The sequence below is a fragment of the Chelon labrosus genome (assembly GCF_963514085.1).
Source record: "Chelon labrosus genome assembly, chromosome: 2".
Taxonomy (NCBI): domain Eukaryota; kingdom Metazoa; phylum Chordata; class Actinopteri; order Mugiliformes; family Mugilidae; genus Chelon; species Chelon labrosus.
The window spans coordinates 1,453,881-1,598,059 of record NC_140338.1 but is presented as its reverse complement, the minus strand read 5'-3'; the positions used below and the strand labels follow the sequence as shown (position 1 = coordinate 1,598,059).

The 144,179-nt window shown below is 42.9% G+C and overlaps 5 protein-coding genes across 6 annotated transcripts; 2 read left to right on the top strand and 3 right to left on the bottom strand.

Moving 5' to 3' along the window:
* Positions 1-26,941: 26,941 nt before the first annotated feature.
* LOC311506027 (B-cell receptor CD22-like) lies at positions 26,942-30,304 on the bottom strand (the record flags this gene model as incomplete). Its single annotated transcript, XM_084569891.1, has 8 exons — positions 26,942-27,026; positions 27,117-27,204; positions 27,489-27,749; positions 28,063-28,323; positions 28,669-28,929; positions 29,325-29,585; positions 29,844-30,104; positions 30,256-30,304. The coding sequence occupies 8 exons, from the start codon at positions 30,302-30,304 to the stop codon at positions 26,942-26,944; spliced, it is 1,527 nt and encodes a 508-aa protein (XP_084426017.1).
* Positions 30,305-30,464: 160 nt separating this feature from the next.
* On the bottom strand, positions 30,465-38,586 carry LOC311505977 (B-cell receptor CD22-like; the record flags this gene model as incomplete). The annotated part of the gene is made up of 9 exons (XM_084569826.1): positions 30,465-30,828; positions 31,087-31,347; positions 31,971-32,231; positions 32,612-32,872; positions 33,132-33,392; positions 33,771-34,031; positions 34,289-34,538; positions 37,590-38,176; positions 38,400-38,586. 9 exons carry the CDS (start codon positions 38,584-38,586, stop codon positions 30,500-30,502), a joined length of 2,658 nt encoding a protein of 885 aa, XP_084425952.1. The 3' UTR covers positions 30,465-30,499.
* A 5,613-nt stretch (positions 38,587-44,199) lies between these two features.
* LOC311505931 (B-cell receptor CD22-like) lies at positions 44,200-49,678 on the bottom strand (the record flags this gene model as incomplete). The annotated part of the gene is made up of 7 exons (XM_084569758.1): positions 44,200-44,654; positions 45,119-45,404; positions 45,714-45,955; positions 47,063-47,148; positions 47,285-47,323; positions 48,430-48,643; positions 49,666-49,678. The coding sequence occupies 7 exons, from the start codon at positions 49,676-49,678 to the stop codon at positions 44,200-44,202; spliced, it is 1,335 nt and encodes a 444-aa protein (XP_084425884.1).
* An 11,459-nt stretch (positions 49,679-61,137) lies between these two features.
* arhgap19 (Rho GTPase activating protein 19) lies at positions 61,138-68,160 on the top strand. Of its 2 annotated transcripts, none has more exons than XM_084558442.1 (12): positions 61,138-61,221; positions 63,699-63,973; positions 64,312-64,392; positions 64,734-64,943; positions 65,068-65,294; positions 65,926-66,012; positions 66,201-66,266; positions 66,342-66,545; positions 66,676-66,777; positions 66,912-67,025; positions 67,132-67,209; positions 67,856-68,160. In XM_084558442.1, the coding sequence occupies exons 1-12, from the start codon at positions 61,178-61,180 to the stop codon at positions 67,910-67,912; spliced, it is 1,545 nt and encodes a 514-aa protein (XP_084414568.1). In that variant the 5' UTR covers positions 61,138-61,177; the 3' UTR covers positions 67,913-68,160. The 2 variants fall into 2 exon arrangements, with proteins under 2 accessions (XP_084414568.1, XP_084414567.1); XM_084558441.1 differs by having other exon boundaries at positions 67,853-68,160.
* A 5,648-nt stretch (positions 68,161-73,808) lies between these two features.
* On the top strand, positions 73,809-141,749 carry LOC311505383 (slit homolog 1 protein-like; the record flags this gene model as incomplete). Its single annotated transcript, XM_084568930.1, has 38 exons — positions 73,809-74,290; positions 89,287-89,358; positions 90,211-90,282; positions 90,374-90,445; positions 108,979-109,050; positions 109,552-109,623; positions 109,947-110,018; positions 110,125-110,288; positions 110,371-110,518; positions 112,108-112,179; positions 115,440-115,511; positions 115,921-115,992; positions 116,832-116,975; positions 117,073-117,236; positions 118,301-118,324; positions 118,567-118,711; positions 119,952-120,026; positions 120,241-120,384; positions 121,325-121,468; positions 121,545-121,711; positions 121,842-121,980; positions 123,828-123,896; positions 124,694-124,765; positions 125,669-125,740; positions 127,253-127,324; positions 128,921-129,084; positions 131,724-131,848; positions 132,143-132,237; positions 133,273-133,412; positions 133,554-133,647; positions 133,830-133,967; positions 136,025-136,253; positions 136,327-136,457; positions 138,533-138,687; positions 138,777-138,988; positions 139,306-139,430; positions 139,579-139,787; positions 141,481-141,749. 38 exons carry the CDS (start codon positions 73,809-73,811, stop codon positions 141,747-141,749), a joined length of 4,959 nt encoding a protein of 1,652 aa, XP_084425056.1.
* Positions 141,750-144,179: the final 2,430 nt, after the last annotated feature.

Sequence of the window (144,179 nt, the reverse complement as noted above, 5' to 3'; positions counted from 1 at the left end):
TGAAGGTTTATTGTTGTTATTGTCTGTTAAGCTCCCCATGTTTCTGTTTAGGTTTAGTCTTTGTCTATATAATCCCCTTGTGTGTCATTTGAGGATAGGTCTGGTTTAGTTATGTTGTGTTAGGTTGAAGCCTTAGTTCTTTATTGCTTAGTTGACCTCATTTTGATTTCGGGCCCAAATTTTTGATAGCTTATTTTTTCCTAGTTGTTTAAGTTATGTGAATGACTTTATTTTGTTATTTAGTTCAAGACATTAAAAATAATTCTTCTTTTTACACCGTTGTCCATTTGCTGAATGATCCCACCACTGCCACCAATTGTCAGGGACCAAGCAAAAAGGCAAATGGGCAACGGTGTAAAAAGAAGAATTATTTTTAATGTCTTGAACTAAATAACAAAATAAAGTCATTCACATAACTTAAACAACTAGGAAAAAATAAGCTATCAAAAATTTGGGCCCGAAATCAAAATGAGGTCAACTAAGCAATAAAGAACTAAGGCTTCAACCTAACACAACATAACTAAACCAGACCTATCCTCAAATGACACACAAGGGGATTATATAGACAAAGACTAAACCTAAACAGAAACATGGGGAGCTTAACAGACAATAACAACAATAAACCTTCAACAAACTTAAAGATACCTAAATATAACCAACCATCAAAAGCAACTATATACCGAAAAATAATTATCTTTACAGGAAACAAAATCAAAAAACCCAAACAAAGATTTCTCTTAGAATTTCAAATCAAGTCCCCCCTGATCCACTCTCCCTCCTGGCTCCTTCCACTTCCTGTGGGCTGTCCTTAAAAGGCCCTCTTGCCCAGGTCTCCAGCCTTTTGCCCGTGGAGCTCGGAGAAACAAAAAGGTAAGTATTAATTGCAACTTAAAACCCATGTGACAGAATGTTAACTAAATTGTGTGCACCCAAATTAGACAAACTGTCAAAATGAATAAAGTGTGTGGTATGAACATAAAAGACTATGTGTAATGTCATTATTTGATGAAATGTCTGAGTGTAAAAAGTGTAAAAGAAATACTAACACTAGTGTGCAGCAGCTGATGCATCCGCCACAGAGTCAAAGGATGCAGATTTACAAGTCTGTGGAATTTCCCACTCTCTTTTTCTGATCTAATTAGTCTTGAATTGAAAGAACATCAACAAGATCCCCGGAACTAAAAAGGACAGATGAGAGGAGTTACTTCTCTTATTTTATATGGACAGAATCTAGAAACCTTAATGTTATATTCTGTAACATTTTAAATCTGTGAATATATAATTCTTCCTTTTCAGAGATACACACAAGGTGAACCCAATACGTCCCCCTTTCTCAGACTGAGATAAGAGTAAATTCCTTTACCTCCATGTGTAAAATCCTGGTCTTCCCTTCTCTGTAAGTAAGTTAAGAAGATCAGGTAACAGGATATCTTTAGACAAAGAGCTGTAAGTATGCCATCTCTTTCTACGAGAAGAATTTGGAAACCAAAATCCAGAATCCAACAAATAAAACCAGAGGGACATGCTCTTCTCCGCACTTTTTCTTTCCTCTTTTTCTTTTGTACTCTTCCTTCACTTTTTCTTAGTCTTCTTCTATGCATATATATGCTTCGTAACTTTGTCTATTTAACAACAACTTGGGTATTTCGTATGCAGAACGTTTCCCAAGCTCTGTTTGTTTCTAGACAAACTTTTTTAAAATTTTTGTAGTAAAGTTTAACTATTCATTGTACCGCAGTAAAGTTAGTTTTTAGTTGGATATTCGACGGACATTGCTCTCGGTAAATCTCTTTTTTGCTACGGGTACAGTGCGACTCCAAGCAAGCCACTCCAACATTTCAAGTGCATCCATACTACAGACTATACGGGAAACACATGGAGATAGGAGACGGCTACAGTGTGTATCGACTTCTGATTTTCAAAATAAAAATGTGGGATATTTAAAGCAGAAAGGTATTGTGCTAAAACAAGAGGTGTATCTCATGCAGCCAGTGTAATAACAAGGTCCAACATTGATTTGGAGTCAATTCATCACCTAACCTGGAAGCTATTGAGCTAAAATGCTAATATTTACATATAAAAAAATATTGAGAGATGTAAAATCAGTGTGGGATCATAGTCTTCTTTGGGCTGCATGAGATACACCTCTTTTTTTGACATTTTATATCTGAATATTTTTTATTAATTTTTCTATGTAAATATTAGCATTTTAGCTCAATAACTTCCAGGTCATGTCATCTATTGACTCCAAATCAGTGTGGGATCATAGTCCTCCATGGGCTTCACGAGATAGACCTCTTTCTTTGACATTTTAAATCTCTGCATATTTTCCATTTATTTTTATATGTAAATATTAGCATTATAGCTCAATAGCTTCCAGGTTAGGTGATGAATTGACTCCAAATCAATGCTGGACCTTGTTATTACACTGGCTGCATGAGATACACCTCTTGTTTTAGTCCAATACCTTTCTGCTTTAAATATCCCACATTTTTATTTTGAATACTGGAAGTCGATACACGCTGTAGCCGTCTTCTATCTCCGTGTGTTTACCGTATATTCTGTAGTACGGGTGCACTTGAAATGTTGGAGTGGCTTGCTTGGAGTCGCACTGTACCCGTAGCGAAAAAGAGGCTTACCCAGCACGAATGTCTGTCGATTATCCAACTTAAAACTAACTTCACTGTGGTATTCAACCTTCTATTCTGCGCAACGAAGTAGGCTACCAAGTAAGAAAGCCAACCTCGGTTAACACTATTCGTTTTTATAAGTTAGTGGGAGTAGTTAGCTGGGGATTTCAGAGAAAAACCCCAATTTCTCTTCCACAGATCAAGAAATCAAGAGGCTGTCGCCATAGCAACGACACTGTCCCACAATCTGATTTCCTCCTATTCCGATTCCCCTACAAAGACATTGTAAAGTTGCAATCTACTGCCTTCGGCTGTACACCTACAACGCTCTCAAACGAAGCGTCCTCACTGGGTGTTTGAGTTGCATACCATGCAACAAGTACCCATCTACCTTCCCAGTGGGACTTGCTCCAGCTGTGCCATTTTGTCACCACCCGTCATACCAGAGCACGCCGACCCTTCGCTGTCACCGTCCTCTGCGCGGAAGTCTCTACTAAAAGCAGCCCGGATCTTTCTGCTGCTGTTACCCGCTTAAGATCAAGAGTTGGTGTCATTAATTTTGAAACTCCCCATTAATATTTCTAGAAAAGCTTGATCAGATTAATTACCATAGTTAATCCACTTTAGTTTAAGCCATAATACATCTCAATCCTCCACCATCTCTCCGCAAACACTTAAGTCTATTTGATTAAATATATATATTCTATTAGTACCTCATTTATTCATAGTTGTCACTTCAGTAAATAAATATTTATTCACACTTAAGAAGTTGTTTGTGATGTTATTTTATGGCAAAGAATTAATGGTGTGAATTGTGTTAAAAATTCATCCCTTTAGTTATGAAATATATTTAACTGAGACTGACAATTTGACTTAAACCATGTTCTTCCTACGATAAAAGGAGGTAGTGCTCTAGTGAGACATTTAAAAGGTATAACAAACCCTTACAAACTGGTTTTGAGAAATGTAGAAGCAGAGAAAGATAAATTCTTCAAAATAAACATGTCAAACAGAAAGCTCAAACTCATAGTGTGGCCATGGTTGCAGTTCCCTCTTACTGCACCAGCGGGCGACAGTTTGCAAGAAGTTGTGATTTTCAGCTCTAAAGAGTTTTATTATTCAGAATAAAGATTTTAAACTTTCACTTCATGAACACAATGTTTTGATTTATTTTATTCTGATTTATTTTTGTATTTCTAACAATTAGTCATTATAATGATGAAACTTGCCACTCTGTAAATGAAGTGATTAGATCTTAGGTTTGGGAACAAGACCACGCCCCATGTCATTCTATGTCCAGCTCTTACCTATCCATAAAGGTGTGTCCTAAACCTCTCTCTGTCTTTGTTCTCAGAGTGTTAGTTAGCAGCTGGTCCTTGATCCACCATACAGCGGCCCGTTCTGCCTTTTATGTAGGGATGGCTGATCGAGGCTTTGTTTGACGCTTCAAGAAATGGTTCATGACTCAAGGCTTCAATGACACAGTGATCGAGTAGGACATCTAGTGGTCAATAAAACGAAGTGCAATCGAGATGTTTCATTTATTGGTTCATGGATCGTTTGGGATTTGATTCGCCATGCGCATTCCTGTTGGACTACAGTACTACATGGTTGTATGGCTTCAAGCTTCAAGCAAATCTGATTGTAGTAGGTTACAGCTGTTACAGCTGTAAACTTAGCCTGACATGTTATGCTGGAGCCTATCCCAGCTGTCATCGGGAAAGAGGTCGCAAGCAGGGTGAGAGAGAGACAACCATTCACACTTACATGCACACCTATGGCCAATTTAGAATCACCAATCAACCTATCGAGCATGTCTTCGGACGGTGGGAAGAAGCTGGAGAACCTGGAGAGAACCCACAGGGAGAACATGCAAACTCCACACAGAAAGGCCAGCCGGCCCATGGATTCAAACCGGTGGCCTTCTCGCTGTGAGGCATCAGTGCTAACCACCTCTCCACTGTGCCGCCCGTAAATAGCCCATAAATAGCCCATATCCTTTTTGAAAAAAAGGCAACTGCACTCGAGTAGCTTGTTGGGACTGGTGGGAAGTTGAGGTTTAAATAGGAAACTCTGTAGGTAATCCATCAGAAACTTGCTTGACTTGTTTCTGTATGCAGCAAGTTTCTGATGAGTTACCTACTGAGTTTCCTATTTAAAACCAATGAAATCATAATTGATTTCTGGAGGTTGAGGTCAACAGCGCACACAGGTCTAAGACATCAGTGGAGAGGTGGTGGAGCGGGTCACAGACTTTAAGTTCCTCGGTCTGCACATCTCAGAGGACCTGGGCTGGACCACACCACACACCTTCTCAAAACAGCCCAGCAGCGTCTCTTTTTTCTGAGAATGCTAAGGTTCCCTATCAACCAGGCATATGTGTGGGAGACGCTGTCATCTATCTGATGCACAGATGTCTTTCTCACCTAGAGAACACCGTTAGCACTGTGAGAGTCATGTTCTTTGACTTCTCCAGTGCGTTCAACACAATTCAACCATCACTGTTCAGGGGGAAGCTGGAAGGAGCTGGAGTTGGCAGTAGCCGGGCTGCATGAACCACCACCTGCTGAGACGACTGAGGTCATTTGGGGTGTACAGGTCTGTGACAAGGAAATGTCCCATACGTGGGATAATTAATGTCTTATGTCTTGGAGCAGAAATCCACAACTTCTTGTAAATTGCCCTCTGCTGCAGTGAGAGGGAACTACAACCATGTCCAAACTACAGAGCTTCAACTAAGTGTAATGTCTGATTCTCTGGTGTTAAAGGATGTGCTGTGCACGCTGTGAAATATTTTTGCTCTCACTTCAACAAGGATTCATCTTTCTCTGCATCTGTATTTCTCAAAACGAGCTGATTCAGAATAAAGATTTTAAACCTCAGCCATGGTTGATTCTGACTTATTTTTCACTTTCTTCCAGTTACTTGTTCTAATGATGAAACTTGTCACTGTGTCATAAACTGTTCCACATGAAATGTTCATCATAACACAACCAACAACTTCTTCACTGATTAAAACAACAAGAGAAAACAACACAAACAGTGAGATCACAAACTGTCACCAAAACAGATCAACTCACCACAACATGACTGTGTATGTTGATTACTGACATATTTGACTTTAAAAGCATAATAATAATAATAATAATGAGATAATATAATAACCTAACATTAAATGTTGCTATGGTTACAAGGGGTATAACTGAACATGTGAAACAACAGTTCACACACACATCTTTTTTTAGAAGTAGGAAACTGCTGAACTGTTAACACTTCTTGACCTCGGTGAGAGGATAAAGAACAGAGTCTGCCTTCAGATCACATCCTTCTTTGTGAGCACATTCATGTTGCTCAGTTCAGACGTTAGGTAACCGTTGTGGATGTTATTTAGCAGCTGATGTGTTTTACCTGCAGACACAGCAGAGAGAGGAGCCACCAACATGAGGTTTATAGTAGCAGAAGCTGGATTTGTCGTCTTACTTCTCTCTTGGTCAGGTACTTTGAGTTTGTGTTTTTCACATTTTCACTGATGCTGTAGCTGCTTGCTGTGGTTAATAAATACTTCCTGTTAGAATGGACACAAACATAAAGCAGGCTGTTAAACTCTGTGAAATATTGCTTTTATTTGTGTGTAACTGCAGAGCTGATCACTGATAGAAATACCAGATTCTTTGAGCTTCATCATTCAGTCTTTTTAAAGTGGAAAAGTTTCAGTCATTGATGGAGCAGTGAAGATACCAACTAATATTTATCAAATGTTCCACAGTCTCAATGAATTTAGTCACTGTGTCATTTTGGAAAGATATATTAGAAATGTATTATTATAATTATAATTTATTATAACATAAACATAAGTTATACTGTGTGGCAGAGGTTCACAATGTACTTGACACAGCTATATAAAAAACTACTTCTCTTTTTGTGTCACTTCTCTTTTTCTAAGAACTTGTCCTCTTTCGTTTCTCCTCTTCAGTTCAACTGTCTCATGTCTCTCATGTTAAATACATCACTGTTCCTTCACTGCATCCTCAGAGAGTGGGACGTCCTGCCTCAGCTCACGTACAGATTAACTGTAGAAATCATCTTTTTAAAGCAGAACAATTCATTGTGGTCTCTGATGTTCTCTGTGTTCCAGTGGTACTTGGTCAGAGTGATCATGGAGTGACTTACACTTCTACTCAGATCTGTGCTGTAGAAGGATCAACAGTGGAAATAAGCTGCAGCTACACGTACCCATCCAGAATAAATGAGAAGGTCACTGTGGTTGAAAAAGCTGTGTGGTTGACTAAAATGGAAGGTGGTGAACCTGTGGATCTGATGACAGATGCAGAGTTTCCAGGTCGTGTTCAGTATCACTGTGATGAGAACAGGTGCACTCTGAGAATCTCAGACCTGAGAGAGAGAGACTCAGCTGAGTACAAGTTCAGATTCACAACAAACCAACCAGGAGGGAAATATACTGGTTCACCTGGAGTCACTCTGACTGTCTCAGGTAAGAATTTCTCCTCCAGATATGTCAAATGTGAAACATGGAACTGCTGTTACTGGACTATTGATGAATGTGTTTATTTAATGGGTGATAACAGTTAAAATGACATTTCTCTCTTCACTTCAGTTCTCCATGTAGAGGCCAAGAAAACCGACCCAATACGGTATCCTCATTGGGCAGAGGTGAAGTGTCAGAGCAGGTGTCGTCTATCTGATCATTCCTACGTCTGGTACAAGAATGGACTGAACATGGACAAAGACACTTATTTAATTAAACAATACTTTGAATATGGAGACAGTGTTTCCTGTGCTGTTAAAGGATTTGAGAAGTTTCCCTCTCCTCCACAATGTGAGTTTATTTCAGTCTTCCACTAACTCAGTGTCATCTCTGAATGAACCATCAGTGTCTATGTTTCAGAAAACCACACATGATCGCACTGACAGACTGATTCACTAACTATATCATCCTGCAGATAGACCTAAACAACCAACCCTGTTAGTGAGACACAAAGACCTCATATCAGTTTTTGTCCATTTGTAGGAAAATCAGCAGTAATACTGAATGTTATCAGGTTAACTTTGGTGGTGCTGATGCTGATTCCTCTGCTTCTTGTGATTCTGTGTATGAGGTAAATCTGTTTAGTTTTTACTTTACTATTCAGACATTTTACTTTTAAATTTGTATTTATTCATCGTCTTATTTCTTGGTTTCCATCCAGGAAGAAGAAACCCTTCAGCTGTGTGACTGAACCAAATGAACCTGTGGAGGCTATAGAGGTGAGAGAGAGAGATCAGAGCATGTGAACAGAACTCACTTTATAATCACGTTTAAATCTTTTTCCTTTGTTTAATGAGTTTAACATCATTGTATGTATTTTAGCAGTGTTATTCTTTGTACAAATGTTTATTTGCCTTCAACCATTTTCTGATTATTAACTGTATACTGAACTGTAGATGTAGGACAGTGTTAAAACAAATGTCTTCTTTCTGTAGATGCTGTGAAACCAGAGACATTCCTCTTCTCATTCAAGTTATTACAACTCTGACTCATCACAGTGTACAAGGGACATGTACATGGAAAATAGTTTCCATATCAATCAGTGACTGTTTCAGAGCTCAACACAAACCTTGCAAATGTTTGTGATGCAAATGTTATTTTCAATGTCAAAAGCCATGGCATTTTCTTGTTACTTATTTGACATATAAATTATTATATAAATTGTATTTTGCCTTGTGGTAGTCAAGTGATAAGAGCCATAATGTGTTTTGTGTCAGACATGGATTTTTACTCTCAAGACGCTTAAAATTGAGCAAACTACAAAATACTTTAATCAACATACCCAAGCTTCCTTCCCAGAGAGGCACATATTAGTCTTATTCTTAATAAGGGAAAGGCAGAAGATGATGCTTCGTACTGTGACGTTTTTTTTTTTTAAAGCAACTTATTATCCTATTTTATTTTCTTTTTGGGGTGCCAGTCAGGACTCAGCCTGACAATTTAAATATAAGTTGTTTTTCTTTTTCAGTCAAACCGACACAAAGGATGCATAAATTAAATACCAACTCATACAACCTTAAATAAAGTTAACACAAACCAAAATACCACTTTGTCCTTTTTTTTTCTTTTAAATGTATTTACACAACAACCAAAAACAAAACAAAAAACAATGTCCACTTTTCCAGGTGTAGGCAGTCTCTCAAAAACACAAAACAATAATTCCTTTTTCAAGGCAAAAGTCCGTTAGTCTTTAGTTCCTATTTATTTCCCACATCCAAAACGACGGAGAGGGAGAAAAAAGAGAGAGAGAAAAAAAAAATACATAATCCTCCAACGTCCGTCAAAAAAAAACAAAAACAGCAGGGAAAAACATAAATAGTCAAAGTCAAAGTCAAAGTCAGCTTTATTGTCAATTCTGACATGTGCAACACATAACAGGATTGAAATTTCTTTCCTCAAAGTTCCTACGGTGCAGCAGCTTAAACACAAAATGTACAAATATGAAATGTAAAAATATAAGATATATATATATCTATGTATCTATATATACATACATATACACACCCATATACATATACACATATATATACTACACGCATACATACCTAAAATAGAATAAAATAAAAATAAAAATAAAAATAGAATGAGCTACAATAAAATAAAGTGGCTGGTGCGACCCCTGAGTTGGGCAGGTGCAAAGGGTATGATATATGATATATATAATATATATAATACAGTATATACAGTATTGGTCTCTCAGATGAAGTATAGTCCGTGGGGTGGTGGTGGTGGGGGGATCAGAGTCCCAGGTTAGTGTGTGTGTATGTGTGAGCGGGGAGCAGAACGGGGAGAGGGGGCAGAGCAGGTAAGGAATTGAGCTTCCTGACAGCCTGGTGGATGAAGCTGTCTTTGAGTCTGCCGGTCCTGGCCTGAAGACTCCGCAGTCTCCTCCCTGATGGCAGCAGACTGAGGAAGTTGTGTGACGGGTGGGTGGGATCACCTGCAATGCAGAGGGCTTTGCGGGTGAGACGGGTGTCGTAAATGTCCTGGGGGGAAGGGAGAGAGACACCGATTATCTTCTCAGCTGTTCTCACTATGCGATGGAGGGTCTTGCGGCAGGACGCGGTGCAGGCGGCGTACCACGCAGTGATGCAGCTGGTCAGGATGCTCTCGATGGTGCCTCTGTAGAAGGTGCGCATGATGGGGGCCGGTGCTCTGGCTTTCCTCAGTTTGCGCAGAAAGTAGAGGCGCTGTTGAGCCTTCTTTGCGAGTGATGCGGTGTTGGTCGCCCAGGAGAGGTCCTCTGTGACGTGCACACCCAGGAACTTGGTGCTGCTCACCCTCTCCACAGCAGCACCATTGATGGTCAGAGGAGCATGCTGAGTGTGCGCTCTCCTGAAGTCCACAACAATCTCCTTTGTCTTTTCCACATTCAAGGAGAGATTGTTGTCTCCGCACCACATAGCCAGGCGGCTAACCTCGTTCCTGTAGTTGGTCTCGTCTCTGTTGCTGATGAGACCCACCACAGTCGTGTCGTCTGCAAACTTTATGAATAGGTTGGAGCTATCCATCGGTGTGCAGTCGTGAGTCAGTAAAGTGAAGAGGAGGGGGCTCAGCACACATCCCTGGGGGGCCCCTGTGTTCAGGGTGATGGTGCTGGATGTGTTGGTGCCAACCCGCACTGCTTGTGGTCTTCCAGTCAGGAAGTCCAGCATCCAGTTGCACAGCGAGGTACTGAGCCCCAGTTGTTCCAGTTTTTGTATGAGCTGTTGGGGGATGATTGTATTGAATGCTGAACTGAAGTCAATGAACAGCATTCTGACATAGGAGTCCTTAGTGTCCAGATGTGTGAGAGCTGAGTGGAGGGTAGTGGAGATGGCATCATCGGTCGAGCGGTTGGACCGATATGCGAACTGGAAAGGGTCCAGGGTGGGGGGGAGAATTGACTTGACGTGATGCATGACCAGCCGTTCGAAGCACTTCATGAGAATGGGAGTGAGTGCAACTGGACGGTAGTCATTGAAGCAGGAGGGTGACGACTTCTTCGGGACCGGGATGATGGTGGTGGCTTTGAAGCACGTGGGGACAACAGCCTGACTCAGTGAGATGTTGAAAATGTCTGTGAAGACATCTGTGAGTTCCTCTGCACAGTCTCTCAGTACACGACCAGGTATGTTGTCTGGACCTGAAGCTTTGCGTGCATCAATCCTGCGAAGGGATCTCCTCACACTTGCTGAGGACAGTGTCATCAGCTGGTCGTCAGATGGGGGTGGAGTCTTCTGTGCATGGGTGTTGTTATGTGCCTCAAAGCGAGCGAAGAAGTCATTTAGCTCATTCAGCAGAGAGGTGGAGCTTTCGCAGATCTGTGGTGTGGGCTTGTAGTCCGTGATGGTCTGTATCCCTCGCCACAGACTCCGAGTGTCTCTGCTGTCGCTGAAGTGATGGGCTATCCTCCTGGAGTGCTGTCTCTTGGCCACTCTGATGCCTCGGGACAGGTTGGCCCTGGCTGTCCTCAAGCCCACCTCGTCTCCAGCTCTGAAGGCAGCGTTTCGAGCCTTCAGGAGCCTGTGGACCTCCCCAGTCAGCCATGGTTTCTGATTGGCCCGAACAGTGATGGTTTTGGTGTCCGTGACGTCATCAATACATTTGGCTATGTAAGCAGTGACAGTCTCTGTATACTCCTGGAGGTCTGTGGTGTTGTTCTGCGTGGCAGCCTGCTTGAACATATTCCAGTCAGTGGTACTGAAACAGTCTTGAAGTAAGCGGTAATCCAGCTCACCCAAACATCCACAATTTTAGCCACTTGCCAGTGAACCCGTGGTCCGGTTCCAATTCGGTTCATTGCAATCGATCGAGAGGGATTAACTACCTCTATATAAACTTTTTTTTATGCTGCCGCAGTTTGCGGACTACAACGCCGAACCGGAACGTCGCTCTGCCAGCACGTCATTGCAGGAGCGCCGGAAGCGGCTGCCTAACGTCTCTTTATATTGACGGCGACGTCAGATCAAAGAGCCGTTTTAATTAAAATTTTTTTTTTAGCTCGTTACACCCCCTTCCCCCTGTGAAAAGCCTGAACAGGTGGTGGCATACAGTTAATTAATTTTAGTCATCAAGATTGTTCTGTTCGAATCCCAGAAAGTCTTCATCCTCCGACTCTGCTTCGAATATCTTAATGACTTGTTGGCGCTGTTGCCTCTCCCAGTCGCTTGCTGTGGGATAGCAAGGTTTCAAATTTGCGATATTTACGACTCTGAGATCCTCTCCGGAATCCTCCAAGACGATCTCATAATTGAGTGGGCTTATTTTCCGCACGATTCTGTAGGGGCCTTTCCAGCGTGGAGCAAGTTTGGCAGAGAAAGATTTATCTGCCTTGGAATAAGGGTGAGTTTTTAACCAGACTCTGTCCTTTTCTATGAACATTTGCTCTCTCCTGTAACGGTCATAGTTGAGTTTTTGACGTGTCTTTGCTTTTTGCATGTTTTTTGTCACAAATTGTTGTAAATCTACAATTTGGTCCATTTGGTCATAGGCTGGTTCATCCGGTGTACAAAGTTCAGGACTCAACTCGGCATCTATTGGTCCCTTTAGCGTCCGGCTAACATTAAGCTCGGCCGGGGTCACTCCGATGGACTCATGGACAGCAGTGTTGAGTGCAAAACGGAACTCTGGCAAGTATTTATCCCAGTTCTTGTGTTTGTTCTCCACATAGGAAGAAATCATGGCCTTCAAATTTCTGTTCACCCTTTCTGTTAGGTTCGTTTGTGGATGATAAGGGGTAGTTTTCTTCTGTTTTAAGTTCCACTTCTTACAGGTGCCTGCGAATACTGAAGAGATGAATTGGGGACCCTGATCTGAAAGTATGTAATCTGGTACTCCCCAGCGAGTGAGTATTTCTCGGCTGAGCACTTGGGAAACTGTTTCAGCAGTGGCCCGGCGCAGAGGGAACAACTCTACCCAACGTGAGTAGTAGTCGACAAAGACCAATAGATAGTTGTTGTTAACAGAACTTCTTGGAAAGGGTCCCATAATGTCCACTCCCAGCATCTCCCATGGCCGACTGACTGTAGTCTGCTGTAACTTTCCAGGGCGTCTCCTGTTCTCAGGTTTTTGCACTTGACAAATTTGACAGCACTGAACATCATTTTTCACATCCAGACTCATTTTGGGCCAATATGCCAGTGCTTGCAGTCTCTTATAAGTTTTGTATCTCCCTAGATGACCTGCTAGGGGATGGTCATGGAAAAGATGGAGTAGCTGATCCCGAAGAGATGATGGAATATAAACTTGATAAAGCGTTTTATGAGGTAGCTGCACAATCCTGTACACTTTGTCCTCCAAGATGGTAAACTTTGTGACAGAGTTGATGGTTTGCTCACCTGAGTCAAGTATGGATTCATACAGTTTCACTGTCTCTGTATCAGCCTGCTGGGCTTTCCAGACAACCTCGTCAGATATTTGAAGAGCTTCAGACATTTCTCTTTTTGCTGGTTGTACCGTGGCACAAGTGGGAAACTGGCAGTCCACAGGAGCTCTGGACAGGGCGTCGGGAACGATGTTGTACTTCCCTTTCCGATACTCGACTGTAAAGGTAAATTCCTGTAGTCTCAGTGCCCACCGGATCAGCCGAGTGCTCGGTTTTTGAGTTTTAAAAACCCAGATTAGAGATGAATGATCGGTGACAACAGTGAACATCCTCCCTTCCAAATAATAACGCCATTTTTCTAATGCCCATACCACTGCCAAGCACTCTTGTTCTGTTGTAGAATAATTTCTTTCTGCAGGATTCAGAGTCCGGCTAGCAAAAGCGATGACTGCCTCACTGCCCAACCCTGTTTGTTGAGCTAGGACGGCACCCAATCCCACATCGCTAGCATCGGTATAAACGGTGAATGGCAAGGTGAAATCTGGATGGCCAAGAATTGGAGGAGAGGCAAGAAGTTGCTTCAGTGTGTCGAAAGCAACTTGACATGCAGGCGTCCAAAGGTATTTGGAACCTTTTCTCTTTAGAGCATTGAGAGGGTCGGCTACTTGTGAGAAATTTGGAACAAACCGATGGTACCAGCCTGCCATCCCCAAAAATCTCTGAAGCTCTTTAATATTCCTGGGAATGGGGAAGGCTTGCACAGCTCGAGTCTTCTCCTCATCAACCTGAACACCATCCACGGAGACCACGTGACCCAGGAACTTGAGGGAGGTTCTGAAGAACTGGCATTTCTTCAAGTTGATGGTCAGTCCCGCCTCTCGCAGTCTATCCAAGACCGCTTGCAGGTCATAGTGATGCTGTTCCAACGAAGATGAGTGTATGATGATGTCGTCTAAATAGACCATGCAAATCTTTCCCCGCAGATCCCTCAGAACCAACTCCATCAATCTCTGGAACGTCGCTGGGGCATTCTTGAGGCCGAAGGGCATCACCTCAAACTGAAATAAGCCAAGTGGACAGATGAAAGCTGTTTTTTCCTTGCTTCCTTCGTCCATTGGCACCTGCCAGTAACCGCTGTTTAAGTCAATGGTGGTGAAGACTGAGGATCCAGCTAGTGATTCCAGAATCTCCTGAATGTTTGGGATGGGGTAAGCATCTGTTTGAGTTGATGCATTTAACTTTCGGAAGTCAACACAAAAGCGTGACTTGGGGTTGTTCTTCTTGGGAACCAGGACAACTGGAGCGGCATATGGAGATGTGGAAGGGATGATGATTCCCTCTGCCAACATTACCTCAATATGTTCTTTCATTTCCTGCAGTTTTGTTGGGGAACAGCGGTAAGGTTTTTGTCTGATGGGCATGTCATGGGTGAGTGGAATGAGGTGAGACAAAATAGTTGTTCGTCCAATGTTTTCCGTGCAGACATCAACGTTCATTTCCAATTGTTTGATTAATTTTTGTTTTCCAGATTCATTCAAGTGAGCAAAGTGGACAGCCCCATCCAGTCTCCCTCCTGGAGAATCACTTGAAGTTCCTTGCAAGGCCAAAGTTGGAGAAACAGCCGAATAAAAGGTAACTTGCGGTGGTGCGGGAGCTCTTGCATGTCCTGCTTCTTCCCGGATAAAATAATATTTCTTTCTGGGGTCTGACTTGAACCAGTAAGTGTTCTCCGATACGTCGAACTGCAACCCAGAGAGGAAAACAAAATCAAGGCCAAGGACAACAGGTAGCGCCAGGCATGGAGTAGGCAAGACCACCACAGGAACATTTACAGTTTGTTGTTGAATGTTAACCTGTAATTCCCACATACCACGAGGATATCTTCCTGTGCCATCCGCCAGGTACAAAGGACCTTGCAGCCATGGTTTTAATGTTTCCTCACGTCCTCCTAATTCTCTCCAGAGGGTGTCATTAATGAGAGTATAGGTTGAACCTGTATCCAAAATGGCTGTTCCTCTCCAACAGTCGACTGTAATGGGGACGACTAACTGTCGAGGCAGGTGCTTGGCTGGAGGTGTTGATGATGGGAGTCTGTTTCCAGAGTGGGTAAGTGTATTAAGTGTAGGCTGATTTTGTCCATTTCTTGTGCTTTGGTTGGTCTGAGAAGATGGTGGTCTTTGAAATTTGTTTCTTCCCGAGTGATACTGTGGACAGGTTGATGGAGCATGGGAGTTTTTACACCGCCAGCAGTAAACCTGAGAGACACCAGGTTGGGCAGGTGGGTTGGATGGAGGCTGGGGACCATAATCAGGTTTGTTTGGTTTTTGCATACATTTTTTTCGTTGTTCGTACTGACGTTGGTTCTCTCTGTCTTTTTCCAGTTGTTGTCCCAGACGGACCAATGCTTCCACAGTACTCACATTGCTACTTCGGAGTTGACTAGCCAGTTTGGGATTAATGTTTTTCAGTGTCAATTTAACAACTTCTTGTTCGGTCATTTTTGGGTTCCACCTTTTGCACAATGAACGGTACATATAAGCAAAGTCCCTTATGCTCTCATCCTCTCCTTGTATGCGAGTTCTGACCCGTTCAGCTAGTTCATCCTGATAGTCTTCTGAAAGAAAGGCAGAATGAAATCTTCTTTCAAATTCTGTCCAGGTAGTAATCTCCAGGCGTGCAACATCCCACCAATCACGGGCTGTTCCATGCAGCACGTTGCGAAGCGTGGCAATAAGTTCACTGTCTGAGAGTGGATGTAAAGCCAGGAAATCCTTACATTTCTCCAGAAACAGTAAGGGATCCTGTGCATCTTCCAACCTTCCAAACATTGGAAACTGCATTTTAATTGGGCTTTTCCCATGATACTTAGTCCTGGCCTCTTGGTGAACATCAGAGGGAACGGGGGAAATAAGTTCCTCTTCTGTGTCACCAGGGTACATGGTGGACTGTAGTCTTTGACGGTGAGTCTGAGCGTCATACTCAAATGTTTGAGGCATGACAGAAAGAGTTTGGACAGAAGCGTTTACAAGTGATGAGGGATGTAGTGATGTTGAGAGATTCCTAATGCCTGATACTTCTTCTTTCAGTGCATCAATTTTTACTGCACAATGTAACACTTCCTCCTCCAAATGTTTCATTGTGGATGCCATGGGGGTAAGGAAAGATTTGAGGTCATTTAACAGTTCTGTATGATATTGTTGAATGCGCCAGTTTACTGTACTTGTGAACTGATTGTGCATATATTGAAATTGCTTATTCATTTTGTCCTCCAGTTCCTTTAATTGTGTTTTGCTTGTAGTTATGATTTCCTCTGTGCTTTCCTCAAAGCAGCTCTTTAATTCCTCCTTCTGGTGTTTCATGAATTCCTGTATTTCTTCCTTGTGATACGCCTGTTGAAGCGATTTTCCATGTTGATTGGTTTTTGTTTCCTTTTCAGCAATGTTTGTTGGCAAGGGAATTAATGGACCCAGAAGTTCTGACTCTCCACAAAGCTCCATTTCCAGCAGAGAATAGCTGGTTCCTGTTTCAGCATTCTCCATGTTTATGGTTGGATCCTCACAGAGTCCTTCTGCTAGAAAATCCAGGTTCTCCAAAGGGGCAGCCATTTTAGAACATGTGGTCTTTTGTTTGTTCATTCAGTTAACCCAAGATTTATTTTATTTATTTATTTATTTATTTGTCCAAGGATTATGGTCCCATCTGGGGTGCCAATTTTTTATGTGACGGTTTTTTTTTTTAAAGCAAAACTTGCGGACTACAACGCCGAACCGGAACGTCGCTCTGCCAGCACGTCATTGCAGGAGCGCCGGAAGCGGCTGCCTAACGTCTCTTTATATTGACGGCGACGTCAGATCAAAGAGCCGTTTTAATTAAATTTTTTTTTTTAGCTCGTTACACCCCCTTCCCCCTGTGAAAAGCCTGAACAGGTGGTGGCATACAGTTAATTAATTTTAGTCATCAAGATTGTTCTGTTCGAATCCCAGAAAGTCTTCATCCTCCGACTCTGCTTCGAATATCTTAATGACTTGTTGGCGCTGTTGCCTCTCCCAGTCGCTTGCTGTGGGATAGCAAGGTTTCAAATTTGCGATATTTACGACTCTGAGATCCTCTCCGGAATCCTCCAAGACGATCTCATAATTGAGTGGGCTTATTTTCCGCACGATTCTGTAGGGGCCTTTCCAGCGTGGAGCAAGTGACATAAGCTTGCTGAATACTGATCTTAAATTGCTCTCCAAGACCCTTGCGCTATGTTTAGAAACAGCTCTGCCCTCTATCATAGAATAGATTAGAATAGAATAGAAAGCCTTTATTGTCATTATACACAGTACAATGAGATTTAAGCAGCTCCTTAAAAGTGCACCCAGCGCAATATAAATACGAAAATATAAAAAAGAAACTATAACTAACAAACACTACTACAGTACCCAGACAGACAGATAAAACAGAAGTAGTATAATTTCAGTGCAAATAATTATGTCAGATTTCAGTGCAAGTTTGAGTTCAGAATGGTGACAGCTTTGGGGAAGAAACTGTACCTGAGTCTGTTTGTTCTGGCAGATATGGACCTGTAACGCCTGCCAGAAGGCAACAGGTTGAAGAGATGGAAACCGGGGTGAGTATTGTCCTTTAGAATGTTCCTGGCCCTGCTGAGACAGCGGGAGTTGTAGATGGAGGTTATGAAAGGCAAAGGGCAGCCGATGATTTTTTGTTCTGTGTTGGTCACCCTCTGCAGCCTCTTCCTGTCAGCCTCTGTGCAGCTGGAGTGCCACACTGACACAGCGTAGGTCAGCAGGCTCTCGATGGTGGCACGATAGAAGGTCACCAGCAGGCTTGTATGTAGTTGCTGCTTCCTGAGCACCCTCAGGAAGTGTAGTCGTTGCTGGGCCTTTTTGACCAGAGCTGAGGTGTTGACTGACCAGGAGAGGTCTGCAGAGATGTGGACCCCGAGGAACTTGAAGGACTTCACTCGCTCCACACGTTCGCCGTAGATGTACAGGGGGGCAGGGGTGGCTCTGTTCCTCCGGAAGTCCAGGATGAGTTCCTTAGTCTTGGTGATATTCAGTGCCAGGTTGTTAGTTGCACACCACTCACCAAGTTTCAGGACCTCATCTCTGTAGGCCGCCCTGTTCCCCCCTGTTATCAGCCCCACCACCGTTGTGTCATCAGCGAACTTGACAATAATGCTCTCTGGGTGGACAGGACTGCAGTCAGATGTGTAGAGCGAGTAGAGAAGTGGGCTTAGCACGCAGCCCTGGGGGGAGCCGGTGCTGAGAGTGCGGGCGGATGAGAGGTGGTGGCCCAGTTTCACCTGCTGTGGTCGGTTGACTAGAAAGTCCTTAATCCATGAGCAGGTGGATCGTGGCAGCCCCAGGTTGGCTAACTTGGGGATCAGAATGTCCGGTATTATTGTTTTGAAGGCTGAGCTGTAGTCGATGAAGAGCATCCTGACGTAGCTCCCCTGTTTCTCCAGATGGCTCAGCGCAGAGTGGAGGGAGATGGCTATTGCGTCTTCAGTGGATCTGTTTGACCGGTATGCAAACTGATGTGGGTCTAGGGTAGAGGGGAGACAGGTTTTGATGTCTTTCAGGACCAGTTTCTCAAAGCACTTTGTGATGACTGGGGTAAGTGCTATGGGACGGAAGTCATTGAGGCTAGTTGTAGGTGACTTTTTAGGGACCGGGATGATGGTGGCAGATTTTAAACAGGCTGGGATGATGGCTTGTTTCAGTGACAGGTTGAAAATGTCAGTGAAGACCTGTGCTAGCTGGTCGGCACATGCCTTGAGCACTTTCCCTGGTACTCCATCCGGGCCTGTAGCCTTCCTGGGGTTAATAGCACGGAGCGCCCGTCTCACATCCTCAGCCTCAAGAGTGAGTGGTGGGGTGGCGGAGGTTGGTGTGGGTTGTAGAAGGGGTTGGGGTGGTGGGGCTGAGTGCTGTGCCTGGGACTCAAAGCGGGCAAAGAAGCTGTTCAGCTCCTCTGCCAGTGCCATATCTGGGTCCCCGGGTGTCGCAGCACAGCCTCTGTAGTTGGTGATGGACTATATACTCTGCCACACCTGCCGGGGGTTGTTGAGCTGCTCCCCTATCCTCCTCTTGTACTCCGCTTTAGCGGCCTTGATGCCTCTCCTCAGGTTGGCGCGAGCAGCGCTGTATAGTGCTCTGTCACCCGATCTGAAGGCTACGTCACGGGCCCGGAGGAGCGTGCGGACCTGGCTGGTCATCCATGGTTTTTGGTTTGGAAACAACAGGATGCTCTTTTCCACAGTGACTGTTCCAATGCAGTACTTGATGTAAGACAGTACTGTGTCTGTGCAAGTAGCCAGGTCTTCATGGTGAAAGGCTTCCCACTGTGTTTGTTCAAAGCAGTCCTGCAGTCGGGGGAGAGCATCCTCAGGCCGGGTGGTGATGGTCTGTCTTTTGGGCTTTGTCTGTCGGCTGAGGGGGGTGTATGCGGGGGTGAGAAACAGGGAGAGGTGGTCTGACTGGCCCAGGTGGGGGAGGGGTATGGATCTATATGCATGCTTGATGTTAGAATACACATGGTCCAGAGTGTTCTCCCCTCTTGTTGGGCACTTCACATGTTGATGGAATTTTGGTAAAACATGTTTGAGATTTGCCTTATTAAAGTCCCCTGCAATGATGTGAACCCCATTTGGATAGGCACGCTGATGGTTGTTGATAGCGTTTAGCAGCAGTGAGAGAGCTGTTTTTACATTAGCGTCCGGTGGTATATAGACTGCAGTGATGACAACAACAGCTAGCTCTCTAGGCAGAAAGAATGGTCTGCATCTCACCGACATGAACTCTCCAGCCCTGCAGCCCCGTTTCTGCTTCCTCTCGCGACGCCGTCTGCGTCGCCTGCCAGACCCGATAACAATCCACGGAGATCCCGCTGGTCTCGCTATCTCGTCCGGAATGTTGTGAGTGTGTTGGAAATCACTGCGGATGGTCAGCTTGTGTTGAAAGCCGATATCCAGCAAGTTCATACGGCTGTAGTGTATGTTTAAGTCCGTAAAACACGTACAACATGCGAGAACAACACACAAAAAACACAAAAAGGTGCCCAAATAGGGAGAGCTGTAAGCCGCTGCATCAATGCGCGCCGCCATCTTGCCATCATCATAAATACTGACCAAACAGGATTTTTTACCGGCAGAAACTCATGTTGCAATATGAGGAGACTTCTTAATGGGATTCAGCTCTCTCAGTCTGGCAAATTAGATTGTATAGTTATTGGTCTGGACGCTGAAAAGGCCTTCGACAGGATCTGTGGCCCTATCTGTTTTCGACTCTGGAGACCTTGGGTTTTGGGGAGGCATTTAATAGCTGGGTGAAGTTGCTTTATATTGACCCACTATCAGCTGTTTTAACAAATGGTAGGAAGTCATCTTATTTCTGCCTTGGCCGGGGTACAAGACTGGGATGCCCCTTGTCTCCACTGTTATTTGCTATTGTGATGGAATGTTTAGGAGAGGCTATTGTGAGAGAGCTGTTGTGAACTGCAATTTCCCCATTGCGGGACTAATAAAGGTTTTTCTTATTCTTATCAGATGTGCTCCTTCTATTACAGGCATCTCAGTTGGGGGCAAAGATCATAAAGTCTCCTTATATGCTGATGACGTGCTGTTGTTTCTTACTAATCCAGAAACTTTTATACCAGCAGTATGCTATACTGCCCTTTTAGGTAGGCACCGCAGGGTTTTACGTACCTGGGAATAGTGATAACCCCATCACTTCATCTTTTATACAAATCAAATTTTACACCATTGTTGCAGCTTATGCATGAGGACCTTGAGAGGTGGACATCGTTACCATTATCTATGTTGGGAAGGATGTCTTTACTAAAAATGGAGGTTTTACCAAAGCTTCTTTACGTATTTTAGATGCTTCCAATTTTGCCTCCAAGAAAGGAAATCAAAAAAACGTCGTGTGAGTCTAGCCAGACTGATGAAGTCACAGGAGGATGGTGGTTTGTCTGTCCCTGACATTAGGCTTTATCAATTGGCCTCACAGCTACGCTATATAGCAGAGTGGATTAAAAATTACCAGAAGTCTATATGGCTCGACTTGGAGTCCTTTCAAACTAATCAGTCTCTCAGAGGTCTATTACTTTCTCTAGAAAAGAAAGAGGATCAAATTGGGGATAACATAATAATAATCACAAACCTCAAAGTTTGGCAGGATGTAAGAAGGCTGGAGGGTTTAAAGGGTTTGGAGGACGCTGTCCTCTCTTTCACCATTGTGGGGTAACGTGGACTTCTCTCAGGGCTCTTACAATGGGGGCTTTGAATTGTGGCAAAGAACAGGGATTTCCTCTATTGGGCACTTGTACGAAAAGAAAATATTGCTTTCATTTGAACAATTAAAGGAGAAATATAAGATTCTACGACTTACTGAGTTCTTTAGATATCTCCAGATATGTAGTTTTTTTCAATGGTAAAAAAGATACTGGTGTATGCTACAACTGTTCTCCAATGGAAAAGGTAGTCTGCTGGGAGAAAGAAAGTCATCCTGGGACTAGGATAGAATGTACTTTCTAATGTGCCAAAGGTAAACCTGCATTTATGCCCAAGAACTGGATTGATTACTTTAGACTTTGATGAGGCAACCTGGTCACAAGTCTGGCAATGTCCAAATAATATTTCAATCTGTAACAGGACACAGGAAACCCAAGTTAGATTACTGCATTACCTGCAAATTACCCCCCAACTTAGACACAAAATAGATCCCTCTAAATCTCAGCTGTGTTTGAAATGTAATGTGGAAACTGGTAGTTTTATCCACTGGGTTTGGGCTTGTAAATACAGTATATAGATGACTACTGAGAAGACATTGTGAATAGGCTGAACCTTATTTTTTATATTAAACTAGGACCCAAAGTAGATTCTCAAATTAGAGATAAAAATTCCAAGAGACTGTGTTTACTTACATTCTGTGCAAGGAAAAATATATTGCTGGAGTGGATAAATTGTAAACCTCCAACAGTAGCTGGCAGGCATAAGATTAGTTTTGGCATATACCAATAGAGTATCTGACTTATAGGGCTAGATCTGAGATGGAGGCCTTTTATAAGATCTGGTCCCCCTTTTTGAAATATATTGGTAACAGACTGGCAACCATTGTGTTGAAGGGTCTGGTGGATCGCAGTCAGCGGGGTATGTAATATGTCAAGGATGACTGATGCTTTCAGTGCCTAGATATCAGTGTACTGTATACGAACATGAGTTATTGATGCTGTTTCCATTTATCCAAATTATTATTTATTTAAGAGATTGAAAGAAAGTCAGGACTGATGGCAATAACGAAGTAAATTTAATGTGACAACATTACGACAAAAGTAATCCAACACAGAAAAACAGCTTTACTGAACAACAAATACAAAAAAGTAGTATAAAAAACAAGGAGACATCAGGAGAATAACACTGGAGGCAAAATATTCGAAACGTGGAAGCCAAAAAAGACTGTATATATATATATATATATATATATATATATATATATATAAAACTGCATAGATGTCAAAAACTGAAACTCAAGAAAAGGTGGAGGCTATCAGGAGGTCCACCAGTAAGCTGACGCTGCAATCCCTTCAGGACCCTGGCAGGGAGCCGATGATTAAGGCGCTTTAGAGTCTGGGCTAGAGGCCATCGTCAAAGGTGGTGAACCTCTGGAGGAAGGTGGCGACCCTCTGCTGACTTTGCAGGAGGTTTTCGTCTGGAGGTCAGTGACGATGGGGAAGATCCTGAGGAGGTAGGCCAGGAGGCTGATGATCCAGACCTTCCAAGAGCCTGACAGGAGTCCAGGGTTGAAGAGTTTCTGGAGTTCTCTGTTAGGGACCAACGGCGAAGGTGGAGATGCTTCTGGTGACCGCCAAGGAAGAGAGGAACCTTCTGGAGGCTTGGCAGGAGGTTGGCAGCGAGGGTCCTCCAGGGGTAGCGTAGGGTGAGTTCAACGTGAAAATATAAACTGTGTATATTGTGCAAATCTCATTTTTACCAGAGACTTAAAATTGAAGGATTCACTAAGCTGGGTTATTTTATTTTTTGTTTATTCAACATTCTTCTTCTTGGTCCTTTTCTTCAGCCTTCAAGCCTGAGACGGTCTCATACACAGGACAGAACTCTAACTGATGGGGAGAGATTACAAAATGACACTCAGTGAATGTTATTTAATCATGAACACATCAGCTCACTTCATATTAAATGGACTTCTTCCAGTGGATTAGAAAGCTGTCTTGTTGTCTCTCTCTCTCTCACCTCTTCATAATCATTCAGTTCAGCGGTGGCTTTGGGGTTAGTTTTCTTCTTTCTCTGTAGAACCCAATGACAACAAATACATTTATTCATATAACAAACTACAGTTTTGAGTTTGAGCTTTCTATTCAACATGCTTATTTTAAAGAATTCATCTTTCTCTGCATCTGTATTTCTCAAAACCAGCTTCTAACCACATCCTGATTAAGAGCTTTTATCATAAATATATCATATACACTCGCCAGGCATAACATTATGACCGCTGACAGGTGAAGTGAATAACACAGATTATCTCTTCATCACAGCACCTGTTAGTGAGCGGGATACAATAGACACCGAGTGAACATTTTGTCCTCAAATTTAGAAGCAGAAAAAATGAGCCAGTTTAACAAGGGCCAAATTGTGATGGCTAGACGACTGGGTCAGAGCATTTCCAAAACTGCAGCTCTTGTGGGGTGTTCTCGGTCTGCAGTGGTCAGTGTCTATCAAATGTGGTCCAAGGATGGAACCAGGGTCGAACCGGCAACAGGGTCATGAATAGCCAATGCTCATTGATGCATGTGGGGAGCGAAGGCTGGCCTGCCTGGTCCGATCCAACAGACGAGTTACTGTAGCTGTAACTGCTGAAGAAGTTTTTTGGTTCTGATATAAAGGTGTCAGAATACACAATGGAGCACAGTTTGTTGCGTATGGGGCTGCATAGCTGTAGACCACCCAGGGTGCCCATGCTGACCCCTGTCCACTGCCGAATACCCCAAAAATGGGCAGTCTGAGGAAGGCGGCCTGGTGTGATGAATCATGTTTTATTTTACATCACGTTGATTTCCAGGTACATGCTTTGGGTAATATTCTGCTGAGAAACCTTGGGTCCTATCATCCATGTGGATGTTACTTTGACACATACTACCTACACCCTCTACAGCAGTGGTTCTCAAACTTTTTACACTTGGTACCACCTGAGAAAATACTTGGCTCTCCAAGTACCACCTAATGACCAACATTAAAGTACAGTAGCGGAGTAGGCCAAAGTTTTCATGAAAAACATTTTAAAAGTTTTATTTAACAAGTTTATTTAATATTGTTGGCCACGGTAACAATCATACACAGATGGAACACTGTGTTTAAAATTGGAAAATCATAAACTTTACTTAAATAAAAAAATCAATTAAAATGCACTGCGTTTTTTGCTAACAGTAGCAGATGTTGTGGTGCTGGTACTGGCATCACTGTTCGCGCTTGTGCTCGGCTCACACACGTCCTCCTCTTCGGTTGTTGTTATCTCCTGTTGCACGTCTGTCTTTGATTTAAGCCACGACAATAGTTTTGTCGTACGCTTCATTTTTAAAGTCCTTGTTATTACGGTAACTAAACCATCTTCCCATCACAGCCCAGCTACAAACGGCGCCTGTAACGGCGGGAATATTACATATATCGGCTAACGTTACCCAGAAACACTTGCGGATTTTTAAAATTATTAACTTATTTATTGTCTTAATTTCCTTCCATTTTTTGTCATCGGTTGATAGTTTTTTTTTTCATACATTCTCATATATTAAATCGTGTTTCACCTTTTAAATGTATTTTATTTTATTTTAGTATAAGTATTATTTTGCGTACCACTAGAGGGAGCCCGCGTACCACTAGTGGTACGCGTACCACAGTTTGAGAAAGGCTGCTCTACAGCATAGCGCTGCCTTAGGGCAGCACAAAGTTTTCTTAAGCCCCATGTGCAGTACATGTGATTTTAAATGATGCCAGCCAATCAGACTGTTGTAAAATCAAAGTTCAGTCCAATAAAATGTGGGATTCACTATGAAGCATGATTTAAAGGCAGGGCATCCTTTTCTCACACACGGTCACAGGAGGACATGGTGTGGGACAGGTCTATATATACACACACAATGGCTTATGGGTTAATGAGTCGCAGGTGAAACCAATGAGGGGAGGGGCACGCAGACAAAAGACGCAAGACGAGACAGGTGAGGTGGAGAAGACAAAGACAGGAAGTAAAACTAACTGAAATATAAGGAGGAATTAGAAGAGTAATGTTGGGACCTGAACCCTGAGCAATGGAAGATCACCATGCATAACCAAGTTGTGAACACATGGCTTTCTTTGTCTTGGAGACAAAGGGAAGAAACAAGAACCTAAAGCCCCACAATCCTATCACTGGCCGATTGTATATAAAGGCTCAGTTCAGTCTTTGTCTCTTCTCTTCCAGTCTTACCTATTCTGTGGAGACCCCCAGCTGCTCAGCTGCAGCTGGCTGCCTCCAGTAGCCTGCTAACCAGAGCAGCTACTCCAGGCCTTTCCTCATAGCAGCGACTCTATTAGCCACCGAACAGAAGGTTTGCAGGCCAAACCCCCAAACAACAGGAGCCACACAGCTAGTTAGCACCGTGCTGCTAACAAGCTACTTCAAAGGATCCAAAAGGAGCAGCCAGTTTCCCTCCAACATCTACCATCAGGACCACACAGCAAAGACGGCCAACTTTTCCCAGCTTGACCCTTCCACCAGGAACCGCCAGCTAACAGAACAACACACCAGAGAGCGACTTTTCCCCTGAAACTGGTAATATGACCGGGGCCTAGTCAAGCTAAGCTAAGCATAGAACTCTAGACCTTTATTTGATGTGATATTTGTTTGTATTGAGTTGTTGTGAACATTTTGGTCGTAAGGTCATAGTTGACTGCCACATTGTTAAGTGATGTTAGTTTAGGTAGTGCAACACATAGACTCAGAGTCTCTTGCATGCTAAGCTAAACATCCTTCCTCTAACCTGGCACCTCATAAAACACTCTTATCACATTCCACAGATGCACTCAGCCAGCACATGGTCTGAGTGCCCCTACTTGGGTAGCCATCTTGTTTTCTTTGTTGAAGGCCTCAGCAGCCATTTCGACACACCCGCGCACACAAACACAGAAACGCACACACACGCACCCCCACACACACCACTGTATAGAATACACTGTAGTTAGATTGTATGTTTTACTTTTATTCTTTGTTAACGTCTTTTAAACATACCTGTTGTCTGTTCAGTGTTGCACATGAATTCTGCAAACCTCTATACTGTCAAGAACTCCAAATTCCTTCAACCTTAACTAGCTGTTAATGTGGTAATTTTGGTTCTAGTTATTAATTACCAAATTGACAATTTAGTATATTTTATGAGACCTCTTTTGATTAATCTTTTCCCTTCTCAGAAGGGTGGTGCCCCAAGGTGATCGAGCAATTAAGATCCAATTATTTAGTAATAAATAATTATTTTTCATAATTATTAATTATGTATGATAGCCAAACCCCAATATTTAGTGCCTTAGTAGACAGGCCCAACAGTACTGTCTGTGGTTTGGCTGCATCTGTTAAAATAAGACATCTGACATTTGAGATATTTCTCAGTACTCTAACTCTTCACTTGTTGTAACACTGACCTACATTTATTTATTTTAAAATCAGGACTTGACATTAACTCTTTGTATTAACATTGATTCAAATATGTTTACACTGCCAAAATGACTTCCTGGATTTGTTCTGTGGTACAGTTCACATCTACAGTTCAGTATATGGTTAATAATCAGGAAATGGTTGAAGGCAAATAAACATTTTTTACAAAGAATAACACTGCTAAAATACATACAATGATGTTAAACTCATTAAACAAAGGAAAAAGATTTAAACGTGATTATAAAGTAAGTTCTGTTCACATGCTCTGATCTCTCTCTCTCACCTCTATAGCCTCCACAGGTTCATTTGGTTCAGTCACACAGCTGAAGGGTTTCTTCTTCCTGGATGGAAACCAAGAAATAAGATGATGAATAAATACAAATTTAAAAGTAAAATGTCTGAATAGTAAAGTAAAAACTAAACAGATTTACCTCATACACAGAATCAAAAGAAGCAGAGGAATCAGCATCAGCACCACCAAAGTTAACCTGATGACATTCAGTTTTACTGCCGATTTTCCTACAAATGGACAAACACTGATATGAGGTCTTTGTGTCTCACTAACAGGGTTGGTTGTTTAGGTCTATCTGCAGGATGATATAGTTAGTGAATCAGTCTGTCAGTGTGATCATCTTCTGACATGATGGAGGGTCGTCCTGACTGAGAATGACTGCAGAAGAAAAAGAACTGTCTAAAAAATCCTGACAGGACATGTTAGTGTTTTAGAATCACTGCTGGTTTTCTCTGTAGTGACTTGCTGATAATCTCTGGTGCAGTAAACTGATATTTGAATCTTTCTTTACCTGCTACACCAATCAGATGTAAGGTGGAGTTATGACGTCCTCTTCTGTTCTGGGCTTCACAGTAATAACTCCCACTGTGTTCAGGTCTGCTGTCAGTAATGTTGAAGATCTGTCCTGAAGCTTTTGGTGAGTCTTCATTCTCCTTGTACCAGGTGTAGTTAGCTGCTGGGTTAGCATCACTGCTACAGGTCAGAGTCACTGAACTACCCTCCACTATCTTTGTTGAAGGACTCACTGATACAGAGGGAAGCTTTGGGGGATCTGGAGGACAATATGTGTTAGCATGTAGAAAATATAGGGACTCATGTTAGTTGGTAAATGGTATTTTTAAAGCTCCTATGTGTAAAAAACTGAGGTTATTTTAGCATAAAGTGACTGTTGGCAGAGTTTCTTGATAACGTCACTAAATTAAAAGTCAGTGTCTCACTCATCTGGGCTTTAACCAATGATCACATGAGTAGAGACTCATTGTTGCCAAGAAAATAAATCACTGCCCCATTACTGTTGTTTATCAACATCTAAACAACCCTAACCCTAACCATAAATGATTCATATTCAAATGATTTGTACTTACACTGGACATCTAAATAGAGAATTGAAGAGGTGATCTGTCCATACTGGTTCTCAGACTTGCAGTAGTAGATCCCTCTGTCCTCAGAGCTGATGGAGGTGAAATGATAAACTCCTTCTGATCCATTAATCAGTGTTTGGTTCTCCTTGTACCAGGTGTAGTTAGCTGCTGGGTTAGCATCACTGCTACAGATCAGAGTCACTGAACTACCCTCCACTATCTCATCAGAGGAACTCACTGAAACAGAGGGATGCTTTGGACGATCTGGACATCAAATTGGGAGATTTGTATCATTAGTATCATCAGGATATGGACAAACTTCCAATTAACCAATTAGGTAAACAACATCTTCTCTGCATGCACACAAACAACACACAGTTAATTGGAAATATGGGATAGTATATTTGGCAGGATCAACTTGCTGCAAGTCTTTTGACCAGTCTGATCCCAGCCACTATCTTTGAAGGAATTTGCTCTGTACAGCAGTTGAGGGATAAATATGATCTATGATGTGTGAAAATTTGTTTATAATAAATCTGAACCTACTGAGTGCTGAGAAAAAAAATATGTAATTATTTGCTCCAACATTTGCTATTGTTTTGTACTTACACTGGATGTCTATGAATAGAAGTGAAGAGGTGATTTGTCCATACTGGTTCTTAGACTTGCAGTAGTAGATCCCTCTGTCCTCAGAGCTGATGGAGGTGAAATGATAAACTCCTTCTGATCCATTAATCAGTGTTTGGTTCTCCTTGTACCAGGCGTAGTTAGCTGCTGGGTTAGCATCACTGCTACAGGTCAGAGTCACTGAATTACCCTCCACTATCTCACCAGAGGAACTCAGTGACACATAGGGAAGCTTTGGAGGATCTGGACATCAAATTAGGAGATTTGTATCATTAGTATAATGCAAGATATGGACAAACTTCCAATTTACCAGTTGAGTACACAACATCTTCTCTGCATGCACACAAACAAACCACAGTTAAATGTAACACCTAAAGTGATTTTTTGGGATAGTATTTTTGGCAGGATCAACCTGCTGCAAGTCTTTTGACCAGCCTGATCCCAGTCACAGACTTTCCAGCAGTTTGCTCTGCACAGCAGTTTAGGGATTAATTAGATCTTTGTTATGGAGAACCTTTGAGAACTTTCTGTATAAGTGTGAAAATTTCTTTAAAAAGTGAAAATCTGAACATACTGACTGAATAGAAAAAATATGATTTAATTATTTGCGCCAACATTTTCTATTGTTTTGTACTTACACTGGACGTCTATGAATAGAGTTGAAGAGGTGATCTGTCCATACTGGTTTTCAGACTTACAGTAGTAGATCCCTCTGTCCTCAGAGCTGATGGAGGTGAAATGATAAATACCTTCTGATCCATTAATCAGTGTTTGGTTCTCCTTGTACCAGGTGTAGTTAGCTGCTGGATTAGCATCACTGCTACAGGTCAGAGTCACTGAACTACCCTCCACTATCTCACCAGAGGAATTCACTGATACAGAGGGAAGCTTTGGAGCATCTAGAAGATAATATGTGTAACTCAATACCAGCAAGCAAAAAATATCAGGAATCACGATGTCAAAATGTATAGAGATCACTTAATAATAGAAAGAATGGGCTATGTGTGTCAGCCCCAGTACAGGGTGAATAAAAATTAGTTCTTGTTCAAATCTTCCTAAAGCAATTCTTTCTTTGATTTCAAAGGAAGAAAGTTCCATTTTATTTCAAAATACCACACACTGTCATCCTAAAACAGTAACCCATGTTTTGTACTTACACTGGACGTCTATGAATACAGGTGTAGAGGTGATCTGTCCATACTGGTTCTCAGACTTGCAGTAGTAAATCCTTCTTTCTACAGAGCTGATGGAGGTGAGATGATAAACTCCTTCTGATCCATTAATCAGTGTTTGGTTCTCCTTGTACCAGGTATAGTTAGCTGCTGGGTTAGCATCACTGCTACAGATCAGAGTCACTGAACTACCCTCCACTATCTCACCAGATGGACTCACTGATACAGAGGGAAGCTTTGGAGGATCTGGACATCAGATTAAGAGAAATGCATCTTTACTGCAGTGTATGGGAAGACATGGTTATGGCAACTTACAGGTACACAAACACTTCTCTGTATTTCTGTGGAGATTTAAAGAAGATGCTCTGGGAGATAAATATTTTAATATCAAACTAACCTCCCCTAAGTCCAACATTCAGAGAATACCCCGAAAGCCATTCAATCATTGTTATGTAGTGCAACAGCTCAAATAACTTGCTCATCTTGCTGCAAGTCTTTTGACCAGTCTGATCCCAGCCACAAGCTTTCCAGCAATTTGCTGTGTACAGCAGTTTAGGGATTAATCTGATCTTTGTACAGGAGAACTTTTGAGTACTTTCTGTATAAGTGTGAAAATTTCTTTAAAAAGTAAAAATCTGAACCTATTGACTGCGTAGAAAAAATATGATTTTATTATTTGCTCCAACATTTGCTATTGTTTTGTACTTACACTGGACATCTATGAATAGAGCTGAAGATGTGATTTGTCCATACTGGTTCTCAGACTTGCAGTAGTAGATCCCTCTGTCCTCAGAGCTGATGGAGGTGAAATGATAAACTCCTTCTAATCCATTAATCAGTGTTTGGTTCTCCTTGTACCAGGTGTAGTTAGTTGCTGGGTTAGCATCACTGCTACAGGTCAGAGTCACTGAATTACCCTCCACTATCTCACCAGAGGGACTCACTGACACAGAGGGAAGCTTTGGAGAATCTAGAAGACAATATATGTAACTCAATATCAGCAAGCAAAAAATATCAGGAATCACATGTCAAAATGTACAGAGATCACTTAATAATAGAAAATATTGGGCTATGTGTGTCAGCCCCAGTACAGGGTGAATGGAAAGTAGTTGTATTCAAATCGTTCCTAAAGCAATTCTTTCTATTATTTCAAAGGAAGAAAGTTCCATTTTATTTCAAAATACCACACACTGTCATCCTAAAACAGAAACCCATGTTTTGTACTTACACTGGACGTCTATGAATACAGGTGTAGAGGTGATCTGTCCATACTGGTTCTCAGACTTGCAGTAGTAGATCCCTCTGTCCTCAGAGCTGATGGAGGTGAAATGATAAACTCCTTCTGATCCATTAATCAGTGTTTGGTTCTCCTTGTACCAGGTGTAGTTAGCTGCTGGGTTAGCATCACTGCTACAGATCAGAGTCACTGAACTGCCCTCCACTATTTCACCAGATGGACTCACTGATACAGAGGGAAGCTTTGGAGGATCTGGACATCAAATTAAGAGAAATGCATCCTTACCATGCATCCTTACATGCAGTGTATGGGAAGACATGGTTATGGCGACTTACAGGTAAACAAACACTTCTCTGTATTTCTGTGGAGATTTAAAGAAGATGCTCTGGGAGATAAATATTTTAATTTCAAACTAACCTCTCCTAAGTCCAACATTCAAAGAATACCCCGAAAGCCATTCAGTCATTGTTATTTAGTGCAACAGCTCAAATAACTTGCTCATCTTGCTGCAAGTCTTTTGACCAGTCTGATCCCACCCACAAGCTTTCCAGCAATTTGCTGTGTACAGCAGTTTAGGGATTAATCTGGTCTTTGTACTGGAGTACTTTTGAGAACTTTCTGTCTAAGTGTGAAAATTTCTTTAAAAAAAAAAAAAATATCTGTACCTACTGACTGCTGAAAAAAATGCAATGTAATCCATCCAGCTATCCTGGGACTGCAGGTGGAAATTAGCCATTTGCTAAATCTGCTAAATCTTGCTATATCTGGTACAGTGTATCGTCTCCCCTGTGATTAATGCATTTTGTACATGGTCCCTGTAAGAAATAAACTAAACTAATGATTTGCTCTAACATTTGCTATTGTTTTATACTTACATTGGACGTCTATGAATACAGGTGTAGAGGTGATCTGTCCATAGTGGTTCTCAGACTTGCAGTAGTAGATCCCTCTGTCCTCAGAGCTGATGGAGGTGAAATGATAAACTCCTTCTGATCCATTAATCAATGTTTGGTTCTCCTTGTACCAGGTGTAGTTAGCTGCTGGGTTCGCGTCACTGTTACAGGTCAGAGTCACTGAACTACCCTCCACTATCTCACCAGAGGAACTCACTGATATAGAGGGAAGCTTTGGAGGATCTGGACATCAAATTGGGAGATTTGTATCATTAGCATCATCAGGATATGGACAAACTTCTGATTTAACAATTAGGTAAACAACATCTACTCTGCATGCACACAAACAACACACAGTTAAATGGAAATATGGGATAGTATATTTGGCAGGATCAACTTGCTGCAAGTCTTTTGACCAACCTGATCCCAGCCACTATCTTTGAAGGGATTTGCTCTGTACAGCAGTTGAGGGATTGATCTTACCTTTTTACTGGAGAAATTTTGAGAACTGTCAGTATAAATGTGAAAGTTTCTTTATAATAAATCCGAACCTACTGACTGCTGAAAAAGAATATGGTGTAAAAAATTATTTGCTCCAACATTTGCTATTGTTTTGTACTTACACTGGACGTCTATGAATAGAGGTATAGAGGTGATTTGTCCATACTGGTTCTCAGGTTTGCAGTAGTAGATCCCTCTGTCCTCAGAGCTGATGGAGGTGAAATGATAAACTCCTTCTGATCCATTAATCAATGTTTTGTTCTCCTTGTACCAGATGTAGCTAGCTGCTGGGTTAGCATCACTGCTACAGGTCAGAGTCACTGAACTACCCTCCACTATCTCACCAGATGGACTCAGTGATACAGAGGGAAGCTTTGGAGCATCTAGAAGACAATATGTGTGATTCAATTTCAGCAAGTAAAAAATATCAGGAATCACAATGTCAAAATGTGTAGAGATCACTTAATAATAGAAAGAATGGGCTATGTGTGTCGGCCCCAGTTTAACGTGAATAAAAATCAGTTCTTATTCAAATTGTTCCTAAAGCAATTCTTTGTTTGATTTCAAAGGATAAAAGTTCCTTTTAATTTCAAAATACCACCCATTGTCATCCTAAAACAGTAACCCATGTTTTGTACTTACGCTGCACATCTATGAATAGAAGTGAAGAGGTGATTTGTCCATACTGGTTCTCAGACTTGCAGTAGTAGATCCCTCTGTCCTCAGAGCTGATGGAGGTGAAATGATAAACTCCTTCTGATCCATTAATCAGTGTTTGGTTCTCCTTGTACCAGGTGTAGTTAGCTGCTGGGTTAGCATCACTGCTACAGGTCAGAGTCACTGAACTACCCTCTACTATCTCACCAGATGAACTCACTGATACAGAGGGAAGCTTTGGAGGATCTGGACATCAAATTAGGAGATTTGTATCATTAGTTCCATCAGGATATGGACAAACTTCCAATTTAACAATTAGGTAAACAACATCTTCTCTGCATGCACACAAACAACCCACAATTAAATGGAAATATGGGACAGTTTATTTGGCAGGATCAACTTGCTGCAAGTCTTTTGACCAACCTGATCCCAGCCACTACCTTTGAAGGAATTTGCTCTGTACAGCAGTTTAGAGATTGGTCTGACCTTTTTACTGGAGAACTTTTGAGATCTGTCAGTTTAACTGTGAAAGTTTCTTTATAATAAATCCAAACTTACTGACTGCTGAAAAAAAAAATATGATGTAATTATTTGCTCCAACATTTGCTATTGTTTTGTACTTACACTGGACATCTATGTAAAGAGTTGAAGATGTGATTTGTCCATACTGGTTCTCAGACTTGCAGTAGTAGATCCCTCTGTCCTCAGAGCTGATGGAGTTGAAATGATAAACTCCTTCTGATCCATTAATCAGTGTTTGGTTCTCCTTGTTCCAGGTGTAGTTAGCTGCTGGGTTAGCATCACTGCTACAGGTCAGAGTCACTGAATTACCCTCCACTATCTCACCAGAGGAACTCACTGATATAGAGGGAGGCTTTGGAGCATCTAGAAGACAATATGTGTGATTCAATTTCAGCAAGTAAAAAATATCAGGAATCACATGTCAAAATGTACAGAGATCACTTAATAATAGAAAGAATGGGCTATGTGTGTCGGCCCCAGTTCAGCATGAATAAAAATGAGTTTTTATTCAAATCTTCCTAAAGTAATTCTTTGTTTGATTTCAAAGGATAAAAGTTCCTTTTAATTTCAAAATACCACCCATTGTCATCCTAAAACAGTAACCCATGTTTTGTACTTACACTGGACATCTATGAATAGAGGTGAAGAGGTGATCTGTCCATACTGGTTCTCAGACTTGCAGTAGTAGATCCCTCTGTCCTCAGAGCTGATGGAGGTGAAATGATAAACTCCTTCTGATCCATTAATCAGTATTTGGTTCTCCTTGTACCAGGTGTAGTTAGCTGCTGGATTAGCATCACTGCTACAGGTCAGAGTCACTGAACTACCCTCCACTATCTCACCAGAGGGACTCACTGATACAGAGGGAAGCTTTGGAGGATCTGGAGATCAAATTGCGGGATTTCTATCATTAGTACCATGCAGGACATTGACAAACTTCCAATTTACCAATTAAGTACACAACATCTTCTCTGCGTGCACACACAACAAAAAACAAAAAAACAAAAAACAAAACACAGTTAAATTCAACACATACAGTGATTTTTTTGGGATATTATATTTGGCATGATCAATTCGCTGCACGTTCGCTTGACGAATCTTTATTTAAAAAATAAACATCTGAACCTACTGACTACTAGGGGTGTAACAGTACATGTATTCGTCTCGCGGTGTACGGGCGTCAGGGTTCGGTGCATGCAGTCATATGGCAAATACATCTGAGTGAGTACCCCATAAAAAAAAAAAAAAAAAAGAAAAAGTCGAGTCCTCACTTCAATCCCGGTGACAGTAATGAGTGTAAAAGCTGCCAGCAAACGTCATTAGCCTACAGAAGACGAAAAACAGACAAAGAAGAAAAATAATGGACGGTGTGGAGCATAGATGTACTAAGAGCATTGTGGAGTTGGAAGAGCCACCGGCTTCATTTAAATCACCAGCGAGTGGTGGACCGGACAAAGACTGTCTGCAGACAATGGTACGTTGCTGGAAACACATCAAACATGCTAACGCACATAAGACGGCATCACCCCATATGTCTATTTTAGGGGTCCATGCAACGAAGTTGCAGGATCCATATTGATTTTGTTGCGATTTTTAGGGATCCATGCAGCAAAGTTTTTTTGTGATTTTAATTCTTCTTCCGTTCCTTCTGCTTAGCTAAGTCCACGGCCCACTTCTATCGGGCGGACATGAGCCCTCCGGCCATTCTGCTCTCCTCAACTCCTCAACTCTATCTTCCCACGGGACAGTAAGTTCTATGGAATAGACTACTTTCTCTGGCTCAGACCACAACAGCAGATCTGGCTGTAGTCGGTGTGCTAGCTATCTCGGTTGGAAAAAGCAGCTGTTCGTTTAAGTCCATCCTCATCTCCCAGGCTCCTCCTACTCTTAGCTGTCCCGTGTTATGCCTGATGCCTGCTAGCCTGCTGTACTGCCTCTTTTGGGTTTCACTTCCTCCCTGTTTTAACCGTGGGCACTGCACTCCTAACCACTGGATCCTTCGACTAAGTGAGAGTCAATTCCAGTCTAACCTTAGCACACTTAAACTCCTCTGTTAGGCTGGTAACTAGGAGCTCTGATAGATGAATTAAGATAAGATAAGATAAGAAGATAAGAAAAACCTTTATTCGTCCCACAATGGGGAAATTGCAGTTTGCAACAGCATGCAGAAATTATATAATGATAGATATATAATAATAGATATATTGCACATATTAGGAGTGCTCGTTGTGGATCCTAACAGCAGCAGGAAGGAAAGACCTTCTGTATCTTTCCTTCACACATCGAGGGTGAAGAAGTCTGTCACTGAAGCTGCTCCTCAGTCCTGTCAGGTCACCGTGCAGGGGGTGGGACTCATTGTCCAGCATGGAGGACAGTTTAGCCAGAACTCTCCTGTCACCCACCTCCCTCACTGAGTCCAAGGGGCAGCCCAGGAATGAGCTGGACTTCCTGATGATCTTATCCAGCTTCTTCCTCTCCCTCTCTGTGATGCCACTGCTCCAGCAGACCACTTCATACAAGATGGCTGATGCCACTACAGAGTCATAGAAGATCTTCAGGAGTGCCCCTTTCACTCCAAAAGACCTTAGTCTCCTCAGAAGGTAGAGCCTGCTCTGTCCCTTCCTATAGAGTGCATCAGTGTGGTGAGACCAGTCCAATTTGGTGTTGAGGTGAACACCCAGGTACTTATAAGAGTCCACTTGCTCAATGTCCATTCCCTGGATGTTCACTGGTGAGGGGAGGGCAGAACGGCGTCTACGAAAATCCACCACCATCTCCTTGGTTTTCCCCGCGTTGATAAGGAGGTGGTTTCGCTGACACCAGTCTACAAAGTTCCCCGTCAGTCCTCTGTACTCTGCGTCATCATCATCCCTGATGAGGCCTACCATCACAGAGTCATCAGAGAACTTCAGCAGTACACAGCTGTCAGTGTTGTGTCTGAAGTCTGCTGTGTAGAGGGTGAAAAGAAAGGGGGACAGGACAGTCCCCTGAGGGGCACCCGTGCTGCTGGTGAGCAGGTCAGACACACAGTTCCTGCTTCTTACAAACTGTGGTCGGTCTGTGAGGTAGTCCAAGATCCATGTGGACAGCTGGTGGTCCACACCCATCCTCTCCAGTTTGTCCCTCAGAATCACCGGCTGGATGGTGTTGAACGCACTGGAGAAATCAAAAAAGGTGATTCTCACAGTGCTGCCGGGCTTTTCCAGGTGAGAGAGAGCTCGATGTAGCAGGAAGATAACGGCGTCCTCCACTCCAACATTAGGACGGTAGGCAAACTGTAGTGGGTCCATGGAGGGGCCCACCTCAGAGCGGAGATGTCCCAGTATCGGTCTCTCCAGTGTCTTCATCAGGTGGGATGTTAGAGCCACCGGTCTGTAGCTGCTGAAGTCTTTAGGGTGTGATGTTTTGGGGACCGGTACCACGCACGAGGTCTTCCAAATCTGTGGTACCACTCTCAGCTCAAGGCTCAGGTTGAAGACGTGCTCCATAACTCCACACAGTTCATCTGCACAGGACTTTAAGGAGCCTGGAGCTGATACCATCCGGTCCAGCTGCTTTCCTCACTTTTATCTTCCTGAGCTCTTTTCTCACCTGGTCTACTGTGAAGGACAAGGGTGGGGGATGAGTGACTCCATCTTGGTGAAACGATGTGATTTCATGGTCTGGTGAGCCAAAGGTGTGAGAGGCTGAGTGAGGAGGGCATAAACCAGGTGACAGCAAGTGAGGGACCAGCTACATAGGAGGAGGAGTGGGTGCTTGATCAAACCTACTGAAATGTAGATTTAGGTCGTTGACCCACTGTCGATCCCCCTCAACCTGTGCATGGGGTGTTTTGTAGCCCAAAATGGTTTCCAGGCTTCTCCACACCCCTCTGATGTTCTTCCTCTGCAGCTGCTCCTCCATCTTCCTCCTGTAGCTGGCCTTTCCCTCCCTGATCTTCTTTCTCGGCTCCTTCTGCACAGTCCTCAGCTCCTCCTTATTCCCTGATTTGAAGGATCTCTTCTTCTCCTTCAGCAGAGCTTTAATATCAGGGTTAATCCACGGCTTGTTATTTGAGAAGCACCGTACCACACTGGAGGGAACGGTGTTCTCAAAGCAGAAGTTTATATATTCTGTTATGCAGTCTATAATAGCATTGATGTCCTTCCCATGTGGATCACAGAGTTCTGTCCACACAGTGGTGTTGAAGCAGTCCCTGAGAGCTGCCTCACTCTCCGCAGTCCACCTCTTCACCATGCGTGGGACCACAGGCTGCCTGTGTACAGTAGGCTTATACACAGGCTGCAGGTGCACAATGTTGTGGTCAGCTCTTCCTAGGGGAGGTAGGGGGGATGCAGAATATGCCTCGTTGATGTTTGCATAAAACAAGTCCAGTGTCTTATTGTCTCTTGTGGGGCAGGTGACATACTGAGTGAATGTGGGCAGAACCGATGAGGGAGAAACATGATTGAAGTCCCCAGAGATGAGGAAGAGGGCCTGTGGGTGCTGTGTCTGCAGCTTGTTGGTAACTGAGAGCAGAGCATTAGAAGCTGTGTCGGTCTTAGCAGATGGGGGGGATGTACACCGCTATCACAATAGCATGTGAAAACTCCCGTGGCAGATAGTATGGCCTCATGCTAACTGCTAACAATTCAATGTCCTTACTACACAGTTGTGCTTTAACCGTGCAGTGTGTAGATTTACACCATCTCTCGTTCACAAACACGGCCAGGCCTCCTCCTTTCCCCTTACCACTGTCAGCTGTTCTGTCTGCCCGCAGAAGATGAAAATTGTCCAGCATAACAGTGGCGTCCGGGATGCTCGGTGTAAGCCAGGTCTCCATGAAAAGAAGGACGCTGCTCTCTCTGTACTCCCGTTGGTATCGTGATAGCGCGGCCAGTTCGAACATCTTATTTGGCAGCGATCTCACGTTGCCCATGGTAACGGAGGGGAGAACAGGTCTGAATCGTCTCTTCTTTTCTCGATGTAGTTTTCCTGCTCGACATCCACAGCGGGTCTTACGAAGCATCTCCGTGGGGATCTCATCATCTCCTTTCTAACTTTTCCACCTTTGAAAGGGCAACCTCATACACTGTCAGCGGCCACATAAGCCTGGGCAGTAAACCAAATTGCAAGCACCATAACTTTAACTTCCCTGGTAGCCCTGACCGCTCTATGCTTGAAATGCCTTGAATCATTTCCTGCCTCAACCCTTCAAACTGCGCCTTATCACTGAGACTTGCATCATACCATCTTCCCAAACTCTTCACTGGCTTTTCTTGCACTGTGGACACCACCTCATCATTTATAACAAACTTCTTATCTACTACCTTTCCTTTAACAATTGAAATACCCCTAGATTTTACTAGGCTTCACTTTCATCCTAGCCCACTGCAGGTTGCTGTTTAACTTATCCAGCAAACTGCTGGTACAAAGAGCAGTTGACGTTGTAGTCGTCATGTCATCCATGTAGGCCCTAATTGGGGGGAGGCGAAGCCCTCCCTGCAGCCTTTCTCCACCTACCACCCATTTGGAAGCCATAATAATGACCTCCATTGCCATTGTAAAGGCTAGTGGAGAGATTGTACACCCTGCCACGATGCCTACCTCCAGCTGCTGCCATGCTGTAGTGTACTCTGCTGTGGTAAAGCAGAGTTGTATGTCTAAAAAGTCAGGTTTGACAAAGCTTTTTGAACTACCTGGGACTCTAAAGAAATTGAATGCTTCCCACAACAGACTATTTGGTACTGACCCAAACACATTAGCCAGGTCTAAGAATACAACATGCAGGTCTCTCTTCTCTTGCTTTGCTAACTGAATTTGGTGCCAAACCATACTGGTGTACTCTAAGCATCCAGAGAAGCCGGGGATCCCAGCCTTTTGCACCGACGTATCAATTAGTCTGTTTATATCTTACTAACCACCACAGTAAACTGTTTGATCCGTGGATGATTGCTTACAAGCCCACCAAGTTTCGTGCAATACGGTCTATAGGGGGTGCTACTGGTGACTTATGCCTCTGCGTCCTGCTCGGGGAAGACTTGGTTGGTGGACAAGGCATGGTTCCCTGTATGATCATTTGCGATCATCTAGTTATTTAGGGGTCCATGCAAATGAAGCTGCAGGATCCCTATTGATTTTGTTGCAATTTTTATTCTTCAGAATCAGAATCAGAATCAGAAAAGACTTTATTGCCAAGCATGTTTGTACATACAAGGAATTTGCTTTGGTGTTGTTGCACTCATTATGCGTAAACAAATGAAATAAAATAAAATAAAATACAGAAACTTGGCTCTCAAATATACAAAAATACAAAAAATATATACACAGTATACACTACCGGTCAAAAGTTATAGAACACCCTAATTTTTCCAGTTATTTATTGCAATTCAAGTTGTGCAAGTCCAATGAATAGCTTGAAATGGTACTCTGACAGGAAGAGGTCTGGCACACCCAAAGCAACAACTGAATCAGAAGACAAGTTTCTGAGAGTTAACAGCTTGCGTGATAGGCAGCTCACAGGACAACAGCTTCAAGCACAGCTTAATAGTGGTCGTAGTAAGCAAGTCTCAGTTCCAACTGTGAAGAGAAGACTTCGAGCTGCAGGTTTGACAGGACGAGTTGCAGCAAGAAAGCCATTGCTAAGATGTCAGATTAAGACAAAGAGGCTCGCCTGGGCCATGAAACAATGTCATTGGACTACTGAAGAATGGAAGAAGGTATTATGATGAATCAAAATTTCAAATCTTCAGTTCATCACGCAGGATCTTTGTACGCTGTCGAGTAGGCGAGAGGGTGGTTCCACAGTGTGTGAAATCAACTCTCAAACATGGAGGAGGAAGTGTGATGATCTGGGGCTGTTTTGCTGGATCCAGGTCGGTGACTTTTACAGAGTGAGAGGCACCCTGAACCAAAACAGCTACCACAGCATTCTGCACAGTGTTGACCGTAGAGCCAAACAGGATGATGGGGAGGAGTGGGGCTGTGTTCTTCCTGTAGTCCACAATCATCTCCACTGCCTTGGAAGCGTTCAGCTCCAGGTTGTGGCGGCTGCACCAAGTCACCAGGCGGTCAATCTCTAGTCTGTAGGTGCTCTCATCTCCACCTGAGATGAGCCCGATGAGGGTGGTGTCATCCGCAAACTTCAGGAGCTTGACAGACTCGTGACTGGAGGTGCAGCTGTTGGTGTACAGGGAGAAGAGCAGAGGAGAAAGGAGACAGCCTTGAGGGGAACCCGTGCTGATGGTACGGGAGTCTGAGATGTGTTTTCCCAGCCTCACATGGGTTTGTGATGTTCTTGAAGCCCTTCCAGACAGAACTTGAGTTGTTGGCAACAAACTGGCTCTGCAGCTTTTCTGAGTACTGTTGTTTAGCTTCCCTCACTGCTTTGCTAAAATTGTACTTTGACTCTTTGAATTTCTCTCTGTCTCCACTCCTGAATGCCTTCTCCTTCTCCAACCTGAGGTGCCTGAGTTTGGCTGTGAACCAGGGTTTGTCATTGTTATAACTCACCCTGGTGCGTGCTGGAATACCGCAGTCCTCACAGAAGCTGATGTATGATGTCACTGCTTCTGTGTACTCATCCAAACTGTTTGTTGCCGCCTTGAAAGTGTCCCAGTCTTATAATATACTTAATATAATATAATATACTTATATATACTTATAATAATGATTTATCATTTTCTGCATAGCTAAAGTGTCTGCCCAGGCCAAACGGCAAGGGCGAAAGGCATCAAACCTGGTAACTTGGTAGAAGTCCTGCCATGTCACTTTGCCACGCCCATTTCCACCTGCCATTTTTGTCCACCATTTTGAAAAAATTGCACCTCAAAGCAAAATCAACTCCTCCTAGACTGTTCATCCAATGCCCACCAAACTTGGCATGTATCATTAATGGACAAAGATAATGAAAAGTTCTCAAAAGAACTTTAGCAGGGTTATTGATTACAAAGTTAAAGGCTACTTAATTTTTATGGCATGCAACAGTACAACTCAAAAGCTAATATTTTTGTGATGTATATTCTTGAACCGTCACCTTATCGTGGTGGAGGAGTTTGAGTGTCCTAATGACCCTAGGAGCTATGCTGTCTGGGGCAATTTGCCCCTGGTAGGGTCTCCCAATGCAGGCTGGTCCAGACAGGCGAGGGGCCAGACAAAGAACGGTTCAGAAGACACTTTATGAAGAAAAAGACCAAGAGTTTGTGTACCTGGCCCGGAGGGTTACCGGGGCCCCACCCTGGAGCCAAGCCGGACCACATGGGAGAAAGCCCGGCCACCAGGCGCTCGCCCACATGGTCTGGCTGGGCCCAGCCCGAACGGGAGACATGGGCTTGCCTCCCTGTACATCCACCGCCCACAGGAGGAGCATGAAGGGTCCGGTGCAGTGTGCTGAACAGCAGTTCAGAGTATCCGCCCTTTTTGGAGGCCCTAGGATGGACGTTGGATGGCACCCCGACTGTGGACTCCATTGTCCTGCTGGGAGACTTCAACGCTCATGTGGGCAATGACAGCGTGACCTGGAGGGGCGTGATTGGGAGGAACGGCCTGCCTGATCTGAACCCGAGCGGTGTTCAGTTATTGGACTTCTGTGCAAGTCGCAGTTTGTCCAAAACTAACACCATGTTCGAACATAAGGTTGTTCATCGGTGCTCTTGGTACCATAACAGCCTAGGTCATAGGTCGATGATTGACTATAGTCATATCATCTGTCAACTCGTCAACTCGCTCACACTGTTCTCAGTGGGTGTGGGAGCTGCTGACGTCAACTGGGGATATCGTTGGAATACTTTGAGGAGCTCCTCAATCCCACCAACACGTATTCCATAGAGGAAACAGAGCTGGAGGGCCTGGGGTTGGATTGTCCAATCTCTGGGGCAGAAGTAGCCGAGGTAGTGAAACAACTCTGCGGCGGCAGAGCTCCGGGAGCGGATGAGATCCACCCTGGGTATCTCAAGGCTCTGGATGTTGCAGGGCTGTCCTGGCTGACACGCCTCTGCAACATTGCGTGGACATCGGAGGCAGTACCTCTGGAGTAGCAGACTAGGGTGGTGGTCACCATCTTTAAAAAAGGGGACCAGAGGATGTTTTCCAACTATAGTGGAATCACACTCCTAAGCCTCCCCGGCAAGGTCTATGCCAGGGTGCTGGTCCGTCGATTGTTGAACCTCAGATCGAGGAGGAACAATGCGGTTTTCGTCCCGGGCGTGGAACCATGGACCAGCTCTTTACCCTCACTAGGGTGCTGGAGGGGAAATGGGAATTTGCTCAACCAGTCCACATGTGTTTTGTGGCATCCCTTGGCGTGGGGGGTGCTCCGGGAGTATGAGGTGGATGGCCCCTTACTAAGGGCCATTCAGTCCATGTACCAAAGGAGTGCGAGTTTGGTCCGTGTAGCTGGTAGTAAGTCGGACCTGTTCCCAGTGAGGGTTGGACTCCGCCAGGGCTGCCCCTTGTCACCAGTTCTGTTCATAATCTTTCTGGACAGAATTTCTAGGTGCAGCCGGGTGGGGGAGGGTGTCTGGTTCGGTGATCGGAGGATCTCGTCCCTGCTTTTTGCGGATGACATTTTCCTCTTAGCTTCATCGAACAACGACATTCAGCTCTTGGGGTGGTTCACAGCCGAGTGTGAAGCAGTTGGGATGAAGTTCAGTTGGAAAAGGTGGATTGGCCACTCCAGGTCGGGGAGGAGGTCCTGCCTCAAGTGGAGGAGTTCAAGTATCTCGGGGTCTTGTTCACGAGTGAGGGTAGGAGGGAGTGGGGGATCGACAGGCAAATCGGAGCGGCATCTGCAGTGATGCGGATGCTTAACCAGTTGGTCGTGGTGAAGAGAGAGCTAAGCCGAAAGGTGAGGCCCTCAATTTGCCGGTCGATCTACTTTCCAATCCTCACCTATGGTCATGAACTTTGGGTAATGACCGAAAGAACAAGATTGCCAATACAAGCGGTCGAAATGAGTTAAAACTTAATCATACTTCAGATCAGCGATAATAATGTGATTCTGTACAAGCACCCCAACTTTTGTGACCCTTGGTCTCTAGGGGGCGCTACAAAGGAAACATTTCAATATCTCAAAAACTGCAATAGCTAACTTCATGAAATTTCGCATACACAATCTGTAACATATTGGGTAGACACCCATCAAGTTGTGTGACATTACGTCTACAGGGGACGCTACATGGGACACAGAAACATTTCATATGACTTTAAGGCCTATAATTTTTGAAGGCAACCATCATTAAAACATGCTTGCATACAATCACGGAAAGTTTCGCGAAATTCGGGCTGTAGGGGGCACTACAACAACTACATGTTTATATCTCACAAACCACCACAGTAAACTGCCTGAAATTTGACAACAATAATCTGTGGAGGACTCCTTACAAGCCCACCAAGTTTCGTGCAATGCGGGGTGCTAGTGATGACTTATGCCTCTGTGTCCCACTTGGGGACAACTTCGCCACGGCATGGACCCCTTTATGATCACTTCTGATCATCTAGTTTACTTTTATTTTTTCTTTTATAACAGCAGGTGGTTTTTATTTTATTTTTTTTTTCAGTTAATTTCTGTCTTTTCAAAATAACTGAAAAAAAAAATAGTCTTATATATGTGTGAGTTTTTATTGCTTTTTTCCCGTTGTACCGAACCGTACCGAACCGTGACTTGTGTGTACTGTCTCACCCATACTGACTGCTGAAAAAACACAATGTAATTATTTGCGCCAACATTTGCTATTGTTTTGTACTTACACTGGACATCTAGGAATAGAGGTGGAGAGGTGATCTGTCCATACTGGTTCTCAGACTTGCAGTAGTACATCCCTCTGTCCTCAGAGCCGATGGAGGTGAAATTATAAATTCCTTCTGATCCACTGATCAGTGTTTGGTTCTCCTTGTACCAGGTGTAGTTAGCCGCTGGGTTAGCATCACTGCTACAGTTCAGAGTCACTGAACTACCCTCCACTATCTCACCAGAGGAACTCACTGATACAGAGGGAAGCTTTGGAGGATCTGGACATCAAATTAAGAAATATGCATGATAAGTAGATTGCAGGATATGGATTTTCTTTTATGTGGACCAGACAAGTTTTGGATGAACTTCCAATGTACCAATTAAGTACACAACACATTTTGGAAATTATGTTGACTCTGGTTAGACCAGCTAAACATTTCCTGTAGATACTCTCTGCATGCACACAAAACAAACACATACGGTTATTTTTTTGGGATAGTATATTTGACAGGATCAACTTGCTGCAAGTCTTTTGACCAGTCTGATCCCAGCCACAATCTTTGAAGGAATTTGCTCTGTACAGAAGTTTAGGGATAAATCTGATATTTGTACTGGAGAACTTTTGAGAACTTTCTGTATAAGAGTGAACATTTCTTTAAAAAGTAAAAATCTGAACCTACTGACTGCTGACAAAATATGATGAAATTATTTGCTCCAACATTTGCTATTGTTTTGTACTTACACTGGACGTCTATGAATAGAGTTGAAGACATAATCTGTCCATACTGGTTCTCAGACTTGCAGTAGTAGATCCCTCTGTCCTCAGAGCTGATGGAGGTGAAATTATGAACTCCTTCTGATCCATTAATCAGTGTTTGGTTCTCCTTGTACCAGGTGTAGTTAGCTGCTGGGTTAGCATCACTGCTACAGGTCAGAGTCACTGAACTGCCCTCCACTATCTCACCAGAGGAACTCACTGATAAAAAGGGAACCTTTGGAGGATCTAAAGGACAAAGAATATGCGTTGATTACATTACTGATTCTCAGATAGTTACCACTTTATCATATGCATGTCCATCTTCTAAACTGTGTTCAGTAAAACAAGCACACACTGCCATCTTCAGTTTCATTTGACTGAGCATCACAACAGAGATATCAATAAAATCGCATTTTTTTGTTAGTGATGTTGAAGCAAAGGTAACTACATAACTTTATTGGTATCAAGTCTTGATGGTGTGTATGGATTAAAGACTATTTAAAAGAGGGGCTGGTGATGTTTGGTGGATTTACACTTCAGAGTTTACACTTCACCACTTACATTGGACATCTATGAATACAGGTAAAGACATGTTTTGTCCATATTGGTTCTCTGCCTTGCAGTAGTAGATCCCTCTATCCTCAGAGCTGATGGAGGTGAAATGATAAACTCCTTCTGATCCATTAATCAGTGTTTGGTTCTCCTTGTACCAGGTGTAGTTAGCTGCTGGGTTAGCATCACTGCTACAGTTCAGAGTCACTGAACTGCCCTCCACTATCTCACCAGAGGAACTCACTGATACAGAGGGAAGCTTTGGAGGATCTGGACATCAATTGGGAGATTTGTATAATTAGTGCGGGATATGGACAAACTTCCAATTTACCAGTTAAGTACAGAACATGTTCTCTGTATTCACGCAAAAAAACACAGTTAAATCCAACACATACAGTGATTTTTTGGGATAATATATTTGACAGGATCAACTTGCTGCAAGTCTTTTGACCAATCTGATCCCAGTCACAATCTTTGAAAGAATTTGCTCTGCACAGCAGTTTAGGGATTAATCTCATCTTTGTACTGGAGAACGTTTGAGAACTTTCAGTATAAGTGTGAAAGTTTCTTTAAAGAGTAAAAATCTGAACCTACTGACTGCTTAGAAAAAGATATGATTTAATCATTTGCCCCAACATTTGCTATTGTTTTGTACTTACACTGGACGTCTATGAATACAGGTGAAGAGTATGAGGTTCCGTAACGGTTTTCAGACTTGCAGTAGTAGATCCCTCTGTCCTCAGAGCTGATGGAGGTGAAATGATAAATTCCTTCTGATCCATTAATCAGTGTTTGGTTCTCCTTCTGCCAGGTGTAGTTAGCTGCTGGATTAGCATCACTGCTACATTTCAAATTCACTGAATTACCCTCCAAAATCTCACCAGAGGAATTCATTGATGCAAAGGGAAACTTTGGAGGATCTGGACATCAAATTAAGAAACTTGCATCATTAGTAGAATGCAGGATATGGATTTTCCCTTATGTTGACTCGACAAGTTTTGTACAAACTTCCAATATACCAATTAAGTACACAACACATTTTGAAAATGATGTTAGCTCTGGTTAGACCAGCAAAACTGTTGATATTCTCTGAACGCACAAAACAAACACATACAGTGATTTTTTTTGGGATAGTATATTTGACAGGATCAACTTGCAATAAGTCTTTTGACCAGTCTGATCCCAGCCACAATATTTGAAGGAATTTGTTCAGCACAGAAGTTTGGGGATTAATCTGATCTTTGTACTGGAGAACTTTTGAGAACTTTCTGTTTAAGAGTAAACATTTCTTAAAAAAATAAATATCTGAACCTACTGACTGCTGACAAAATATGATGTCATTATTTGCTCCAACATTTGCTATTGTTTTGTACTTACACTGGACATCTATGAATAGAGTTGAAGACATGATCAGTCCATACTGGTTCTCAGACTTGCAGTAGTAGATCCCTCTGTCCTCAGAGCTGATGGAAGAGAAATTATAAACTCCTTCTGATCCATTAATCAGTGTTTGGTTCTCCTTGTACCAGATGTAGTTAGCTGCTGGGTTAGCATCACTGCTACAGTTCAGAGTCACTGAACTACCTTCCACTATCTCACCAGAGGAACTCACTGATACAGAGGGAAGCTTTGGAGCATCTAAAGGACAACGAATATGCATTTATTACATTACTGATTCTCAGATAGTTACTACTTTATCATATGCATGTCCATCTTCTAAACTGTGTTCGGTAAAGTAAGCACACAGTGCCATCTTCAGTTTTATTTGACAGGCTGAGCATCACAACAGAGACATCAGTAAAATCATGTTTTTTTGTTAGTGATGTTGAAGTAAAGTTAGTGACCTAACTTTATTGGTATAAAGTCTTGAGGGTGTGTCTGGATTAAAGACTAGGTAAAAGAGGGGCTGGTGATGTTTGTGGATTTACACTTCAGAGTTTACACTTACACTCTACTGGATGAAGTCCAACATTTAGGGAATAACCTGAAAGCTACAGATCATTGTCATTTAGTGCAACAGTGGCGGGACACTGGAGACAGTCGAGGTGGCTGATTGTTTACTTGGTTTACCATTTTGTTCTTGACTGAAATATCTCAACAAATTATGGATGAATTGGCATGAACAGGTATTTATTTTCTCAGGTTCCTGAATGATTTCAGCAATATCCCAAATTTTCCTTTGGGGGAAAGTTCTCAAGAGCTACTGAAGGGGTTGCCTTCGTGGTTCCAAGAGGATCCATCCTAATTACTTAGTTGATGCATCAGGTTGACATTTGTTGCCCATTTGTTTCTCAATGGAAAATCTCTAATGATTTGATACATGGCAGTGAATGGTGCACCCATTAATGGTTCCCAAAGGATTAAATGTAATAACTGATCCCTTGACTTTACATGTTTGGTGTATCGCCAGTTCCTGAATGTTAATGATTTTCCCATTTGTTTCAGTCGTACTATGTTCTTATGTACTTATGCTATGAATTAATAAATGCTTCCATGCATTATAACCCTGGTAAGATGACTTGCTAAACATAATTATGTAGGCATGGTCACCTTGAGTTTACTAGCATGCTGATGCCCCTATTTCACTCAAAGCACCATTACAGTACCAATTAAACACATTATATTGAAAATCCATACGTGCCGCTAAAAGGGGGTCTGTTGGTAGCAGCTGTCTTACAAAACCAAATGGTTAATGCTTACACTTTACGTCTATGAACAGAGATGAGGACATTCTTCTTCCATACTGATTCTCTGACTTGCAGTAGTAGGTCCCTCTGTTTTCTGCTGTGATGGAGGTGAAACGATAACTGGCAGATCCCTGCAGGAGTTGCCTGTCCTCCTTGTACCAGGTATATGTTGGTGCTGGGTTAGCATCACCGCTACAGGTCAGAGTCCCTGAATGGCCCTCCACTATCTCGCCAGAGGGGCTCATGGACACAGAGGAAGACTTTGGAGCATCTGGAAGAGAAAGATTAGCTGCACAATGAGAATGTGGGAATGTGGACGCCGGACTATCTCACTGGGAGACCTCAGTATGTCAGGTTGGGGAACTATCGTCTTCAGCATTGGAGCACCACAGGGGACTCCCCTGTCCTAATCACTCTGTACACCTCGGACATCTAGGACAACACAGAGTCATGTGATGTGCAGAAGTTGTCAGATGACACTGTAATTGTTTGGTGTATCAAGGATGGACAGGAGCAGGACAAGAATCTGGTGAACAACATGGTCTAATGGTGCTGAGCCCGCTCCCCATCAATGGGCAGTGTATAGGTGGTTCAGACCTATAAGTACCTGGGTCTACATCACTAAATAAACTAGTCAGCTAACATAGACTCAGTCTACAACAAAGGTCAGAGCCGTCTCTATTTCCTCAGGAGGCTAAGGTGGTTTAATATCTGCTGGAAGCTGCTAGACGTGTTCTACCAGACCATCGCTGCAGGCGTCCTCTTCTATGCTGTGGTGTCCTGGGGAGGCAGCACTAAGAAGAAGGACACCTCACGGCTGGACAAGCTGATCCAGAAGGAGGACTCTGTGGTAGGGACAGAGCTGGAGTCCCTGACATCAGTGGTAGATGGAAGGACCTTGAACAAACTCTGGTCCATCATGAACAATGTCCACCACCCTCTACAAGACACCATAGTCAGACAGAGAAGCTCATTTAGTGACAGGCTACTGTCTCTGTCCTGCTCCATGGACAGGTTGAGGAGGACGTTTGTCCCTCAGGACATACGACTCTTCAGCGCCTCCCTGTGAGGAAACTACTGCAGTGATGAGTGCTTGATCGCAGCCTTTCAATCTATCTGTCTATCTATCTATGTGTGCTGGAGCTGGCAGACATTCACACATTCCCAGTTTTTGTGAAGGGACGTTCAGAACATAACCTCCTGTCACACCCTGGCTAATATGTCACTTTTTTACAAAGCAGTTAGAAACTGGTAAGTGAGTGTAAACTGTCCGGCCTATAAACCATCTCTCACCTCCAACTCCCATTCTCGCAACTCAGACGTCAAGTCAGACTGTAAACACGACAAGAAGAGGAAGTCACGGCCCAGAGGGGCGCAATCTGCTACCCCAGTAACACTACGCCCAGAAGTCATCAGATGATAGCTGATGAGTTTCCGGACTGTGTGTTGTTTTTCCACTCATTTGTTTGTTTGTGAAGACTGTCATCTCACTAGTTATGGATTTATGAGCCAAGTCACTTGCTAGAGAGAGACCTTGGTGGAAAATATTTTGATATGGCATTTAGATGTGTGCTGGCATTACATTTCTGTTCCATCACTGCCTGATGCTGTGGATGGTTTGTACTGAAATGATGATTGTATGAGCAGTTGAAAGGCTGACAACCACACTCACACCTACGGCCAATTTAGAATCACCAATGAACCTAACCAACATGTCTTTGGACGGTGGGAGGAAGCTGGAGAACCTGGAGAGAACCCACGCAGACACAGGGAGAACATGCAGACTACACACAGAAAGATTCAAACCCAAAACCTTCTTGCTGTGAGGCATCAGTGCTAACCACCAAACTGCTGTGTCCCCCAAATGCCAGTGTTGCTGGTCTAATTTTAGGTGGAGTTGTGTGGATGAAACAAATTCTGGGCTGGTTTGGCAGCATTCTGCTGCAAACAAAACCAAGATGCATTTACACTTCCCAAGACACAAGTCAGTGTGTGCTATAATACTCATTGTATTGTTCATGATTGGCTAGACTAGCATAAGTAATCTGTCTGGTTAAAGTACTGAACAAGGTATTGATGTTGAATATTTGAGGCGTTTTATGTGCGTTTTGGTGGATTTTGAGCAGCTTTGGGTTGGAAATCATCTGCTTTATCTGGCAACGCCGGTGAATGCAGTATCATGTGACTTGTTTAATGTTACTGAAGATGTTTCACTTACATTTCACATTGATAAATATGTTTTCAGATGTCCTCCTCCCCAGTGCATTCTCAGCAGTGCAGTAATACTCTCCAGACTGAGAGGGCTGAATATACCTCAACTCAAGCTGTGATCCACTACCAAGAAATGTACGGTACTGATTTACATTCCTCCTGTACCAGGAGTATGTAGCTGTTGGGTTAGCACCACCGCTGCAGCTCAGAGTCACTGAAGTGCCCTCTGTGATTTCACGGGACGGCCTCACCCACACTGAGGGAATGTTTGGAGTATCTGGAAGAAAGGACATTGGACAGTGGAGTATACTGTATGGAAATGTCACATGATGTTTTAGAAGTTACTCGATAAAGTTAACTCACACACAGTTGGAGAACGGTGAGCCTCATGTCCCTGCAAAGCACAAGAGATAACGTCTCCAGGGTAAAAATATGCTGAATAAGTGGAAGATCCCACATTGATATTCTGACCATTCTTGAACCAGACGATAGTTGCCTGATAGCAGTCGTTAATGCACCTGAGCTCTGCTTCGGCATACGACTGCGCAATTGTTTTTCCAGTTACCTGCACCTTGAGGGCTGGTATGAAAACAAAACGCATCTGGTCACTAGATCTTAAATATTTCTGAAATTCACCGTGGGTTTAAAGTACACTACTACACCGATCAGACATAACATTATGATCACCTTCCTAATATTGTGCAGGTCTCCCCACTAACAACATTCGCAACAGAATGCTGTTAGTGGAGGGGCCTTTGAGGGGAGGGGCCTCTGTGGATCATCCCACAGATACTTGATCAGTTTGGGATCTAGTGAATTTGGAGGCCAGGTCAACACCTTGTGCTGTTCTTCATGTTTTTTTTTAGTTGTTCCTAAAGTGTTTTTGTGTGTGTGTCTGTGTCAGGCTGCATCCTGCTGGGGATGGCTGCTGCCATCAAGGAGTGTCATTGCTATGGGGTGGGGGTGTCTGGTCTGGTCTAGGTGGGTGCTACATGTCTAAGGAACATCCACACCAATGAATGCCAGGTCCAGAAGTTTCCCAGCAGAACGTTGAACTGTCACAAGATGGTTTAAATGTTATTCACTTCTCCTGATCTGTGTGTGTTGTATCAGTTTGTGTGCATCAGTACCTGTGACTTGAAGTCTTGTGCCAGGTAAAACACTCTTCCACTCAAATGATGCTGTTTTGAATTTGAAGCGATACTCTGTTGAATCCCTATCAGTCAGGTCCGTGATTCTCAGAGTGGAACGTCCCGTCCATGATTCAAAGACCTGAGCACGACCTGCATAGCTGTAGTCATATGTCAGATCTCTCGGCTGTGAATAATAGTTGCGGCCAGAAATGAACCAGAATTTTGACTGAACATCATCTTCATAACTTCTGTACGTGCATGAAATGTCCACAGATGAGCCAACTGTAGCACAGAGACTTCGAGCGGTGTAAATCACTCGGTTGCAAGAACTTTCAGCTACACCTGAAAGATTAAAGCTTTTTGAAATATTGGTGAAGATAAACATTTTTTAAAAGAAAAATGGTACAGTTAACACAACTGAGTGTTGCGTTAGCAGACGCTGTGGTGTATACTCACACACTGGAGTAGATGGGCGATACTCATGTCCCACTGCAGCACAGGAATAGCTGTCTTCTGGATAAAAGTAGTCCGAATAAATAGAAGATGTTTCGTCTGGAACTACCTCTCCATTCTTATACCAGACGTAAAGTGCTCTGTAGCGAAAATAATCCGTACGGACACATTCAAGATCTGCCCATGTGCAACTATAGAAGATGCAGCTGGATGGTGAATTCACCTGCACCCGTAGGTCTGAGTGTTGAATGCAAATACATTAAACACAGTCAGACTGGACAATGAGCGTTAATGCACTCGTACAAATTTATCCAAATACAGTTGTTTTCTAGGTTTAGAAATAGACTAATATCAAAATGTTACCTGTGGGTGGCCATGGTATTTGTGACGAGGATACGAAGCGTCCACCTGTTTTGGACATGAAGAGGAGTCAGTAGAGTCGACCTCTGATGGCTTTTTGATGGTCAGACTTTTTTAAGTCTTGCAAATGTATTATGATTTACAAAACCTTCCACAGCTGTATTGTTACTTTTAAAAATACACGATTAAAGACATCCTCCAGACATTTTATGACAAGACTGAAAATATCTTAATATTCAGTGAAACAGAACAGAAAAATCTATTCTTCTTCTGGTATCTGGTATCTGAAAGTCAGACCTGCACAACATTCAGGAGGAATTTTAGACCATTTTTAAGTTTATATCTCTGCAGGACATAGACCTGCGTACGTAGCCTACGCTGATGCAAACCATTTATACTTGTGCGTCGTCACTCTTCTTCCCTAACAACGCCACTCAAACACTAGATGGCGCTGTGTCTTTTTTCCAAGTTGGGTTCATTTTTGTTTCTACTTCCTGCTTCACTTTCAAGCGTTAGGGTCTGCGTAGAGTCTGGGCTGTTGCCTTAGCTATTGAGTCACATTGCTGCAGAAGCATAAACTGTGCGCTATAAAGCTATATTCTTAGGTTGTCTTGTGTGAAGGTTCTCCGAGTTCATTTTACAGCTTCTGTGTTGGGTTCATTTTCTGGGCTCTGGCTGGGACGTGTTAAGTAATAGTAATAATTAATAGTAACAAATAACTGAATAAATAAATAAATGAATTGCATTCATAGCTGTTCTAACCACATCATTTTTTTTTATCTCACTGAGCATTATGCTTGTTGGAGCATCAAAAGAGAAAAAGAAACGGGTGTGTGCATTTCTCTTTACTGTTCACTCTGTGGACGATGTCTGATGGCAAACTTTAGAGAAATGCGAAATGCAGACTTGTGGGAAGTTGTTCACTGCTGCTATGTGACATTTCTAATAAGTGACACTTATGAGTTGTAAAAGTTTGCAGCTCGCTTCTTTTCGCCAATTACGGGAACTTAACTTTGGTCAGTTTCAACGCATCCATGGAGACTTCTTAAACCCTTTGTGTTTTAACAACTTTGGCAAAATACAATTATAGATTCTGTGCTATGCCCTTTTTATCTCCTTAACGCGCTGCAGATGCAGATGTTTTTGCATCTTCACGTGTTTTAGCATAAATGAAAGGCACATAAGTCACAATTGTAAGCTGCACAACTTAAACTTACTTTAACTACTGTGAAAATGGTACTACCAACCTGAAGCAAGTTTCAGTAGGAGTTTCCTACTTAAACCTCTAACTTCCCACCAGTCCCCTAGAACTGAAGAAGCTACTTGGTCCATTTGCCTTTTTTCAACGCTTTTTGGATATACCATGACCTGGATGACTGAGAACCTTCACAGACGTACTACCAACTCCCCTGAAAGGATCTGAACTCCTTGGAGAAAAACACTTTCACAGACTATTTTAGCTACTGCTATTAACTTTGGCGTTAAAAATAACGGACACTCATGAGTTTATTACTTTCAAAATATGAAATTATCAAATGTAAGTTTACATTACCTAATATAGAGAGAAGAAAGATGACAATAGCACCAGCTGCTGCTGCTGCTGAGTAAGTCATTGTTGATTGGTGTCCTGTCCTCACTGCAGATAAACCAGCAGACGTTATTGCACATATAATGATCACATCACAGATCAAGTTTCCTTCCTCTAATAATCATGCTCATGCTGAAGGGTGGTAAATGTGTGAAAATGCATAAAAGCGCAGTCTTGAATCAACTACCAGTCTTTCTTTTTCTACTCAGTTACGATCTGAAGTCTGAAACACAAACCAAACAAAAACAAAAGCAAAAAAGACATTTTATTCATTTATAAATCCACTAAATAAATACATGAGTAAGCTTTTGAAGTTTAATAGACTGCAGACTGGTCCATACATGGTGTTCAGACCAATATAAATCTATATAACCATACATATCTACGTTGTCAGTGGTTCACCTTTTTTGTTTCACATGACAACATGTTATGTGACATTAGTAACATCCTGGTCCTGGTCTTTTCCTTGTTCAGATCAATTGTCAAATTTAATTTCTGTCTCTAAATCATTGCCATCAGTTTTGGTCTTGGTTTGAACACCTTCCACTTAAACTCTAGATGCATACCGTACAGGTTTTGCAAATGTACTGTTTCTTTAACTATACCACTTATACTACTGCTGCATGCTTCTAGCATGGACTCCTCATTTGAACACCATCGTGAAGAAGGCCAGACAGCGTCTCTACCTTCTCAGACGCCTCAGACACTTTAAGCTCCCTCTCGAGGTGCTCAGGAACTTTTACACCTGCATTGAGGGCATCTTGTGTGGGAGCATCACCACCTGGATGGGAAATTGTACCAGGCAGGACTCCGGGCCCTCAAAAGGGTGGTCTGTCCAGCGGAGCGGACAATCAGAAACCGCCTCCTCAACCTGCAGGATATTTATACCAAAAGTTGCAGGTTCTGTCTCTATTTCTTACATTTGCTTTCTTGTACATTTTTTGCTTAAACCATTTTTTACTAACTTTTTGCTAGATTGTATAAGTTCACAAAATTAAGGTGACCTAAGGTCCCCCTTAGGTGCTGTAGAAGTACTGGAATAAAAATAAATAAAAAAGTAAAGGAAATGTAAAAAACTAGTATAAAAAAAAATATGTACAAACATATAAAATACTAGCTCACTGCACGCTGTTCAGTGCAGTGAGGAGTGTACAGATTCATACATTGGGGAAACCAAACAACCTATCCATAAACGCATGTACCAGCACAGGAGAGCCAGCTCATCAGGAAACGATTCAGCGGTCCACCTACACCTGAAGGACAAAGGACACTCCTTTGAAGATAACAACGTCCAATTCTTAGCCAGAAAAGACCGATGGTTTGAAAGAGGAGTAGAGGAAGCCATCTATGTCAGACTGGAAAAACCTTCACTAAACAGAGGACTTGGACTAAGATTTAATCTGCCATCTATTTACAATACAGTTTTAACTTCTGTCCCCAAGAAGTTTCAGTCTCATTCACACCTTGACACTGGAGCCTTTGACGGACAAGAGACGTTAGAGCACCATTCATAGGGCAAGAGGACGGGGACAAAAACATTCCCCCCTCAACAACAGGTAAGTACCCAATCGTTAATGGAAATTAGCTGCACCGGTTTCTAGTTGTTAACACACGTAGCGTCACGTGAGTAAGCGTATTGCGTCATTTCCTGCTTCTGCACCGTGTGGTATTGCTGTTTACAGAGTGTTAGCGTCGCTCAACTTCCAAAAAACGTTCTGTTTATTGCGGGGAATTCTTACGCATCTTCAACCACCTGTCCTCTATAGCTACTTTTTGAACCACACACACTCTCTCTTCTAATCAACTTTGTCTGCTAACGTTAGCGAATTAACCATGGCTTCTCCCTCTGCTTCCTCTTCTCTCTCCTGCATCTCGTGCCACATGTTTAGTTACTCCTCTGCCTCCTTTAGTGGTAATGGTATGTGTAACAAATGTAGTTTATTCGTAGCACTGGAGGCGAGGCTTTCCGAATTGGAAGCACGGTTCCGCACCATTGAAAAACAACCAGCAGCTAGCCAGGGCCCTGTAGCCGGTGCGGACCGACCAAGAGTAGCTCCTGTTAGCATAGCTCCAGTTAGCTGTCCCCCGACAGCTCCCGAGCAGCCGGGAAACCAGGGCGGCTGGGTGACGGTTCGAAGGAAGCATAGTCCCACAAGGCCCGTGGATCACCACCAAACCCTTCACGTCTCCAACCGATTTTCCCCACTCAGCGACACGCCCGCTGAGAAACCAACTCTGGTGATTGGCGACTCTATTTTGCGGAACGTGAAGATAGAGAAACCAGCGACCATAGTTAGATGCATTCCAGGGGCCAGAGCGGGCAACACTAAATCTTACCTCAAACTGCTGGCTAAGGCTAAGGTTAAATACAGTAAAATTGTTATTCACGTCGGCAGTAATGACACCCGGTTACGTCAGTCGGAGGTCACAAAACTTAACGTGGAATCGGTGTGTAAGTTTGCTAAAACTATGTCGGACTCCGTAGTTTTCTCTGGTCCCCTGCCCAACCTGACCAATGATGACATGTTTAGTCGCACGTCGTCATTCCATCGCTGGTTATCTAGGTGGTGTCCAGCAAACAACGTGGCCTTTATTGACAATTGGCACACTTTCTGGGGAAAGCCTGGTCTGATTAGGCGAGATGGCATCCACCCAACTTTAGCGGGTGCTGCTCTCATCTCTAGGAATATGGCCGATTTTATTAACCCCCCGAAACCATGACAACCCAGAGTTCAGACCAGGAGGCGGAGTTGTAGTCTTACACACTTCTCTGCCGCTTCTCAAGGACTGTCTCACACCCTAAACTCTATCAACTCTATAGATGTTCTGTCTGCTCCCAGATTATTTAAACCAATAAATAACAAAAGAGGAGTTTCTCATAGGAACCTGATACAAATCAGTACAAGTTCATTGGTAGAACACAAGAATAGGAAAATTAAATGTGGTCTTTTAAATGTCAGATCTCTCTCATCTAAATCTCTTTTAGTGAATGATCTGATAACTGATCATCAGATTGATCTATTTAGTTTGACTGAAACATGGCTACAGGATGATGAATATGTTAGTTTAAATGAGTCTACGCCACCCAGTCATAGTAATTATCATATTCCTAGAAGCACAGGTAGAGGAGGAGGAGTGGCAGCAATCTTCCACTCTGATTTATCTATTAATCCTAGACCTAAGGAGAGCTTTAATTCATTTGAAAGTCTTACTCTTAGTCTTCCCCATCCAGAACAGAAAATACAAAAACCAATTCTTTTTGTTGTGGTGTATCGCCCACCTGCTCCTTATTCTGAGTTTTTAGCTGAATTCTCTGAGTTTTTATGTGATTTAGTTCTTAGAACAGATCAAGTCATTATAGTAGGTGACTTTAACATCCATGTTGATGTTGTCAGTGACAGCCTTAGCTCCTCATTTACATCATTATTAGATTCGATTGGCTTTTCTCAGAATGTAAATGGATCAACTCACAGTTTTAATCACACCTTAGATCTTGTCCTAACATATGGCATAGAAACTGAAGGTTTAACAGTATTTACTCATAACCCTCTTTTGTCTGATCATTTCCTCATAACCTTTGAATTTGCAATAATGGATTACACAGGAACCGAAAAGACATTTCATTACAGTAGATGTTTGTCTGACAATGCTGTAACTAGATATAAAGAATTAATTCCTTCTTTATTTACCTCAGTGCCATGTACCAATGTTGTGGACGACAGCAACCACAATTTAACCCCTGCACTAATAGATTATTTTGTCGATGGCACTGCAGCATCGCTTAGTTCAACTTTAAACTTAGTTGCTCCTCTGAAAAAGAAGGTCATAAATAGGAGGAGGCTAGCTCCATGGTATAATTCACAGTTGCGCTGTTTAAAACAGGCAGCCCGAAAGCTAGAAAGAATTTGGCATTCCACTAATTCTGAAGAAGCTCGCATAGCCTGGAAAGATAGTTTAACAACTTATAAAAAAGCTCTCAGTAGTATTAGAACAGCATATTATTCATCATTAATAGAAGAAAACAAGAACAACCCCAGATTTCTTTTCAGCTCTGTAGCCAGGCTGACAAAGAGCCACAGCTCTGTTGAGCCATCTATTCCTTTAGCCCTCAGTAGTAATGACTTCATGAGCTTCTTTACTAATAAAATTGTCGGCATTAGAGAAAATATTCAAGGCATCCTTCCAACAGCTGTTAAAGATGCAAGTACAGCGACATTAGAAACTTTTGTACGACCTTATCAATATCTGGAATCCTTCTCCCCAGTAGATCTTCTTGAGCTCTCTTCAACAATTACAGCATCTAAACCATCAACCTGTCTTCTAGATCCAATCCCAACTAAATTGCTCAAAGAAGTTTTTCCATTAATTAACATCTCCATATTGAACCAGATAAATTTATCTTTATTAACAGGATATGTGCCTCAGTCTTTTAAGATTGCTGTAATTAAGCCCTTACTTAAGAAAGCCACTTTAGATCCAGATGTTTTAGCCAACTATAGACCAATCTCCAACCTTCCCTTTATTTCCAAAATTCTAGAAAAAGTTGTTGCCAATCAGTTGTGTGACCACTTAAACAAGAATGGTCTGTTTGAAGAGTTTCAGTCAGGTTTTAGAGTTCATCATAGTACAGAAACAGCTCTGGTTAAAGTTACCAATGATCTCCTCATGGCTTCAGACAGTGGACTTGTCTCTATACTTGTTCTGCTAGATCTTAGTGCTGCATTTGACACTATTGATCATAATATTTTACTACAGAGACTTGAAAGTGAGGTCAAGATTAAAGGAACTGCATTAGACTGGTTTGAATCCTATCTATCTGACAGATTCCAGTTTGTTCATGTCAATAATGATTCCTCTACTTATACAAAAGTAAGTTATGGAGTTCCTCAGGGTTCTGTGCTAGGACCAATACTCTTCACGTTATACATGTTGCCATTAGGCAAGATTATTAGAAAACATGGCATAAACTTTCATTGCTATGCAGACGACACCCAGCTATATTTATCTATGAAACCAGATGAAACTAATCAGTTGGTTAAACTCCAAGCATGCCTTAAAGACATAAAGGCTTGGATGACCTGTAATTTCCTACTCTTAAACTCAGACAAAACAGAAGTTATTGTATTCGGTCCTAAGCATCTCAGAGATTCATTATCTAATCACATGGTGTCTTTGGATGGCATTACCTTGGCCTCCAGTACTACTGTAAAAAACCTTGGTGTTATATTTGATGAGGATATGTCCTTTAAATGTCACATAAAGCAAGTGACCAGGACTGCCTTCTTTCACCTGCGTAATATCGTCAAAATTAGGAACATCCTGTCTCAGAGTGATGCTGAAAAACTAGTTCATGCATTTGTGTCGTCCAGACTGGATTATTGTAATTCATTACTGTCTGGCTCCAAATAGCTCTTTAAAAAGCCTCCAGTTGATTCAAAATGCCGCAGCAAGAGCATTGACAGGAATTAGCAAGAGAGATCATATTACTCCAGTTTTAGCTTCTCTTCACTGGCTCCCTTTAAAGTCTAGAATAGAATTTAAAATCCTCCTCCTTACATACAAGGCCCTTAAAGGCCTAGCTCCATCGTATCTTAAAGACCTTATTGTACCATATCATCCCAGCAGATCACTTCGGTCTGAAAGTGCAGGCCTACTTGTGGTTCCTAGAATTTCAAAAAGTAGAATGGGAGGTAGAGCTTTCAGCTATCAGGCTCCTCTCCTATGGAACCAGCTCCCAGTTTGGGTTCGGGAGGCAGACACTCTCTCTATTTTTAAGGTCAGGCTTAAGACTTTCCTTTTTGATCAGGCTTATAGTTAGGGCTGGACTAAACCATCCCTTAGTTATGCTGCTATAGGCCTAGGCTGCTGGGGGACGATGCACCAAACACATGTCCTCCTTCTTTCTTCTCTCTCCTCTCTCTCATCCTCCACTTTCTTTTCTCTGGCACAGAGCTCTTGCCCTCTAATTTCCTATATACTACTAGTCATACAATTCTGTGCTATTACTATGTAGAATGTTTACTGCTGTGTGTGTCCCACCCCCCTTCCCCCCCCTTCCCCCCCTTCCCCCCTCTTCCCCCCCTTCCCCCCTCTTCTTGTGAGTATCTCTGGCCTGGAGTGGTGTGTTTCCTGTGGAGCTCTATACTACATCTGTTGTCGTGGTCTCATCAGCCTGCCTAGTCTTCATGGAATCCTGAAGTTATCCACTCCTACCTGAATGAACAATTCTCCAACCTGCCTATGATTCCTCTTACATTTTCAAACTGTCATGTAACATCATCAGTTTGTATCATAAGATTCCACATGTACACTTTAGTCAGATATGTGTATCTATGACAGATGTATGTTTATCTTGCTGTTCTCTTCTCTTCTCTCTTTGCTGTTCTCTTCTCTCTTTCTTCTGTCTGTACCCGGCTGGCCTTAGGCAGATGGGTCCCTCCATATGAGCTGGGTTCTGCTTGAGGTTTCTTCCTGTTAAAAGGGAGTTTTTCCTTGCCACCGTTGCCTTCAGGCTTGCTCTGGGGGTTTCAGGCCGGGTTTTTGTAAAGCGTCTTGAGACGATTTGTATTGTTATTGACGCTATATAAATAAAATTGAATTGAATTGAATTGAATTGAATTGAACACAACAAGCAGGTTTCAGGAGGAGTTCCTATTTAAACCTCAGACTTCCCACCAGTCCCCTAGAACTGAAGAAGCTACTCAGATGAGTGGTGAAACGTCCTCTCAAAAAACTCTACAAGTCCAGCTGCCTTTTTTGAACCTTTTTTGGATAAAATATTAGCATGACATAACAATCTCATTCACACGTAATAAGTCACTGTTATTGCACATCACATGATATTTACATGATCTATCTATCTATCTAATCCTCTAAATACACAAGCTCTGCATCCAGATGTTGTTTTTCTCTTGACAAAAGCAGTGAATTCAAACTGACCAATCACAGCGAGAGACATGCAACCCTCAACCGGAGAGCCACGCCCACATCCGCCGGTCTAACCAATGGTTGGCGATGTGGGCGGGTCCCGGAGGATAACAGCGGAGGATTCAAACCGAACATGGCTGCGGGTAAAGATGTCGATGAAAACACACAAAATAAAAGGTAAGAACGATTTGAAACGGTGTTTAATGAAGTATTAAACGGTATTTACATTGGCGGAGAGTTGGAACTCCTAAAGCCGAACTTGAGATACTTTGACAGGGTAAACGTACGCTCGTGTCAGTGGGACGGAAACAAACTGTCACTAAGCTACATAACGTTAGCTTTGTTAGCCTGCTAGCTTTTCCATAACAAGGCTAAAATATTCACTATGTTTTTTTTTTGTTTTTTTTTAGCGATTCACATGTTTAACTTCCTCACTGTTTACTGGTTTTATATTTAGACATTGTAGGTTTGGATAATTCATATGAACAATCACGTTTAGCTAGCTGTTCCCTGCTTCTGCATCACTTTACATGCAGTAGCGTAATGTTTTTGTTAGCATTGGGCTGCTACAGTAAAGCTAAGTTTGAAGTTGAAGTTAATGAGTTGTAATACTGCCATCCATGACAGCAGCACTATCTCTGGTTTTACAATAATCACAACGAATAAATCTGCTTTCAAATGTTTTATGACGAGAAAGAAAAGATCTACAATGACTAGAGACATGTAAAAGTTTCTAAATCTGTTTGATTAGACCTGGTTTCTGCTTTAACTGATCATCAAATGTGTGCTTTTAATCTCACAAGTCACACGTAGGGTCAAAGAAAACCTCCTTAAGAGAAAACGATCATCTTTTGTGGTTTTACTGAACACAAAAGTGATAAAAGTAGGCGAGCGCTTGGATTTAATAACTGGCTCTTGTTTCTTGCATCTGGAAAGTCAGACCTGCACATCAGTCATGAGTAATTATGGATCATTTATATACGTATACATGTTATTAGGATGTCTTGTTTGCAGCCTCTCTGAGCTCCATCTCCATCTATATCTGGGCTCTGATGTGCCAAAGTGCAGATTCCTTTCTTTGCTAGGAGTCGTCCTTCTACAGACACCAAGCTCCGTGCAGCAGGACACTTTGATTTATTTACTCATAAACCATCACTGTCTATTGCAGCACCGTGTTGCGTATCTCCGGTTTTACATAAATCATGAAACAGAGCTTTAGAGAGGACACAGTGAATGTATTGTGTTAAATAAATCTTAATTGGTCTCTGTTGAAAAACACACGTGCTGCATTTTAACCAATGAGCAGCCACGATAGCTTCACTACACTTCAGGCTAAACACCCAGCACTAGTCTGTGCTATCACATGTAGGTGTGAGACTAATTTGAATTCACAGACGGACTGGAGTTAATTCAGGAAGGTGTTCCTGCTCGTTAAGTAAATGTAGAGGTATTTTTGTGAAACTGCCAGACAGCTTGAGTGTAGAAGCTGTTTGATCATACTGCTACCTCCAGTCACCAGTCTGTCAAGCTACTGAAGTTAGGGGATGACACCACCCTCATCGGGCTCATCTCTGACGGAGATGAGACCACCTACAGACGGGTGCAGCCGTAACAAGCTGGAGTTGACAGAAAGAACACAGCCCCACTCCTCCCCATCAGTCCTCCTGTTTCCTGGGCACCATCACGTCCCAGGACCTCAAATGGGAGCTCAACATCAGCGCTCTAAAGCACACCAGAGGATGTACTTCCTGCGGCAGCTGAAGAAATTTAACCTGCCAAAGACAATGATGGTTCACTTCTACACTGCCATCGTTGACTCCATCACCACCTGGTCTGATGCAGCCTCTGCTACGGACAAGAGCAGACTGCAGCGTGTCATTGTCTCTGCAGAGAAGGTGATTGGCTGCAGTCTGACGTCTCTAGACCAGCTGAACGCTTCCAGGACTCTGAAGCAGCTGATTGTGTCTGATCCCTCTCACCCTGGACACAGACTATTTAACAGACTCCCCTCTGGCAGGCGGCTGAGATCCATCGAGTGTAGAACCACTCGCATGGCGAACAGTTTCTTCTCGTCCCCAGTGCGTCTGCTGAACAATGCCAAGCCCCCAGGAACACATCATCCCACTGTAAATGTTCCTGTTGTTGTATATACAGTGTACTTTTTTTTTTTTTTGTATATTTGTGTGTGTATATATTTATTGTTGCTATTTTATTTGTATATTTTTAAACACCAAGGCAAATTCCTTGTATGAACAAACATACTTGGCAATAAAGTCTTTTCTGATTCAGATTCTGACACTGTCTGTCAGATGCTGTTCTGGTGATTTACTTGATTATTTGGGTGTTGTTATATGTCCATAACGTGCTCACAATAGCTCAACAAGTTCAGTTACCTTTTTTCTTCTTTGTGTTTTGGATATATATATATATATATAAGTTATTCTAATAGATAAAGCCTGTTGTCACCATCCCCATGTCTTCCCTTTATGTTAGAGGCCAGATTTCTTTTGATGGCCGTCTTGAATTGATGAATGAGGTTCCAACTTTTAAGGTGCTTTGGAAGAAGGTGCTAAAATAAGCCGTGTTGTATCCTTAATGTCCTCTCACATTCAAATAACTAACCGCATCATGATCTGTCTTCGTCTCACCCTCAGAGGTGCGGTGAGCAGCATGGTGATCAATCGTGAGGAGTCACCGGGGGGCTCTTGTGCTGGCCGACCACCAGTCATCTTTAATCCAGATTTTTTTGTGGAGAAGCTCCGCCACGAGAAGCCAGACGTTTTCCTGGAGCTGGTTCTTAGCAACATAACGCGTCTTATCGATCTTCCTGGGACGGAGTTTGCCCAGCTTCTCGGTGAGGACAGCCCCAAGACCCCAACGGGTGGAAATGGAGGATTCTTCCGTTCTTTCAACTTCCTCAAACGCAAAGGTCAGAGGTCAATTAGGTCACGTTTGTTCTTTTTTGAATGCAGGAATGCCGATAATCAATTCACACCACAACTAATGTTTTGGCTTCAAAAAAGACGGTATGAGTGCAAATGAAACTGGGAACCTGGGATCTGTTGGATTACAAAACAAAGCTGCAGGATATTACTCTCTTCACAGGCCCTTTTATTTATTCATTTCCTGTACAGATGTGTCATCAGACATGTGCTTTATTATTAATGTGTTTGTGCACCTGTGTTGCCCTGCTCATCTGTGATACGACTGATCTATTGTTATGGAAAATCATTTCGCTAACGTCCATCTGTCCCAATACTTTCACAGATAAAGGCGTCGTGTTTGGAACCCCTCTGACAGAGAGCTGCATCGCCCAGATCTACCAGCTGATTGAGTACCTCAGCAAAAGTGAGTCATCTAAAAGAAATCCTCTGATTCCTGAATCACATACACCGATCAGGCATAACATTATAACCACCTTCCTAATATTGTGCAGGTCTCCCTTGTAGTGACTCATCAGAGAACGGACATGGTCCTTCTGAGGGTGTCCTGTTGTTGGGGGGGGGGCTCTGTGGATCAATGTTGTGGCTGATCGGTGTATATTACTGCCTGTTTTAATAGGGATGGAGTTTGTGGTGTTTTTGAGAATGCAAAAAAAAATATGTTGTAATAAAATACCTGTAGTCTTGACCTGAGTAGATTTATTGTTGTCAGATGATTTTTTCTCCTCCTTGCTCTTACTCTCTCAGATCTGCATGTGGAGGGCCTGTTTCGGGTTCCTGGGAACAGCGTTCGGCAGCAGACTCTGAAGGAGCTCCTCAACAGCGGCACGGATGTCGACCTGTCATCTGGAGACTTTCACCCGAATGACGTGGCCACGCTACTCAAGACGTTCCTAGGAGAGCTACCAGAGCCGCTGCTGACACACAGACACTTCCATGCTCACCTTAAGATCGCTGGTAGGAATACACACAACAACACTTTTAGTTACGCTGGATGATACATGAGTCCGTCATATATGTGTCATGTATCACCCATGCATCATGACTCTGTTTTATAATAAATTTTCAACACATCTCCCAGACATGACTCTGTTTGACGATCACGGCAACAAGACGTCGATACCCAACAAGGAGCGTCAGATCGAGGCCCTGCAGCTTCTCTTCCTGCTGTTACCTCAAGCCAACCGCTCGCTGCTCAAACTGCTGCTGGACCTTCTCTACCACACCGCCAAGCAGCAAGACAAGAACAAGATGTCCGCCTTCAACCTGGCCCTCATGTTCGCCCCGCACGTCCTCTGGCCCAGACATGTAAGATTTGTGGTTGAGAAGCTGACGTGCAACGCTTGTCTCTACTTGACGTGTCTTGACGTGTCAACCAATCATATGCATTTGCTTCACCCATTGCAGTGTAATGTACTATATACAGTCCAAGTCTGCTCCAAACCGTCAGTAACGTTACACAGGGTTTGAGTGACACTAAAAGAGTTGCAGCTTTTGTTGCCAGTAGTGTGAACGCCCCATTAGACCTTTGAACATACACCGATCAGCCACAACATTATGACCACTGACAGGAGAAGTGAATAACATTTAAACCATCTTGTGACAGTTCAATGTTCTGCTGGGAAACTTCTGGACACCCTCAGAAGGCCCATGTCCATTCTCTGATGAGCCACCACAAGGGAGAATTACACAGTATTAGGAAGGTGGTCATAATGTTATGCCTGGTTAATGTATGATTTTAAAAAGCAGCATCTGTGATAAACATCTGTACACTGACTGATCAAGCCTCTAGAGCTCAGATTTGTCTTGTCTGGGGTCATGATGTCGTATTTTTTAAATATATTTTCTGATGTGCCCGTCTAAGTTTCCTCGTCGTCTTCTATCCTCAGCCGTTTACAGCATCTAGTATTTACCTGAATCCTCTTCTCTCCTGCTCCAGATGACAGCTGGTGACCTTAAAGACAATCTGAAGAAACTCAACAGCAGCATGGCCTTTCTCATCAAACACTCTCAGAAGCTCTTCAGGGTGATTATTGACCACACACAGCTGACTTATCCAAACCTTAGAAAGTGAACCGAGGTCAGCGATCCAGCGTGCCGAGCAAAACTGGAGACACTGACCACTAAGCATAGATGAATATAATAATCATATATTATAAGACTGGTTTCTGTGAGCTGTGGATGAGTGACATGTGTCTACTGTGTGTTGTTCAGGCTCCAGTTTACCTGAGGGAATATGCCAGAGTTCACTTCACTGGATCAAAGGCTCTGCAGACTAAGGTTAGCGATGGGAGGTCACGGTAAACTTTCATTCTGTTTTGAGTACATTCTCTGGCTGACCCTGTGCTCTGTCAGGATGATCTGGATCTGCTGCCGGCGAGCACCTCTCCATCTCAGCGGACGGTGTTGCCTCTGAAGCGGACGGCTCTTCTGGGCCCCAGCTCTCAGGATCACCAGTCACCAGCCCAACAATACACAGAGGAGGCCCTGAAGGAGCTCTTCAGACACGTCCACCACAACATGCCCGACTCTGCCAAGAAGAAGAAACTTGTCCGACAGGTTCACGTCACAGTCGTTTTTACCGTCCCAGACGTCCACCTGGACGAAATTAAATCTCACAGCTTCTTCTGCTGCGTCTGTGTTTGACTTATTTAAATGAGTATGTGTTGTTTTTGTTTCTCATGTCTAGTTGGTCAAGCAGACAACCTCAGGGACCCCTACTAACGAGCACGCCCCCCCAGCTCCCAGCAAGAAACACCCCCGTTCACGCTCCTTCGGGGGCCTCATCAAGGTACTACTCTGGACGAGTCTCCACAAAGAGCAGAACAAGAGATTTCCTTTAATGAAGCTGATCGTTTCTACATTTCACTTGACCTGGGTTAAACGAGTTGAGTTAACCTTTTACCCATTTTCCTCTGGTAACAGCGCAGAGCTCGAGGTGAGCAGCTGACGGCGGAGCGACGGGTCAGACACATCTCCCCCGACGCCGTCACCAGAGCAACGAGAAAACCTGGGAAAGAGAACGTCGTCCTGCAGACGGTGAGCCTTTTCTTGGCTTCGTCATGGTTTCCTCTTTTCGTCTCTCTACCACTGGGACCTTTCTCTGGACGTCAAACTCTCCCTCCCTTTCTCTGTGTGTGTCCAGGTGAACAGCCCGTTAAATGGTCAGGTGTTGGGGAAAGCAGGGCTGGTGGTAAAGAATCCAGGTCTGAAGGTTTCCAAGGTGTGACGTTGCTTTCTGTTCTTCATCGTGTAACGTAAAAATCTGTGTTAAAACTCTGCTTTATTACTATTTGGGCTGGGCACTGCTACTGATTCAGTTCATTTTGAAATATCTCAGTTTTGAAAGATTTGCACTTACGTCTAGTTTCACATCCTTCATAGGACTTTGTTTCTGTGCAGCTCTTCTCTGTCCTCATGCTTTTTACATCCAGACATCTTTCAGTCCTGATGCTGCTCTCAGAGTTAGAGCTTCTGTCACGTTTTGTGTCTCACTCACATGTGGACTAATATTGTTGCAGTGAGATTTCTAACGTCAGGATGCAGGAAATGTTCAGAGGATTTTTATGAATCAATATCGTCTCTTATTAAATGAAGATTAAAAGTGAATCAGGTTTTTTTAATTTTTAAACCCACCAACATGCTGTAAGGCACTGCATACATTTTAGTTTAATGTTATTTTGACAGCATTTGAGGAAATCCAAAACGGTTTTGGGGGAAATTGTGATTGTGACATTCAGATTCTGCTAAACAAATTATTCATTGGTTCTTTTTCGAAAGTTGTGTAATTCTCTGGTGATATTATGAGTCATCAACCAGTAACCTCTTCCATCCATCCGTCCGTCTTTCTGTCCTCTCTCTCTCAGCAGGACTCTCCCTTTGTGCCCAGGATGTGTTTCTCTCCTGATCCTGAGATCTCACTGTAAACCCTCACACCACGTCATCTCAGACAGTATTAATGTTGTTATTATTATAATTATTAATAATCCTCCTGTTTCTGATTATTTTTCCCGTCTTCTTTCTAAGTCTGTTTTAAATGTGACTAACCTGCATCAGCTTCAGACTGAGCCTGTGAAGCCAAACCAGCACCAGGAACCTTTGCTCTGTTTGCAGAGTGGTACATGCAGCTTTTATTTTACATGATTCCAATTCATCAGCTGCACGAAATAATGGCTCACACTATTTTTTTCTAGACTATTTAAAAGATTTTTAACTCTAATAATATTGTTTTTATTTAATTTTTAGACATTAATTAAATTTAAACTTCTAATAGTCATGAGACTTTATGTTATTTTAGTCAGTATAGGACTGTGTATGTGACTCATTATCTGCACCTCAGTGTGGTGCTTTAACCTCATTTAACTGTTTTATGGAAACAAGTATACTTGAGCTGCATGAGCTCAGAATAGGATCTGCTCAAAGATCATATTTTTTAAAATGTGCTGAACTATTAGTGCGTAATAATTACTGATCATGTTGCATGGTGCTAAATGTTTTGGTTTGGCTTCTCTTTCTCTGACCTGCTTGTGAAACGTGTTACTGTAGCTGCTGTATCAGATCTATGACCACTAGCTAGCAGAGCTTACAGTGTAGACGATGTATACATGTTGTACAGTATATGTGTGTTTTTATATTTTTATGTTTTTATTGGGAGCTGTGATGTGTGATTTTGTTTTTCGGTACGTTGACGTCGGCTGATCACTGGGTGATTGTTTCTCAGTGACGTGCTGCTGGTCCACAATCTGTTTTTAATATTTCCTCCTGAGATGAAAACAGTGATTCAGTTTATAATCACTGCTGTCTGTGAATCTGAAAGGCTGCAGTCCCAGGACGTCCTGTTTTTATTTTTTATTTTTATTTTATAATAATAATGGAGGGGTCTTTAAATGTGTTTTGGAGATTTGTTGGTGTTTTAAATGAGGTTGATGGTTTAAATGAAAGTTGAAAGATGAAAAGGTTGAAGAATGAGCAGAAATCTATGATAGTCAGGCCTTTAGTGCATCATATGATTTATATTTGGTTTAGAGTTACGTGAGTACTACTGTACTAAGAAGAGGAAGAGGAATGAATCTGATTATAGGAGCAACATCAGTTCATTTATATTTAAATTGAACTTACACCTGTTAAAGTCACGTTCCTGCACCAGACCGTGAGTGACAAACATAAAGGACAGATTTAGTTTCACGTTGTAACCTGAGTAAACATGTTTAGTCTTTAAGTGCATCAGTGATGCATCCAACTCAAATAGTTGTGCAAAAGTTAATAGACACATAAATATAATAAGTATAAAGGTCCATCTTTAGTACTTTATAGTTTTTTGCAAGAAGCAGATTTTCCTGATAATAGAAGCTAACAAACGCTCCTTTAGATATTTTTCACGCCCCTGATCTCTGTTCTTCAACCTTCTATGGCTTGATGGTTATATTATTGTATAACTGCTCAGTTTGTTGCACAGTGCAATGAGTCCAGGTGCACCAGGTCCAGATTTCCATTACTGAGAATCACATTACTTTCCCTAAACTATGCTCTTTTTGATGGAGCATGGTTCTGCAGCTCTGCCTGTGACATCTGAGTAGAGATTGAACCCAATCCATCTCTGTATGCCGCTGAAATACAAAACCCTGGAGAAACATACGACACATAATCTGGATTAAAAGTTTGTTTTGTCGTCTCAGTGGAATCTGTTTCTGGTGCATCTCTGTTTTGAAAGTATTGAGGATGTTGTAATGATGGGTTTGTTGGAAGTGACTGAAGTGTTGGACATCGTTGATGGACAGTAGAAGACCACTCCTCCTTTTTTTTTTTGTATATTATCAAACTCTGGGTAGCCTCCCTTTTCTTTTTTCTTGCCTGGATTCGTCTGTCATATTTAAGGGAGTGCTATATTTTATTCTCTTGTATTTATTGCGTTTTGGGTTTATTTCTTTTTTTTTTTCTTAAATGCGGTGGAACAAAATGACCCTGAGACTGATTTTGACTTTCTGTTTTTCTTGAACTCGAGGCGTTTAAGTTGAGCCACTCAGACGGGAGCAGCATCCTGTATGATGTGAAATGTCACATGTGAAACACAAAACATTTCCCTTTAGACGCTTGTTGTTGTGATTGTTGCACGTCTGTTACATAAAATGTGAACCCTTTAACCGATCTCTACGTGTTGGAGCTGTGCACGGTCACTGATGACGTCTGTACGCTGTGACGTCAGATTAAAAGCTAAACACGACAAAGTTTTGCCTAAAAAGTTCAGTTGCACCTTATTTCTTTGTGAATCAATGAGACGTGGCAACAGGTCACGTTTACCTACTGAATACATTCTACTTTATTTCTTCTCATCTGTCCCATTTTTCTAATGAACTCATCAGTGACTGTTGCACCAGCTCATTAAATCTGTGGTACCCTGTTTATTTTTTTTGTACTTTGGTGTAAAATAACCTGTACAGCGGATTCCTCTGTGACCCAACCGCTCTGGATTAAAACTTTTTTTATGGTTTCTACAGAATGTCTTTTTTTTTTTGTTTGAAATTATATTTTAATTAACAGAACGTTGGAACCCAATTGGACCTGGCATTCATTGGTGTGGATGGAACCCAATTTCAGCACAATTGTACTGTTATGCTGGAACCCAACTGTGCTGAAATCAGTGCCTCGGTGCAGTTCTCCTGTTTGACCACTAGATGGTGCTGTTGGACAACACAGTCTGATGAAATAAACCCAAACACAAATTAGAAGAGACTCAGTAAAGCACTAATGAGTCTGCAGCAATTTCATTAATTTTTTTTCCAGTTCGTATCTAGCATGATATTTTTCATCTCATCATAAACAGAGATGTTCTCCGTCATTTATCGTCTATTTAAATATTTTGAAGTTCAACTTTATTCAGAGCTACAAAGAATTAGAAGTGGTGTTTTTTTTTTTCTCTCTCCAGATTTAGTCATGGTTATAGATGAGATATGATTTTATTGACGCCCACAGAGAAACTCTTTATCTCCCTCTGCAGGAAGGTCAGATGTCAGGGGTCAGCGAGCAGCGAAGCGTCCCGGGAGCTGGTAGGGATTCAGCAGTGCAGATATATATATGAATAAAGCTATAACATGCCACTTATTGTCATGGAGATAAAAAGAAACACAAAACCTTGCAGCAATGGTTTCAAGATGAAGTTTTAATAGGGTTAGGGCTAGGAACTGAAACGATACGTGCAGTATCCCTGCAGTAGACAGTTTAAATAAATGTTTAATTCTTCTTTAGTTTCATTATAAACTAAACAAACATTTGACTTATTGCACACATGAATCCCCCCCTCCCATATAAACTGGGTTCTGCTCCAGTTTTATTCTTGCCAGGCTTCTTCCAGTGCATCCCACAGATACTTGATCAGTTTGGGATCTAGTGAATCTGGAGGCCAGGTCAACACCTTGTGCTGTTCTTCATGTTTTTTTTTTAGTTGTTCCTAAAGTGTTTTTGTGTGTGTGTCTGTGTCAGGCTGCATCCTGCTGGGGATGGCTGCTGCCATCAAGGAGTGTCATTGCTATGGGGTGGGGGTGCCTGGTCTGGTCTAGGTGGGTGCTACATGTCTAAGTAACATCCACACCAATGAATGCCAGGTCCAGAAGTTTCCCAGCAGAACACTGAACTGTCACAAGATGGTTTAAATGTTATTCACTTCTCCTGTCAGTGGTCGTAATGTTGTGGCTGATTGGTGTATGTGCTGATGTTGACCTTCTTCTCTGTATTTATGTTCAACATAAAAAACAAATATCAAACATAAGCAGAAATGATCAGATCTTCATTACAGTAGATGTCATTCATGTTATTCTGGCCCTAAACTAATAGAGCAGCTCTATAATTGTTTGTCGTTTCAGTAAAATAAGCCGTGCTGGAGCATTATACACATCTTATTAAATGATGAAATTAAATATTGATATTCCCACGACAAGGCCAGTTATTGACGTCGCTAATTTTCCTCATCTTTTGTTCGCTGCAGAGAAAAATCTAGAACTTTTGTAAATTGATGCGTTTGAGACAAAAGCATCTGCTCTGGATTTCCAGAAATCAATTCAGACGCGTCTGCAGTAAAAGACCCCCCCCCCCCCCCCCCCCACACACACACACACACACACACACACACACACCAGCCCTGCCTCAGAAAGCTATTACAGCCGAAGCAACGAGGGGGTTCGCCCCTCTGGAGACGTCAACATCTCGTCCCTTTGCTTTGTTGCAGATTACGGCCGAGTGAGTCATTCAGTTCGGTTGCACAAAGGAGGCAGCCGGGGCTCTGCCTGTGGTCAATTTGTTTTCCATCACTTCTGAGGCGCGCCTGGTTAAATTAACCCGTCACACCGAGTCTGTGGGGAGAAGACAAAGTGAGGCCACGAGCGGTAATCGCTCATGGATGCTGGTAAATAAAAACATTGGTAAACTGTGCCCTCTGGTCACGCTGCAAATAAATAACACAAATCTAATCTGTTATTCAGAGAGGATGGGATTATATTCCACACAACTACATGACAGATTGTTTAAAAAAAATAATAAAAAATCAACGATGATATCAGGATGAATGTGTCAGCTGTTACCAACCAGAGAATCCACTCTTATTTATTTCTTTATTTTTTGCAGAGCATCACTAATTTTGCCGTGATCCATTTAAGAACTAGTCCATCTATCATACAGATTCAAGAGCTCACAGGTTAATTGATTATTTTAATAACTTTTAAATAAGATAGTTATGATTATTTACAAGATCCAGCTTCTCAAATGTGAAGATTTGCTTCTTTTCGACGTTTAAAATCAAAAACTAGTGAGTGTCTGCTTCCAGTACTAAGCAGTAGAGGTGTAGATGTCTCTGCTGTGTCCCTGATGATTTCCCTTCTTCTTCTTCTTCTTCTTCTTCTTCTTCTTCTTCTTCTTCTTCTTCTTCTTCTTTTTTATTTTTTTGTTTCTTGGTGATATGGCAGTCACAAAGGCTGAAGCCAGGGTTTCTGTGGAGATTGGAGAAAAAAGAAACCCTCAGCCAGGCTCCATTTGAATTTCAAAGCCTTGCCAGTGAATTCATAATAGACTTCTGAGTAAGCTCTGTGGCAGCTTATGGCATTCCAGTTATGCCAGTCTAAAGAGAAACACGCCACCTCCTCAACTAAACCAAGTTGCTGCATCCCGGCGTGCTGCCTTGGCTCTGAGCCGTGGCAAAAAATAAATAAATTAAAAATAAAATATATTCTTTAACGCATTTAACGCTCAGCAGAACTTCATCTGCCTCCTTTTTATCTCTTATTGTTCTTTCTCTTCACAGATCGTTCTCCTTTTTCCTTTCTGTTATTCTCCAGAGCTTCCCGGTCGGATGCTTCAGGGTGATCACGATTTCCTCTCCCCTTCCTCCCTCTCTCTCTCTCTCTCTCTCTCTCTCTCTCTCCCTCTCATCATGTCCATGCAGCCTAGGGCTCTTTTCTCCCCCCCTAGGGAGGAGGAGAGCGCATGTGGGCGAGAGAGGCCGACAGAGACGAGGACAGGAAGAGAGAGAGAGAGAGAGAAAGTAAAAGGCTGCTGTCACTGGAGGTTGGCGGCTCCTGCTACTGTTGTCACTGAATAGATGTGAGTTCACTCAGGGTACTGGAGTGTATGTGTGTGACTGGGAGGGGTGGTGGTGGGTGGGTGGTGGTGGGTGGAGGGGGGGGGCGTAGGAGGAGCCTCGGTGCTGTTATTTGTAAAAGCTTTTGATGGATGATTACTCCTGTGTGTGTGAGAGAGATAGAGGGAGTGAGGGAGTCCCCCCCTTTCTTTCTTCTTCTTTTTTTTCTAGTGGCTCACTGTTCAGTGCACAATGACTCAATGAAAAGTGGAGAGGGGAGAGGCAGGCACACTGTACGGCTGCACGAGAGAGCAGAGGACGCACAGGAGAGTAGAGGAGGAGAAGCCAAGGACAGGAGATACTCTCTTTACCTCTCTGAAAGGCCGCCCTTGGACCAAGTGGAACTTCACCTGCTGCTGCTGCTGCTGCTGCCGCCGCTCAGTCTCCAGCGTTTCCTCGCCGTCTCCGTCCACTTTCTTGGGATCTCAGCGGCCGGTTCTCTGCAGCGTCGAGGAGCCCCGCGGGAGAGCAGGATGCCTGCCGGGAGGACGGGGTCAGGAGGCCGGGCGCTCCGGCGCGAGCTGTGGACGGTGCTGGCGTGGGGCGCTCTGGTGCTGCTGGCGGGTCGGGGAGGTGCGGAGGCGTGCCCCGCTCCCTGCAGCTGCCTGGGGAACACTGTGGACTGCCACGGCCTGGGGCTCCACTCCGTACCCAAAAACATCCCCAGAGGCACCGAGAGGCTGTGAGTAGTCACACACGTTCTCTGTATGATCTGAGGCTGACAGGAAGATGAGGGGAATCCTTCAAAGTGACGGCATGCTGCTGCTCTCCACTTAAAGGAGCAAGGAGCAGTTTGAATCTGGGCTCATGTTGAAGGTTTTCGGGTATCATAGTGGTATCAGTAGAAGACTTTAGACGTGATGCAGGCTGTGGTTTCATTATCAGAGTGAATAAACCCTATGTGCAGTTATTTCCTATATTCACTTTGCGTACGTGTCTCTGTCTTGTTGTAGCGTCTCTCGTGTCGTGTTTGCTGCAGCTCTCTTTACCAGTAGAGTAACTTCATATCACACACACACTTTGACTCGCCACTTGATTCCCCGGGTTCAGCTGCTGCTCTGCGGCATCATTTCTCTTCCCTGCTGTTGTTCCCTGGAGCTGTGCACGTGCATTTCATTTCTGTTTTCTCAGAATCTCTATCTGTTCAGAATTCATATTTCATGCTCCGTGCAGATTTTCTTTCTGAACCGGTACAGAACACGTATTCTCTTTATCTGCTTCCCATCGTGTCTGTGTGAACATCAGAGTGTTCTCCTGAGGGTTCTCACTAAACAATGCTGGATGACGGATGCAGTCAGGCTGTAGCTAGAGGCTGATGGACCACACTGCTTGGAAACGTGTTCCTGATTTTCTTCACCGTCGTCTTTGTAGATGAGGCAGAAAATTAGAAATTAAATACAGTCACAGCCAACAACTACAACCTCATTAATAAACCTCACTGAACACTGATATCTTTATAAAGGTAATATACACAGATCAGCCACAACATTATGACCACTGACAGGAGAAGTGAATAACATTTAAACCATCTTGTGACAGTTCAGTGTTCTGCTGGGAAACTTCTGGACCTGGCATTCATTGGTATGGATGTTACTTAGACATGTAGCACCCACCTAGACCAGACCAGGCACCCCCACCCCATAGCAATGACACTCCTTGATGGCAGCAGCCATCCCCAGCAGGATGCAGCCTGACACAGACACACACACAAAAACACTTTAGGAACAACTAAAAAAAAAAACATGAAGAACAGCACAAGGTGTTGACCTGACCTCCAAATTCACTAGATCCCAAACTGATCAAGTATCTGTGGGATGATCCACAGAGGCCCCTCCCCTCAAAGACCCCCCCACTAACAACAGGACACCCTCAGAAGGCCCATGTCCATTCTCTGATGAGTCACCACAAGGGAGACCTACACAATATTAGGAAGGTGGTCATAATGTTATGCCTGATCGGTGTACATGGCTGTAATCAGATTGCATTGTATTTTACAATTGTCCGTAACAGAGATGCGTCTTATAAAGTGTCTCTGAACTGAGATCTTCATATAAATATAACCTGGAGGCATCACTTCAGACACTACAGACCACACGTCTGAGAATGTGTCTTTGAGGACTGACACTCGTCTTTTCTGTGTTTATATCTTTGAAAGACGTTACTGCTGCAGCTACTGATCTCATTTTGATGAAGCTACATGTGCACACTTACCGACTTTTCCAACTCGACTTCTCTGCTCTGGGTTCAGTTGATGGTTTTTCGCCGTTCTAGAAATCTAGAAGTCTAGAAAAAAGATTCAGGTCACGTCCGACTCAGACCAAAGGTTTAGAAGTTTTATCAATTATTTCCAATAATAGGGAAGAAACACTATTTGTAATGACAGTTTCTCCTTGGAAATCTTTGTCCTGCTTCATATAACAGCAGTTACCTGTACACGTGTACTGTACGTTGAACATGCATGCGTTTCTACATGGGTAGTGTATGTGTTTATTTCAGGTCCTGGAGTGGCTGTGTGTATGAATAATTGATGTTTGTTAGGGGTGCTAGAAGAGATATATTATCCCTCCTCCTCCTCCTCCTCCTCCTCCTCTCTGGTTTACTGTAGCGTGGAGGATGTTTTTACCCGCTAAGGTCCGATAGCTTTATGATCGGGGATGGGCTCCCGGTTCAGAGAGAAATGGCCTGGATGAGAGATGGTAATTTCTTGCTCTGTGGAGAAGGGGACCGGAAGAAGTCAAGACACTCGTTTCTTATTTGCATTAGTGGAGACACAGATTTGGGGGAGGAAGTCAGTTTCCTGCAAAGTTGAACTAAATCCACAGCGTCTACCCTGCATGAGCCTGAGAGACTGACCAGATCAACAGATGTAGGATCAGATCAGCGTTAAACTAAAATTAGTTTCTGATGATCATTTTAATCATTTTAATCTGACTTGATGTTCGGGACAAATATGTAACGTTTTCCACTTTTAATCAAACTGAGATTCAGCAGTTTCCCCCTGAATCTGTCTGAAGTTAATCTGGGATGAACACGTCCTGTACATTTGGCTTAGTTAGTTTTGGTCACCTTTAGTTTCTGGACAACTCCACTTGACTCTATTGCGTTTAGGAGTCAGCGAGTGTAATTCAGCATCGCCTCCTGTCCTGATCGTCAGGTTCCCTAAGCCGTGCCCAGCGTCTGGTCCACATCCAGCTCTGTTCAGTGGAGGGTGAGCTGATGCAGACAGAGATCAACACGCTCCTTCGTTTTTAATCAGTCCATCCATCTGCACAGATGTAAACATAGCCAGTGTGACCTTTTGACCTCTAAACAGCTTCCGTCTCACCGTCCCACCATGCACTGGAGAGCAGCGACTCATTAAATAGCTATTTGTTAAAGGTCTTGTCGCTCAATTATCATGTAAAGTGATCTGAGTGGGTTTGTGTGTCAGCTGGACAGCTAGCCACTGGGCGGTGGGGGGAGTGGGCTGGAGGGGGGGGGCTGTGGAGTGTGTGTACAGTATTTCCAGGGAGACAGCCGGCCAATAAGAGGGCCATTTATCAAGGTGACTGTCAAACTAAAACACCCCTCCTTGTTGGATCCTCATAGCAACGCTGGAAAAATGGATGCTCCTTTGGTCGCTGATGAGCAGCGATATTTGAGCAGGGACAAGAAGAATGTGTGTGAGAAAGAGAGAGAAAATGGAAATCTGACAAGATGTGTTCTTGAGTGTGGACTCGACTTATGAGCAGTTAATTACTCAGGTTAGCTCACTGGGAACTTCTTATGTGTGTTTACTGTGAAATAAAATATCAAGAAACACACAGATAGATTATTCATTTACATTAGTGTTTTTTAGCATTTGTGTGCTGCTGATTCTGCATCTTTCATTTCCTGTCTTATATTTACATAAATAAGTAGTAGTGATGTATTAGTACAGGTTAAAAGAACTGCAGTAGACTTTAATGCAGGTAATATGAAGATTGAACTGGAGTTCTTTGGGATGTTTATGTTTTTTTGGCAATATCTGAATAAAAGATCCTAACTCCCACTATGTACCAGAAAAAATAATCAAATTTGAGAGTTTTAAGTTAAAGATTCATCCCATCTACAAATGATATTGTTCCTTGCACTTAAAATACATTTTAAACCACAGTTTAGAGTAAAGTGCATCATCTTATAGCAAAGCCAGCTTCATAAATATCCAAAGCTGCATTGTGGCCTCTCCAAGTCAGTCAAAACAGTACAGTATGTTGTTGTCTTCTTGTAATAAGCCAAATAAAAATGTGTTTACTGTGAATTAAAATATCAAGAAACACACAGAGCAATAAATCTGCATAAGCCGTTTTTAACATTTGAGTGCTGCCAATTCTGTTGTATCTTCATATTATCATTATATTCTTTTGGATTTGAGTAGTAATGAAGTATTAGTACTGGTTGTACCCACTGCAGTAGACTTTAATGCAGGTTATATAAAAATTTGAGCTAGAATTCTGTGGGTTGTTTATGTGTTTTTGCAGTTTCAGAATAAAAACTGGTAAACCCCAGTACCTGCTTGAAAAAAATAATAAACAGATTCATGTTCTGATCACGCCTCCTCAGATCCCAACATACTATGTGACATTAAATGTGTCTTTATTTACTTTATCAGTGAATGAATATTTAATTTAAAGGACTACAAGATTTTGGTGAGGACCTGTGGCGTAGGACCGAAGGGTCACGGGTTCGCTTCCCTTCCCCCATGGCTTTAGGTGCCTTGAGCAAGCACCCAATCTCTATTGCTACCCTGCTCCGAGGGCACACACTACTGTGTGAACAAAAGGATGAGTCAGATGCAGAGAAAGAATTTCCCTGTCTGGGAATAATTTGAATTTTAATTGGAAAACATTTCTTCGTCGTGATATATGAGAACTTTGCTGCAGGTGTCTGAACCCTGACCCTACATAAACCCAGCGCACCATCAGGAAGAGGAAATCTTAAAACAAACCTTGCATCTGTCGTCGTGTGTTTGTACGACTGGTAGAGAGTGTGAGAAAGTGCAGGTCGAGGTCTGTGTCGGACTGTGATGTTTTACCTTAGATGTGTGTGTGTGAGTGATCTGTTCCTGTAGTTCCTGGATGTAGTTCCTGGATACCTACAAGTCAAAGATAAACACCCGTAGCGGCAGGACTGCTGGCTACAGTCAGTCAGTCAGTCAGTCGTGCACTGTGAATTTAAAAAGCCTACATTTTGTCCATGTGTCTGGTTATTTCTGTCTCTGTATGCATCATTATATAAACTAGACATGGATCATTGACAAAAGCATCAATCACTCCTGCCATGCATGTATGTGTGTGCTCAAAAGTCATTTTGGAAATCTGCCAGTATGACGGGTAATTGAGTGTGAGAAGGATTAGTGTTAGTGGACACAGAGCGGGAAACTGAGATGTCTTATCTTTGAAATTTGATTCATGTAAAATTCATGTAATAATAATTATATGAAAGCTCATGTTAAGATTCAGTGTTCATATATAGAGTATATATGTTTATCTTTGCATGTTTAACCATTCAGTGAGAACTAACAAACCATATCTGACTCTAGTAACGACAGCATGTGCTGCAGGAATGAAGAACTGAATAACAGCAGTGTGAACGTGTGACCCAAAGCCTCCCTACCCCTACCACTCCTAAACCTTTGCCTGATTCAGAATGACTGTGCAGGGGAGCAGGGTGATGACTAACCTGACACGGCAGATGGTTTGCGAGGCTGTCTTTGAAACTGGATTTTTGGGTGAAACAGGTCTGTGCTGTGTTTGAGACATGTCTTTATTGAGAGTGACACAGTAACACATGGAGTTAACAGTTTCATATGGCAGTAGAGTAAAGATAGAGTACCAAATAAATATTTGTGGAGAATATGTGGAGCAGAAATTGTGGAATATTCATATTTCTATATATTTACACTTGTGCAGTATCTGTGGAAGATGTTGTGTACATCAAGCCACACAGTCATTGGATGCTTGATGAGCTTGGCTATGAGACTTTGTGGAGTCTGATGTCTGGTGACAAGAAAGCACACAACTGTTTCACCAGTTGACTTTTAAACGGACGACTTCATCAACAATGTCAAGGAATGCTTGAGGAAATTTCTCAATGGCGTCTTGCCAACAACGTAGCTGGCCACGCGTGGCCGTGCAGTACCTTTTGTAGCTCATATTATGAACCATAGACTGTAGGAAAAGTGGACGTTATGACAGTTTTTTTCTACAGTCTGTGGTGTGAACACATCATCAACTGGGCATAAAGAAGATTAGAGTTGTTGTCCGTGATGGCATTTGACTTCCTTCTCATCCTCTTCTCTGTCAGTGCCACTAAACTGTCTAGTTCCATCCTCACCACAGAGGTGGTCTGCCAGCTTGACCAGTTTGTTGGCATCCCAAGTTCCGATGCCAACTCCCCAGCGCAACACTACAAAGAAGAGGACAATGGTCAGTCCAGAGTGGTAGAACCCCTGTAGCTGCCTAGTGCACGCATTAAAGCACGTCCTCAAAAAGAAGAACCTCTGTCATTTCTGTTTCGGGACCTCATTGAGTTGTTGTTGAGTTGCACTCCTAAACTAGTCCTTATCCACCCTTTGCACTACTCCCTCATTATGGTGACAGTCCCAGTTTGGAGTCTCTCTTAGTTGGCTACCAGCTGGTGTTGCCCGGTGTACCTGTAAAGGGAGGTGCCCAGGAGGAATCCTCAAGAGATGCCAGAACCACCTCAGCTGGGCCCAAGCTCCCTCCAGATGTGCAAGCTCCTCACCCTACCGTCACTCTACCGCCGTGAGGTGGCCTGGGCATCTGGTGAGGATGCCTCCTGGGTGCCTCCATTTCTACCATATGTATGTTAACCAGGCACGGCCCGCTGGGAGGAGACTCTGGGGTAGACCCATAATTCGCTGTAGGGACTGTATGTAAATCAAATGCAGCAGGAAAGCCTAGAGGGATCCCACAGGAAGAACTGGAATACATTCGCTGGTGAGGAGCATCAGGCATTCCTTACCTAGCCTGTTGCCACCACGACCCAACCTGTAAATTAAACTACATGCTGTGTGTTTCTAATTACGCATCTCTAAAATGTGAAATGACATAATTGGACCTGTTTAAGTAATTGTTCCTTACCTCACTGAATCTATTCCATTGTGGCAGGATGTATATCTGGACCTTACCCGTTGAACGGTCGCCACATTTTCTGCTATCTTTCGGTTTCCACGATTTTTCTTCCTTCACCGATTGACAGTTTATGATCACTGAGCTTGTACTCGGTTTGGATCTTTGCTTTTTAATCTCCAACAGCAGAGGAATATCCTGCCAGTTCTTTGCATGGCCAGATAACATCTACTGTGGGTTTTAGTTTCCTGTTTCTAGTATTCTGACTAGGTTTATTTACATTGTGTTATAATTGGGTTTACTCTGATTGGCCTCTCTCCTGCTCTGTCTCTATCTCTGTCTCAGACACAGACATATTCCTGTCTTACTGTCTTTGTGGGAGACATACTGCCTCCCCTGGCCTTTAGCATGAATATTAACTTGATTCTAACCTTATAACCATGTCCTAATGCTCATTTAAAGGGTGAAATATGTGGCGTCCGGAGAAAATAGGCTCACCCCCAAAAATGTATTGGTCTTCTCTTGTTTTCAGTCCAGGACACACACATCTTCCTTTCTCTGTTTCATTACCAGTGACTACCACCTCAGCCTGTCCCACTGCCTCTCTCTCGCTCTCTTTCTTCCCATCTCCTATAATCATCTAACCATTTCCCTCGCAGCCGCTCAGCAGGAAAGATGCCGCTAATGAAGTGTCATTAGACCTGAATGCATGTGTGTGACTGCTAATATTAGTCACATCCACTGGGCTCTAACGTGGGGAGAAAGATGGGGGGAGGATGAGGGAAGTAATCGCAAGGAATGGAGCAAGAAGAGCTGTAACAGGAAGGGAGAGCTGTTTCCAGCCGTCGGGGAAGACGGGGAGGTGAATATGGGGGAGGAGGAGTGGTGGTGAGGACAGGTGTGAACCAGGGAGATGGAGGTGGACAGAATAGAGGAGGTGACAGCGAAAACACAAAACTGCTTTTTGCGTCTGCAGCACAGTCTTGAGTTTTAGGCAGATTGTAATTTATCAATAAAAGCAGCCTAGTTGTCTTCTCATGTCATGTCCCGAACAGCAGAATATTTTTTTTTCCCCCCACATACCAAGTCTGTGGACGGGATATCGGTCACGGTCAGATCTCAGCTCAAATGAAGCACTCCGGGGCTGGTGGGAATTGGAAACAATCCGAGAAACCTCCCGCTCAGCAACATCTTGTACAGATTGTTCTGTTCTCGTCGGACCAAAGGAAGAAAGAAAGAAAGAAAGAAAGAAAGAAACCACCCTGGGGTTGCTTCCACTCAAAAGGGTTCTTGTTTGGAGCACTTACTTGGGACGTCTGTAGATTTCCATCGCCTGTTTATTACTTGGGTTTCTTGAGGTGACAACGATGACACTTTAATGTCTTTTGATGATAAATCGTGACACAGAGATCCTGAAGCATCAGTCTACTTTTAAATGACAACAACTACAGAAATATGAGGCATTACCTGAGACTGAGAACGATCTCAAAACGTCCTACGGGTGTTCACACCTGTCTTATACGTGACCCATTGTTTCCTAGCGTCACACCAGCCCAAGAAGATGACTTCTTCTTCACCAAAAATAGGAAAACAACAAACACTGTTTAAAAGAAGAGAAAAGTTTCCTACATGGAGAAAAATATTACAGAGGGGGTCAGGGCGTTGGACTGACCCATTTATGTAGTAGAGTACAGGACACTGGTTTTCAGGAGCCAAGGTACGAGCTACTGTCTCCTTGCTACGTTATCTTTGACAGCTTTATTTATTGGACTTAATACAGTCGCATGGTACAGACCTGATGTAGAAGAATACAAGTAAGGGAAGACAAGCCTTAATGAATCTCCAGGGGAGGAGATTTTGTTTATTTAAGATCGGACTGTGAGTCAGATCAGCCAACACCTTGTGCTGTTCTTCATGTTTTTTTTTAGTTGTTCCTAAAGTGTTTTTGTGTGTGTGTCTGTGTCAGGCTGCATCCTGCTGGGGATGGCTGCTGCCATCAAGGAGTGTCATTGCTATGGGGTGGGGGTGCCTGGTCTGGTCTAGGTGGGTGCTACATGTCTAAGTAACATCCACACCAATGAATGCCAGGTCCAGAAGTTTCCCAGCAGAACACTGAACTGTCACAAGATGGTTTAAATGTTATTGACTTCTCCTGTCAGTGGTCATAATGTTGTGGCTGATTAGGGTATAAAACACTACTGTAAAGTCATTTTTCTGTCATTTTATGGCAGAGCTGACCACTCCTCTTGTCCACAACACTTCAAACCTGCACACAACAAATAAACCTGAATCTGAACTAATATTTTGCTGCCTGAACTTGGTTTCAACCACTTTCCACAATCTACAGTTGACATTTGGGACCTGGTGGTTAAAACCTGCGACACACTGCAGTCTTGAGTACTTGAGTTCATGAAACAGCTCTTGGTTGAGATGCTGCAACTGGACAGGGCGCTCCTTAGTAAACAGATGATGGTGTTCTCAGTGAAGTGTTGGGTTTCTTTGTTGCATATTTAGATCTGTTGGGACTGTATATGGTTACCATGTCTCTCAGTGTGGTTTTGTTGGGAAGGAGGATTTTACATGTGTGTCTTGATACGTCACTGGACCCTACATCCTGCACAGATGCCTGATTGATTACCAGATTAAAATAACCCGTCTGCATCGACCGTCGGCCACATGCTTGCTCACATGTATCCAACAGGGCTGTGTGTTTTCCAGAGGATTTAAATATGAGTGGAAGCCAGTGTATTGTTGACCAATGTGACAAGAAAGTAGCTAACAAGTGATTAAATTCTCTCTAACAGTCATTCTTGCATTTTGACATTTTCTTTCGTTGTCACTTCCCCACGCTGCATGTCTTATATCTTTATATGTTGGTCTCCCTGTCCACACCACGGCGTATCTCCCTCCATGTCAGACGTAACGTGGCGTGCAGAGCTGAGCGGATCAACCGCCTCGCTGCCCACGCAGCCTGTGATTGTGTGTGTGAGACGCGTTCTGCTTTAATGAGCCATTGTTTGGCAGAGTCGCCACTCAAGGGGAGTCTGTCGCTTAGCTGACCCCTGACCCCGCCATGCTGCACAAAACTCAATTAACCACGCCTCGTCGGGGCTGGATCTGCGTCTTCTTCTGCTAAAAACAAGTGTTGTGAGCGTTCTGCTGTTAGCGGCTGCGAGATGCAAGATGTGGTCATTAATCGGTGTATGTCGCTCTCCCTTTTGATGCCTGCTTTGCCCGTGCAGTTTAACTGTCAGGGTAATTTCACACACATCCAGGGAGTGATTCTGGACCCCCCGCCATGACCCATCTCCATCCATCCTTCCCTCCCTCTCTCACAGCCAATCCTCTGCCTCTGCTGTCTCTCAGAACAACCTCCTCCATTTTCAGCCTGTAACACATGCAGAAATCTTATTTTCTTCACATGCAAATAGCAGCATTTCATCTCCAAACCACACTCATTGTCAAAAGCAGAAGTCTGCCTCACCGGATTGTGTTTTCTTGTACAGAACAAGGAAGTTAATAAAAGCAGCGTCCTCCCTGCAGCTGTGAGGACCACGCTCAAAGTGTGCAGACACACGCTGAGTTGGTAAAACCAGTATTTTTTAGCACAAAATTTTCTGCAAAAATAGAGTGTTTGGGGACAATAAAGCTGGGCTCAGACTACGGGAATTCCTCGACTGTATCCACTAATAATCACCAATCAAGGCCTATTCCTTAAACATGATTGAATCTGGATAATAACCAATGACAGAAAGTGTACAGGGACACAAGCAATGATCAACACTCACTACGCTATATTTAGCTGATTTTTAGTTATTTATTTCTTCAAATTGCAAATTATTACAAAGTTGAAGCAAGTTGTTGCACTGCAGTATCTATTTTAGGGCTGCTACAAAGGGAATATTTTTACAATCTTCCGTTTAGTTGCATAGTGCTGAATAATTGGAAATGCACTTGTATTATTTATCTGCAAAAGGTTGCGTACACCCTTTTTGAGCGTAATGTTATTGGAGAGCATTTAGTTTTATGCAGTAGGTCTAAATGCACAACAACAGACTCCTTACAGCTGCAAGGGAACTGGGAAGCAACTTTGTCCACCATTAGTATCTGCTCTAGGGAGTCAGAAAAACAAATGATGAAGAAACAATATCAACTCCCAGGCACTGACCACCAACTAAGAATCAGACAGAACTCATAGTCCAAATACTGACGAACAGCCAGTTGATCTTCTTGGCCAAAAGGCTCATGCCTGACATTTGTGCTAGTGTGGTAGACTGTTTCATTTTTACAGTGTGCATCTTGTTGGATCTGGATTGGAGAAATCACACACTTTTGACTTTAGTGTTCAGATGTTTTCAATAATTTTCTACATGTCCAGCAGTGTGAAGCGACATGATTGGGGATGATCGTAAAAATTGCGACACAAATCAGCATCCAAAACAACATATTTTACGTCATAAACATTATTGACAGCGTTGCAACTCTACTCCATTTTGCTTAAATGCGCCTTCCTAATTCCTTCGGACATTATGCTTTAAGCTACTTTTTTCAAATCATGTTGTGCATGCAAGTTTGAAATTAGACAAACTACATCTGTGCCATTTTAAGTGTGTGATGCCAACTGATTCCAACATCTGAGATCATTTTAAAGTCGTCTAATCCCAGCATTGAAGAGGCAAGTTTGTAATATAAAGAGTAACTTTGCAAGGTAACCCCCTGATGTATCCTAAAATCTGAAAGCCTCTCCGTATGGTCAGTTGTCAATATCAATATCAATATCAATTTATTTATAGAACACATTTAAAAACAAAAAATGGCGACTTAAGTGCTGAATAGAGTAGTCAAGGCGTGTAAAAATATATGAAACATACCAATAGCCAAAAACCAAGACAATGAAGAGGAAGAGGTAAAAAGAATTAAGAGAACTACCTTAAAACACAATAAAAAGAGCAGCTCTCAAACTGAGTCATGTGCCAAAGAGTAAAAAAGAGTTTTGAGAAGGGATTTAAAAACAGACAGCGTCTCTGCCTGCCTAATATGCAAAGGTAAACTGTTCTAGAATTTGGACGCTGCAGCTGAGAAAGAACAATCTCCCCTGTGCTTTAAATTTGTTCTCGCTCTTAGGGCTGCAAGAACAAGAAAAAAGTTCATTCTGGCCAGATTCTAGGCCCCTCCCACTGCAGCATGGGGAGGGGCCTATGGGGCCTATTCAGTTTATCATGAAGTTTAAATGACCTGGCCAGAACGAACTTTGTTCTTGTTCTCACAGCCTTAGGAGCGAGAACAAACGTATGAAACAAGATTTAGTCCATTTCTAGGAACAACCAGAAGACAACGGTTAGTAGACCTGAGTTAAACTTTAGAATCCGTTTTGGCACAAAAAGAAAAAGAATATTTGTTTCGGTTCAATACGACATTACAGCAGGACAACAACAATTTGTTTAAAAAACCCTGAAAGAACTCTACTGCAGAGGTGCCCACACTTTTCTAGCTTGTAGGCTACTTTCACAATGAACCAAGTCAAAGTGATCTACCTACATATACCCTGCCCTAAGTCATATTAATTGTTGCTGCAGCATTAAAAGCTTTATCCATCATTGTTTTTATTTTTCTAAGACGTTGCTCTGCACCTTTAGAACAAACAGCGCTGTCCAGTGTTGGCAGATATACCATAATTATCGTATTCATAGGATACGATAGTTTGCCATTTGACTGACAATGAATAAGGCAGTTGTTTCATTCAAACGACCGTTCTTTCGTGTTTTGTCTTGAGGTTAGTTCCATGCACATAGACCGTACAATATCTCTTCATTTCCTTTCTGACAACACCGGAGAAAACGGTAGTCTTGAGTTGTTGCTGATGTCGTGCGTGGCTATGGATGTGTGAACTGAGGTCATGTTGTAGTAAAAAGTTAAAGAAGATGAAAGTTTGTCCTGCTCTTCGCTCTGGAGGTGCAATAGATAACGGCAGACTAACATCTAAAACATTTTTCTCCAGTGGCACGCGAGCTACCCGCACCACCGTAGTGATCTTTATCACGGTCGACGTATTGGGCAGCCCTGCTCTACTGGAAGACACACAGACACCGCTAGACGGGTGAATGTGACTAACATGGTTTGGCTTATTCACATCGTGGGTATTTTTTTCCAGGTGTTTTCTTTGCGTTTCAATGAGTCAACCGTTCACACACCCAAACCACAGCGTCCACTCTGTGTCTCCGTCTTTCTCTTGTCTACGGCGCAGGACAAGGTCAGACTCTGCTCCACCCTTTACAGTAGCTCAGGGAACATGACACTCCTCACAAACACACACTTATGCACACACAGGTACGTGCACACGGCTCGTTTTACTTCTCCTTCCACAAAGCCTCGTGGGAAGAGTGACATCATCCCTTCTCTTTCTTCCCCCGGCTGTCAATCAAGGCAGACAATGAGGTCATAGGGTTAAACCCGTCCCGCCAGAAGCTGCCTCTACAACTCTGTTGAAAAGAGTGCCTTGGCGAGGTATCAGGTAACACACACTGGTCTACACCTAAAGTGTGTGCACAAAATAGAGTCATTTCCCTGAATGCTCTACCTCAGTGAAAGCAGAGTAATCCTTTAAGGCCAGCGCTTAAAGACAGAGTCAAGGAGGAAGCAGCCGGTTCATCTTGCATCTGAACAAACAAATATATAAAAAAAAGAAGTGTTGCTTTGATTTCCTCGTAGCTTCGTGCTAACTGATTTATAGTTTTTGAGAAAAATAAAAGCTTGTCCTCAAAGTGAACTCCTACTGATAAGAATCTGTCACTGTGAACCGAGTGAAAACAACTTCAAAGATCAGAAACTGTACTGAGGGTGGGTTTTTATATGATCAAAAGGTGTCTCTGAGGGAAAGATAGAGTTGGTTTTGGAAATAAAAATAAGAAGAACGTTGAGAGAAATGTAATCGTACGGTTGAATTCAGATTCAGAGAACTTTATTTATCCCAGCGGGGCGATTCATTTGCAGCTTGCATGCATCCCATACAGTCAGTCAATCAATAGACAAACAAACCAAGGAAACAATAAGTGCATGTGCGCAAAATCACAAACTCGGTGCTCATTAAGATCAATACAATAAGTTGTAGAAAACCAATAAATAAATAAATCCCATGGATAAACCAATCAATCAATAAATAGATAAAACCTTAAAAGTTCATCTAATATGATTGGGGTCTGTGTTTAAAGGCTTAACAGCAGAAGGACTTTACCTAATCATTTGTCGTACTAATGGGCACATTATAGCGACGACCGGAAGGCAGCAATAAAAACTCGGTTGACAAAATGTGATCTGGTTGGCTGAGCTATTGATCTTGCTCTCTGAACGACTCGTTCGTCCCAGATCGTGTCCAGATTCTCCTGCTTAATGTCAGTAAACATCCATATGACCTTTGTGACACTAACCCACTTAACATAGTACCTCTTCATCGCTGGTTCATCTCTAGCCAGAGACACATACGTCACTCCTCTCAGGATTAAAGTGCTTGTTGGATGTTTGAACCGTGAAACTACATCCGTCTACAAATCAAGTATCAACATTGAAACAGGGAGCTCACTGTACATCCAACTACTTATTTAACTTTCCAAAAACTACTTTGCACCGTTTGTGTCCATATCATGCAGTAGCTCCGTCTTATGGAGCTTTTTTACGTCCTACAGTACGGCGGTTAGCTGGAGGCAAAACTGTTATGAAAATGTCATCTTTCTGTGTTCTAGGGAGCCAGAATCAGAGGAGAACAGTTAATAGCTCAGGAGTTTTTATTGCTGCCTTCCGGTCGGCGCTATAATGTGCCCATCAGTACGACAAATCATTACGTCTTTGATTCCTTCTGCAATTAAGCTTTTAAACACAGACCCCTCTCATTTTAGATGAACTTGTGTATGGGATGCATGTGGAAAAGCTGCAAATGAATCACCCTGATGGGATAAATAAAGTTCTCTTTGAATCTGAATCAGAACTGGAAATTCATCACACACCAGCTGCCACTCTGAGTCAAAAAGATCGTAGAATAAAATGGGAGGATTGGACCGAGGCGATCACCACTAAAACACTTTATCATGTTTACTAACACAAGAGGAGACTATTGGATGCACAACTCTCTAATGCCTCCCAAGAGAAACTACAAATGTCTGCACTACAGAGCAGTCACAGAGACGACCAGGTTGTCAGCTTGCCTTCGACTGTGGCCACTTGGAATTAAATATTTTCGTCTTTTGAAACCTCATCACATGAACTGGTTCACATAACTGGGCCTTACCACCTTTCTCTGTATCTGTCTGTTGCTATTGTCCGGTAGAGCTGAAAATAAAGTAAACATCTGACATGTTGAGTTAGTAGCTGGTCATTAGCATAATTTAAAGAGAGAGAAGTCATAGGAAAGCTACACAAGGCAGTGATATTAGGTAAATGACAAGGTACGATGAGCAAATGCGAACTTTGATGGTTAAAAAACAGTGTTTGGGATTAGTTTTTCTTTTGTTCTTAAATATATTCTAGCCACACCTCCCTTCCTATTCTCTAATCTGCTGTTCTGTTTGTTTTCCAGAGACCTGAATGGGAACAACCTGACCGTCATCAGCAAGACAGACTTCTCTGGTCTCAAACACCTCAGAGTCCTGTGAGTCAAAGTCCTATTTATTATTATTATAGCTACGTGCATGTTACAGATTACAGTAGTTCTACGTACAGGTTTGGACGTTTTTATTTCATATTAAGAGTAAACCAAAGCAACAACACTACATGTACATTTCTAAGAAGACACGTCTTCACTGTTGACAGGGAGTCTTAGTCTGGTTTTAGTCTCTAGGCTGGAATGTGGGAATCATAACTGTGATGCCGCAGGAAGCCCGAGGGCACAGACCGATGCTTTAACTCAGCGGCGATACATGAGCCACCCAAAGGTGCTCGCTCGGTGTCGGTGTCAGTCAGATTTACAACCAGGAGGGGGTTTTATTAGCGACCTTTCGACCTGGAAACACAGTGCCCTCTGGGTGAGGCTGGACCGAGGTTTGGGACCGAGTCTGAGAGTCAGTGATGGACGCGAGGCGTTTAAAAGGATGACATGCTGGGAACTAATGACATCTCCGGAGGCCTGCTCGAAACAGATTAGCAGCCCGCTGGGAGCCCGGGGCTCTGCGCTGTCAGGAGGGCACCGAGTGTTACACCAGTGGTACATGAGGCGGAGGACTGTGGAGTGTATGCTTCAAATATGCACATCTCCACAGAGACTGTTGGAGAAAGAATGTGCGTGGAGGCGTGGAGGCGTCTTTAATTAGCTTAATGAATGGGTGGGAGATTTTATTTTTTTGTAATAATTCATGCAGTTTTCTGATAATACCAACATAAATGAATGAAACGCTCCAGTTTTATTTTATCCACCCCCAAAATAAAAAAAATGAACTAATATTACTATTATTACGTTTTCAATGATTTGTTTAAATAACTGAATACGTTCTCTTCCCTCTGACAGTCATCTGATGGACAACCAGATCAGTAACGTTGAGAGAGGAGCCTTTGATGAGATGAAGGAGCTGGAGAGACTGTAAGATCACATTATAAACACATAAGACTAAAACATTACAAGATTTTAATTCATTAATGATTTATATATATATATTTTTTCATCCGTACAGTCGCCTCAACAAGAACCGTCTGAGCCAGATTCCAGAGCTGCTCTTTCAGAAGAACGAAGGCTTGTCTCGACTGTGAGTACAAGAGCTCTGGATGTGTTCTCTCCTTTATGACGTTACATCTTCTGCTTTAAGTCAAACATCTGAATCTTGTTCTCATTACCACCTCTGGTCTCTGAGCCTGCACCAGTGTTGCCAGATCAACCAGAATGATTGCTAAGAATTAATGAACAATTAATGAATAATGCTAAAAATACCATAAGGCAAGGTCATCTGATCATGCAGTAACTCCTCATCTGTGCTTACAATAATATTTATTGGCCAATTTATCCCTGAATTCAACCGTTGCGAAGACATCTGGTTCAGACTTTGCTCCGTACCAAGGTTCAGTCGTTTTCATTCCACAAAGTCGACTCCCCCTTTTAGAATTAGAATTAGAATTAGAATTAAGTGTCTATCGGCCAAGTATACTTGTGTATACAAGGAATTTGGTCTCTGCAACCGTGAATTAGTGAATTAGTGAACACACAAAGCACACAGTGAGGTGAAGCACACACTAACCCGGAGCAGTGAGCTACCATGCTACATGCGGCGCTCGGGGAGCAGTGAGGGGTTAGGTGCCTTGCTCAAGGGCACTTCAGCCACTTTCTACCGGTCGGGGGTTGGAACCGGCAACCCTCCGGTCACAAGCCCAAAGCGCTAACCAGTAGGCCACGGCTGCCCCCTTTCCACACGTCATACATCGTTTAATCATGTCAGCATTTTTATTTTATTTGTTACTAATGTAGCCAGATTTATAGGCGTGTCAGTTCATCTCAGTAAGTTTTTAAAATAAACTCATGCATTTATTTGTTCCCGTGGTTCACTCTCTTACGAGATTCAAACACAGCACAGTGTAAAAACGTGTTTCTCATCTTCTTTTAGCAGCAGCCTGTGAATGAATACTAAACACAAGCTGTTGAGACGTGGCTTTCTATGGACTAATGTATGTAAGATTAAATAAAGTCTTAGCGAATCCAACTGTGTCAGCTAGCTCCAATAAAGTGAAGCTAGTTCACGTTTCCATGGTCTAAAAATCAAAGGCATAAAACATGGGATTTTAAACGGTGGCACTAACGTTGGTTTGAGTCCCGTATGTTGTCTGTGCTGTTTTCTCCATCAGGTTAAACTGAATACAGAGCAGGTGACGGATGCATGTGTTGGGTTTGGAGGGAGAGATGCTTTCGGGAGCAATAGGAGAAACAACGCAAGCACAATGTTGTTTGAAACGTGCAGAAATATTTCCAATAGAGCTCCGGGCATCACGTGACTTTCTTTGTTTGTTGACACCTCCATATTGGCAGGAAAACTCTGAGTTAAACTGAACGGAGCCAGCTCTGATTTCAGGCCGTCAGAGTTTACTGAGCACTTTGAACAGATAGAAACTGACCAGTACAAAATAAAACTCTACAGATTATATATTTTATTGAGATTAGTGATTTTATTGAGCATTGAAACAGCCGGCATGGACAATGTTCCTGACCTGCAGTATCCAGATATATAGAACTACCTCATTAACTTTCCTTGGTCCTACTCCAGAGAGTCACTGAAAGCAAACAATGAAGAATGTTTCTGAGGAGGTTCATGACAGTAACACAACTACAACAACAAGTGATCACTACACAAGACAAACCCGTTTCTTGAGGGATCCCACCACTCCGTTTTCTCCTTCCTGCTTCTTGAGTGTTTTATTGCAGTAATCCACATCTGACGTCTTGAGGGATCTCTGGGAATCCTAGAAAACCATTTCACCTTTGCTTGTCCCAGACTATTCTGGCATCCTGGGACACAACAGCTGTCGACCATTTTTGGATGAAACTGCTGCAAGGACAAGTTAGTTAGTTGCTGCAGTTGTCAACAGAGTAGTAACAACCAATATGGTGGTGTTGTGATTGCTGGTGCAGGGTGACGTCAGATACTGGAGCTCTGTTTGTTGTGACCCCATATTTGCACAATAACTAGTGCAAATATCCAGAGAGTGAAAACAATGAAAATAGTAATTTTCCCCCAAAATATACTCATTTTGAAAGGACACTGCAACATCTTCCATCCACCAGCGTGACCTGCTCAGCCCAGTACCAACGTTAACTCTCTGACTTTATCCCATCATACACTTGGACTCCATACTGGCCAATGTAAAGCTGTGCTAATTCACGTATACATGTCATTCTAGGGCTGTAGTGAACAACCATCACATATAGTAGTGAAACAGAGACATTTATCTCTGCTTCAGGCTATGTGCTCGCTGGCTTTCTGAACAAAAAAAAAGAAAAGAAATTGACCTATTTTTCTCAAACCCTGCAAATGGTCTCCCTTTGGACGGCACAAGCGCCACAAATCGTTTAAAGGGTCCCGCGGGAGCAGTAGGAAGGAGCCGAGCTTTAATTTGACATCTGAGCACACACACACACACACAAAGAGCGCCTTTTCTTTCTTTTTTTTTTGTTTAATAACTGAAAGCTTGGACACAGTTGGTTACTATGCAGCAGCTAAATGTGCCACAGACACTCCTTAGAAGAGAAGCCTTTGTTATAGATGTGTGTTTATGTTGTGTGTGTGGGACGGGGAAGGTATCGGAGACTGCCTGGAAACGCCTGCAAACACAAACACTGCAGCAGCAGCAGCAGCAGCAGCTGAGAGAGAGAAGGCGAACGTCGCTGAGATCTCTCCAATTAAGTCTTTGCAGTGACTGATGCAGTTGTGACAGTGATGTGTGTTACCTGCAGCAACAAAGAGACGCTCTTACTTGTCCTCTGAGCGCAGGGAGAAGAGAGGTGAAGTGGATAACAGCCATGAAAACACCAGTAATTAGAGGAAAAAAGAAGGTGGAGACGAACAGGTGGACGTGTCTGTTTCTCTGTGTGAAAGAGAGACAGAGAGGGAGGGAGGTAGAGAGAGAGAGAGAGTAGTGGAGTGATGGATTGTGAAGGAAAGTGTGCGTCTTTGTTTGTGGATGCGTGTGTCCGTCCTGATTATTTGCTGTTTGCTGCTTTGGCAATTTCACACTCTGGCTCCCATCAGGGGACGCCGAGATGGACTTGGCTTGTTCAATCAATCAGCACACACACACACACACACACACACACACACACACACACACACACACACAAAGTGACACACTCACAGTGCAGAGCCATTAGCGCTTCCTCCTGCAGGAGTTATTTCTTTTCCTCCTGCTGTGTTGATGGACTCTATAAAGGCTGATGTCCCTGGGAAACACACAAACACACACACACAAACACACACACACAAATATATTTGTCTGCTGCTTTTTGTTTTGTGTGCATTTTTATCTTTTTGACAAAATTACCTCCATACTCCAGCGTAGCTTCCTCCACATTCCAAAGCTTAATATTATTAACACATGAGAAATCAGATTTAAAAAATAAAAATCACATCAGTGGCATTTTTTTCGCCTTTCGAATTTATTTTCAGTGTAAACCCTTTTTCACAGGCCGACGACAAAACAGCCGCAAAAGTAAATTTCTTCAATGAAAATTGCAGCAGCAGCAGTTGGAGAAGTTTCGTTACGTTCATGAACCGATAATCTGCCTCCCATCAGTCTTGAAATCTCCTTTTTTCCATCTTTCGTTTGGTCATTTTTTGTGAGGGATGGACTAAATTTACTCAAGGTGACTGGTAGCATGAGGTTGCTAATAAATGTCAACAGAAAGTACTTGTGGGTCTTGATTGATGCGGCAACGAACTAGCAAACCATTCTGGGATCTGCATGCGATATAATAGACATTTGAAATATAATTACAACTTGGGCCAGATTTGACATACACAGCCTGGATTTAACTAATCAAACAGGTAGGAGCCTCCTATTGGATAATTACTGCATGGGTGATTATCTTTCAGCTGACAACAAGTTATTTAAGCCCAACTGATGCGATGAGTAGCTTCTCATTTCTTCAACAACCACGTCTAAAGACACATCCTGTGGTCGTGGAGAAGATGTTAGTCTGTTTGAGAAGGGTCAAATCATTGGCATGCATCAAGCAGAGAAAACATCTAAGGAGATTGTAGAAACTACTAAAACTGGGTTAAGAACTGTCCAAGGCATTATTAAAAACTGGAAGGATAGTGGAGAAGCATCAGGGTAAGAAGAGAGGCAGATGAAGTGATGCACCCATCATGCCTAGTGTCTACTGTACAAGCCTGTGGGGGCAGTGCTATGATCTGGGGTTGCTGCAGTTGCTCAGGTCTAGGTTCAGCAACATTATGAGGTCAGCTGACTACCTGAATATACTGAATGACCAGGTTATTCCATCAATGGATCATATTCCAAGATGACAATGTCAGGATTCATGGGGCTCAGATTGTGAAAGAGTGGTTCAGGGAGCATGAGACATCATGTTCACACATGGATTGGCCACCACAGAGTCCAGACCTGAACCCCATTGAGAATCTTTGGGATGTGCTGGAGAAGGCTTTGTGCAGTGGTCAGACTCTCCCATCATCAATACAAGATCTTGGTGAAAAATGAATGCAACACTGGATGGAAATAAATCTGGAGACATTGGAGAAGATTATAGAAACAATGATACAGAGAATGAGCTGGAATCAAAGATAAAGGAGGTCCAACCAGATATTAGAGGGGGGACCTTTGTTTTGGGCAGACAGAGCAAGTGGGGGTAAGGTGCTTGCTCAAAGTTCCTTCTGACCTAAGCTGCACCTCTACTAACCACTACACCACAGCTCCCCATAAAGAAACATTACTCCCCGTCGGGGAATCAAACCCCGGTCTTCCGCGTGACAGGCGGAGATACTGTCCACTATACTAACGAGGAAGTGATGAAAAAACTGTCTTGGCCTCAGAAGCTCCAACTTCATGGGCAGCAGTGTATTTGTGTAGCTTCTATGTTTAGTCAGAAAACTTTTAGGATGAATACAATCTGGATGGATACGATAAGAGGACATGAATGTATTATATTAGACATACTGACCATTTAAAACTCAAAATAAAGAAATGAGACACACTTTAACAAGCAGAGAAATCTGAGTCTGAATGGAAGAAAAAGGACCTAAAAGGACCAAAGTGTCCAGGACAGAGTCACTCTACTTGGGTTCATGTGAAGCTCATTAGAGCTCAGACATGTGTTACCTGATCCGGCTCAGAACCAAGTGGAAAAAAAACCTCTGATTAAAACAAATTGACCCTCCTCTTCCCTTTCATCATCCAGTCCACCTCGGGCCTTGTAGGCGTCTTTAGTAGAAGCGGTCACGTTCAGCATTAATCACGTTATAAAAAGCAAGCGGTCCAGTGAAGCTTCATTTGTGTTTCTAAATGACTGCAGGGAGATTTGGATTTCACTTCTCGATGCCCCTCGATCTCCCCCTCCTTCATTAATGCCTCTCATTTCTCTCGCTCCCTCTCCGGTCCTTTGTTGGCCCTGCGTGGACGTTGGCGGCGTTCACTCCACGCCCAGTAACATTCTTTTGTGCGTCCTGATGATACCCAGAGGCTGCCTGAATGTGTGCGTTCGTGTACCGAGGTGCCCCTTCCCAGCTCCTCCCTTTAGCCACAGGGGAGCCAAAGAATCATGGGAGTGTGGCTAGATGCTTCACACACAAACACACACCTTGACCTGGAGATGAACTGAGTGGTTAGCCAGTCGATACGGATACGTGGATGTATGAAGGGATCTGGATTTAGAGCCACCACTCAGCCTTTCGGACAATATCGACTTTTAGTTGCAGGAATTCAGATTTTTAAAGTCGACTGTAGTCGCTGGTGACGTCACTGATAAAATACTTGACCTGAATTCATCTGCTGAGAACAGACAGCTCATGTGCTACATACTGTGAGCTGCAGATATGTATAGCCTTTATAAAAACAGGCAGCACCTCAGCACCATCAGTAGCATTTAATAGTACTCCACAGCATGTTGTTAGATGGGATAGTGTAGCAGCTAAAGGTCTAATAACTTTATCAAATATTAAAAAAGAGACGTTTCATATTTGTAAAACATCCCTGTTGCCTATTAGATGAGCAACAATATAGGTAGATGAGATTCAATATGAGCAACGGTTTCTTGGTCAAGGTTTTCAGTTGGGTTTCTCAAATGTTTCTATATCATTTTATATATATATATATATATATATATATATATATATATATATAAATGTGGTCTACTGCCCATTGATTCTGCAAACAAATGTCCAATATACACCGATCAGCCACAACATTATGACCAGGAGAAGTCAATAACATTTAAACCATCTTGTGACAGTTCAGTGTTCTGCTGGGAAACTTCTGGACCTGGCATTCATTGGTGTGGATGTTACTTAGACATGTAGCACCCACCTAGACCAGACCAGGCACCCCCACCCCATAGCAATGACACTCCTTGATGGCAGCAGCCATCCCCAGCAGGATGCAGCCTGACACAGACACACACACAAAAACACTTTAGGAACAATCAGACACCACAGGACACCCTCAGAAGGCCCATGTCCATTCTCTGATGAGTCACCACAAGTGAAACAATATCAGTAAGTCATAATGTTATGGCTGATCGGCGTACAATCAAATTACAGTGTACATGTGACGTGAAGAAGCATAGAGATACAACACAGACAGTTAAATCTGAGATAACTGTCCGTGCAGCTGAAAGCAAAGAGTCAAAATAGAAACGTACTCGACAGTGAAACAGGCGTGTGTCTGATTTAATTAGTGTCTTTTTGTGCGTGTCCTTGCGGTTAACTTTCCCGTCAGACACTTCATGAGTTCCTCTCATTAGGCAGGATGGCAGAGCTGTCCTCATTAGAGCAGATGATTGGCATCTGAGTGCAGCTAATTAACGGTGTGAAGCTAACAGAGGTGGTGATGGCAGCTGCCGGGCCGCGGTTGTTTAGAGGCTAACCGGAGTGTGACCTCGCCATTTACCCGACTAATTTACTAGGAGACAGGAAGGACACGCTGGAGGAATATATCTGTACGCGTGCCGTAATTGCCCGTATTTGCATTTGTCCGCTATAATTGTCTCGTTATTAGATTTGTTCACGCACTAATTACACAGATTTGCATCCGTCAAAGAGAATGTGATGTATTTCTGTGCATGACTGGCTGACATAATTATTTGTAGCAGCATTAAAGACACAATAACAAGAAAGATTAAAAAATAAGATAAAATTTGACTAATTAGTTTAGTGTAAATTTGTATTATCATCTTGCATTCTGCAGTTTTTCTGTTATAATCCTTTACGTCCCGTATTTGTTATTTTTTCTTTCCCGTGTGTCGGTGTGCATCTTTGGGTTAAATGAATCGTAAATGCTTCAAACGCTGAAGCACAAAAAAAAGCAGTCCTCACTTATAACCACATTGTAGTTGTATATTTATTTGTGTATTTTAATGATTTGCATCTTCAGAAGGGATCTGTGTGGCTTGGTTGGCTGCTGACAGTAACACAAGTTCAGATTATCTCCTGCAAAGAAGTTTCCTTTTTTTATATCAGCTGTACTCTGACTACAGGTGATGTACTGGAAAACGCTGATGCTAGTCTGGTAACCAGTGAGCTCTTAAACGCTTTGTGCACTTTGTCTTTTCAGTGCAACTTAACACAAAGTACCAGGAAATGCCATGCACAGTGCAATCATAGCAGCACTGTAATAACAGTGTCTATGATGGAGAGGCTGGAGGTGTAAGGGATGTAGCAGCTTGAGAGTAGTAGTTGTTTTTCAGTCTGTTTTTCAGTTCTGGATTTTATAAGATCTGTGAACAGTCTATATCCAGGGTGGATGCGGTCCCTGGAAATGTGACTGGCTTTCTTCTGGAGTCGTCCCGTGAACATGTCTCTGAGGAGGGGTAGAGGTGAGCCAGTGGTCCGCTCTGCTGCCCTCACCACTCTCTGCAGGTCCTTCCCGTTCTCCTCTGTACAGCTGCTGAACCATACAGCGCAGCAGTAGGTCAGGATGTTTTCTTAAAGAGGAAGTACAGTCTTTGGTGGGCCCTGTCACCTGGTGAGAGATGTGTGTAGTCCAGGTGAGGTCAGTAGAGATGTGAACACAAAGGAACCTGGAGCTATCCACCGTCTTGTACCTCCTCTCTCTGTTGGGTGTGTTTAACTTTCCTATGAAGCCAATGTTTAATAGCACTAAAGAGCTAACTGAATGCTGCTAGTCTAGTCTTAGCTATGGGGGAGAGAGCATAGACTGTATATAAACATGGACACCACGTCTCCTCTTCCTCTCATTGGTCAAACTGACTCTATGTTCCCGGGGATACGGGCGGCGCCATCTTGTGAGTTTGGATCCAGAGTCTGATCAGTACGGTCTGAGGGCGGAGCCACGTGGAGCCGTGATATTGATGCCCCGCCCACACTTCCTCCAGACTCACTCATGTTTTAGTTTAATTAATACTACGCTCTGCTCTACCTCCACCAGTTACAAGGACATGATGGATTATACACTGGACTTATTTTTTATTTAATTTTTTTAACAATTCTCAACTAAAACGAAACTCATCCAAAGAAAAGACACTTGAACATTCATCAGCATTATATTAATGACCTAAAATGACTGAAACCATTCTTGAAAAAAAAAAATTATTTGACGTGTATTTTAGTGTTTTAGTTTGGCCCAAGCCCCGCCCACTGACATGGAGGAGGCGGAGCTTATACTACAGCCAGACACCAGGGGGAGCTCTACTTGCTTCCACCGTCCATCTTTATACAGTCTATGAGAGAGACGTTTCAATAAAATAACCTCCACTAGCATCACATTATTTAGTTTGCTCTTTCTTTGATGGTTAATGGTTAGTCTTGTTGGCTAGCAGAGCAGTGTGTCAGCTCTACTGTCTGAACCAAGTCCAGTTTGTGTGCAGACAGAAGGATTCAGTCAACTAATTATCTTATCTTAAATGTTTGCCTAAAATTGCTTCTGTTCAGAGTGCTGAAACTGAACTATACATTACATCCAATAAACTGCAAAAACAAGCTAAAAGATGCAAATAAACCACCTTCATATCACTTTTATACGTTTAATTCTGTGGTTATATCTAAAACACTGCATAAAGGTTCAACTACAGAGGGGACTTGCATTTAAGGGTCCAGCCAACAGCAGAGACGCCTGTGTGTGTTCAGTCCATTTGCACATGCATGCATTTCTATATTTACGTTACCTGCAGGACTCAGATCTGTCATCACAGAACCCACAGGACCAGGATTTTTCCCAGGATTGTAGTTTTCTTAAAGCCGGGACTGCGGGGCGCGTCCCGCTGTGTGCGGTAACAACTTCAGACGGGATAATAAGATCTGCGGCGTGCACAGACACCATCACTCCCTCTACACAAACCTGCTCCGCTGTTATTCTTCTGCCTCGCTTGTGTGATGTGCGTGTGGTTGTCAGCGGGAGGTCGGGCCGCAAACGCTTCCTTCTTCTGTCATGTCCGTCCAAAGTAAAGGAGATGCACTGAGAGCGGTGGAAAAGCATGATGGGAAGAAACACAAGAGATGGACACAAAAATGACTGAGGCAGCCACATTTAAATGGATCAGGCGTAACATTATGACCACCTTCCTAATATTGTGTAGGACTCATCAGAGAATGGACATGGGCCTTCTGAGGGTGTCCTGTTGTTAGTGGGGGGGCCTTTGAGGGGAGGGGCCTCTGTGGATCATCCCACAGATACTTGATCAGTTTGGGATCTAGTGAATGTGGAGGCCAGGTCAACACCTTGTGCTGTTCTTCATGTTTTTTTTTAGTTGTTCCTAAAGTGTTTTTGTGTGTGTGTCTGTGTCAGGCTGCATCCTGCTGGGGAAGGCTGCTGCCATCAAGGAGTGTCATTGCTATGGGGTGGGGGTGCCTGGTCTGGTCTAGGTGGGTGCTACATGTCTAAGTAACATCCACACCAATGAATGCCAGGTCCAGAAGTTTCCCAGCAGAATATTGAACTGTCACAAGATGGTTGATGTTATTCACTTCTCCTGGTCATAATGTTGTGGCTGATTGGTGTGTTTCAGTGGTTTTCTCGTTTCTTGACCCCCCTCCCCCCCGTTGATGTCATAATGTTGTGGCTGATCGGTGTAAACGCCCTACGTTCCTCTCACTGCGACTCTATACCTCCTTAATTGGCTGCGTTTGTGTTGCCATGGTTACACCTGCTCCCAGCCGTCAGGTCATGAACTTTTCCAGAGTTCAGAGAGTCGGGTCATGTTCATTTATTATTTGTGTTTACGTCTGAGCGTGTGATCGTCTCATCTGTGCTTCATTGTGTGTGTGTGTGTGTGTGTGTGTGTGTGTGTCGTAGCGTGATCTGCTCAGATGGTGTTAAATTAAAGGGGCAGCCTTGTTTCTTCTCCATGTTGTGTGAGGCTAATATTTACCACGTGTGTCTGGTGCGTTTCCTCGTTGTTATTTTTCTCTTTTTCGTTCTGCGTTTTGTCTGTGTGAGTTCTCCGCCTGCAGCTCTGCGGTCGGCACAGAAAAAAAACAGAAAGTAAATGAGAAAAAATGAACATGTGGTGACTTTAGAAGCAGAAACAAAATAAGTTTCTCTGCGTTATTCTCCGTGAATCCTTTTCTCTTTCTCATCTTCTGTCTTTTAACCGTCAAACATTTCTCTTCACATAATCACTTTAAGTTGCTTTCAAGTTCCCAGACTGACGGAGTGAGTCAATTATATATATTCTGTATGTGCACTGTTTCTTTCACTGGAGCGTCACATGACTAATAACGGCCGTGACATTTCATGAAAAGAAAATATTTTTGTGGTTGAGCGTTTCTTTCCACACACATTTCCCCCAGAATGGAGCCTGACAGTTTGGTGTCTTAAGAAATGTTAGTATCACCCTCATAATGTGAAGGAAACCTCCTCTGTGCTTTTGTGCACAAGATTGTAAGTGAATGTGACTTTCGTATAAACACATCTCTGCAGTATTCTGCTAATACTGAAACATTAAAGCTGGAATTTAGAGAAGATTGTTTTGCCTCGTTGTCATTTAAAAGCAGGAATGATGACATCCATTATACAGAACACTATGTTAGTAATGAGTCCATTCATGCACTAACTTTACCTCCATTATTCAAACTGTGCAGGTGATGCAGTAAAGTATATTAACCTTATTAAAATAATGCATGACGGCGTTCACTGAGGGTCTGGTTAAATAAATCTCACAGACGTCTTCAATAGGACTTTAAATCGAATCACTCACCACGAGCACAAGATTTAGAGGAATCAGCAGCCTGAAGACTTTAGACGACAGATCTGAACTTTTATGTAATTTTTCATAACTTTTCCGTAGATATCGATGCTAATACAAGCCCCACCCAACAGAAAAATTCTGCAAATGTGCATTTTGTCTAGTTTTCAACAAAGAGCATACTGTATACACCGATCAGGCGTAACATTATGACCAACTTCCTGATATTGTGCAGGTCTCCCTTGTGGTGACCCATCAGAGAATGGACATGGGCCTTCTGAGGGTGTCCTGTTGTTAGTGGGGGGGGGTCTTTGAGGGGAGGGGCCTCTGTGGATCATCCCACAGATACTTGATCAGTTTGGGATCTAGTGAATTTGGAGGCCAGGTCAACACCTTGTGCTGTTCTTCATGTTTTTTTTTTAGTTGTTCCTAAAGTGTTTTTGTGTGTGTGTCTGTGTCAGGCTGCATCCTGCTGGGGATGGCTGCTGCCATCAAGGAGTGTCATTGCTATGGGGTGGGGGTGCCTGGTCTGGTCTAGGTGGGTGCTACATGTCTAAGTAACATCCACACCAATGAATGCCAGGTCCAGAAGTTTCCCAGCAGAACATTGAACTGTCACAAGATGGTTTAAATGTTATTCACTTCTCCTGTCAGTGGTCATAATGTTGTGGCTGTATTTTAGCCTTTTTTGACAAATGAGAGACAGATATAACATAAACACTAAACAAAACAAACAAAGTGCACTCTGTGACATTATGGCTGAAGGTCTTTGAGAGGTTCCTGTCGTTTCATGGCCGGTTGGGTTTGGTACTGAATAGTTCTTTAACATCAACAACAAAAGTCTTACATTTGGGTTTTTTGAAACATCTAAATTCAGTTTCTTTCTCTGTCTCTCCTGATTTATTTTTTTATTTATTTGTCCCTTGTCCTTCTCGCCCCCCCCCCCCCCCCCCCAATCCTTCAGGATATTCATCACAGTTTAGAGGTTCGGACATATTTTGACAGTTTGCTGAATCCCTCAGTGTTTGTGTCTGGTGTGTGTGTGTTCGCTGCCTCACATTCCCAGTGTATGTGTGTGTGTGTTTGTGAGTGTGTGTTTGTGTGTCGGCTGCAGGTCATTTTAGGTTCATCTTCTCAAACTGTGGTTTCCTGGTCGACCACGTTCGTCTGCAGTCTGATCCCGCTTCGAGCCATTTGTTTATTCGTCTTCGTGCTCCACATCTGTGTTCAACTTTCTTTCCTTTTCTCTCTCCGTCGGGTCTCGCCGTCAGTTTTCCTCTTTTGTCTTTTCCCAGGAGTGTGTTCTTTCGTTGTCTAATCTCATTTCTTAACTCCTCTGTTTGTTTGTCAGTGTCTCATTGACTCGTTTAGGTTTCTACCGTGTGTGTTTCTGTGGGTTCAGCTGAGGAGAGGTCCTGACTTTGACAATAAAATATTAACCGTGTGATTTCCTCCAGCCCGTCTGCTGACCTGTCTGGATGTCTGTGTGTGTGTTCTCAGTAGCATGCAACTGTTTCACCAGATGATCTCTTTTATTCTGATTAGGATTAGAGACAGCGCCACCATGCTGTTAGAAATATCATTAAAACCACATGAAACTATTTGTCTTGATGTTTTCATGTCTTTTTAGTATAAAAGTCTCCTGTTTTCCAGAGGACATTAAAGGAGCGACTCTAATCAACGCCAAACGATTAAGAAAAGTGTCCTACATACACCGATCAGCCACAACATTATGACCACTGACAGGAGAAGTGAATAACATTTCAACCATCTTGTGACAGTTCAGTGTTCTGCTGGGAAACTTCTGGACCTGGCATTCATTGGTGTGGATGTTACTTAGACATGTAGCACCCACCTAGACCAGACCAGGCCCCCCCACCCCATAGCAATGACACTCCTTGATGGCAGCAGCCATCCCCAGCAGGATGCAGCCTGACACAGACACACACACAAAAACACTTTAGGAACAACTAAAAAAAAAACATGAAGAACAGCACAAGGTGTTGACCTGGCCTCCAGATTCACTAGATCCCAAACTGATCAAGTATCTGTGGGATGATCCACAGAGGCCCCTCCCCTCAAAGACCCCCCCACTAAGAACAGGACACCTTCAGAAGGCCCATGTCCATTCTCTGATGAGTCACCACAAGGGAGACCTGCACAATATTAGGAAGGTGGTCATAATGTTATGCCTGATCAGTGTGTAATTCCTAGGGTCTTGAGTTTCAAGGGTGGTGGTACTGGTCCTCAGGCTGGTTGGTTCTTTAATATCCAGAGAAATGTTCTGTAGTCTCCGTCTCACTAAGAATGTACCAATCTGACGTCTTCTCACCTGATACCTCACGTCATGGCAAACGCACACATTTAAAATCTGCCCCTCATGACTTTCTGTTACTAACTTTATTTAATGTGTCAGTCAAGTCCAACTACCATACTGTAAAATTAACCCTTTAACCTGGTGCATCATTAAACATACGTTCTTCATCATGGTTTGTTGCTCTTCCTAGCTTCCTCTTCATGTATATAAGAGTTATTTCCTGGTACGTGTAAGTCCTCACGGAGTGCAAGTCTTTTGACCCAGTCACAGTCGGCCCTCATTACCAGTGGTTCTTTGACTGGTTTGGCGTGTTTGTAGAAAAAATGAGACTCAGAAAAACAAATCCTGGACAAATCTCAATTCATCTTTCCAGCAACATGAAAAATCTCCAAGTCAAAGTAACATTAACATTAGATCACCATCACATGTGCTGCACTAGTCATTTATTTATTTATTGTTTCTATAAATGTTGGCTGTTGTCTGCGTGTTTGTGGTTTGGCTCAGATGTTCTGTTGCTGCGTCTGTTTCTTAATTTAGATAATAACTTTAGTTAATTCATCAGCGTTGGTCATGTTGAGCGTGATAGTCGGTCGCTGCTAGGCTTCTTTTCTTTTTAATCAGAAGAAAGAAGCAAAACAGTCGAATGTGCATGAAGGGAAATACCACCACAGTGTGAGGGCCTCGTTGACTCATGTTTGACCTGAGGACAGAGGAGACGGATGGACGGGGACGTGACGAGTAGACGACGAGCAGGAAAACGGGTGGGAAAGTTTACCTTTCTCACGGAGGGACGGAGGGATGGAGGGATGGAGGGAGGAGGATATTGGAACGACAGGAGAGACGACAGAACAATGAGAGGATGAAGAGGAGCGAGGGGGCACAGACATAGGACGGATCAGAGACTGAATAGAAGAGATGGCTGGAGACAGAGCTAATATTAAGAGACCACGTACTGTCCACACACACACTCACACACACACGTCCAGCTGTGACCAGTCTGTGTTTAAACATCATATCCAGCCTCCTTGTGTCCTGGCAACGGATATCTTGACAACCTGATGGGAAAACATCTTTAATAATGTGTGTGTGTGTGTTTGTGTGTGCTCTTGTACAGCTATCTTTCTGAGGACCAGTTTTTAGTCTTACACAATCAGCGTGAGGACGGTTCTGCAAAGTGAGGACATTTTGTCCAGTCCTCACGTCTTTACCAGGATGTTTGAGGGTAAAGGTTATGGTTAGGATCAGGGGCTAGGGAATGCATTATGCACTGCATCACTGCATCACTGCACTTTATTAACACAGTTACTTTAAAATGTCGTAAATGCATTTTATTTTTCTCAGTTATACATTCATACTTATATTTTTTATCTCGTGTGCTATGCTACTATGTTAATTATTACTGTGTTTACTACTGGCTACAGGTACAAAAATACATTTGACTGTACATTGTACTATGAATAACTGTCTTATCTTATGTCAGTGAAAGTCCTCATAAAGACAGCCATACAAACATTAGTGTGTGTCAGTGTGAACATGAGGGGGGGATGTCTAATGATACAGGTGTGTATGTGCATGGGTTTCAGTGTGACATATTCAGAAGTGCATTTGTCTAAATTCAGTTATTTATTATTCATTAGTTTTTTATTCATGTTGTGTAAATCATCCATCAGTCAGAACCATGGAGATGGCTACAGACTGCAGAGGAAGGAAGTGGGAGGAAATTACTTGTGTTGTAGGCATGTTGTTTTTATTGGATAGAGATAGTGGAAACACACCCTGAAGATAGAGAGATAATTTCTTACATGTAAAATATAACCTCTATATCAGGGATGCAACAATACAGGTTGCTCCCGGTTCAATACGTACGTACCTCAAATGTTTAAATGTTTTGGTCACTGTTATTGATTATTGGCTAAGGCTCATTTAAAGTACTTTCAGACTAGACGCTGTAGCCCATTTCTACTTGTACCTCGTCAGTCCTGGCTCTCTCTGTAACATCTCCACCCAAACACTAGGCGGCGCTGTGTCTTTGTTACCAGTCGGGTTCATTTTTGTTTCTACTTCCTGCTTCACTTTCAACAATGGAGACTGAAACTTCCGCAGAAATTTCGTGAAGTCGAGTCGTATAAATGTTTGTATCTCTGAACCTCCTCAGTTAACCTTTCCACCATGTGTCCCATCTTTGTCAATCCAAAACAATCGATTTAAATATTGCAGAGATGGAGAAGCAGCTGGAAATACTGAAGAGGAAACACACTACTACCAAACGGACCAATCACAGCTCTTGGCTACGGTCCATTAAACTGCAGATTCAAGAGTCAAACGTTTGAATCTGTGTTCTATGAAAAAACTTAGTCTGGTTTATTGGAACAAAGATTTCAAACTTTGAAATCACTGTTAAATAACTTTTTGCTGCCACAATACTTCATGGCTTTCTCTCTGTCGTGTTCAGGAGTGGATATAAAGCTTCACTGGAAGTGAGCAGAGAGAGGCAGACAGACAAAAACAAAGAGTTCGTTTGGTTCACTGACCTTGAGCCGTCTCTGAAACGAAGCAGAAAAACTCTACGTACAACTGGACTCCATCTCTCTCCACCGCTGTCGCTTTCTATTACGTCTGCATCCCTGTCTGCTGCTCTAGATATTTGTGTAGTCTTGACGGTGGCTTTCCTCTCTCTCCCTCCGGCTCTTATCCCGTCCCTGACTTTGCCTTTTTCCACCCGTTTCTATTTGTTTGCTAGTTTCTCAAGATGCCACTCATTTCCTAATCCGTACACTTTTGGGTCTGCTGTCTCAAACACCGAACCGCCGGACTTTGTTTACCCTGTAATTTATGTTCTTGTTTTTCCCCAGTACCACTCTCCATGTCTTGTACCAGCCAACACTTTTTTCACTCTCTATCCGTCATCCCTTCCTCCGTTCGGTCGTCCTGTCACTCTCTATATCCCTCATCGCCTCCTTCACTGGTTCATGTCTGAGACACTGCTCAACTTTATGCTTCAGCTTTGACGATTGACCTTTTTAGTTTGGTTTTTACTAAGTACTTTGACTTGATGATTATTTTTCAGACACTCCTTTGTTTTAGCTTCATAGAAAAAGAACTCTACCAACAAACCTTTGACAGAAACAAAGCTGTAAGCTGACAGAAAGAAAATGAGAACACAGATTGGCTGTAGAGCCGGACCAGCCTGCAAACTGTCTATAGTCTGTGACAAAGAACATAGCTTTATGTCCTAAACTGGCTCAAGTTTGACTGAATGTCAGCATGTTGTATGATATATCCCAACATCTACGTGTTTTGACCATCATGTCCATAGACCTTACTCCTGGTGTGTCAAACATACAGCCCATCAGGATGAATTTGCAGAGTTATTATTACATAGAAGATATTAACTGCAATTTTTTGATAAAATTGGCACCTATTCTTAATTTGTCCACTAAGTGTCAGAGTGTTTTAGTCAGAGTCGTGGATATAACACAACACTGAGACGAAGAACTAAACAGCAGATGGCAGCAATGCATCAAAATGACTCTTATTTTTCTTAAAAAAAGAAATACAGGTTGTTCATAAAATGTTTTGTAAAGGATAGTTCATTAAATGTAAACACTTTCATAATGTTCTTCTTAGGACTAAAACACAGGAAACAATCTGGACTTGTCGTTATTTAGAGGTTAGCCCATATTCTTTTATTTTGCTGGTCTGGCCTTCTTGACATCAAATTGGGCTGTATGTGGCCCCTGAATTAAAATGAGTTTGACACCCCCGCCCTCATCCCTGAAGTCCCTCTGATGGGTCTTAGACCATGACCTGGATGACTGACAACCTTCACAGACATGTATAAGAAAGGTCACCAGCTTCTCACCAAACGGAGTGAAGCTTTATTGCTTTGCTATATAATGTCTGTCAGTCATCCGGGTCATAGTTGTTCAACTTGTGCAGTTTTGGGTCATAACATTATGACCACCTTCCTAATATTGTCCAGGTCTCCCGTGTGGTGACTCATCAGAGAATGGACATGGGCCTTCTGAGGGTGTCTAGGTGGGTGCTACATGTCTAAGTAACATCCACACCAATGAATGCCAGGTCCAGGAGTTTCCCAGCAGAATATTGAACTGTCACAAGATGGTTGATGTTATTCACTTCTCCTGGTCATAATGTTGTGGCTGATTGGTGTGTTTCAGTGGTTTTCTCGTTTCTTGACCCCCCTCCCCCCCGTGGCTCATTCCCTCTAGAAGGAGATTCCAATTAATTTGTCCTGTAGAGTACATTACATTAGGTCTCAGTGGGTGTTTCCTCTGGTTTGACCCTGATGTTAATGGAGTGTGTCCGAGGTCCTCCGGGGCAGCCAGAGATGATGTACATCGTCTCCTGGGATCAGTCTTAGACACACACACACAGACAAACTCACATTTCTATCTTTGAAAGGACTTTCCATTGACATAATGCTTTCCCTGACCCGTTACCCTAACCATAACCTTTGACCTTTAATCCTCAGAAAGTTGTTGAGCCCAGAAAAGTGATCTTAATAAAATAAATATATGACAGAAACTATGGAGCCTTTCTTATGGTTGAATAATCTTTAACAACAGAGTTATTAAAAAAAAAAGCATCATAGAATAATCTAATTACATTAAAAAACATATTTCACAAAATTAAAATTTCAATTAAAATTAAATTATATATTTCATAAAATCAAATTTATTTTTATTTATTTTATATTTATAAATTATATATCTTCATGAATTGTATAGTTATAAATATATTTTAATTTATATTTTCATAAATTATATATTTTGTGAAATAATAATGTTAAATTAGTATTTTTTTTAATAAAATTTAAATTATTTCTAAATTTTATTATTTTCTAAAAATATATTTAATTAAAAGTATATTTCTTTTAAAAAAAACACCATTTGTTTTCTGCGCTGACAGTGACAGCTTTGCTTTTCAGAGCTGTTTTCTGTATTTTCTAACGTCTGAACCTCCATGAGACAGACTGGAATGACTAAACTTGTGCGACCAACACATTTGTGAGGACTGATGTGTGTTAATGTTAAACTGTTGAATGTGGAATCATTTCTTTGTCTATTTCTTTCTTTGTTTTTCAGAGACCTAAGTGAAAATGCCATCCAGGCCATTCCTAGGAGAGCTTTCAGAGGAGCCACAGACCTCAAAAACCTGTGAGTCACAGAAGAAGAGTATGAAATAGAAAGTATGAAAGTAGAGGATAAAAAAAGATTGAAGGGTGGTGATAATGATACGGTCTGCAGAAAGAAAAAGTCCAACTTTCAAATTGTGCTTTGGGTCAAATTCGACCCGTCTCAAATGTTTCTATATGATATAATTTGATATAAATGTGGTGTACTACTCATGGTTTCTGCAAAGAAGTGGCCAATATACACTCATCAGCCACAACATTATGACCACTGACAGGAGAAGTGAATAACATCGACACACAAACACAAAAACACTTTAGAAACAACTAAAAAAAAAAAAACATGAAGAACAGCACAAGGTGTTGACCTGGCCTCCCAAACTGATCAAGTATCTGTGGCAAAAAAACCCTGGAGGACGACAGTTGCGTGGTCCACAGGGAGACAATATGAGGGTTAAATGTTAATGCCATGGTCATATGAAGGTAGAATGAAATCTATCTGGTCTTCTGTTCTTCTAACCTCCAGTCAGCTGGATAAAAACCACATCCGCTGTATTGAGGAGGGGGCGTTTAGAGCTCTGCGATCTCTGGAAGTACTGTGAGTATTCAGAACTTTAAACTTCTCAGACTGTTTTGCATCTTTCCAGAAATGAATACAGTCACTACAGTTCTTTTGAAATCTTGTTTCTGTTCCTTTCTCTTCTTCTTTCCTTCTTCCACTTGCCTGTTTTGACTTTCTCTCATTTTTATTCCCATCAATTATTTTCTGTCTCATCCTTTTATCCCCCTCCCATCTCTCCCTAAACTCACCCGTCCCCCTTGTAACTCCATCCTTCTCTGTTCCTTGGTTTGTGCCGTCTTCCTCTGTAATTATTATCCTCTACCTCCTCCTCTATCCATCTTATTTGTTTTCTCTCTCAGCACGCTGAACAACAACAACATCACTAGTATTCCAGTTTCCAGTTTCAACCACATGCCAAAGCTCCGCACCTTGTAAGTGCCTCCCCACGTTTCAGTGCATTGTTGAAATGCCAGTAGCACAGTCAGATTAGTAACTATCTCCGTGTCCCTGCCTCGTCCTCCTCCGTCCTCCTCTCAGCCGTCTCCACTCTAACTCTTTGCGTTGTGACTGTCACCTGGCCTGGTTGTCTCCATGGCTGCGCCAGCGGCCGGTGTTGGGCCTCTACACCCAGTGTAGCTCTCCTCCCCCTCTGAGAGGCCTCAACCTCGCCGAGCTGCGCAAGAGCGACTTCGCCTGCTCAGGTAGAACCCTCAGCACGACGCACCGTGCTCCAAACGTGCACGATGTGGCTGAACTTGAAACGGTTTTCTTTTTTTCTTTTAGGCCACGGCGACAGCGCCTTCGTTCAGCCGTGCAGTTTGGCATCCGGGTCCTGTCCTCCGATGTGTTCCTGCAGCAACAACATTGTGGACTGCCGAGGGAGGGGCCTCACTGCCATCCCCGCCCACCTCCCAGAGGCCATGACTGAGATGTGAGTAATGCACGGTTCATACGTCTGCGTCAGTTTGCAGACTCTAACACCGTAGCCTGGCGTGAACCTCCCCAGAAATGTAACTACGCGTCACAGCGACGCAGACCAAGAGCTGTGATTGGTCCTCTTGGTGGTAGTGTGTTTCCTCTTTAGTATTTCCGGCTGCTTCTCCATCTCTGCAGTTTTCAAATTGATTGTTTTGGATCAGTAAAGATGGAACACATCAAGGAAAGGTTCATTTCAATTTAATTCAATTCAGTTTTATTTATATAGCGTCAATAACAGAAGCAGAGAAGCAGAAGGAGACATGGCTAACCGCTAAAGTTCACAGACCAAAGTTGAGTAAGTGAGAGGTTATGTGAGGTCCAAACGGAGCTATGAAGGACAAGTGGTTGAGTAGAAGATATGTAAGAATCCCCGCTATACACAGAACGTTTTTGTAATTTGAAAGAAGCCGAAACACTCTGCGAACAGCAACACTGCACGGTGCAGAAGCAGGAAGTGACGCAATACGCTTACTCACGTGGCGGACGTCCAGACGTCCCAGCAGAACATACAACTGAGAAGGTTCAGAGATACAAACATCAGTACGACTCGTCTTTGGTGAAATTTCGGCCAAAGTTTCAGTCGCCGTTGTTAAAAGTGAAGCAGGAAGTAGAAACAAAAATTAACACGACTGGCAAAAAAGACACAGCGTCGACTAGTGTTTGGGTGGAGATGTTACAGAGTGAGCCAGACTGACGTGTTAATTATGTAATTGTGCTTATTTATAGTTACTTTTTAAACGTACATCATGGAAACTCTCATGTTTTTAGGACACTTCCCTTCACAAGCTTCCAGAATCGAGCCCACTCCTGCCAGTAGCTGACATTCAGCTGTGGGACGGGGACCATTTGTCACAGCGGGTGGTAACTTGGACAAATCCAATAAATAGATTTTACAGGCCATTACGTGTGCTTCATGTTTCAGCCAGTACATCAGCTCTTGTGATGTGTGCTCCAGCAGTAAAGGCTCAATGTGTCTGTCTCCACTGCACAACTCGTTTATGAACTCATGTCTGCTGGAGAGAAGGAAACCGTATCAGTCGGACTTCATGATGCTTCGCTGCTAAACGTCGAACAAATTCACACCAGAGTTGTGTTCACTGTTCAAAGCCAGAGCAGAGATGTTTTTTATTTGCCCCTTTTGTGAAAATCTCAGCAGTTTTGGTTTCGACTAATATAGTTATTTGTTGTTTTAAAAATAACAAATCAGGGTGATTGAAAGTCCGATCTGGCCGAGTCTGTTTCCCGTATGTGATTTCACTAAAGTGGTTAGCTTGATTGCGTGTTTATTTTAGAATTTAGCAAAGCTTCGCTCAGAGACTCCCCAACACTAACCCCTTGGAGGTAAATTAATTTAAGAACTTAGACTTGCATTTATTTTGTTTGTTTGGTTGTTTCATGCTAGCTCTTAGGTCGATTCTTCACTTAGCCAATAAAAACATTTATGTAATGAATGCTGTGTGATTAACTGAGTGAAACTTGAAGACAGGTCTGCTGATGGGAGCAGCGTTTAATAAATCACTTCCTCTCTCTTTTTCTCTCCAGCCGTCTGGAGCAGAATGGCATCAAGTCGGTTCCTCCAGGTGCCTTCACCTCCTACAAGAAGCTTCGACGAATGTGAGTCCCCCCCAAAAAAGCAGCACAATGCACACGACAGTTAAATGCTTCTTAATACCAATTCAAATTAAAATAATACTTAGACAGACTTTATTCATCACAAGGGAAATTGCTTGGTCAGTAGCTCAGTTGCACATAGAAAAAAAACACCTTTGAGTAAAAGAAAAAATAGGTGTAAGGTGTAAGTACAATAAAATCCAATAGTGTAAGGAAAAAAATGTACAAGACTTGCATCTGTACGAACTGACAAGAGACAGAAAAAGGAGTAAATATACCCTGTATACATAGGATGGATAATGATATGAATGGAGTTATCTTTTGGATAGAAGAAGTTGGATAGAGTTTGGTATGAATGACGTCCTGTAGCGTTCACTGTGGGAGTGGAGCTGGATCAGTCTGTTGGAGAATGAACTCTACTGTCCCTCTATAGTCTGGTGGAGTGGATGAGATGGATTGTCCATGATGGAGAGACGTTTTGTCGTGCAGACAAACTCCAACTCACAGAACATTTTCTATCACTTGTCAACGAGAACACAGTAAACTAGCCTCGGATCGCCCCAATATCTGCAAAGTTCACTGAAGAAACGGATGTCAAGTTGCACTTTTGTCATCATGTGGTAAATCCAGCCAATCCTGTTGGATGTAATATAAAATGGTCAGTTTGAGAGCTAAACAGTCACCTGTTACAATGCAAACATTTACCTGTTAGTGAGCGGTGGATTCATGAGCGTGGCACCATGTCATGTAAAGCAGACAGGTGAAATGGTGAGGATGATGAACCAACATGCTCAGTTGCCAGAAGACAGACTCAACTATTTGATGAAGTTATTAGACCTTTAGCTGCTACTCTATCCCATCTAACAACACACTGTGGAGTACTATTAAATGCTACTGATGGTGCTGAATTATACAGACTATACATATCTGCAGCTCACAGTATTGATAAGCTCATGTGTTTATGTTCAGTTCTGTTGTGTTACATCATTTGAGATTGTTGCTGTGGCTGTAGAGTGTGTTTTCCTTGATGTCAGTGAATGCACCTTGACTGACGATGTTTATGGTGTTGACGTGGTCTACGGCCGACAGTAGTTTCTGTTCAGGCTTCAGTAAACTTGCAGAAAATCCTCCGTAGCTTCTTTTGTGTTAAACAATGTGTATTCAGGTCAAGAACATAGACTCCATTACTTTCTACTGTGTTTATGTGTGTGACGTCATCGACTAGTGGACGTCGAATTTAAAAAAAGTAAAAAAGTCCGTCAGCCTTTACTACATACATGTTTTAATGTCATTTGCGTTTACATATTGTCATTCAGAAACTTATTTGTTCCATCATAACAGGTTTTCTTTTATTCTGGACGCTTTAAAGATGCACTAAGCCCTAACACTACCTAGCTAGAAAAGCCGTGGTTCTGGGGCTCTTCTACTTCTAGTTTTTAAATCAGTCAAAGACATCACAATATTTCTGTCTCCAGAAGAATAATTCCTCTGAGAAAATGCAATAAAAAATAAAATCAATGTTTTATAGTCTATAATCTGCCAACTGGATCGCTCTCCTCTTCTTTCTCCACTCTTCGCTGAGCTGTGGTTTTCCTGCTCGACGTTGAGGAGCATTTTATTTATATCAGCCTGCAAAGACGTGCAGTCGTCATCAGGCCTTTAAAAGTTTATTTTCTGCATGATAAGTTAAACATGGATCATTGTGCTCTGATGCATATGTTTAAAAAAATGCAAATGTGACCACAATAATAATGATTCTGGCTTCCCGACTTTGTTTTTGTCTTCTGTCTTTGTGGTTTTTGTTCCGTCCTCCACGGCTGCTTTTCTCTTCTGTCTTTCTATCTTTAGATATTCTCTCTCTCTCTCTCTCTCCACATCGTTGTATCTCTGTGGTTTTCCTTTTCCTCTCAATCTTATCGCTTTTCCCCTCCTTACATCATCACTGTGGGACCATCCAGAGCTCTGAAGGGGGTGAGGGTGGGGGTGGGGGTGATTACATTACCAGGCTGGTTTAAGTGGTGTCTCTTAAAATTTATTGTGACAGTTGAGCAGATTCAGAGCAAATCAAAGATGTCAAAAAATGTAACTTGGCCACTAAAACATTTCTCTTGCTCTCTCTCTCTCACACACATACAAAATAAAATACTGTCAGACTCATTTACAACACAGTCCAGTCGTTACTTTCATTTTTATAAGTGATTTTTATTTGATTCAGTTTGGTTCAGGGCTCAGAAAAATGAACAATAAAGATCATTCATGCATGTTTAACCCCGGAGAGAAAAAAAAGGTCCTCAGATCAGATAAAAAGGAAATAAAATGAGTTGAAAATGAGTTTGTTTGAAGTAAATGTCGTCTTTGTGAATAAATCTTGATTCTAGAAGAACCAGAAGGAAAAGGAGCTGAAGATATTAGGGTAACACAGCCTTGGTGTTGTATATGTGGTGAAGATGGACCCAAAAACAAGACACTAAGGGAGAAGTAGGGTAATCCAAGAACACAAATCCAAAAAATAGGACAGTACCAAAACCAAAACGAGAAAATACGAGCAACAAACAGGGGTAACGTCACGGGTAACAGAACAGACAAAGAACAAAGGCAACAGTTATATATGCAAACCCACACAGACACAAGACAAAGACAGGAAGTAAAACTTGAATCCAATAAGAAAACTCATTCATTCATTCATTTATTCATTCATCTTCTGTAACCTCTACTCCTCTGGAGGGTCGTTGGGGTGCTGGAGCCTATCCCAGCTGTCATTGGTCTAGAGGTGGGAGGAAGCTGGAGTACCTGGAGAGAACCCACGAAGACACAGGGAGAACATACAGACTACACACAGAAAGGAACCAGTCGGCCTGGATTAGAACCCAGAACCTTCTGGCTGGGAGGCATCAGTGCTAACCACCACACCACTGAGCCTCCCAATTATTTTATTTTACTTTTATTTGATTTTATTAATTATATTTTTAATTGTAATAACTATCACCACCTTCATTTTTCTTGTTTTTCTTATGTTCAACTGAGCACATCCTGTGACCAAGCAGTCTCCCTTGTGGATGAATAAAGTCTGTCTAATGTCTTAGTCGGAGTTATTTAAAAAAGAGGAGTCTTTCTCTTCCAACTGGGATAGGCTCCAGCAGACCCCCGCAACCCTTAACAGGACTAAGCGGGTATAGAAGATGACTGACATGACTGAGTCTTTCTCTTTACAGCGTGGACACGTAGCTTTGTTTCTCACCGCTTCATGAATCATTCTCTTTCAGAGACCTGAGCAACAACCAGATATCTGAGATCGCTCCCGATGCTTTCCACGGCCTCCGAGCTCTCAACTCACTGTGAGTAATAACAAGCACTCTGCGTCTGAATGTAGGGAGCGCTGAGAGCGTCTCTGCAAATGTGTGTTAGCGTATTTTACCTCCGTACGCTTCCACTGCATGAGTATGTTTGTGCATGTGTTGGTATGAATAATTCAAAAGCGATGCCTGATCTCTGCAAACAGAGAATTCTTATGAACAAATACTCACAGCATGTGTGCATGTGACAGATACACCAGGTATGTTTGCATTCACTGGATTATCTGTCCTGTTTGTAGACTCTGTGTGTAGAAATGTGTGGATATGAGTCTTAATGTTGTTTGATGATGCAGCTTTTGAACAAAGTCGTCGTGATAATTGCACGGACTGATGGGTCAGAACCAGAAAGCCTCTCAGACATTTGTTGCTGTTTTGTTTTGTGTGTGTTCAGAGTTCTGTACGGCAATAAGATCACTGAGCTGCCCGGTGGAGTGTTTGATGGCCTGTCCTCTCTGGAGCTGCTGTAAGTACAAACCACAGCGTTCATTTGTTTGTCTGAACGTGCTGACGATACAGTTTTTGCCAAGTCAGTAATGTAAATCTGTTCCTTATGACTGTTAGAGATACTCATCTGACGAAGAATCCAATCTACACCGATCGCTGGTGACAGCTCATGTGCTACATACTGTGAGCTGCAGATATGTATAGCCTGTATAAAAACAGGCAGCACCTCAGCACCATCAGTAGCATTTAATAGTACTCCACAGCATGTTGTTAGATGGGATAGTGTAGCAGCTAAAGTTCTGATGTGCACCGCGATTAAAAAAAACATTCCCGTTGCCTATTAGGCAGCAACAATACAGGTAGTTGTGATTCGATATGAACGGCGGTTTCTTGGTCAAGGTTCTCAGTTGGTTTTCTCAAATGTTTCTATATTGTAAATTTATACAAATGTGGTCTACTGCCCGTTGATTCTGCAAACAAGTGTCCAATATACACCAATCAGTCACAACATTATGACCACTGACAGGAGAAGTCAATAACATTCAAACCATCTTGTGACAGTTCAATGTTCTGCTGGGAAACTTCTGGACCTGGCATTCATTGGTGTGGATGTTACTTAGACATGTAGCACCCACCTAGACCAGACCAGCCCTGTTTTATCTGTTTTATTAGTTGCAGGAGTCTGATGAGAAAACAAATCATGCAATTACCTAAAGCTGTTGATTGACCAGGTATCTGAGGCTACCGTTCATTTTCAGAAGTCCTTTTGTGATATTAGAGCAGAACCCAAAACCCAGAGCAGAGCTTCTAATTTATCATCTGCTTCCTTATTGGATATGGTCTCCTATCATCCCACAGGCTGCTGAATGCAAATAAGATCCACTGCGTCCGAGCCACGGTCTTCAAAGACCTGGAGAACTTGGCTCTCCTGTCGCTGTACGACAACAAGATCCAGAGTCTGGCCAAAGGCACCTTCAGCTCGCTGCACAGCATCCAGACGCTGTGAGGCGGTCAACGCACGCATGCTATTTTAAGTTTGGTTCCACTCCATTCAGCCCGATCCGACTGACGTCCTTTTCCTTTTGTGATTTCTCGTCAGCCATCTGGCCCAGAACCCCTTTGTGTGTGACTGTAATGTGAAGTGGCTGGCTGACTTCCTGCGCTCCAACCCCATAGAGACCAGCGGAGCGCGCTGTGCCAGCCCTCGCCGCCTCGCCAACAAACGCATCGCGCAGATCAAGAGCAACAAGTTCAGATGCTCCGGTCAGTCAGTGCCACTGTGTGTTTGCAGGCATGTGTGTGTGAGAGAGAGACAAAGAACTGAACTGCAGCAAACATCGAATTACGATCCTGCAAAAGCCTTTTCTCTTAAACTGCTGTATTCACATCTATGTTATTTATACTGTGCTGTCAGAAACACTTCTCTGTCCACACTTCAAATCCAGACTGCTGGCCAAGAAAGTTAGATAGATGGATTGGGTTTAAAAAGAAATCCAGATTTTGAAAGATCCAAGATTGCTTCACAAATCCTTTGACTGATCTTTTTAAATACATGCCATTTCCTGCAGATTTGTCTTGCTACTACTGCTACTGAGAACAACTCAGGCCTGAAAGCTGATGTGTGGCATCATATTGGATGTAAAAAGTGTGACGACAGTTAAGAGCTGGACATGAGTAAAGCCATGTGCATAATGTGAAACTAGAGGTAAAATATTATGGAATTAATTAATCAAATCGGGGCGTTTGAATCAGAATCAAACTGATTCAGCGCTAATCAGTATTTGGACTTGGACACCAAAGTCATGGACAGTGTTTCTTTGCTGTAAACATCTGAGGAACTTGGTTGCTGCGTCTACTTTACGTTGCCAAAGTTTTTTCCATCACAACAGTCAACGGTCTTTTGTTACCACATCGCTGCTATGCCGACACCCCAGGTCCTTTAGTGACACAGTGAACAAGGAAAGCGTGTAAAGTGTCTGAAGCAAAGAGAGTGAAAGAAGAAGAAGAGTGTTAATCTCAGCGGCTGCTGTAGCTAAAAGCTCCCCGGCCATTTTCACCTACCACACGGTGCCGGTGTGTGTGAAGCCAGCCTCCGGACACAAAGTGCTCCACGCTGCTTTAGTCCGGTGCCAAGGCCTGGAAAGCTTCACGCCGGCCCGACACATTGCTTCCATAAAACAGCAAAGTCCTTTTTAACTCGTCCTTTCTGATTTATCTGAACTGATGCCAGTTTCATACATGATGTCCTCCAGGAGCGTGAGTGGTTGTGTGTCTATGTGAAGCATTTTGACTGACATAGTTTTGTTTTTGCTTCCTTCTCGTTACAGCCAAGGAGCAGTACCACATCCCAGGTGATCATATGTGTTTGTGTACCTGTAGTATTTATGTATAAACCATAGGGAGATGTGTTGTGATGTTTTCAGATGTAGATTTACTTAATAAGACAAAAGCAGTTCTGTAATTTAAACTAAAAATGCATCCATCTTAAATGTCTCTTGACTTCCTGTCTTTAATATCTAGGTTGGTAGATGTCTCTAGAATCATCTCTAAGAGTTTGAACGAGAGTCCGTCCGTCTGTCTTGTTTGTGTCCAGGCACCGAGGACAGACGTCTGAACTATGAGTGTAACAGTAAGCCAGTGTGTCCGGCTAAATGTCGCTGCGAGGCCAACGTGGTCGACTGCTCCAACCTCCGCCTCACCAAGTTCCCTGAACACCTGCCGCCCTCAACTGAAGAGCTGTGAGACACAAACACACACCCGTACAAATACACACAACTCTGCAGCAATAACTACACTCAGTTGACTGTCTTCATGTCAGCACATAACATAAAATATGTCAGTGAAGCTTCTCAGTCAGTCTAGGTCATGGTATATCCAAAAATGCTGAAGAATTGCAACTGGACGTTTCATCCAAGTAGCTTCTTCAGTTGTAAGAGACTGGTGGAGGAGTTGGGGTTTGAATAGGACAGCCTGGTTGATGCCTGTGCAACATATTATTTTAAGTGACATAAAGTAAGAAAAAAATAAATCAAAATCCTCCCATCCTCCATCAAACATGGGGGTGCTAATGTCCTGGTTTGGGCCTGTTCTGCTGCATCTGGACCAAGACGGCTTGTCATCACTGATGGACCAATGGATTCTGAAATCTACCAGTGAACTCTAAAAGAAAATGTCAGGACATCTGTCCATGAGCTGAATGTGAAGAGAAACTGGGTCATGCAGCAAGACAACGAGAACCAAGAACACAAGTGGTTCTACAAAAGAACGGTTAAAGAAGAACAAGATGAATGTTTAGGAACGGCCAAGTCAAAGTCCTGACCTTAATCCAATAGAAATGTTGTGGAAGGACCTGAAGCAAGCAGTTGATGTGAGGAAACCCACCAACATCTCAGAACTGAAGTGGTTCTGTTCTGAGGAATGGGCTAAAATTCCTCCAAGCTGCTGTAGACCACTGATCAGCAGTTACCAGAAACATTTAGTTACAAGGAGGTCACAGCAGATACTGGACACAAGGAGGAACTGATATGAACACATGATTGATATTTCTTTATAAATGCACAAGTATATTTCTGTTGTCATGTGCTTCTTTGTGTCCTCTTTGTGTACTTCAATGACTTTAAGCATTTTGTATTTATACTCTATATGTTGTGGTACACTCATGTATCTTAGCCTGTGATCCAGAGCATTCACCGTGACAGCGCCATATTCAACACTTGACTACAATGCTCACACACACACACACACACACACACACACACACACACACACACACACAAACACACACACACACACATTCACAGACGTATTTATATGCAGCATACGAACACACACATGCACGATGTTACAGCTGTTCATGTTGACATGTGTGTGTGGATTCATGCTGCTTGGATGCACAAAAAGCTCACATTCCAGAGCATCTCTTGTGCTAACGATGTTTTCCTCCGTCCTCTTCACCTCCTCTGTTTGTGATTGGCCTAGGCGTCTCAACAACAACGACCTCTCCATGCTGGAGGCCACCGGAGCCTTCAAGGGCCTGACGCAGCTGAAGAAAATGTAGGTCACTTTGAAAAGTTGACAGAAACAATGACCCACTCAACACCCCCTCCGTCATAAAAAGAGAAAACTGCTGGGGGAGCTCATTGTCTGGTGTTTAATGTACTTTACGAGGACAAAAAGACAGACGTTGTTGTGAATGCGTAAGGACAGGCTTTGTGATGAAGAAACCCAACAGACAGAAAACAATAGCTTTTATCTTCCTCACTTCCAGTAACCTTAGCAACAACAAGATTTCGGAGATCGAGGACGGGGCGTTTGAAGGTGCCTCCTCGGCGGCGGAGCTTCACCTCACAGCCAACCACCTGGAGTCTGTGAGAGGGAGCATGTTCAAAGGCATGGAGGGCCTGCGTATGCTGTGAGTTTGACTGACTGCATGTCATCCACTAAATATTAACGAATAAATTTAATTACAAGAGCAGAATGTGGTGTAAGAGGTTAATCCTGGCTCCCTGGAACCATAGGATTGACCACAGTAATCAGTTTTAAGATTTCATTTATTCTCTTTAAGCTGGAATGTCTCCCCCTGCTGGCCGTGAAGTAACTGCACGCTAATCCATGTTGGTCCTTGTCACCCATCAATCTTAATTTCCAGATTATAATCCTTCTCCTGAACACAGAGTCTCTCTATTTTTATCTGAAGTATTAACAACTCTTCTTTGGACACTTCCTAGGTTTTGCATATAGAGCGTTAATGTCACCACAGACACCGTTTTAAAGACTCTGGATATGCTGCTCAGATAATACTCATTGTTTGAACTCATTTAGCAAAGGTCAAACGGAGTAGAAGTGCCACACTCCAGGTTTCATCCAGTCCAAATACAAGTCCTTTAATTTACTGGAGAATTAGATTAGCATCAGGACGGGCAGCTTCAGTCGTGGCATAAAATATGATCCAAATACTTTCACTTCACAGCGTCTGTAGAACAGAATAGACTTCATTGCCATTTGCATGAGTGCAAGAAAGTACATTAATGGAATTCTTGTGCATGTAGAGAACTTTATCTGATGAACTGATGAGAAAACGAAAAAGACAAAGGTAAACATTTAAAGTAGCAGCAGGGAAAAGAGCAAGAATTAGAAATAAATACTTTTTAATAACTGTAAAAATATAAAAATACACAGTAGGTTCATGAGCTCCAATTAGTTGCAGCACGGAACATAAACTTTAAAGACTAAAAGATAAGAAGTATGAGTGTTTTGGTTAATGATTGTCAAAGATTTAGGCTAAAACCTGCAGCTTTATACCACTTCATTATATTTAAGGTGTGTGTGTGTGTGTGTGTGTGTGTGTACAGGATGCTCAGGAACAACAAAATCAGCTGCATCCACAACGGCAGCTTCACAGGACTGGCCAACGTCAGGCTGCTGTCCCTCTACGACAACCAGCTGAGCACCATCCTGCCCGGAGCCTTCGACACGCTGCCCAACCTGTCCACCCTGTTAGTGAGACACAGACGCTCTATCAGTCTTGGTTTTTGTTTTTCTCTGCTGCTAACCATCTCCACTGTCCATCAGAAACCTCCTGGCCAATCCTTTTAACTGTGACTGCCGTCTGTCCTGGTTTGGGGCGTGGCTTCGAAGCCGGCGGATTGTGACGGGGAACCCTCGCTGTCAGGGCCCAGCCTTCCTCCGAGAGATCCCACTGCAGGACGTAGCTGTGCCTGATTTCCGCTGCGAGGACGGTAATGGAGCAATGAAATACAGTAAAAGCATAAATGGACGAGGGAGGAAAGCAACTCACAGGCAGCGTGCGTGATAGCGATGTTACTGAAAACTGAGTCCGAACTTCTTCCCTCCTCTCTGTGCGTTCAGGCTCTGTGCTGGAGGACAGCAGCTGCGCTCCGGGGCCGCTGTGTCCCAACCAGTGCACCTGTATGGACTCAGTGGTCCGCTGCAGCAACAAACACCTGCAGGCTCTGCCCAGAGGACTGCCCCGCAACGTCACCGAACTGTGAGTCAGAACTAATGCAATATTATAACACCACATACACACCACATTCTACTCTCAGTCCCAAAAGGCAGAAACCAAAAATCAAACCTAAGAACACCATGTTTGCTGTATTTGATCATTCTTTGAATATCTGCTGCATGGGCGAGACATGCTGGAGAAGCTACCGTGTTGAAGCCACAACATTATGACCACTGACAGGAGAAGTGAATAACACTGACCATCTTCATCTTCTGTAACCGCTTATCCTGTGAAGGAATCACCAATGAACCTAACCAGCATGTCTTTGGATGGTGGGAGGAAGCTGGAGAACCTGGAGAGAACCCACACAGACACAGGGAGAACATGCAGAATACACACAGAAAGGAACCAGTCGACCTGGATTAGAACCCAGAACCTTCTGGCTGTGAAGCATCAGTGCTGACCAGTTGTCGCTCAGTATTAGCAAAAATGAAAAACCACACCACTGTGCCGCTCTAACATTGACTTCATCTTGTGACAGTTCAATGTTCTGCTGGGAAACTTCTGGACCTGGCATTCATTGGTGTGGATGTTACTTAGACATGTAGCACCCACCTAGACCAGACCAGGCACCCCCACCCCATAGCAATGACACTCCTTGATGGCAGCAGCCATCCCCAGCAGGATGCAGCCTGACACAGACACACACACAAAAACACTTTAGGAACAACTAAAAAAAAAAACATGAAGAACAGCACAAGGTGTTGACCTGGCCTCCAAATTCACTAGATCCCAAACTGATCAAGTATCTGTGGGATGATCCACAGAGGCCCCTCCCCTCAAAGACCCCCCCACTAACAACAGGACACCCTCAGAAGGCCCATGTCCATTCTCTGATGAGTCACCACACGGGAGACCTGCACAATATTAGGAAGGTGGTCATAATGTTATGGCTAATCGGTGTATAGTGCAATGATGAAAGTATTGTAGCGTTCATATATATTTAATCTCATTTAATAAAACATCTTGCACACTGCAACATGTGCAGCCTGTTTCCTGCAGTTCTTCATCTAACAGCTCACTGTGGCTCCTGGTTAATGTGAAGCTGCAGCAGCAGGAAATATTCAGTTTGCATTAGCAGACAATCTCTATCATAAATTAGTTGAACAACGCTGACCCAGCAAACCATAGCGTTTGCTGGGTCAGCGTTGTGCGTCTGTCACTTATAGCTACATTCAAATTAACTTTTACGATGGATTAATAGAAAGCCTGTTAAATGGAAACAAGACAAACTGTGTCATAGATGAAACATGGTCCAATACAGGATTAAAACGGTCCCAGAACATCTTGTGCAGCCATCTACTGAGCATCAGTGACGTTGGTGAGGTTAGATGTCTGTGTGGAGCCTAGAGGAGGCAGCCACTGTTGATGCACCATGATGCATCTGATCTGTGACTTTACTGAATCAGTCCTCCACCATCCAAACAACAATTCATTTCTACTGCTTGATCATTTCTATCATTCATTACGTTTGTTTCTTTTTCTGAATCACACAAAGGGGCAACATCTGTAATATGGTCTGCTGTTGTATAACGTCAAAGAAAGAAGCTCAGAGACAGACACATTCATTTAATTTGAGATGAATGTATCTGTTCTGGCGCAGTACCGTAAGTAATCAAGCAATTAATGAGAGTCGGGCTTTTCTTGTTGCACAGCGTCGTCACATGTTAATCAGTTTAATTCCCTCATCAGGAAGGCAATCAGGAACACAACGGCTTTGTGGATTAGTGATGTTATGATCTAGAAATGATCTCAGATATTCTTAACGGGCGATATAAATTATTATTCTGCAGAGAGATGAATAAATGTCCTCTGTCTTGTCTCCTCAGGTATCTGGACGGTAACCAGTTCACCAGCGTTCCTAAGGAACTGGCCACCTTCAAATACCTGCAGCTCGTGTAAGAAGTGACTCCGTATCACTGCTGGTGTCTGTGCAGCTCTAATAAGTACAACTAAATATGACATACAGCGGCTTTGTTTGACATTTTAATCGTTGATGTGGTGTGTGCATTTCAACTGCATGCATAGAAATAAAAGAAATCATCTGATATGGATGAGATCTCAGATTAAATCTGATAATGAGCACTTTAACCTCATAGTCACAGTCTCAGCTGATAATCCTGGTCAGAATTAGGCTGATTGCAAATAAGATGACGGGGAGCTGTGGAATAGTGGTTAGAGGTGCAGCTTGGGACCGAGATCCCAGGTTCACCTCACACCGTGTTCATGGGCAAGCATCTAAACCCTGAATTGCTCCCCAGGCTGCAGTCCTTAGAGGCTACAGCCCACTGCTCCACCTGTACACTCTGCTGTGTGAACAAACTGATGAGTCAAACAGCAGGAAGTGCAGTTTCCCCATTGTGGGACAATTAAAGGTTAAATTATTCTCATTCAAACCCCCTGCTCTTATAAACACTCCCAGCAGGGGGAGCTGTAGACCGTGTAGTGAAGTCTCGTTCCTCTGAGCGTCATCGGTTCATAAAGCATTAAGTGCAACACAACACTTGATTTGATCTCAGTTTATTGAGCAGCAGCATTTAAAGTTGTGGGAACTTGTCTCAAATAGAGAGAGCAGTGCATGGAGGAAGCACATGTCTGTGTGTCTGATGGGACTTCTACACTACAATATTTGTGTATGTGTGTGTTTGTAATTGTGTGTGTGTGTATTGATTGCCACCGACCTTTGCCTCTGCAGAGATCTGAGCAACAATAAAATCAGCTCCCTGTCTGACGACTCCTTCTCCAACATGAGCCAGCTCACCACACTGTGAGTGTTCAGCCGTTCAGATGTTTGAGGAGAATATCAATAACTAACATTTTAATGGTTGCAGCTCGAGAGCCACGCTCCCAGTCAGCGGCTGTGTTTAGATGAACAGATCTGCAGCCGAGCGCGTCTCACAGAGTCTGTTTTTGCTGACGTTAGCACGGCGTTGCTTAAAAGATGAACCCTGGATAGATGCTGAGCTTCTGTCTGGTCTGATTAAGAGATATCTGTGGGTCAGTCTCCAAGCGCTGCATTGCATGTGGTATTACTAGGATCCTTTAGCCTTTCAATGCGTCCTGTAAAAACGCCATTCAAAGTTTCTGTTAAAAAAATAAGAGCAGTCTCAGCAGGACTCTGATAACATAATTATTCATAATTAGAGGTTGTTTTCTTGTCAATCTTTCGCCCACGTGAGGCTTTTTTTTTTGTCATTTTTGAAAGGCTGAATAGTACTCTGCTAAAACTGATGAAGTAAAGTATTTACACAGAACAAAAAGCTCTGGGATTAAAAAAATTAATATTTGTGATTTTGGTTCTAGAGGAAACGTTGTGAGATTATTAAGATACAGCTGTTATCAGCAGAATTTTGTATAATGTGTGATTGTTTTCATCATTTGTATAATTTCCTCTCCACATTTCAACAGTCTGGCTGTAATAGTTAGTTGTTGAGTTATATCAGACGTGTCTTTGGTGTTTTAAACTTAAAGAGCTGCACCAATTTCACACAATGAAGCATGTTTACAAGTTTTGGCAAATATTACTCTACACACTGTGGAAATAAAAAAGGCTCCAGGCTACGCTAGCTGCTGTTAGCATACTACATCCTGATCCAAATATAGATCACATCTCTGATTCTGCTTCTGTTCTACTCACTGTATTATGTTTAATGATTTCTTTTCTTTTCAGGATCCTCAGTTACAACTCGCTCCGCTGCATCCCTCCTCTGGCGCTGGGCGGCCTGCGCTCCCTGAGGCTGCTGTGAGCACATTTAACTGTTACCTTCAGATTTACTACCTTTTATACTTTGAATCCAGCAATTTAAACCATTTCCAGAAAATTATTATAATTAAAACTGTTACCCAAGTTGATGTGTCATACACCACAATGGAGATACTGTATATCCAGATCACCATAAAATCTCCATTAAACTGCAAAGAGATGTGCTTAAGTGGCTTCACATCATTTCTAAATATACATTCTTGCCATGTATCGTGTCCCGTGTCACTGTCAGTGTCAGCAGCCCAAAGGTTTGCTGCAGCTTCGTCTTTTGACTTCTACCCTCCTGCCAAAATGAGCTGCTACCTAATGTAGGCTTACAACTGGGTCACATCCACGGCCATCCAAATACCCCCATGTACTCACACCCATTTTTGGAAGGTAGCGTGTTTACTGGTGGAGGGTCAACACTGAGGGTCTCATTGTCATCAGAGGAGGACGTCTCATCACCAGGGCCCTCCTCAACATCGTCCTCTGTCTCAGACACGTTCTCATAGTGAGAGAGAGCAGGAAGGTAGAGAACACAGAGCACCAAGAGAGATTCAGAAGCTTTAGAAAGCTGCTGTGCTGCTTTGATATGTTGCTTCAGCTCTACGTTGAGTGAACTATCAGAGTCCTCCTGATTGGACACTAGTCGAAAACAAGTCAAGCCAGATTCTGATGGGCTACACCCACAGATGTTCCTAGTTAAACGTCAAACTTCCCACGAGTTCCTTAGAAGTGAAGAAGCTACTCATCTTTTCAAAAAAACTCTACCAGTCTGGTTGCCTTTTTTTAAAAAACGCTTTTTGGATACGTGTTCTAATGACAATAAAGATGATCTGTTGTAGTTTTGTTAGTTAGAGGAGGTAGTTTTGGTTGAACCAGAAAGAGTAAAGAGCCTGTCCTGAACATACGACGTGTTCCTTCAGCGATGAATTATCCCTTCAACATGAAAGTCATTCAACTTCTTCTCCAAACTTAAAGCTCCCTTGGCGACCGTGTTGGTTTACACGTTCAGAGGTTTATTTTATTACAGTTATAATTAGCTTTGTTCAGCCAGTGATCTCTGAGGCTCCTGGAGATGGCGGGAAATGCGGCTGATGTTTGTGGTTGAGCAGAAGTCGTAGTTTTACGATGAATGATGATTTTTAAATATACTGAATAACGATTCCACTGCACAACAGGTTTAGGGCCCTAAAGCTTAAAAGTAAAATGCTGATATTTCCTAAATGCTTTATGCAGCTAATAGAGCCTAAAAGAACACAGGAAGCGTACGTCATGGGTACAGGACATAGATAACATATCATCATTTTAATTTTACATTTACCCAGTCGTCCCCACTAATTAAGAAAAGTTATTAAATACGAAGCAAAAAGAAAATGTTGCTTTAGTGCAGCCATCATCTGTTTTCAGATTGTTGAGCTGGATGTGAGTCACAGTTTGACTGTTTCTAACCTTTTTCTCACCTGCAGCCGTGTGTCTGTCTTTCTTTATTTTTATTTATTTTACCAGCTCTCTCCACGGCAACGACATCTCCGAGCTGCAGCAGGGCATCTTCAGCGACGTGGCCTCCCTGTCTCACCTGTAAGCACTGACATATACATGCAGCACACGCGTACTTACATCCACATACGTGACGACGGTAACGGACAGCGGGGTCTGTGCCGGATGACAGAATGAGGTCTGAGTGTGAGAGTGTGTGACAGGGGAAGAGATGCACGTCCGTCCCCCTGCCTTTATGGCTCCACTCAGATAAGTCCGGTTCTCAGAGAGCGAGTGGTTTCAAGTGAAGTGGTTTCCTGGTGGATTGAATTAGCTGCAGAGATCCATCGCTTCCCGTGGCTTTATTGGCGTGTGTCTGTGTGTGTGACTGCAAATGCACCATAATCATCCTCAGTCGAGCGTGACTCATGTGAGTCCATCTGAGCAGCTCCAATAAGTGTGGAAGGAAGAGAAGAGAGATGGATGGTGGAGGGGGACGTAAAGATAAAGAGGAGTAAGGGAGGAGGAGGAGGAGAAGAAAAGATGATTGAAGGCTGGAGTGCAGGAGGATGTGAGTGTGAGGAGATGAGAGGAGAGGAGGGAGTGTTTTTATTTCTGTCTTCTGAAGCGTGGTATCGTTTCTGAAACAGGATCCTGCTCTTGACTCTCGGTCAATAAAGAAAATGAAGCGGGCTGTAAACTGATCTCATGGAGGTGATTCGGCATCAGCTGCACCGTGATTAACAAAATTATATCAAGAGATGTTGTTGGAAAATAGGATGAGATCCAACGTACAGCTATCTACACTATATTGTCTCATCTGCATTTACACACATATGAACTTAAAGAGGAACTACTGTTTTTTACAACCTCTGCTTTTTCAACGGTCACCTTGTTTACCTGTAATCTGCTACTGCTAGTTTCTTGCAGCATGGCTGAATATTTTTCTGATTCTGAGGTTGTGGACGATGACATCATCCGGGGTCTGTAGGTCAATCTACAGACCCCGGATGATGATGATAACAGGTAACTCTGGACTCAACGGGGAATAGCACTAGAGTACCGTAACTAAATATTGGTGAAATGAACGAGTTTTGCGGCAGATAATGAGTTATTTTGAGGCTGTGTCTCGGTGCCCCAGTCACTCCCACTATAGGGATATACGCTGATCTAAATATCTCCCGACTGACTGCAAATTACACAAAAGTTATATGGGTGAGTAAACGACCGTATTTTATGCCAGAAATAAGGTCCAGGTTGTGAAAAACAGTAGTTCCCCTTCATCCTAAAGGTGTTCTATCAGGTTGAGGTCAGGACTCTGTGCAGGCCAGTCAAGTTCTTCCTCACCAAACTCTCTCATCCATGTCTTTATGGACCTTCCTTTGTGCTCTGGTGCTCAGTCATGTTGGAACAGGAAGGGTCCATCCCCAAATTGTTCCACCGGACACAACAGGACACCCTCAGAAGGCCCATGTCCACTCTCTGATGAGACACCACAAGGGAGACCTACACAATATTAGGATATATTCTTCCTTTACAACTCCCCCCTCCTTCCTCCTGTCCAGCATTTCCTCACATCTTAAATTCCCTTGGCTCTTCTCTCACATTCTTTCTACATTCTTTCCCCCCCCTTGTCTGAGAGTGCACAGCTTCTCCCTCCAGCGGTGACCCGACCCTCCGTCTGTTTTGTACCTCCAGAGCGATCGGAGCCAACCCGCTGTACTGTGACTGCCGTCTGCTCTGGCTGTCAGACTGGGTGAAGAGCGGCTACAAGGAGCCCGGCATCGCCCGCTGTGCCGGGCCCCGCGGCATGGAGGGCAAGCTGCTGCTCACCACCCCGGCAGACAAGTTCCAGTGTGTGGGTAAGCTGTCAGGTTTATGGCCCGCACTTGATATAAAGTTCTTGTTTTGGTCTGAATCCGTGGCACTCTGTTGCTGGATGGAGATATTTTTACTTTCTTCATCAAAGTGGCTGGAGATGAAAACCTATTCACGGGATACGCTGGTATCATCTGACGCCTATGGGGCTGAACTGTGAGGAATTCAACATTAATTGGCGTTTCCACTCATATCTGATTCTGTCCTTTAATTTGTGAAAATGATCTAAGAGAACAAACGCCCACATGTTGCTCCCTAATGGAGACTCTTTAATGAAAGCTTTTCAGTCTGCGTGACCTTCATCAGGAGCTGGCTGCAGTTACTCCTCCACGCGTGCAACTGAAGATGCAGCAGTTCTTTCAAAAATGCCGTCGTGTTGCCTTTGTTTTAGCCTTAGCGTTGCCACATTAGCCATTAGCATCTGCTCTAATCTCTCTGTAATATTCCAAATATTGCTGCCGTTGTCTCATTGTTTTGTGGTTGGGAAGCATCTTTGAAGAGGTGTTAATGGACCGTAGCAGTCTGACATCATTTCTACACAGCGTGCATCTTGTTTGGTCTCTTTTTAAAGAATTCCTAAACGTCTGACAATCAGATTCAGCCTTTTATGACCATTATCAGTACGGACTGATGAATGTAATCAACTGTGACAGTAACAGAGAGGGAATCTGTTTATGCAGAAAACTAATCAGGCTAGTGATTTCTGTTTCATTAGCTGCTTTTCATCAAAATCTGGGGTGTCAAACATACGGCCCAGAAGAATCCTCTAAATGATACAGATTATAAGCAGTTCAGACCTGATGTGAGGTAAAGGGTCCACAGATACATAGAGAGAGACAGACTTTACAGCTTGTTCCAAAATAGATATCATCTCCCCAAGTCATGGCGTAGGGGGGTATTGTAAGAGGCGTTACGCTGGTATCAGTGGGACCTCCCTTCACTGATTCTAACTGGTGCAGAGCACTGCAGTTATTATTGATACCAGGGAATATTGTAGTATTTACTGGTACATATCTCTGATAATACTTCTTCTGTGCCGGTGCATCTCCTCAGATCACTGCTCATTGATATTAGCCTGGCTATACATCTCACCTTAAAACATTATTGAAAAAAAAAAACTCATTTATTTGTTTGCAGCCTTACAGGGTTTAGAAACAAATCATTTCCTGATATGTATTTAGAATTAGGCAGCAGTATGAATAATGCCACGGTGTCGCTCAGGCTTTCATTTACGTTCAGATTTTAGCATCGTGTGTCAGAGTCAGTGTTTTATTTTGGCGGGCACCGTTTCCACTCATTAATAAGTTAAAGTGGTGAAATAATAAGAAGACGAGGCAGATAATAACACCGTGAACTGTAACCGCTGCAAACAACAAGACGCAGGGTTACAGTTGGATATAAATATAGCAGCGGTGAAAAGCAAACAGAGCAGAGCATCATTGAGCTCACAGGGTTTCTCACACTCTCTCCACCGTGAGAGGAAAGTGTGAACTCTCCCTTCAGCCTTGTTTATTAAACCCTGTGTGAACTATCACAGGGTTTAAATGTTTAAACGCCAAAATCCGTTTTACTCTTCCTGAACGATCTCCCTCCCACAAAGCCGTTTGTCTCCTCTCCTGGTTCAAGAGCTTCACGTGGGAGTGATCTTAGACAAATAATATAATTTGTTCTTCACAATTTAAAAATAAATTATAATTACAACAATTAAATTAAATGAATCTGTCAAACATCGTGCTGGTGCACAAGATAATAAAGTAGATACCGTAGAATTACGCCCCCTGAGTTGTTCTAATAAACAGAGACATGTTAATTATTTAACTTGTGTTTGTGTTTTGAACCTCATTAACTTCTGTAGCTCAGCATTATATTCTTGCCTCGGTTCAGAATAACAGATTTATTTCTATTTTCTTCTAGATGTTCTGTGCCTTGCACTTCAATCTGATGTTTTATTCTTTTGTGATTTAACAGCGATCAAAAGGTTTTGTATCCTCAGCTTTTTCCTCAGAAGTTTAGGTCAGTTTCCTGACATGTTTTAAAGATCTCTCCGCGACCTTTTGATGAAGTGACTGTGTCGTCAGACAGTTTTAGGTTCTCCTCAACCACGTGTCGCCTTTGAGCCCAAACTCTAGTCATGTCAAAAAATAAATAAAATCAATGGTTCTGTCACACCAGAGCAAATAAATAAATATTAAGTGAAATTAGTTTTAAATGATGTGCCAAAATAAATACAACAATGCTTATTTCAAATGCAGTATTTGTACTACAAGAAGTATTTTCGTATTTAAAAAAAAATGGGTGATGGATTTATCTAATCCATTTAATTTGAGTTTCTGTTTTATTTTGTTTTATTTTGTTTAATTATTATAATTTGTTTTAATAATCATAACAAATGCAGATAAATCCTTAATTTCAGATAAACTGAAAAATAAGCAATGACATCTAATGCACTGGGTGTATTATTCTGTCATTAAACTAATATTTAGACTGAATGTCTTGCTGCCAGTGGATGCACAGTTTTCTGTGGACTTGTCATTACTGCATCTGTCTCACAAAGTCTTACTGGTGCATAGCAGACTGACCTCTGGTTGCGTGTGTGTGTGTGTGTGTGTGTGTGTGTGATCAGGTCCAGTGGAGGCATCTGTTCAGGCCAAATGTAGTCCATGTGTGTCCTCCCCCTGCCAGAACCAGGGCGTCTGCCAACTCCACCACACGCAGCAGTACACCTGCACCTGCAAGTCTGGCTTCACGGTATGCAATTGCATGTTAATGTGTGTGTGTTGTAATGTTGTAGGGAGGTTTGCGTGGTCCTAGTTTGTCAGTTTTTGTCTGCACCATATATACGATCCAGTCAAAATATATAATGTAATATACAGAATATACAGAAGCAGACTGAACGTCCAGTGTGTTATCTCAGTTTACGTGTTCTCACTTTGCCTTTACATCTGTCCGATAATCCCGACCGCTTACTCAGTTGAGCTGGCCTGGTATTGTGCGCTTGTCAAAGTATGTTGTGCATTCATTGTTTGTTTGTGTGTTGTTCAGGGTAAACACTGTGAGACGCCAGTGGACGCTTGTGTCAGTAATCCCTGCACCAACGGAGGAACCTGCCTGAGTGACGAGCAGACCAGAGGGTTCAGGTAACAAGACTTAAGTGGATGGGAATGAACATAAAGACAAACTGCTCTACATGGCAACAGACAGACACTCCCATCTGGTTGAATGTTATTTTACCTTCTAGTATGAGACGTTCCTGTTCAGAATCTGATGAGCCATAAGCTGACCTCTAGTAATAAAATACTGCAAATTCTCAACTGTATTGTTATGGTAGGATACGATACGATACGATACGATACGATTTGATATGATACGATACGATACGATTTGATATGATATGATGCGATATAACATGATACGATACGATAATAAACAATACTTTCCAAGATTCGATGTGATACGATACAGTATGATACAATGCGATAAGATTAGTTTATTTTTTTGATACGATGTGATATGATACGAAACGATACAATACAATATGGTAAAATAGGATAGGATAATATACAATAAGATATGATACGATACGGTTTGATATGATATGACACGATACGATATGATACGATACAATGCGATATGATTAAGATTTGATACGATGTGATACGATACGATACAATATGGTAAAATAGGATTGGATAATATACAATAAGATATGATGTGAAATGATATGATACGATACGATACGATACGATACGATACGATATGATAAAATATGGTAGGACAGGATAATAAACAAAACGTTCCGATATGATACGACCTGTCATTACTGACTGTCTGAATGTTACATGACAACCTTTCAGAAAAACTTTTAAGAAAAACCTACTATGTATTATATTTTTGTATTATATGTGTCTTTTATATTCTATTTCTAAGATATTTTTTGTATATATGGGTGGACGGCAAAAGAAGAATTTCATTGTACAGGGAAACATGTTTCTACACTGAGCACATGACAATAAACTCTTTGAATCTCTTGAATGTACATATCTACTACTACGTACTACTACATACATTTTTTCAAATTTATATGTTAAACAACAGGTCAAAAGGTTTTTGCTGCGTTCATCGTTATTACAGTAGTTTTATGTTCTTGCTGTGAATCTCTTTTTATCTTTTAGCTGTGCATGTGCGTTCGGTTTCCACGGCACTTTTTGTGAGGTGAACGTGGACGACTGTGAAGACCACGGGTGTGAGAACGGCGCCACCTGTGTAGATGGAGTCGGCAACTACACCTGCTTGTGTCCTCCACACTACACAGGTACGACCCCAACCAGTCTACCTGGTATCAACTGCCCCGTGATGAAACTCCACACGGTTGATCCAGTCTGGTTGAGAGTGGAGTTCATCTGGTGTAAAAGCACGTGGTGACTGTTTGCTCTGTCTCTCCTCTCATTCTCAGGTCTGTTGTGTGAAGAAAAGGAAGGTGTTTGTTCTCCAGGTAGAAATCCCTGTCAGCATCAGTCCACTTGCGTCAGCACTCCTACCGGCCCCAGGTGACGACGCACCCACGTCCACACGCCTCCCACTTCATCACTGCCACACTCGGCAAAGATTTGAGATCCCAGATGAGATTTAAAAACACAGACACGTGCAGATAGACCCATGCAGTGATGCATGTTGCTGAGGCCTGTGTTGACCACCATGGGTCAAGTATTGTTTTCTGATTGTGTTCCAGGTGTGTATGTATCCCAGGCTGGGTGGGGCCAGACTGCAGTATAGATTATGATGAGTGTGGGGATCATCGCTGCCAGAATGGCGCTCAGTGTGTGGACCATCTGGATGGATACAGCTGTGTCTGTCCACACGGATTCAGGTACTGGAATACTGTGGAAATTGGGAATACTTGGAATCTAAGGAGCACAGGTCACACACTGTAGACTGACTCTTGGAAATATACAGCATGCAAACTAATATGTGCAAAAATACAAAAGCAAACAAACTAAACAGAACAGAACACAGTTTGCAGGATGATTCATCAGTCAAAGCTAAAACTTCCACAGAAAACAAAAGAACTGCACAAGTTACATATCAAATAAGGTCAACATGTGTCTTATTAGCTAAATAAACATCTTCTTCAATGTTTTCCCACAATTTCTGTGTATGGAGTAGGTCATTTGGTCCAGAAAGTGAAAGCAACTGACAATATTAATTCAATTCAATTCAATTCAATTTTATTTATATAGCGTCAATAACAATACAAATCGTCTCAAGACGCTTTACAAAAACCCGGCCTGAAACCCCCAGAGCAAGCCTGAAGGCAACGGTGGCAAGGGAAAACTCCCTTTTAACAGGAAGAAACCTCGAGCAGAACCCAGCTCATATGGAGGGACCCATCTGCCTAAGGCCAGCCGGGTACAGACAGAAGAAAGAGAGAAGAGAACAGCAAGATAAACATACATCTGTCATAGATACACATATCTGACTAAAGCGTACATGTGGAATCTTATGATACAAACTGATGATGTTACATGACAGTTTGAAAATGTAAGAGGAATCATAGGCAGGTTGGAGAATTGTTCATTCAGGTAGGAGTGGATAACTGCAGGATTCCATGAAGACTGGGCAGGCTGATGAGACCACGACAACAGATGTAGTATAGAGCTCCACAGGAAACACACCACTCCAGGCCAGAGATACTCACAAGAAGAGGGGGGAAGGGGGGGAAGGGGGGGGGGGAAGGGGGGTGGGACACACACAGCAGTAAACATTCTACATAGTAATAGCTCAGAATTGTATGACTAGTAGTATATAGGAAATTAGAGGGCAAGAGCTCTGTGCCAGAGAAAAGAAAGTGGAGGATGCGAGAGAGGAGACAGAAGAAAGAAGGAGGACATGTGTTTGGTGCATCGTCCCCCAGCAGCCTAGGCCTATAGCAGCATAACTAAGGGATGGTTTAGTCCAGCCCTAACTATAAGCCTGATCAAAAAGGAAAGTCTTAAGCCTGACCTTAAAAATAGAGAGAGTGTCTGCCTCCCGAACCCAAACTGGGAGCTGGTTCCATAGGAGAGGAGCCTGATAGCTGAAAGCTCTACCTCCCATTCTACTTTTTGAAATTCTAGGAACCACAAGTAGGAGGACAGGGCCGTCCTAATGTGTTCAGTAGTAGGACAATTATTCTGAAGGCAGGACTTTATAACTTGCTGTCAAGAAAACCTTTAAGTTAAGTATCCGCTGTACTTAACCCGTCAAGTATTTGTCCAAGATGGAGAAATATGAATATTGCACTGATGCTAAAACCCAAGATTTCTGAAATAATCTGAATAAATGTCCATGATCAGCCACATTTCCTCCAGCGACCGAATTGCGTACAGAAATCTCTCCAAGAGTTGGTGGAGGAAGACTTTGGTTGTGTCAGTGTCCAGTTCTCTTTCTCATCCTTGTTTGACACAGTCTGTGGTGACCTTATTCACTGATGTGATACCATGGCACAATTTATTTTAATTAGACCTTTGGTGCTTCCTGGGTTACAAGCATCCGTGAATACATTAATAAACATCGGTAACTCCCTGCAGTTGCTACCAAAAACAGTCACGGAGCTGTATATCTCTATAAAAGTCACTTTTACTTAACTTCCTCTTCTGACGTAGCTCATCAAAGCTGCTAAGATCCTGTTTTTTAACAATTGTACATATAAAAGTGATACCAAAATCCTGAGACCAAAACATCACAAATTTGGTCCATATGGTTGATTACAGACAATGTGCAGTGCAGTTCAACGTCTGTGAAAATCCACAGATTTGTTGAATCATTTTTATGCAGAAATGTATAAAACGCTTTTAAATGAATAATGTTATATGCAGATTCAAATTTAGAAGAGTTAGCAGACGTGAAGCTTTGTCTAATTTCCTTTGCTGTGTTTTCACTCCTCAGTGGTGAGTTTTGTGAGGTGGCCCTGTTCCCCCCGTCGCCCTGCCAGCTGGCTCAGTGTCAGAACGGCGCCCCCTGTGAGGAGAAGACGGGGAGTGCAGTCTGTCAGTGCCTGCCGGGCTTCGAGGGTCAGAGCTGTGAGAAGCTGGTCGTCGTTAACTTCGTCGACAAAGATTCTTACGTTCAGCTTGAGGACGTCAAGAACTGGCCTCAAACCAACATCACCCTGCAGGTGAGGACAGGCAGGTCAGGTCTGAATCCAGCAGCAGGAGGTCCAGACGCACCCACTTTCATTTGTGTTTCAGGTGTCGACTGCAGAGGAGAACGGTATTTTGCTCTACAACGGAGACAACGAGCCAATCGCTGTGGAGCTCCACCAGGGACATGTCAGGGTGACCTATGACCCTGGGAACCAGCCCGCCACCACCATCTACAGGTAAACACACTCAGAGTTAGAATTACTACGATGTCTGGAGACGAAAAACATCCAAATCACACTCATCATGTATGAAAATAAGGTTAAAGCAGATACTTTAAGGATGCATTTAGGATAACAGGGCCCTGGATCATATACTGTGTTCAGACACTTTAAGCAGGAGGTTCTGGCCTTTACATTCATTGCTGCTGGTGTGTGACTGTATGATCTGACTTCAGCCAGCAGCCAGAGTGTCCCCATCGTCACATTTTAACAGCTGAGGGACGTGTTGAACTGAGTGATCTCCTGGACTCCTGTCAGGATCCTCAGCAGCTCCCGGGCTCAGAGTGAACCATCTGTGTGGCTGCTCAGGGACGGCCCTGTCCTCTTTGGGCGTCTGGACAGATGACACCGGCCGTGTGGGGATTCTGATTTAATCACAGATGCAGCCAGAGGACACTCAGAGCTGAGGGTCCACTTGATCAGATGTCAAGGGCTTGAATGTTTGCGTGGCGGCAGGGTTCCATCTGGCAGGTTCACAAACACTCTTTAAGAAGTGTGATGAGCAGCTGTAAAGAAGAGGACTCTAAGATCATGATAAACAAAACTAGACATGACAGAACAGAGACTGGGAGAAGGGCCAGGACAGGAAACAGGAAAGATACACAAATAGAGCAATTTAGGAAAAAGGTTATAAGACAAGAACCCATAAGGCCCAGTGAATATTAGTCAACAGAAGCAGAAATAGTGGAGGTAGGTATCACGCTGTATTGAAGTAATAGGTGTCATTATTTTACTTCTAAACCTGAATGTTAGCCAGAAAAAACTGAGCCTTGAAGACAAACTGACCATCACAAACTTTTTGTCTGGAGTTCCTCTGTTGGGAACTGATCCAGCAAAGATCTGCCATCACCATCAGTTAGTTTGGCTTTATGTGATGATGGACAGAAGAGCAACAGCGATGTAGTCAGACATGTAGTATGAGCTACATATTTTAAAGTGGAGCCTATCCCAGCTGTCATTGGGCGACAGGCGGGATGAAATATTTTTTCCACTAGGACGCACTACTTTAGTAAGAGTTGCAGAAATAACGCAACACTGACACTAAACTGTAGGTGGCAGCAATGCACCGAAATGGCACTTAAAAGATTTGGACAGGTCTCCAGTCTATCACAGCTGTCATTGGTCCAGAGGGGGGGGTCCACCCTGGACAGGTCTCCAGTCTATCCCAGGGCTAACACAGAGAGACACTCACACCTACGGCCAATTTAGAATCACCAATGAACCTAACCAGCATGTCTTTGGACGGTGGGAGGAAGCTGGAGAACCTGGAGAGATTTATTCAAATTTATTCACCCTGCTGTCAGTTGGTTTTTGGAGTATTTCTGCCCTCTAGTGGTCAGGTTTGGTGTTGTGCCTCTTTAATGGGGATTCTACATTGTGGGCATACACAGTGCTGTATAATAAATCTATTGCCAGTGTGACTGATGTGATTGCAGTACAATAGTTTTTTTTCAGATAGTGGTTGAAGGAATATAAACTAGGGCTGGATATCTCCACTGATTTCACAAAGTCCATTACTTTACCTCCAGTCTCACATCTTGCACAGGGATTTGTTTTTGTCCAGCTCCTCTTTGTTGCTTTCATGTGGACTAACCTTGTGACCGCTGCAAGATTTCTGACGAGAGGATGCAGGAAATGGCATGCATTTAAAAAATCAATCTGAGGAGTTAAGGAATCGATTTCAGATCTTTAAACCCAGTCCTATTATAAACACAACTTTCTGTTTTTCTGCACACAGCTCTGCTCAGATCGCATTGTGGTTGTTACACGGCCCTATTCACATTTAATATATGCTGCATTATTACCCATTATGTTTCGTATGCTGTTGTTCATGTTCAGCCAAATGTGGGCCTGAAAAAAAAACTCACAATGTGGAGGTCAGGTTGGCTCATAGCTGTGAAGTTGTGTCCATGCTGAGAAAGGCCAAACCACCAACAGATGTTTGGTTTGCAGGCAGAGCACTGAGCTAATCACCTCCCAGATTAAACTTCATATATTTTATATAAACCATGTGTTGTGTCTTCTGCCAACAGTGCCGAGACAGTGAATGATGGGCATTTCCACACAGTCGAGCTGGTGACCTTTAACCGCATGGTGAACTTGTCGGTGGATGGAGGCGAGCCCACAACGCTGGACAGTCAAGGCCGGAGCCAGCCAGCGACGGGGGAGGCCCCTCTGTACGTGGGAGGTAGGAGCGTCTCATCTCAGACAGAAACCTTTCTGTTCCTGCTCTTCAAGTATTTTCAGACATGAGCAGTCCGTTGCCCGTCTGTCCAGGTATGCCTGAGGAGGTGATGCCTGCCTCCCTGGGTCTCTCCTCTCAGTCCCTCAATACGTCCAGTTTCCATGGCTGCATCAGGAACCTTTACATCAACCACGAGCTGCAGGACTTCACCCGCAGCCACATGAAGCCGGGGGTGGTGCCCGGCTGTCAAGCCTGCCGCAGGCTCTACTGCCTGCACGGCATCTGCCAGCCCAACACTGCACAGGTAGCAACACACGCCATCATCCTGTCAGCGGTGAAACCCTTTACAAACATTATAATAACATGACTATATGATAGAAACCTCCCTTCAGCATCAAGATCTTTACATCCTGTTTGCTTCCAAGTGTCAAAAGCTGAGCCCTGGTTGATAATTCATAATTATATTCTGCAGGAGAAGAGCGCTGCATGTCATACTGTATTTAGGATTATTTGACGTGTTGCAAAGACGACAAAACATTAAAAGACATCCAGCTGTATTTATGATATTTCATGTGACAGTTACTGGTTAAAGGGAGTCAGTGAGCATGTCTTATCTCACAGGGTCCACAGTGTCACTGCCAGACAGGTTGGACCGGACAACACTGTGACCAGCCAATAACAGGAGGCCTCACTGGACTGGATGTCGTCACCACCGCGACAGGTGTCAACCCGTGTGAAGGCAGCAAGTCAGTGTGGTTTACAGATGTTTGTTAGCCGTCAAGTTGTTTAGCAGGAACTTTGAAATGTTTCTTCTTTAGAAATGTTAGTCTTTGATGCATTAAGAGAGTTATCGGTTGAGTTCTAGCCGTCCGCCTCGCTGCTTGTGATCTACAGGTGTGTGAAGGGAGTGTGCATGGTGTTGGACCCTCAAACCTACCGCTGTGACTGCGAGCAGGGATATCACGGAGCGCTGTGTAACCTCCAGGAGGCGGCGGTGGGTTCCTGTCAGGGTCTGCAGTGTCTGCATGGACAGTGTCAGAAGAAGGAGGATGGAGAGAGCTGCGTCTGTGAGCAGGGATTCACTGGAGAGAGCTGTGATATAGGTACTAGGAGTTAATCCTGGACATGTATTTAATAAATAGTTGGGGGCCTTTTTGACTGGTATGAAGTATGAATTACAGTCTCCAACAACGACTATAGATGGACTGTAATGAATCTTAATAAGAAAGACTACAACTTTGTGTGTGCCGCTTAAAAGTATTTTCTACATTTCTGCATAAAAATGACTCAAAACATCAGCAGGTTTTCACTCGAGTCCTGAAAACAGAGAAAGGAGAGAACCTAATCAAACACATTATAAAGAAATATTATGTTTGTGCATTTGTTTATTCAGAAAAATGAGCCATTATTACAGTGGGGTGTAAAAGTAAGTGAACCGTTGTTTTCAGTATCTGCTGTGACCCCCTTGTGCAGCAATAACTTAGACTTGGCCGTTCCTAAACATTCATCTTGTTCTTCTTTAACCGTTCTTTTGTAGAACCACTTGTGTTCTTGGTTCTCGTTGTCTTGCTGCATGACCCAGTTTCTCTTCACATTCAGCTCATGGACAGATGTCCTGACATTTTCTTTTAGAGTTCACTGGTAGAATTCAGAATTCATTGGTCCATCAATGATGACAAGCCGTCCTGGTCCAGATGCAGCAGAACAGGCCCAAACCAGGACATTAGCACCCCCATGTTTATGGAGAGATGAGGTTCTAATGCTGGAATGATGCAGTGTTGGTTCATCTCATTTAAACGAAACTATTCTACTTTGGTCTCATCTGTCCACTAAACATTGTCCCAGTAGTCTTCTGTCTTGTACACATGATGTTTAGAAATGTTCTTCTTGGAGAGCAGTGTCTTTGTCCATCACACCATGGTTGTTCAGTGGATTCATCAACATTAACATCAGCCAATGAGAGAGAGGCCTTTAGCTGCTTAGAAGTTCCCCTGGGTTCCTTTGGGACCTCTCAGACTATTATGGAGTGATCTTTGTTGGTGGACCACTCCTGTGGAGGGGAACAGTCGTCTTCAATCTGTCTGACTGTGGATTATTTGTGGGTTCCAACCTCTTTAGAGATGGTTCTGGAACCTTTTCCAGCCTGATGAGCAACAACAACTCTTTCTCTGAGCTCCTCAGAAAGCTCCTTTGTCCACAAACATGTGTTGTGAAGATCAGACTGAGACAAATCCCTGATTTATTGAAACTAAACCAGGAACTGAACCACACCTGAGTCTCATTACATTGATGGAAACACTTCTGGACACATGGACTCTGATTTAATCCTAGAGGAGCTCCTCTCTGATATGTAATATTGGTGTATTTTCCTAAAAGAAAAACAAATACATAAGTGAAATATTAAATTTTCATTTGTTTAATTCTCTTTTGTCTATTGTGAGACATTTTTATGCACAAATGTTGAAAATTCGTGGTGAAAACACTTTTATCCAAAGCGGTTACTTTAACGTTCATTAACTAGTTCTGTTGGCGTCTTAAATCCATATTTTCAGGCATTGTTCTTCGCATTTTTAAGGTCTAAATGTCAGTGGATTTGTTTTAGTCCATGAATCTGTAACTTTGAGAAACAAGTGTTAACAGACAACAATTGCACCAGGTCAAAGAGTCACAACAGAGCCAGAGGTCAGAGGTCAGAGGTCACAGATAGTTTGACCGTCGTACTGGGATACTTCAGATATTTTTCATTACATTTTTGTCGACCCTCTTTTAACCGAGGGCGTGTGCTACCTCCCACAGAGGCCCCGTGTCGCGGTGAGCCGGTCAGGGATTACCACCGGCTGCAGCGTGGCACCGTCCTCTGCCAGACGTCCAAACCTTTCTCCTGGGTCGAGTGTCGGGGCCGTTGCCGGGCGGCCAGCGAGCGGGGCGTCGTCGCCCCCCCCGCCCCCTGCTGCGCTCCCCTGAGGGTCCGACGCCGGCGGCTCACCTTCGAGTGCGACGACGGGACCTCGTTCGCGCAGGACGTGGAGAAGCCCGTGGAGTGCGGCTGCAAGGAGTGTGTGTAGTACTGTTGGAAGTGATGGTGCACACACACACACACACACACACACACACATGCAGACACAGCTGAAGAAGTACACACTGTAGGATTCCCATCACTGATACACAGACATTTTTTGGTGTTTGTTTTGTGTGTTTTTTGCGCACAGACGCAGTTTTGTAACGTAAGACATTTGTTCCCCGTCGAGACATGAAATCAACGCGTCGACCTCATCAACAGCTTCCTCCTCCTGCTGCAGGACGAACCCGCCGCTAACCAGCTCCAACTCATCATCACTACCTGTGTGTGTGATCGTTTAAGTGCTGCTCTTTACTCACTCACACAGTGAACTTGTGGCAGGCAAGCCGGGACTCATTTAAGAAATAAAAGCTTCTGCAGTCACAGTCCATCATGAATGAACTGTTTTGATCTGCGCCCTACGTAACTAGACCTGTACGGCTGGTCTTCTGCAGAAGCGATGGATGTTTCTCTGACAGGCTTTAAGCATTACTTGTTCACTTCGTTGTGTTTTTTTTTGTTTGTTTTTTTGATGTGAGTGAAGTTTACCAAAGCTACAGTTAATGATCCACCGGTGAAGTTCCTCAACCAGCCTCAAAATTAAATTAAAATGAGCTTAAACTCAGATGTATAGAACACGTTGTGGTGCTGCTTCCACCACGCGCCTCAGTCTTCTCTCTAAACCGTTACCACACCTTTTCTCTATAGTGGTACAAAAACACACATTTATATCTATATATAAAGTATATAGATGAACGTTTCATACAGCATGTGATAATATATGTCTCCGGTCCGCTCATTAACTGTATGTGGAGGAGGAAAGTCTGCAAAAGAAAAACATTTTTCAGATCTAGATCTTGATGACGGTCATGTTTATCAGGACAGTGTATGTGTAGGATCGATATTAATGTGTTATTGTATGATTTGATTCCTACACCGATCAGCCACAACATTATGACCACTGACAGGAGAAGTCAATAACATTTAAACCATCTTGTGACAGTTCAGTGTTCTGCTGGGAAACTTCTGGACCTGGCATTCATTGGTGTGGATGTTACTTAGACATGTAGCACCCACCTAGACCAGACCAGGCACCCCCACCCCATAGCAATGACACTCCTTGATGGCAGCAGCCATCCCCAGCAGGATGCAGCCTGACACAGACACACACACAAAAACACTTTAGGAACAACTAAAATAACAAAAACATGAAGAACAGCACAAGGTGTTGACCTGGCCTCCAAATTCACTAGATCCCAAACTGATCAAGTATCTGTGGGATGATCCACAGAGGCCCCTCCCCTCAAAGACCCCCCCCCCAACAACAGGACACCTTCAGAAGGCCCATGTCCATTCTCTGATGAATATTAGGTATTAGGTCATAATGTTATGGCTGATCGCTGTATATGAGCTGTTTGTATTTGTCCAGATGACCAGATATAACAGAGACCCAGACTGCAGACTTGAACTCATCAACAAGAACGTTTCCTCACATTAAAGTGTAAAAAGTCTCCAGTGATTCTAATAATATATGAACTAACTGACTAGATAAGTTAACAGAGAAAGCTTTTAAATCATCCGGTTCATGTTCTGATGCTGTTAAATGCTTGTTTATACCAGTAGTTTTAATAAAAGACAAATTTATTTGAACTTTGTGGAGATGTAAAATTCAACAACAAACTCTTTAGTTACGTCTGTTTCCCTAAAATTTATCATTTCAAAGAAATATTCTTCTTGACCGTGTCTCTTCTCCTGATTCCGCATTTGTGAGACGTGTCTGGAGAAAAATCAGGAGCAGTTAATATTTCATCTGTTTCAGATCAGATTGAACACGAATAAGTTGCCATCTTTAACATCATGTCCTCTTTTCTGTACATTCCTGTCGACAAGCACGGCCTCCACTGATGAGCACAGCGTCTCTTTGGAAACAATCATCCTAATCGCTCACTCTAATAATCAGCACCACCTAGTGTTTGAAAGGTGTTCAATCATCTGCTGCAGCCAGTTAACAAACAGCTTCAGAAACCAACAGTGAAGATGAAGGCTGAAGCGTCACCGTGTTCCACTTCCTCCCTCCCTCCCTCCCTCCCAGACATGAACACAGCCTAAAGGTCAAAGGTGACAGAGTTCAGGCTGCTCACCAGGTGACCTTTCTCTCAGTGTCTTTTACCTCCTGGTATTTGACAGTCTGATTAAAAAAACTGTCAGACTGTATTAAAAAATATTAAAAACATTTTACACAGTTAACAGTTACTGCTTAAAATATCCATCTGTCCAAGTTAGTTTACTTCCCTACAATCTATCTATCTATCTATCTATCTATCTATCTAGCTATCTAGCTATCTAGCTATCTATCTCTCTCTCTCATCTAACTGCAGCAAATGTTTGGATAACTTTTTAAAAGTGCAGCCCTAATTACTTGAGAACAAATATGTAA

Coding starts and splice junctions, on each gene's coding strand:
- arhgap19 (XM_084558441.1), top strand. CDS start 61,178: ATGGCTGCGGGTAAAGATGTCGATGAAAACACACAAAATAAAAG. Junction 67,026..67,131: donor AGAACGTCGTCCTGCAGACG/GTGAGCCTTTTC, acceptor GTGTGTGTCCAG/GTGAACAGCCCGTTAAATGG. Junction 67,210..67,852: donor CAGGTCTGAAGGTTTCCAAG/GTGTGACGTTGC, acceptor TCTCTCTCTCAG/CAGGACTCTCCCTTTGTGCC.